The 144179-nt window shown below is 41.9% G+C and overlaps 1 protein-coding gene across 1 annotated transcript in view; it reads right to left on the bottom strand.

Moving 5' to 3' along the window:
- Positions 1 to 141701: 141701 nt before the first annotated feature.
- LOC308295528 (kelch domain-containing protein 3-like) overlaps positions 141702 to 144179 on the bottom strand; it is a gene marked incomplete at both ends in the record, with an annotated part of 40412 nt that continues 37934 nt past the window's right edge. Inside the window, one exon of the mRNA XM_080738580.1 lies at positions 141702 to 141776. Within this exon, the coding sequence (XP_080594706.1) occupies positions 141702 to 141776 (75 nt within the window). The remainder of the gene's footprint in view (positions 141777 to 144179) is intronic.

Genomic DNA, 144179 nt, shown 5'->3' with positions numbered 1-144179 from the left:
TCGCCCACATCCTCATCCTCATCTCCAACAGCAGCGGCCTCCTCCGCTCCACTGCTTGTTGTAGAATCCACATCTTTTGCCATGCCATGCAATTTAGCTGTAACGTGGGCTCTTTGTGCTGGTGAAAGAAACGGGAGGCTCTTGTGTCGGGGGTCCAGCGCAGATGCGACGATGGGAACGCTGTAGATGAACTCATCTGAGTTAACCTGCATAGAATGGATAAACAATTAAAAGATATATTAGTACAATATAATTTATTAGAAAAATAAAGCCCATGTTTTAGTTTAGTAGTTTGTTAAATAATAATACAAATAATAACGTACCTTCATGCGTTTTGTCAGAGATGCGCTGACTTTTTCTTTGAACTCCGTCACTCTGCGTCCTTCACTCGCCTGGGGGATGAGGTGTATTTGGAGGAAAATGAATGTGATCGGGTAGCTGTTTGAGACCGAGACATTACTCTCCGAAGACATGGCTTTGGTAGCAGTTTTCAGTGTCTTTAACACTGGAAGGATCTCTTCCATCAGATCCCAGTGCTCGCTGGCGAGATCAAGCGCCCTGGCCTCCGCTAGTTTAGTTACAGTGCGGTCTGACAGCACGGCTGTTACTGCCCACCTTTGCTCTATCAGTCGCTCGAACATATCATACACTGAATTCCAGCGGGTTTTGCAGGACTGGACCAAGGTTTTGTGGGGCATGTTCAGCTGTTCCTGCTTAGTTTTCAGCGCATGTGTTGCAGGAGTGCTGTGATTGAAATGCTTAACCAAACGACCAGCAGAAGCAATGACTCGATGCAAGTGCAAAGCAAACCCATCGTTAATAGCCAATTGTAATGTGTGCGCGTAACAGGGAACAGACTTCCAATTCACATATTCCGGGGAGTTGGCCTTGACAATGTTGCTTGCATTGTCGTGTACACAAGCGACCACACGATCAGTCAGTCCCCAGTCATCAACAGAACTATTCAACTTTTCAGCCAAGTTCTCAGCTGTGTGTCTGACTGCTAGACTTTGTGTCAATAACACATCACATTTAAGCTTCCATTCTTCGTCAATGAAATGGCTCGTAATTGTTATGTAACTTTCTGTGGTCAATGCGGTCCAGTTGTCTGTTGAGAGAGAAACACCGTCGGCTGTGGACAGCGTTTGTTTTAGATCAAGTGCCATCGCTTTATAGCGCTTTTCAATTCTACCAGTGATTGTTGCTCTGGATGGAATGTGGTATTCTGGTTCGAGGAAGTTCATTAAATGGGTGAAGCCTGCTCCCTCTACAATGCTGATAGGCAGCATGTCCAACTCAATCATTTTGCAGATCCTTTGTGTGATTTCCTCCGACCGACGAGAATCACATTTCCTTGCTGGGCCTTGCGCAAAGGACGTAATTAGAGGCTGTTGTTGCCTGCTGCCCGTGCTTGTTTCTTCGTATACTACAAACGGATGCTTTGATTTTAAATGAGCGCTCATGGTGCTCGTACCACCGCTGTATCTGAGTTCAGCTTCACATAAACTGCACACTACGATATCATCTCCTTTTTTTGTAAAGTGGTCCCAGACCGCACTCCGTTTAATACGCTTGGGGGGCATTTTGTACGCTCTCGTCTCGCTGACTTGTCACTCGCGCTTTACATTCCGTGCATCTTGCTCCAGTGCTGAAAGGCGGAAATGATCATTCATTCTCCCATGTTATCTTGGATAAACTACTCTCTTGCGCCTCTCAGTGTCTGTTAGTCAAACAACACTATACAAGACCAGGACAATGCGAGTATGCGATCTCATTATTATTGAAATGAAAACCGTTTAACCGTTAAGCATAACCGGTCATTTCTTAACGGTCGGCCAACCGGTTAACCGGTTAACCGCTGACATCCCTACAACAGACCCCAACTTTGCTTCTGTTAGAGCTTTAATAATAATATTGGTGTCAAAGTGTACATTTTTGGGGTCTAGGAATTCAACTAAACAGGTTTCAATGCTAAAAACCCAATACTTCACTAATTAACATGACAGCGGGGGTAAAATATGCAAATTTCATGAAAAATAACACGTTTTAACAGGGTAACTTACCCCCCCCACCCCTCCCCCTAAACTTTGATTCACCTTTCCTTTGGTAGGGAAGTACCTTGGGGCCATAGGAAACAATTTATCCAAAGAGACAATTTAGATCACCCTTCATTTTCTATCTATAGCCATTTTAAAAATGGCCGCCAACAATAAACCACTATTACAACAGACCCCGACTTGGCATCTGTAGAGCTAAAATAATAATATTGGTGTCAAAGTGTATATTTTTGGGGTCTAGGAATTCAACTAAACAGGTTTCAATGCTAAAAACCCAATAATTCACTAATTAACATGACAGCGGGGGGGAAAATATGCAAATTTCATGAAAAATAACACGTTTTAACAGGGTAACTTACCCCCCCCACCCTTCCCCCTAAACTTTGATTCACCTTTCCTTTGGTATGGAAGTACCTTAGGGCCATAGGAAACAATTTATCCAAAGAGACAATTTAGATCACCCTTCAATTTCTATCTATAGCCATTTTAAAAATGGCCGCCAACAATAAACCACTATTACAACAGACCCCGACTTGGCATCTGTAGAGCTAAAATAATAATATTGGTGTCAAAGTGTACATTTTTGGGGTCTAGGAATTCAACTAAACGGGTTTCAATGCTAAAAACCCAATAATTCACTAATTAACATGACAGCGGGGGGGAAAATATGCAAATTTCATGAAAAATAACACGTTTTAACAGGGTAACTTACCCCCCCACCCTTCCCCCTAAACTTTGATTCACCTTTCCTTTGGTATGGAAGTACCTTAGGGCCATAGGAAACAATTTATCCAAAGAGACAATTTAGATCACCCTTCAATTTCTATCTATAGCCATTTAAAAAATGGCCGCCAACAATAAACCACTATTACAACAGACCCCAACTTGGCTTCTGTAGAGCTATAATAGCTATAATAATAATAATAATAAATAACATTTTTGGGGTCTAGGAATTCAACTTAACAGGTTTCAATGCTAAAAACCCAATACTTCACTAATTAACTCATTCTGAGCCCAGGACATTAACGGATTAGGGGGTCCAGAGTGCCCCCTCCCGGCCCCATTAACGGCCGCTGTCTTATTTTGAAGGCCAGAAGTCTAGACCGGAAGTACTTCCGGTCTGACGTCATCGGATCGTGCGCCGGAACCGATGCGTGTCCACGTGGAGTTGTGTAATGGCCGACCGGGAGCTTTTATAACTGTGTAAAATAAGCGAGCATCTGCCTCCATCCTAGCTTCTAAAGTGTAGTTTTGAGATAATGGACATTAAAGATGAGATCGGCCGTCCACCTCAATGTTATGGGATGACTATTGTGTGCTCGTGGAGCCGTGATGATGACAAATCAGCGCGGATTTCGTCTCCGGAGCGTCGGCCATTGTACTAGGTATTTTTACTCGCCGTTACAGTAATATATTACTTTTCCCGCGACATCGCGTGGATGGCACTATAGATACTCTATTACTTTTCCCGCGACATCGCGGGGTTGGCTTTTAATGAGTTAACATGACAGCGGGGGGGGGGGGGGGGGGGTAAAATATGCATATTTCATCCAAAATTATATGTTTTAACAGGGTAACTTGTCCCCCCACTCCTCCCCCTAAACTTTGATTTACTTTTCCTTTGGAATGGAAGTACCCTAGGGCCATAGGAAAAAACTAATCCAAAGAGACAAGTTAGATCACCCTTCATTTTCTATTTATAGCCATTTTAAAAATGGCCGCCGACAATAAACCACTATTACACCAGAACCCATATCTTTGCTTCTGTTAGAGCTACAATAATACAGTCTGTCTTGCACTTCCAATGAAGTGTATCACTGCTTGGTGACATGTGATCAAAGTATCTTCCTTTGTGAAGGAAGAGGGAGAGTAGAGCATTAGGACACAGTCCTAATGTCGTCCCCGGAAACACCATACAGCTTCTGGAGACATTTCTAGAGAATGGGTGTGTGGGTGGAGATCATCTCAGTGGTGGGGCTAGGGCCAGAGAGCAGCTGAAGAGGTAAGGTGAGTTCAGGCAAGGACTGCCACACAGACTGTCTTCTTGCCCTTGCCAAAGGCTGTGTTGCTCCCCATTAAAGCATGGAATGCTGGCAGTGCCATTTCCTTGGATGGTCCAAGACTGTGAGCAATGGCATGTGCTGGAATATACCTGGTAAGGGAAAATTATCCAAAAGAAGGGGAATGTCATAGACAAATTTGCTTCAGTCTGGGAGAACACCAAATCCCATCAGTCATAGAGAAGCCGGTGCATGAGCCTTGGAAATGTCTTCAACCGCACTCTGAATGACAAGAGATTCCATCAAGGCAACCAGTGCTGACCTGGAGGGGGCTCCCTGGAAGATTCAAGGCCTGTGCCTAGCCTACCAGCATGAAATGCACCCAAAAATCCTCAGGCCTCTACTCATCTATGATCTGATGGCTGAATGAAGATGGCTGGGATTGCCACGCAGCCTAAGCAAAATCGGGCTGTGAAGGAACACCAACAAACTCAGGCTTTGTTTCAGCTCAGTCGGGGAGGAGTTTGTGGCACGGGCACAGGAAGATCTGCAGTACACATCCTGAGCACACAGGTACATATCCTGAACATATCCTGAGCAGCTGCTCCAATGCGCTGGGTGAGGCCTGAGGGCCGGTTTCTTTTCTGACCAGGTCCTGAATCCTTTGCTTAAGCAATCAGCAAGGGCATCAAGGGCATCCAATACTCCCAAGTCACAGCTAACGCCATTCACTGTGTCAAGGAAGGGAAAAGGCCAGAGAAAACACCAAAGAACTGCTCTGCTGGTTTGCTCTCCACAGCCCGAGACTGAGTGATGACAGTTGACCTGGAGAGGCAGCTGAAAATTCCACCACACATCACCCAGTCCAGATTGAGACCTGACATAATCTGTCCATTTGGAATTTGCCAGTCACTCCGTAAGCACAGCTACGCCACTGTGCATAACAGTTGCCAACAAAAAAGAGACATGCAGCAGAAAAGGCCTCCAGATTAACACATGGGAAGCCACGGTTTCTAACATTTCTAGCTGTTGCTGCTGCCGCCGTTCACTCAGGCTTTATTTTGAAGAGCCTCGGAAGCTTCGTGCGTGTGCACGTGAGTGTCCACTGACGATTGAGGAAGAACATCCATTTGTTTACAAACGCTCGCGAAACTAAAATCCAAACCGGGGCCGACCATCGCGGTAAAGTGTCGCCGTGAAAACAATCAGATCTCTGCTTCCCTGGCGTTCTTTGCACCTCATTCATAGATAAAGCCCTTTTTATGTTTCAGCCTAGAATGGAAATCAATGCAGCCTAGTCGCGCCATTCTCTCTCTCTGCGAGCCACGGTGTGACGTATGGACTATTATAGGGTCTTTCACAGGGAACACAAGAAGCGCGCAGCACACTGCACAGTTAACCCTTTATTGTCTCGTTGAGGAACGAGACAACTCCTTTTGGCAGAGCGACCTCTAGTGGCCTTAACTCGTTACTGAACGAGTTTGGCCCCTTGGGTGTTAAGAGGGGAGAGCAGTGGGGACAGAAGCATGCCACTTGGATACATAACGAGGTCTGATCAGCTTCAGTCGGGTCGCCTGAGGAGGCCGACCGACTCTTGCAGGACCCAAAACACCCAGTGACTCCAGGAAACAACACTGATGATGTGTCCAAGCAGTGTTGATTTCGTTGACTAAAACTATGACGAAAAATGTGTGTCGACTGCGTTTTTTTCACTGACGAAAACGAAATAAAAACTAAATAAAAACTACGCTGGAATGACTAAAACTAAGACTAAATATATTGACAATTTCGTCAACAAAATAAAAACTAGACTAAAACGTTAGGGGGGGACTAGTGGAGAAGACGCTTCGCGCTAGATCTGCTATTTTCAGCACACAACCAAGTGTAAAATCAGTCATTACGATGCCATCAAGGCCTGCCAAAATACATTTTAGTTGACTATATCAACTGTAGATTTAGTCGCCATAAAATCTATTATGATATTTAGTCGACTAAAATTAGACTAAAACTAAAACTTTTCAGGAGACTAAATTATGACTAAAACTAAATGAGATTTTATTCAAATGACTATATGACTAAAACTAAATCAAAATTTGCTGTCAAAAACAACACTGTGTCCAAGTTTGCATCAGTAAATGATGTGTTAATTGTTAATGACATGTGATAATTATTTCACCTCTATTTTGAGTGTAATGAGAAAACTATTGTTTTTTTTTGTTGTTGTCTTGAAACCAATTTAATTGGATTCCTTTACCCCAGAAATGATATCTCTATCAGAAGCAAAGATAAAGGCTGTGATGTATTGCTGTAAGTGTAAATGTTGGCTGCCATTATTTTTTAAACATGTATATTTCAGAAATGAAGGGTGATCTAATTTGTCTCTTCGGATAATTTCTTTCGTATTACCCTAAGGTAGCCTACTTCATTGCCAAAGGGGGAGAAAATGGAACGTTACCCTGTTAAAACGTATTTTTCTTTGCATATTTTACTCCTGTTGAAAGATATTGTTGTTTTCATTGAAACCTTGGATTACCAGACCCCAAAAATGTACACTTTGACACTAATATTATTATTATTATAGCTTTAACAGAAGGAAATATATTGGTTCTGCTGTATTGTTTTGAATTGTGGCAGCCATTTAAAAAATGGCTATATAAAAAAAGGAAGGGTGATCCAACTTGTCTCTTTGGATTAGTTTTTTCCTATGGCCCCATACCAAAGGAAAAGTAAATCAAAGTTTAGGGGGAGGGGTGTGGGGGGGGGGGGGGGGGGGGTAAGTTATTTTTTCATGAAATTTGCATATTTTACCCCCCGCTGTCATGTTAATTAGTGACGTATTGTTTTTTTTGCATTGAAACCTGTTTAGTTGAATTCCTAGACCCCAAAAATGTACACTTTGACACCAATATTAATATGATAGCTCTAACAGAAGCAAAGATGGGGTCTGGTGTAATAGTGGTTTATTGTTGGCGGCCATTTTTAAAATGGCTATAGATAGAAAATGAAGGGCGATCTAAATTGTCTCTTTGGATAAATTGTTTCCTATGGCCCTAAGGTACTTCCATACCAAAGGAAAGGTGAATCAAAGTTTAGGGGGAGGGGTGGGGGGGTAAGTTACCCTGTTAAAACATGTTATTTTTCATGAAATTTGCATATTTTACCCCCCGCTGTCATGTTAATTAGTGAAGTATTGGGTTTTTTGCTTTGAAACATGTTTAGTTGAATTCCGAGACCCCAAAAATGTACACTTTGACACGAATATTATTATTATAGCTCTAACGGAAGCAAAGATATGGGGTCTGGTGTAATAGTGGTTTATTGTCGGCGGCCATTTTTTAAATGGCTATAAAAAGAAAATGAAGGGTGATCTAACTTGTCTCTTTGGATAAATTCTTTCCTATGGCCCTAAGGTACTTCCATACCAAAGGGGACCTTTGCATCATGACTTGAAGTTAACAGCTTATTTTTCGGCGTTACTGACTCCACTAGAATGCTTAATCTATTCATTATCATTATCTTTTGTAAGTAGGCCTACCAGCTCTACTGTACACCTGAAAGTAACATGATGACCACATCATGTTTCAGGGCTATTAATACTCTACTGCAGTTATTATGAAATAATTACAATTTAGATTTATGCAATGACATAAAATGTCATTCATAAATTGCATTATTAATATTGGCCTATATGAAAATATGTTATGTAAAAATATAAAGAGTAGGCCTACACCCATTCCCCTGCACAATGTAGTCTGTTCATAGTCAGTATTCTTTTGGTTTAGTAGCAATTGAAAATACTAATTACTAAATCCTAATACTAATTTAAATAAACATAGTGTAAAGTAGGCTACCTACATTGTTGACAGCCCTCAAGTAGCTCTGTGGTTGAACTTTCTTTCTTTCTTTCTTTCTTTCTTTCTTTCTTTCTTTCTTTCTTTCTTTCAGATACTCAAGAGTCAAGACTCAGTGTACCTCCCAGCCTATAATCTTGGTACTGACTGTACATGGGTAAAAGAGCCACGGTGATGACCCCAGACGACAATATTGGAGAGTTTGACAGGTGTTGCATCCTCGCCCCTTACTCTTCATTATAGACCTTGCCCCTTTGGGAGCAAGAACTTGGCTTCACTACTCTTAACAGACCTAGACTAGTATACAGATGACATCTGCCTCACAGCCTTGCTATCTGACCATGTAGAGAAGGTACAGGTGATCCCGACCAGAGTTATGTCAGTGTGACAAGAAAAGCAGGGTTATCATCACCTGACACCTAACACCCTCACAGACCATCTGCCTCTAATGACAACAGGAGGCAATGCCCTCAAATAAGTAATTAACTTCAAATACCTGGGCTCATGCAACCTTAAAGTGAGGAAATCACTCATAGTCCAACCTCTCCCATCATATCAAGCTCAGCTTCTTCTCAGCGACTGTAGAGTCTGTTCGCACACAATCAACCAGGATGTGACCAACAAGCTTCTGTATGGGATGTATGGCTACCAAAGGCTGAGTGAGATGGCAGCCATGAGAATGAGGCTGGACGGTCGCTGCCATTGACACCGGGAGCTCCCAGCAGGGGAGGAAAGCATGGCTAGCCAGATACGTATATGGAGGATGGAGATGACTGGAGACACAGCTGGAGGGCTGTGCAACTAGAGAGAGTATCTCTTCATGATGAGTTCCAAAGTTTGACCCTGGCCATCACTTACTCAACTGATGAAGTCAAGTAGAAGACTGCTCAAGGTAGATACCTCAAAATGGTTTTTTTTCTGCTGCTGCTTGTCTTGTATGCTGTGTGTATACTAATGTGATTCAATTTGGTGCCACCCAGTCATTTTGGGACCCAAGGATTGGCAATGTGGCAATGGACTATGTTCAGTGACTGTTTGTGGCTTTGGAATTGAACGCGGGTGTGAATGTAGTAATGTACATTGTGTATGGTGTACACACTGTGCACATGTTGTGTATTATTTGTGTGGTTTCTGTTGTTGAAGGTTGTGAGTCGTGACCATAGAGTTATAATAAGAATAGAGAGGACACCAAATATCCCCGCCCGTCCGCTTGCATTGAGTTGCTCACCCAGCGCATGAGGCGTTTTCACCCCTCCTTCCGCATAGTAAAACCTGACGTAGTGGGGCCACTGTGACGCATTTTTCGTCATAGTTTGTGTTCATGGACGCGCTGGGGCACAAATTCATGAACGAGCTCTTCCGGTATGAACGCGCGTCAATACAAAGAAGCCTATACGCGTTCATGTGGTTAGTAGACCCAACTGCAGTACCTCAAAACGGCCACCATGTCCATTTGGTTTCAGGGCGCCCCCAGGGTTCTGGGGGCTTGGTCGTGACAGGGTACGTATGTATGTGTATGTGGCTCTTGGTCACTTCAATTAATCCTAAGTGTGAGTTTGCTATTTAAATTCAAGCTAGAGGTTTTGTGTTTTTTGTGCTTCCCATTTTGTTCACACAAATGCTCAAACAGGTTGTCTGTTTTGGTTCATGACTGGCTTGGTGGCAAATATAGGCCTATTCCTCATGCCTGTCTGTCTGGTAGGTCAGTCAAGTAGGTCAGTCACGACCATCCGGAAGACCAGGGGGTTTTGGTTGGTTTGGTGGGAGGACGGAGGAATTGAGTCTACGCTGCTGGTTCATCCAACAACCAAAAACAGACTTAAATGTGTTGATTGGCCTGTGTGTGTGTGTGTGTGTGTGTGTGTGTGTGTGTGTGTGTGTGTGTGTGTGTGTGTGTGTGTGTGTGTGTGTGTGTGTGTGTGTGTGTGTGTGTGTGTGTGTGTGTGTGTGTGCACGCGCGGGCACTGCCGTGCCAGTCTGTTGTTGCAGTGTGTCTATGCACTAATTAAACCAGCTAACAGGCTTTTAATCACTAGTAAACAGGGTGGGTTGACAGTGGATTCCAATGGACTTTTGCCCTCTATCAAAGGACTGCCAAGGATGATACAATAGAATGTTCTCAAGCTGTCAGTCTGTATGAACCAAGCCATGGTCACACAAAACAGCCATTTTTTACATATTGCTAACAAGCAGAACTGTGAACAACCAGAAGCCTGTTGTTTGTTTATAAATGTTGAATCCAGAATAACTGATTTAATATGCCTCGATTTCCACATATTACCCGTTACCTATCCACTTTGTGCCTTGTGGCACATAAGGCCATTTACGCAAATTACAAGCTGCTATCAACATCATAAAAAGAGAACCTCACATTTGCAAACCCTTCCCTCCATTTCACTAGACTGAAATACAGTTACTTACCCAATCCCCAAATTATGTCCCTGCACTTTATGTTCAACATAAACCTCACACTTGTCTAATACTCATTCATCCCATAATACATTATTATTACACATTTTGCAGGAAAACCAATCACAATTGTTTGGCAAAGCACACATTTCAGGAAGCAGAGTCAGACTAAATGTTGCCAGCAGGAATTGGAAATTGTGGGAAATCATCGCCACAATGGCAGTGAGTAAACTGAGACAGGGGTGTCGCCCCAAATTCTGGGCCCTGGGTACAAGGATTCACTCACATTTTGTGCTTTAACTATTGAAAAATAGCAGATATACATGCTCACAGGTGCCGTGCTGCGAGCTTGTAGATCTGCTGTTTTTGAAAAATCGTCAAAGTTTATGTTTCTATGTCAGTGGTGGTACGTATTTAGCCACGGACCCCCATCTCAAATGATTTAGTTCCAGGGACAAAATTTGAGTTACAAATGTTTGCTTAAAAATACACATATTCAAAGATTTGCACACATTTTCACGACTTTTTCAAAAATAGCAGATCTACAAGCTCACAGCGTGGCACCGAGTGCCGCGCTGTGAGCTTCTATATCTGTTATTTTTCAATAGCTAAAGTATAAAATAGTTAAGGCCCCTCCACCTTGGGCCCTAGTAACTCAGTCCTACTTTTCCCCCCCTGTGACGCCCCTGAACTGAGAGCAGATAATGAGTGCGTAGCAGAGACACTGGGCATCTGGAACGGGCATATGGATATCTCTGTTAATGGCCAACAGACAGACCATCATTGCTTCGCCTTCTTATGGTGGCTTAGCAACAGCTGGAACCCAATAAACAGCAATTGTTTTCTTCTGCGACAAAGTTACTTAACAGACCATGAAAAGCTGACGCAATGTGCCGATTGAATTCCAAATGGTTTAAAGCTCCACCCTTTCCTCTTTGCCATGCGCGCGAACGCGTGCGCACGCACACGCGCACACACACCAATTATGACATGCACATTATCCACCTGTCAGTAGGGATGGGTATCGAAAACCGGTTCTTGTTGAGAACCGGTTGCCCGTGGTTCGGTTCCATGGAATCGTTAGCCAATGTCCTTAACGATTCTGCTATCGATTCCTGCATATGCGCGATGACATCACGTCACACACGCGACGCGCTGCCTTGTTTAGAAGCAGCCAACATGTTGTCTGATGCTCTGGTCCTGTGACTAACTAAAGCAAACATAACAAGTAGCAGGCAGTCTACTTTATAGTGGCAGCCTACATAATACAGATGGTGCTGGTTACCTTTGCAATGTACGGATATATTCCATAATCCTGTGTCTGTCAATGTCGTCTCAAAAAAGAAGAAGAGCAAAAAAAAAAGCATCGTGTCACCAGGCTTTCCTGCCTCCAGACGGTCCATGCAGAAGGAGTTTACTTTCACTTTCATTTAACAGAAAGCAACAGCTTTGCAAAAGCTCTTGCAAGGCTGCAAGGTACAGAAAAAGCCATCCTATAGCCTAAATGTCCCTTTATTTTAGCCAGTTTCAAAGGAAAACCACCTCCCGTTTCTCTGTTGTTGAAAAAAAAAAAAGTCAGTTCACTTTGCGTGGTGTCGTTGTGTGTCTGTCCGCACGCTGGATTAATCAATGCATGTCCAGGTGAAGCCCGTTAAAAGTCGTTATAGTATCCTCCGATAGTTTCACAAAGTACATTAAGCAACAGAAATGTATTATTTAACATTTTAAGTCCCTTACAGAGGTTTTACAACCCAAACAACAGGAACAGTGTCATGAGGTAATATTTTGCCCTTAAATATTTGAAAGGAATAGACTAGAGTCAGACTACTGTGACATAAGGTAAATTTCTCACCTTGAAAACAACAAATGCAACCTTATTTATTTTAGCTTTTAAGACAATCGTTTTAAAACAATATTTATTCAATAATAATATTTTTAATAATATTTGAAATAAATTATCTCAATATGTAGCCATAATTTTAAAATAAAGTTTTTGCCATAATCATGCAGCTCTAACAGTGACACAGACATAGCAGCAATGGCACAGCAATTACAAATATAGGCTATATACAGTAGTATGTATTTTTAACTTTAGGCCTTTCAGTGAATGATCAGCTGGCATCAATATTATATCCATATTAGGGCTACACTGTAAAAAAAATAAGTTGTGCCTTCACATTCTGAGCACTGCAAAAACGGGACGTTGGATTGAGCTTTTTTGGGTGAAAAATATAAATAAAAACTAGAAAAAGAAGAAAATGACAGGAGGAGAATAAGGAGTGGAGGAGGTAGAAAAGACCATTGGCCACTATTTCTGACCAGCCCCCTGCATGGCGAGGGGGCTGAGAATCGATAAGAGAATCGATAAGGAACCGGATCGATAAGCAGAACCGGAATCGGAATCGGAATCGCTAAAATCTTAACGATACCCATCCCTACCTGTCAGTCCGAGAAGTAGTTTGAAGTCTCATCAAGTTTCTGTCAGAGTGGAATGGGAAAATGTGATATCCCTTGTGACTCATTGCTCTCAACGACAAACCTGAGGGAACTGCAAATGAAGCACATAAATACCTCAACTAGTAGGAGTCGTTTACTTTACAAGGCATCTGTCCATCATGCTGGGCCTTATTTCATTTAACCCATTTAGGCCTAAGTCCGATTTGAATAATGCCTTATAAAGACCTAAGTCTGATTTGAAAATTACCCACTGTTTTTTCTGGAAAACGTATTACTCAGCCTCTGTAGCAGTTAGAAACCAGTAAGACTCCCTAATCGGGAGATAAGCGACCATTGGTCGCTTATCTCCACAAATAGGCCAAAAGTTTGTTTTACCAATTATCAAGACATACGGGCAGTTGACAGTTTGCCATGGTTACTCATTGAAGTTGAATCTCCATATATGGAGATAACCTACGCATCACACTAAGTCTGACCTCACCAGCCCATATTTGGGCATGAGCAACTTATGTCTCCATATATGGAGATATGATGACATCACACAGTCCTCAGCCGATGATGTGGCGTGATGTCATACAATACACAAACGAGCCCTACAGTATAAAGGGGCAATTCTTGCCAGGAAAGAAGCATTTCTTCGACTCAGACCTTATCGCCAGGGTTGGCTTATAGCAGCTGTCGGTAGGACCATATATGGATTCTGTTAGTGTGGATCTCCTAACAGGGCATCATCTGGGATACAATCCCTTTTATGCCCATATATGGAGATCCCTAACAGAATCCCTTTCATGCCCATATATGGAGATCCCTAACAGAATCCCTTTTATGCCCATATATGGAGATCCCTAACAGCATCCCTTTTATGCCCATATATGGAGATCACTAACAGCTAACAGAATCCCTTTTATGCCCATATATGGAGATCCCTAACAGAATCCCTTTTATGCCCATATATGGAGATCCCTAACAGAATCCCTTTTATGCCCATATATGGAGATCCCTAACAGAATCCCTTTTATGCCCATATATGGAGATCCCTAACAGAATCCCTTTTATGCCCATACATGGAGATCCCTAACAGAATCCATTGTATGCCCATATATGGAGATCCCTAACAGAATCCCTTTTATGCCCATATATGGAGATCCCTAACAGAATCCCTTTTATGCCCATATATTATGGAGAAATCCCTGCTCTGAGTATCTGACATCAGTGTGATGTCACCTGTTTATGCCCATATATGGAGATCCCTGCTCTGCGTATCTGGTTGCTATGGTAAACAGTTGGTTGCTAGGGTAAAAAAACATGGTTGCTATGGTAAACAGTTGGTTGCTAGGGTAAACAGTTGGTTGCTAGGGTAAAACCATGGTTGCTAAGGTGGTTGCTAACGTACACTAACAAACCAGCAACAACAGACTGTTGCCACAGCAACGTACACAAAGGTTTGTGTACACATGTGGTGTGATGTCATACTGATGCGGAGATATGAGCAGGGCAAAGGTGTGACGTGTGACGTGTGACCGACGGACGGACGGACGGACGGACGGACGGACGGACGGACGGACGGCCGGCCGGTGGAGGTTTTCATAGTAAACTGCTCCCTGACGGTCGCAACAAAATTCCAAAACTATTTGATAGCTTACACCTTTGGCTTTCATAGAAAAGAATCAGAAAAACTTAAAATATTTTTTTCAAAAATGACTGTACTACATACTGTACATACTGTAATACACAAAAATTGTTTCCGGCCTGAAGGGGTAATACACTTTAATGTGTACCGGTACAGAATGGGTTTAAATATAGTGCCTTCAAAAAGTAGACAAAGACGTATTTAGAGAGAATGTTATGTGGCAGCATACTGTACAGTAATGTGGACCTCTTAAGAAGTTATTGTATTAGTACAAGAATTGCACTTATTGCTTTGCAGTATGCTTCTTAATCCTGTTCTGGGGTGTCTTGGGTGAAGTTATCATTTTCCAATCACAACTACAATAATCACACACACACACACACACACACACACACACACACACACACACACACACACACACACACACACACACACACACACACACCTTTCAGATTCTTTCAGTCATTTTGTATAGGCTATAGAGTATAGGGAGATATATAGGAGATTTGAATGCCAAAGTTGGAAATGATAACATCGGAAGAGAAGATGCAATGGGGCGGCACGGCTGTGGAACCATCAATGACAATGGAGAGAGGCTTGTTGACTTCTGCATTAACAACAGATGCAAAATAGGTGGAACCATCTTCCCCCACAGAGACATCCACAAACTAAGCTGGAGATCCCCAGATGGGTATACGGTTAACCAGATTGACCATGTCATTGTCAACAAGAAATGGCAACGATCTCTGCTGGATGTCAAAGTCCATCGGGGGGCAGACGTTGGCAGCGACCACCACCTGGTGATAGCCAAAATAAGGCTAAAACTTAGAGCAACACCTAACACCAAAGAACGACGAAAAGTGTTCGACATCAACAAGCTTCTTGCACCAAAAGTCCAAAAAGAGTTCACCATTGAGCTCAGAAATCGCTTCAGTGCACTGGAAGAAGGAGATGGAGATGTTGAGAAAACATGGGGGAACATCTCAAAAGTGTACAAAGAAACAGCAGAAAGTGTCATAGGCTTTAGAAAGAAAGGAGACAAACAATGGATAACACCTGAGACATGGATAAAGATAGATGAAAGGAAGAAAGCCAAAGACAAGCTGCTGAGTGCAAAGTCACCCAGGCTAACTGAACGTGCGAAGAAAGAGTACAAGGTGAAAGACTTAGAGGTCAAGAGGAGTGCCCGAAGGGACAAGAGAGCATTTGTGGAGAACCTGGCAAGCGAAGCAGAGATGGCTGCAGCCAAAGGGCAACTCAGTATAGTGTATAGGATCACCAAACAGCTAAGTGGCCCAAGGAACATCTACACTAAACTAGTCAAGGACAAAGAAGGTAAACTGTTAACAACTGAAAGGGAACAAGCTGAAAGATGGGCCCAACACTTTGAAGAAGTACTCAATGGACCAGAACCTGAAGAACCTGCAGATCCAGAACCTTCGGAAGACATTGCCATTAACACGACCCTCCCTCCCAAGCTGAAGTACAAACGGCAATCAGGGATATGAAGCGGGGGAAAGCCCCTGGAATTGACATGCTACATGCAGAAATGTTGCTGGCAGATATCACCACAGCCTCCAGGGTGCTGACTGACCTCTTCACCAAGATTTGGGAAAACAATGTCATACCAAAGGAATGGAGCAAGGGCCTCATATGCAAGCTTCCCAAGAAAGGTGACCTGAAAAATTGTGACAACTGGCGAGGCATAACACTTCTGTCCGTCCCTAGTAAGGTCTTTTGTAAGATCCTTCTCAAGCGATTTGATAGTGCCATAGATGTCAAGCTGAGAGAGGAACAGGCAGGATTTCGCAAAGGTCGAGGTTGTATCGATCAGATCTTTACCTTACGCAACATTATCGAACAGTGTAGTGAGTGGAATGCCCCCTTGTTTATTAACTTTGTTGACTTTAAGAAGGCTTTTGATAGTGTACATCGCAAGAGCCTATGGAAGATCCTAAGGGCATATGGAATGCCTTCCAAAATTGTCAACATCATTGGGAGATTCTACGAGCACTTTGAATGTAGTGTCATCCTTGATAACACCTTGACAGAGTCATTTCCTATTAAATCTGGAGTAAGACAAGGCTGCATCCTCTCCCCTATTCTGTTCCTGATTACCATAGACTGGGTTATGCGTCAAACAACAGCAGACCGTCCCCGTGGAATCCAATGGACCCTGTTCTCCTTTATGGAAGACCTTGACTTTGCAGACGACCTGGCAGTCATGTCATCCACTCGTACCCACCTCCAGGAAAAGTCGGACCGGCTATGCAAGTATGCAAAGCGAACTGGTCTGTATATCAACCAGAAAAAGACCCAGGTGATGTGCATCAATACCCCAACAGCACCTCCAATTACCATCGATGGAGAGGTGTTGGAATGTGTTGAAGACTTTATATACCTTGGTAGCCTTATAAGCAGTGAAAGTGGAACGCAAAAAGACATCAAGACGCGTCTCAACAAAGCAAGAGGTGCTTTCAGCCAACTTCGCAACATCTGGAAGTCCAAACAATATAGCCTCAAAACCAAGCTTAGGCTCTACAACAGCAATGTTAAGGCTGTCCTGCTATATGGCTCTGAGTGCTGGAGAGTAACAAAAGAGGATATGAGAAAGGTAGATGTCTTCCATAATAGTTGCTTACGCAGAATCTGCAACATATTTTGGCCAAATAAAATCTCAAATGAGGAACTCTATAAGAAGACCGGTAGCTGGCATATGTCTCTTGAGATAAAGAGACGCAGGTTAAGATGGCTCGGTCATGTATTGAGGATGCCCAATGAACGGTTACCCAAAGTTGCCTTGAGATGGACCCCGATTGGGAAAAGAAAGAGAGGCAGACCAAAGAACACCTGGCGAAGGACGGTGATGACGGAGCTGAAGGAGATGGGTCTCTCATGGGACGAAGCGCAGGCCAAAGCACGAGACAGGGTTCAGTGGCAGTGTTTGATTGCGGCCTTATGTCCCACCCGGGACGAAGAGGATAAGTAAGTAAGTATAGAGTATAGACCTGCTGGGGGTGGAGGGTGATATTTGTCACTGACTTCACATATCCCTATTAGGGTGCAGGAATTGACACTAAGGCTTGCCCACCTGCCAGGTAAATAGGTAAATAAAACTTTCGTGGAGGTGAAGTTTGCTTTCAGGTTGCCCGACCGGGCAAGTGCTCATTTGAGAGGGGACGGTGGGCTCTGTCAGAGAAATGTAAAATAAGAGCACACTGTTTACCTATAATGTTCTGTTTTCTGTTGCTACACTTATAATATAAAATATCAAGTGTGAACCCATAGACATGTCATATTCAATCATAGCTATGTAGATATTTAGGTATGACATTTTTTATCGCACAGCCCCAGAAAGTAAATAAATTTAATGTTAAATTAAGCAGTAATTAAAATTGTACCTATCATTTTATATTTTATAATGGACAATTTACTTTTCAGGCAATTGGGCATGACTTTTGGGGAAGTAGAACATCACCTGCACTTGCCCGACGGGCAAGTGCCTCTGAGACCTTAGTGTCAACCCCTGGGGTGGCACCTTCACCAGGGAGTGTTGGCCAGAAGGAGTAGTACGAAAGCTTTATGTCCTCCCAGTGGTGGCTCCTCACTGGCAGGTGAGCCAGTAGGATACAACAGCAGTGACTGACAACACACAGAAATGTGTGTGGGGAGGAATTAATTGGCATAAGGACTAAATTGGGGAGAAAAGGGGGTAAATGTGTTGCAATAAAAATACCATCCAGCTAAAAACATCTCTCCTTTCCCCTGCCAATACTACATGTAAAACATAATTCTGAGTGATGGCAAATCGTCCTTTGTCCGTTGTACCCTATGCTAACAGAGATAAGAAAGGAAGCAATGAAACACCTTCCATTAGCATTTAGAGAAATCAACCAGTTCTTATCATGGCTGCTGCCTGTGAAAAAGGCTATTCAAAAAACGCTTGCTATTTCTTATGACTGCTCCTTCTCCTGTGATCAGATTTCTGTTGTCTCAGACCGTCCTCCCTTCTTTGACTCATTAATCTGTCTTGTTTTCTGGACAGTGTTTAAAAAAAATCTGAATCTTATTAATTTATAAAAAAATATATATATAAATATAATAATATTTTCTGTTACACTCCCAAGCCATATCCGTTGGCACCTACAGTCAGCCGACCTTTACTCTCCTGTGGGAGCACTACTGTATGTAGACCAGTTTAAGACTCAAATTGCTCCAATTGCTGTACACATTAATGTTACTTTTTTGGAACATGATGTTGATTGACACTTATGGGGATCATGGGTCACACCCAGGCGGCAAGCATCCGTTTTTTGAAATGAGAAAAAGCTGTTTCACCTGCAGTTCTCATTAATGGCCCAGCAGATGTCACTACTGCAGAAAAACTAATGCTCCATTCAAGTGAATTACCATAGTAAACATTTTCATTAATACTCTGTTTTCACCAGTTTAAAGTTTATTTTTTTTTGTTTTTTTTTTTCATTTATCATCCCATTCATTTTAACTCTACTGCCAGATTATTTATTTATTTATTGGGTCTGGTGCCATCAAAAAGCGGCTTACCTTTGCGACGTTATAGTAGATAGACAGACAGACATTTATTTTATTTTATTTTATTTTATTTTTTTGATTGTGCAATAGTGCACTTTGGTCTGCCAGGCAGCAGAGGGCGGCGTCATGCGAGAATGAATGTGAATTTGCCTGTTATGTGTTGCTGTACATTCAGACCAGTCACTGGCCACAGAGCCTTACAGCCAGAGGAAATCAACAAGGAAGTGAATTGGTCTCCGTTGATGTTAACGCATAATGGATTTTTTACACCATCACCGCGGAAAATGTGTTTACAGTACACGGCGGCGCGACCCCTCATCAGCTTCAACAAGGTAAACGAACGAACGAACGAACGCGAACGAGCGCCGTATTGGCGCGGAGGTCTCTTGAGAATTGGGGCGAACAGGAACGTCCAAAGCAGTATAAGAGTTAAAATGAGTGATCAAATAATGCTATGCCTCTAGGGCTTCTACTGGTTCAACCGAGTGATGACCTGGCCTAGCAGCCCTTCTAGCCAATTTTTTTCTGGTTTCTGGTTTCTGGTTGCTTTTCAGGGCCGGAAGTTCCAAGATGGTGGATTGGAATTTGCTGAAAAAGTGTCTTCAAAACAGGACTGTAGAAACCAATGGGGCTCTCTCCATACTTTTACATCTATGGTCACACATGCCTCCCTCTTTTCATCAAATTCTGAATTACAGTATCTTTATCATTTTATGCTGAGCTCCAATTTTCACTCAGAACAATATACCAATAATTGTCATTTCATTGTAGCGCAAAAGATTATTCAAGACTTTTTATGCAGTTTATCCCTGACTGAGGCAGCTTACTGCCAAAACAAAGGCTTTATCTTCTAGTTAGTAATAAAACAGTATGTGGTGGTATTCTTCTTTTCATTTTTATCCAGTTTGCCAATTCATTAGTTTAATATACTGTATGCAATAAGGCGGAACACTTCAGTATCCAAGGATGCCTTAATCGGTTAATATCTATCATAGCTGCAGGACATTTTAAGTGGGCTTTATTTGTATGTTAGATCAATATTACAATATTCCAAGTGTATGATTCGTGTAGTAATATTTGCGTAGTGATTTTCTTTGATGAAACCGACTTTGCCCTGTTTCATATTTGTTGAAAACCTTTCCCATATTAACGACCATGGTCGTTGTGAGTTAGCCTCGCATGCCATCCCGAGTTACGTCATCACCAATGTGCTTCCTTTCTCGGTCTGGTGTCCCTCCCATCGAGTCTCTTTATTAGAATTTGGTTCTCAATTTCCAATCAAAAGGCTGCATTTCGAGCGAACCCGCCTCACACCGCTCCTGATTGGTCGAGCGGCTGCTACAGCTCTCGCATTTTGACAACAAACATGGCGGACCCCATGTCCGATGCGAGTTCACAAATCGCAAATAAAAGCTGCATTAAGTGAAGTTTTATCTGAAATCAACGGCATCTCATAACTTAAAAACGAACAACAGTTTGCACCTTTGTAATTTCTTTCTGGAAAAGACGTATTTGATGTTCTCCCGACGATGTTTTGATGCGCTGATGACTACTGAATGGACGTGTCAGTCAAAGTAAGTAACTACGTCATCGCGTAATGCATTGTCTATGGGGAACTCCCAGACTCTCCTTTTGGAGAGTCTGGCTGTTGCGAGGCTAGTTGTGAGTCGCCTGTACCCGAGGTTGAATCCAACTCCTGTCATAACTCCTTCTCTCAACCCCTAGGTTTTGTGTTCTTTTCTTGTTCCTTTCCTTTCCCTTTCGTAACCCTAACCGTCTCTATACTCTCCTGTCTACATAGAATAACAGTATCTCTTTAAATAATCTTTTACAAAATAAACTACTGTATATTGTCTACTTTGCCGTACGATGAATAGTGAAAATAGATGATTTATAAGCACATACGTTTTATTTATATTGCACTTTATATTTGAAACCAACCTCAAAGGGCCACAGTACTGAATAAGAAACATAAAACAATCAACAACAAAAAATCTATCTATCTCTATCTCTCTATCTCTCTCTCTCTAAATGCTTTATTAAAAAGTCTCTAGTCCTCTCCTCAAAGCATCAACAGACTGTGGATCTCTTAGCTGTTCAGGGAGTGAGTTCCACAGTAGAGGGGCAACTGAGCTGAAGGCTCGGTCGCCCAACCCATCACAGCATTGTGATGACTTTGATGATTGTGAGCTTGTAGATTGGCTTCCCTATTCTTGAACCAATGAAATTGGTTTAAATGTATTATTTGAAAAGGCAAAAACTCCACGCACACTGTCTTCAAAAAGGGGAATTTAATTTTGCATTTGAAGACGGTGTGCGTGGAGTTTTTGCCTTTTCAGTTCACCGACCATTGTTTGGTCTCTCCTCGACAGCACCTGTCGCTGTAGGTGTGCAAAAGCCTTTCGTTCCATTAAATGTATTATTTACCTATAACAGCATGCCTGAAATAGGGAGGCCAGGGTTAAAGTGGTTAAAAATACGAAACATTAAAGCCTAAACTAGAGGAATGCAGTTCTGATACAACGGTCTGATACTATCACATCCATACTTTCTCTTTATTGCATAATAGGGCAGAAAATTTACTCTGGTCTTCAGAAACTCATCCAGAATGCAGTCATGAAGCCGCATTTTCCATCATTCTGTACATTCATCCCTTTCATCCCAGGGATTCAATCTTTAAGGAGCTATCCCTCCCTATACTGTGCAGTAAAATCTGAAGTGTGAATTTAGCTCTGAAAGTGTGAAAATGTGCGTGTTAGGGACTTTACTGCAAAACACATATTGTAAAGGATATACTGTATGCTGAGGCGTAAATCTAAGCACATCCCCTTGTTATGTCACAAATCTGTAGCCCTCCCATGACATACTGTGCTACGGTCCCCAGTGACATTATGTTACTAAGACAGCGGCCAGGGTAAAGTGACTTGCCCGCTTTATGACAGCGTCACGCTAGCAGACAGGTTTATGACCCCTGTCATGTATACGGCACTGTTATAACTTATGTCACTGCTATGATGGCTTAACAGGATCGGGTGATGAATGGACTCCATATTTTGCAACGTTTTCTTAATAACCAAAGTGATATTATTCCCGTAAGCTGGGTGTGAGGAGCATCGTGTCACATTGGGAATGTACAGTACATAATGTATCCAATCAATAAGTGCCCCCACCTTTTATCGGTTCAATGCACTACTTACATTGACACAGCCCATGGAGGAGAGTGGTGTTTTCACAGACTGATTTGTACTCCATTGTACTGTATGACAGTCACTTGTAGAAAATGTCAGATCTATAAGCTCATAATGTGCCACATTATTTAATTTCAGATAAGACTTGATTTATATTAATTCAAGCAACTTTTGAAATGTTGCCCAAGTTTTCTTTAAATCATTTCAGTTTGTATTTTCAGAAATGTGCTCATACATACATACATACAGTACATTTGCAAATCAGTGTAGACCAGACCGGCCTACTCAGGAGGATGTAAGTCAGGAATGCATGCCCCACCCCTTCTTTTAATACCCATTGTACCCGTTGTCAGAGTAGCTGATGTATCCGTCTGGCCCCTTTTATGCCAGGCAGGCGTGCCTGCCCCTGTGTATAGCCTGGTTCCAGACCCTGAATCGCTAGCCACACCCCTTTAAAAATATGTTTTGGCGATTCAGGGTTCTGGTAATGCTCTCATTGAAGAGGCTTTCCTCGGTTGAAATTCCGACCGAGCAAATCAGCGTCGCTTCAACTCGATGACATCGGGGCTTGTGAGCAGCGTGGGTGGTGTTTTCTCTGAACTAATGTGCGATTCCAAGTAACCCAGCGCCGCCGCCGGTCCGTACCGCACATTCCTAAACATAAACATCTCGTCGCCCGCCGTGGTAACATGCGATGGTATCAATCTCGCTATGAAACATCAGTAGCAGACATGTTTTACTGTGTTTGATTTGTAGTTTGTAGAGCTCCTATTCTGCCTGTTTCTTTGGTTGGCAGGTAGCAAGCAACAGGCTAGCCAGCCACATAACACCAATAACAACTACGTCATCTGCTTTGTTACTGTTGTGATTGGTCAGACGGTGAACCAATCGCAGAAGACTGCCTCTTTGGCAACGCCCATCCCAGAAACTGCTGCAGGTGGAAGTAGGGTTGGGTACCGAAATTCGGTACCGGGACAGAACCGATAAGGACATGACAGTTCCTGGGTACCCAAAAATAATATTTACTTTCGGTCCTGCTTATCGGTTCCTAGACGCACCAGTAAAACAAAAGACGTGCTATCCGTGCACTTCACAGGACAAGGGCTACACTACGAAGGGCGCACACTCTGAATTGGGAAGCGGCTACACTACGAAGGGCGCACACTCTGAATTGGGAAGCGGCTCTTGTATTCCTCCAACACACATAGACACACAAGCGCACACACAATCGGGGACAACTGCGTTGCCACTCAGTCAACACAACAACAGCGATGCTAGCATTTCACCAGGTTAGCTTTCACCAGCGTCAGGTGCTACGTGCTATTTGTTTACAACGCACGTTGGGCGTGCACGCGAAGTGAAGCTCCTCAATGTTAAGTCAATGGAGAGGCCCATAAAGAAACGTCATTTAAACAAAATAGCCATTTTGAGACATTTTGCAGCAGATCTAAATGTAAACAAGGCACAAGGCAGGGCGCAGCCATCTTCCTCTTCTTGTCCCACACTGTCATGTGACTAGATGACGTAATCGTTGCCGTCAAGTGATAATCCAAAAAAACAAAAACAACCCCCTTCCAGCCCTTCAAAATAATAGCGGCGGCCTATGGAGGAAACTGCGTGGCACCGAGGCACCAAGCAACCTTCAGATTAAGAGGCACTAATTGTGTTAAACATTAAAATTAAATTAAAAAGTAAAAACCAAACCATTTCTCTCTCTCTCTCTCTCTCTTTGCCAGTGTCTTGTCCTCTTTGAGGTACAATGTCTTTCGTACAGCCAGATGTGTGTGCGTGCGCTCCCTTGTGTCTGCTGTACATTACTGTATATATTTTATGTGGAGGGTTTATGTGTGAGCTTGTGAACTTCTCTATCAGTCATGCTTCACCTCTTCTCTTTCTCATTAAATTTTGGGGTTAAATTTGCATGTCCTTACCTTCAGGATGAAGGTGGTTCTTTTCCTGAGGTGTTTCCTGTACTTACTGTGTGTGTGTGTGTGTGTGTGTGTGTGTGTGTGTGTGTGTGTGTGTGTGTGTGTGTGTGTGTGTGTGTGTGTGTGTGTGTGTGTGTGTGTGTGTGTGTAATTGTCTCAAGCTCTACAGCATTGATTTGATCATTAGCAGGGTTAATGGATACATTAACATTGGTAATTACTGTTAGCTGCTCAGCAATAGTGTGCACTTTTAGAAAGTCTGGACCTTAGGCCGTTCATCATCTGGCCTTACAGAACCTTCTGTCAGCATACTGTATCAATCACACATGCACTTCCTGTAATGTAGAGGTTCATCTATCTACTGCAGCGGTAGGTAACATTTATTATCAAAGGAGACAATTTTGGCCCTAGAATTAATACGAAATCTGTCAGGAGCTGGAAAATATGTTTGCTTATTAGTGCTTTTTCCGGAAATGTCTTTCCAGAAAAAGCACTGTTTGCTAATTTCTCAAAGCAGATCAAGTATACCAGTAAAGCCAAGCTCTTCTGGCGTCCCCGACCCAGGGTCGCGTTCCCCACCGCACGGGGGGACGGAGCGCCGGTACGTAGCACCTGACGCTGGTGAAAGCTAACCTGGTGAAATGCTAACCTCCGTCCCCTCGTGGGGTGGGGACGTGACTCGCGGGAGGACGGAGCGTGTGCAGGTACCACCTAAACCTAACCTTAACCCTAACTTGAGTAAAACTAACGCTGGTGAAATGCTAACCTGCCGACGCTGGTGAAAGCTAACCTGGGGTCAGGTACGCGACTCTGGGTCGGAGACGCAAGAAGAGATCGCTCTTGCTGGTAAAGCCAGCAGCGTTGGTGAAAGCTAACAATTATATCCAAGCATTAATAGCATAAATACTTTTTAATATTATCTGGTGTAGGCAACACTTTTTTTCCTTTACAATATGAGAATGTACTTTAACTAGAAATAGTTAGTCAGACAGTTTTTTTAGGAGAATAATAGTGCTGCGAGGCGTTGTGAGCTTGTAGATCTGCTATTTTTGGCTAAAGTTCTCAGAATATGGACACTAGGGTTCAAGTGGTTAATATAAAAAAGAGAAAAAAGTTTTTTATCACACAAAGATTTGGAGGACCCCCTGTAGTAACTCTGAGAACCTCCTGTTGAAGACCCTTGAGCTAAGGCTTGAACCGGGGCACAAACCCCTAATTGCTCCCAGAGCGCTCCTATAGGATGGGTAAATGCAGAAGACAAATTTCACGTTTGTGCAATTAATATGAATAATAATAATAATTGCGACCGTCAGGTCGCAGTTACTTTCAAAACCTCCACCGGCTGTCAGTCCCTTCTGTCACGTCACGTCACACTTTTGCCCTACTCATATCTCGGCCACCGTTGCCCCTATCCATGCTAAACTTTGCACACACACTCCTTGCCTGCCAATCCACAACCTCCACCCCTCCAGGGACCCCCGGAGCTCCAGGGACCCCGGCCAAAAAGCTCAAAAACGTCCAAATCACGCCCCCATATCGGCTGCTCACGGGGAATTCCTGGGGATTCCTGGTGCTCCAGAACGGATGCAAAAGTGGTCACACCCCCTAGTGGAGGACCCCCGCCACTGCAGTGCACATAAAATACCGTAAATCGGGCTAGGAGCGACTGGGAGAGCTGGGGCAGGTACCCACTCGAGCGCCACCTAGCGGTGGACCCCCGCCACTGCAGTCCGCTAAAAAGCCTGTACCTTGGCGACCCCCAGCGACCGGGAGAGACGGGGCCGGCACCCAGGGGGTCCCCGGGGGCCCCGCACTGCCGGGAAAGAAATATGGGAAAATAGTCAAAAGTAGCCGATCATACATGTGACCTGACAGTCGCTTATCTCCCGATTAGGGAGTCTTACTTGTTATTATTACTATTATAATAACCAAAGGGCGTGCTTTCCCAATGGCAGTACATATTTGTTCCCTGTAGCAACTATATAAAGTCCAAGTTGTGGCGGGCTGGCGAGAGAGATAAAGGGCAAACCAAACCACTCAAACCTGCAAATGCTGGGCCAGCTGATGATGTGGAACATTTTCTAAGCACAGATAATCTAAACAAAGTCATTTTTATTGCCAATACATTTAATAGCATTTCTGAATCATTTTCTGAGCGCCTGGTGGCCTCAGAGAACCTCTCCTCTTCTTGCCATTTTTCTGTCCGCAAAGTATGAGTTTCACAGAGCTATTAGCATTATTGTTCCCGGAATATCGTGTCACATGTACCGTCTGCTGTCATTTACTTCTTCAATTGCCTCCTTTTCATCTCTGGCTCACTGTCCCTTGCCAATTCTCTCCTCTCAGTCTCTTTCTCATATCTCATGCAGAGACGGCAGGGACGTGCCGGGCCCCTGATTCAGCCCGGGAAAAAGAGTTGGAGAGGCCCTCATTGCGCGCTATAGAGAGAAATCTCTCTCTATAGCGCTTCTGCTGCTACTCAAAGATGTGTGACAAAGTGACAAGCCAGTGTGCCAATTACATGAGTTATATTTCGTCGTTGTCGGGTGGAAACCTTGTATGTCCAAAACCGTTTGTTTTGTATTTATCATTTTTAAAAATTATTTAAACTAGTGAAAACAGCCGATCTACAAGCACACAACGGGCCGTTTGGGAGTTGTCCCGCTTTTCCCAATGGCCAGCACGTCCCTGAGAGACGGTCCTTTTCCTTCCCTGTCTTTCTGCTGTGTCCTTTTCGCTGCATCTGTCCCCATCAGTCACACTGTCTGCATGCATGCCTCCCCTCTATGAACACCACGAGATGTCTGCCTTCCGAGCTCCATCCGCTGCTAAGAAGAAACAGAATCATTAAAGGTTGCGGTTTAAGATAAGATTAGACCTTTATTGATCCTGCAAGGGAAATTAAAATGTAAAATGTATAGGGAAATTCAGTTGCCAAAGGCAGCACGGCAGTCAAGAAACAGATACAGGATAAGAAAAGCTACTGTAGAAACGGCAGGGTAAAGACACTCACCACATAAACCATATATACTCCACTGTCACACCATGGATACTAATTGTTTTGTATTTGTCGCATTCCTAAGACAAAAAAATATATATTATAGTAAATGTACCCCCATTGATTCTGGATGGGGACTCAAATGCATGGGCCTGGATGGGGACCCAAATGAGGCCCTGGATGGGGACCCAAATGCATTTGGGTCAGAATCAATGGGGGTACATTTAGGGTCAAGGGGCAAGTAAATTTACCCCCATTGATTCTCACACAAATGCATTTGGGTCCCCATCCAGGGCCTTGTATGGGACGAATACAAAAAAATATTATTGAACTCAAGTCTCCATGGTGTGACTAATCAATAGAAAAAAAGTCATTTTGGGGGTGAACTACTCCTTTAAGCTGAGCCAGAGAGGGGCAAAGAAGCTATTTCATTTATGTAGAATGAGAGTAGAACAATTTGAATGAGATTCTGTTGTTGCTCTGTTATTGTTTCTTGGCTGTTCTGTCTTATTGTATTGATCCTAGGGCAATGCCATTTTCAATTATTCGTTCACACACAAGAGGAAGCAACAACAGATAGAACTAGAGAGAAGTGCGCTCCTCTGAGTTTATATCTCTGCCAGGCTGGGTTACTGAGCCAGGGCTGTTTAAGTCATGCGTTGCGACCTTTAGGCTGTTTGACTTTCATTGTCACATGACTCACAAGATCTTTCATTTTAGTGGGGAGAAAGTGACATAGTAGTGTTTATAGCACCCCCTATGGGTGAAAGTGAAATCACTTCCGCTTCCCCGATTCAAATATATCCAAAACATTTTGAAAATAGTTATTTTTAAGACATTTAACAACAGGAGTAGACAGGCTAGCTGGCTATTTGGAGGTCCCTGGCATGGGAATCCCTGCCCTAATCACAAGACTTTCACCACGGTTGCTCTGAATAAATCAAAGCTTGACATACAGTACACAGGGCTGAGCAGCCACTTAATAGATCATGTTGCCAACATAATTAGATATTATATGAGCCTAGAGAGGAAAAGATGAATTAGAGAGAAGTGATGATGTGAAGCGATACAGATCTGAAGACCAATTTAGCGCAATAATATCAAAACAAAATGTTGGTGAAATGTATGAGTCTAAGCTTCATGAGCTAAGGAAATAAGTGAACTCGAGACAAAATGGGAACAAAGGGACAGTAAAATAATTAAAGACAGACCAACCAAAGGCAATTAGATTATGCAAAAGTTTAATGAGTGAAATAAGTTTTGCATTAACTATGATTATCCAAGAAGAGAAAAGGGAAAAACAGCTTAGGAGGATCAGGTCCTTCAGTGTGTGCAACATGCTGCTGTAGATGTTCAGATCAGTCTGTTGATGCCAGTGTCACCTTCTTATAACATGGTTTGTTGGGGTGGTGGACGGTCATAAAAATTGTCTTAAGATCAATCTATATCTTAAGACTATACTGATTTTATTATGATACTATATATCTCTTCTATGTCCATGCCAGACTGGATGTACTGCAATTGAATGTTGTGGTGGTTAGAGTACTGCATAATACAGTGAACTTCTTCTAAACGGCAAAGAGCTGTGTGCTCCTTCTGTGACATTTTGGCATTACATGGCATTTTATCAGTTACAGGCATGAATAATTAAGCCAATTTCCGCACCAATATGTTTTCAATTAAAAACAAAAGACAAAATGTGCAAACAATAATTCAACCATAGCTGTTCTTGCATTATTGGAAGAGGTTGTCAAACTTGTCAACTGTGCGTTTGAGAGTGCGAGGGAGTTTTCACAGACAGGAATTTTGTTTTCGCTCCTTATTATGCTTTTATTTCCCAAGAAAGATGTTGTAGCCATGCCTGCTGTTGTCAAACGCAAGACGAAAAAGGATGACGAGTGTTGCGAAGTCCGCTTTAGCTGACTCAGCGCCTTGCGAGTTAATATCCTGATAGGGACAGAATCGTCAAGTCATACCCCCCCAGTCAACATGTGCGGTTTTGCCCCCACTTCTAGTCACCAGCTTGCAGCCATGAGTGAGAATGCGTTCTGTATGTATCTTGACAGCCAGACACTGTAGAGCAGGGGTCTTCAACACTTAAATGCGTTTTCAGACATTTAACGACTTAAATCCTCAATACTTTGTAAACTTGACCTTTGGCTCGGCACTTGGTCTGCTTTCTTTCCTCACTAAACCAAACCTCTTCGCCGAAAATAGCCGATCTACAACGCATCACAGACAATTTGTGAGCTTGTAGATCTACTATTTGCAGCTAATGTTCCTCCCAGAATAGGAATTAATGGAAAAACAAAATCTAAATAAAAGATTTGGCGGCCCCCCTACAATTGTGAAAAATAGACATGAACACTTGATAGGGCATTGGGCCGGAAACACTGTCATTTCTAATTGTATAGTATGTATGTATGTATACGTATGTATGTATTGTATAGTCAAAACAGCAGGTGTCAGGCTTGTCAGTAGTATATACAGTATGGCATGAAAAACCTTATTTTCTCACTCCATTTGTGGTCTTTCTTTCTCCTCCTCTATTTTGCTTCATCTCCCTCATACAGTACCAAAGTGCAACAGGCTGTAAACGCTCTGTGTCTTGTGTCAGTAAAAGAGATTGGATCCAAATGGAGACATAATTCTTTATGATGAGACAGTTCACTGACAATCAAACTGACAGATCATCCCGTCAGGATCCGTTATGAAACAGGAGTCTTTGTTATACTGTAGAAAGTGTTCTCTGCCATGAAGAAAATTAACTCTGACACATTATCAATATGCCTGCTCTAAAGTCCTTGTACTCATGAATTGTGACCAAAATAGCAGATCTACAAGCTATTAACTCATTGCATGCCAGGCCCGATAGTCCTGAGATTATTTCAATGTCTTTCCCTGCCAGGCCCGATAGTCCCGAGAATTTCCGCCATTTTGAAAAAAAAAAAAAAAAAAAAAAAAATTTCAATTTTTTTTTCTGACCCCAAAAAATGTAGTAGGCATGATAGAAATCGCGAAATTGCACGTTTAACCCCCATAGCAACCCCATCTATCAAACATGGCAGCCATCTTTGTTTACATTTTAGGAAAACATAATGGCTTCTATCTCATGAATGCCTGAACGGATTTCCATTTGGATTTTTTTGTTTGAAAGCTGTGAGCAATGTGGACACACGTGGTGCATTATCTAGGCATGGGTGTGCATGATCCGTGCACTATGAATTACATGGAAGTCTATGGAGACCAGAGGCACCGTAGAGTACGAAGGTATGTTAAAATGGCGGGGAATGTGTTAATGTGTTACATTGCAACATGTTATGACCTTGTAGATCATCTATTTTCAGCTAATTCAGTTATTTTGTGTAGAGGGAAAAAAGGAGGGGGCCAAGTATAGACTACAATATGACAGACACTGTAGAGCAGTATAGGTGATTCAATGAAAGTGACCCAGTACAGGAAATAGACATTCTGCAGCCAAGCACTTTATGGGAGAGCTCTAAAATGTCATACAGTATTATGTGATTTTGTCAGTAACTTAAATACATTCAGAATCATCTATACATTCCAGGATACTCTGTCTGTGTGTCTGTGTGTCTGCATGGCTGTGTGTGACATCACAAACTGCATGAAGCATGAATTGGGCTTTATTATTTCACAGGGAATAATCACATTAGCTGATATTATATAAAGTTTATCTTTCATATGTAACACAGTAACACAGAAACAAAGCATCAATGTGTTGACAGCTTTGTTTTGTTTTGCTCTCTTTAACTGGTTTAGGTTAGTTTATGATGGGGTGGAACTCAATAACAGAAATATTGGTTCTGCTCAGAACAAACCGATTGAATGCAATAAATTACGATGTTTTTCTCACTAATCTTTAGTCAGACCCAGATTCTGGCTTAAAGAGTATAGTGATTATGGGTTCGATTCCCGCCGGGGGACACTGTGGGTGCTGGGGGCGTGTTCACTCCTCCGCGTCATCAGTGCCCACACCCTAGGTGGGGTTGGCAAAAGGGCCTTTCTGTGTGGAGTTTGCATGTTCTCCCCGTGTCTCCTAGGGTAGATACCCTCACAAAAACATGCAGTAATCCTGGTCTCTATAAAGCCTCCCCCTGGCCAGCCGGGGCGCCTGATGGAGGGGAATGGAACTGGTTGGAATAACGTGTTCCTTCCACGCGCTACGTCCAACCGGGGAAGCTCCCCCTGTCAGGTGATAAGAAGCGGCCTGCTCACTCCTCATGCATTGAAGGAAGCATGAGCTCAGTTCGGGGCCCTCCCCAGGTTGGCAGAGGGAGAGTAGAGCCCAGGATCACAGCTTAGGCAATTGGCACCGGGTGAAAAAATGGGTTACAAAAATTGTGGGATAAAAATTTAAAGGTAAAAGAGTATAGTGAGAAAATCATCTTTCATTAGGCTGCATTTCACTACTGTGCATATTTCCTCCCTAAAACAATAGGTAGAGCAGCTGCCTATCAGTTTGTCATTGAGGAAGTAATGAGAAAATAAAGTAATAAAACTTTTATCTGGGATTTGCAATACATTACCGGATGATAAATTTAACTGCTGTTAAATGTCACACTGTTATACAGGTACGTCGGCAATGTACTATAAGTAACATTAATCAGCTTAATTAGCTGTCACTAACTGTCGCTATCTTTCTTTGGTGTTCTTCAACAGTTGTTATTCATCCCTGCTTTTTCACACACACAATATGACCCCCTCGGATATGAAACATGACATGTTGGGGATGATGTCAGCTGTTTAAAATTAAGAACTCGTAATTAGGGGCACAATGGACATTAAAACGGCAGCCTCTCTCCCCTGTCTGTGCCTTATAGAAGGTCACATGCTTCTCAGAGAATCCCCCCATTTCAGTGGTCTCCAAATGACCCCATTTCTTAACATCATAGCATGAAAATACCAGAGCAGAGATCACACACTGCACATCTGCCATTAGCCTTTCAAACACGTGTTAATCTTTTTTTTTAAGCCTTTCTTCCCTGCTATTAAGTAACAAGTGGAGAGTTAATGGAAGGGAGTGAAACTGCCACGAGTCTGTATCACTGCTCAGTAACTGTCCATATTGTCCATATCAACATCCATATTACTGTCCATATCAACGTCCATGGCAAGGCATATGGCACATGGTATAGAATTTGTCCTAGGTTTGCTGAACAGACACGTTTCAGTTGATCAGTACTAGAGCCTGACCGATATATCGGTCAAACCGGTATCGGACATCGGTCATTATCTCTCCGACGTATCGGTCGTTTTTATAAGTAATATTAGACCACCATTTGATGACAATTTGATGCTCGTAAGGAGCCATTGGGTTTCATTTTACACACATGAGTTAAAAATCTTATAAAGGGTCCATTTTGTTACCAAATCTCGATAATTTTGCTGGGGACCACCTGGAAACCCCTCAAGGACCACTGGTGGTCCCCGGACCATTGTTAGGATGCATACTGCTTGTCTGCTGAAATAGTATGTATACGGACACACAACATGTACTAGTTTTATTTTTCATTGAAATAATATTTTTGCTTTGTTTTAGCAGCTTTGGATTTAAAAGATTACAGATTTGGAAGAAATAAAACGTCTGCCTGATTTTCATGCACCAATGAAAACCAATATGTTTCAGTAATCAAGAGCAAGAGAAAGTCAAGTCAGCAGCCTAATTACAGGCCGTGTAATGAACCACCTGCTGTGAGATGGTGATGCTGAAATGTTTATGAATAGAAGTGTTGTAGATTCATACGGCACTCACACACATGCATATGCATGCAAATGCGCGGGGGCACACGCACGCAAGCACACACACACACACACACACACACACACACACACACACACACACACACACACACACACACACACACACACACACACACACACACACACACACACACACACACACCATGCTATTCACATGCATATACTGTACGCACTCAGGCACTTACATGCCTGCAAGCACAATTTCGCACAGACATACACATAGATTACACACAAACACGCACATATGCAATGAAGCTGTTGAACACAAATTACCCCAAAAATAAACGCTGAAGTGATTAATAATTGCAGAGCAAATATTCGTCAGTCCACCCAGTGTAACCGGAATTAGATACTCCCATGGGTACATGCCCTTGTACGCACATGTGCACACAAACAGACACACAAACACACACACACACACACACACACACACACACACACACACACACACACACACACACACACACACACACACACACACACACACAGAGCTCCCACTGTGTACAAAAAACCCACTCACACAAATCCAGTTGCATACAAATGACCCAAAAATAAACCAAAAGATGATGAATACTTAAAGAGCAAACCATTGATGCGCCCAGTGTGAGCGACATCATACACACAATCGCCCACACCCTCCCTTGGCTGCCCATCTAACCTTTTATCTCCAGATGATGAATGGAGGGTGTGCAGGATTCTGCCTCCTCGATATTGTTGCCAATTTTCTCCCTCCACGCCTTTCAAACTCTAACAGATACTTTCTGAACTTTCAATTCATCATTCTGGACAGTGTCCACTTCACCAGATGAACTGAGCACAAAGGCCATAGCTATTCACGCGCACACACGCGCACACACACACACGCACACACGCGTGTATACACAAACATGCACACGTACAGTACAGGCATTCACGCAGGCACGCGTGCACAGTGCGCCACGCACACACGCACGCACACACACACACACACACACACACACACACACACACACACACACACACACACACACACACACACACACACACACACACACACACACACACACACACACACCTCCAGCTAACTCCTCACACAGATTGAACTAACCCCATCTGAGACCTCAGCCAACATTATAGCTCAGGTCTCGGTCACATATACAGTAACCTTGCCATCCAGAATTGGGGGCAAATAAAGGTATTTTTGACCCACTGAAGGTATCAACATAACCTACGGATTTCTACATAGAAAGAAATGGGTTGGCAAAATGACATTCCGCTGTGAAACAGCTGTTTAAATCTGGTTTTTTGACAGCCTGTACAGAATTTATCATGGAAGCGCTTTCTGCACAGGATGTCAAAAACCTGATTTAAACAGCTGTTTCACAGCGGAATACCATTTTACCACCTGGATTTTACTACAGACATCCATAGGCACATTTCACTACCTTCAAATGTGCTATTGTAAAATAGGTCAAAAATAACTTAATTCCTGGCACACCCAATTCTGGATGGCAACGCCATGTGAACTAGTCCCGAGCTACAGCAATGGGTAAGATCACAGCACAGGTGGGGCTAAGATTAAACATACTGCACCACAAATGAATTGTATGTATACCACAAAGAAGTGTTGGATGTTCTCAAATTCCTATTTTCACTTGGCATACAAAAAAGATAAATGCTGCTGACTGTTTGACTGTTTCTTTCTTATAACAAATGTGTATATTTGCTAAAAGATGAAAGAATCTACTTCCAGTTTCTTTTGCGGAGCATAGAAGCAACAGATAGAGTTGATTGACAATATTTGGATTTATATCGGACAAGCCTGATAAACCTGAGGTTCATACGAAAGTTCAACATCACTTAACCATATTCTATCAGTGCATTGGTATAATTGCAATTTCCTAATATTATGTATTTAAATCTGAGCTATTATTATTAATACTAGAAGCGTCTAGTCGGCGACCTGGCCAACTCGGAACAATGTAAATAGGGAATGAATGCCCCGCCCTTTAGGACCCGTTTTGACCATCTGTCTGCCTGTGTCCATTTATGCCCATATATGGAGATATCTGTATCTGTCTGTCTGTCTGTCGGCGTCCATTTTATGTCCATATATGGAGATCACTGCTGTTATAGTTCTGGGTCCATTTTATGCCCAGATATGGAGATATCTGTCTATCTGCGTCCATTGTATGCCCATATATGGAGTATCTGTCTGTGCCTCCAACTGTGTTGCTAGCCATAAATTATAACTTCCAGTAGAGGGTGCTAATATGCGGAGGTTACGTCTCTCCTGGAGTTATAACGCAGAGTAAAATAGCTCTCGCTGGTTGAGCCTCCATGTCCCTAATCGCCTCAAAACATGTTTAAATCATGAAGTTGCTCACCTCATCGTCGAAACAGCTTTATATCTACCGATGAGCCCACTCGTTGGCATGTGTTAGTCCATATGTTTCTAATAAATTAATGTTTACTAAAACTTCTCTGAGACTCGCGTTTCCTCGTCGGAATGTTTCCGCATACAGAGCGCTTCAGAACTACAGAACGTTGGAATACTTCCGCATACAAAAACGTCATGTCCTAGTATGAGCAAATCGCAACGGCGATCAACGTCACGTGATATGTAGCCTCGCGTAGCCAGGCTTTTACTCATCTCGCGTGATATGTTCGGCCATTTTACCCAAGCAGTTCAAAAACAAGGAAAGCGATGAGACTCAAAGAAGTTTTAGTAAACATTAATTTATTAGAAACATATGGACTAACACATGCCAACGAGTGGGCTCATCGGTAGATATAAAGCTGTTTCGACGATGAGGTGAGCAACTTCATGATTTAAACATGTTTTGAGGCGATTAGGGACATGGAGGCTCAACCAGCGAGAGCTATTTTACTCTGCGTTATAACTCCAGGAGAGACGTAACCTCCGCATATTAGCACCCTCTACTGGAAGTTATAATTTATGGCTACTGTGTTGCAGACACAGTGCCGGTTCCCCCTTTAATGCAAACCTCACACCTGTTGTCATAGGACCCGTTTTGAACATCTGTTTGCCTGTGTCCATTTATGCCCATATATGGAGTTGGAGATATCTGTATCTGTCTGTCTGCGTCCATTTTATGCCCATATATGGAGATCTTTGACCATCTGTTTGCCTCTGTCCATTTATGTCCATATATGGAGATATCTGTCTGTCTGCAATCCATTTTATGCCCATATATGGGGGCATTCATTTTATGCCCATATATGGAGAACGCGCGTGCCTGTGGGACGAACGTTTCTCGAGATACGCGGATTACATACATACATACACACTCACAGAGATTTTTTGTTGACTCATGTGGCGTACGTGATGTCAGAGCCTTTTATGAAGTGATGTCACAATGAGTCAGAGCTTTCGCCGATTTCCTCCGGAACAGCCTGATGTCAACAATCAACCCCGCATAAGGAGATTCCGAACGTTTCGCGCCGGTTCGGGAAAACCGCGCGTCGGGTCGGGTCGAGACCCGGCACTGCACTCCGTGCCGCGGCGGGGAACGCGCGTGCCGAATCTGAAGCCGGTGGGACGAACGGTTCTCGAGATACGCGGATTACAGACACACAGACAGACAGACAGACACGCAGAGACTTCTCGCATTTATAGATGTGTCCAATGTCATCCTTTCCAATCTTATCATCTATATGGCTTTCTCTTAAAGGGGAACACCATTAATTTTCAACATTGAACTATGTCATTAAAATACCCGTAGTTGATGTGTGGAAATAAGAAAAATCTCCCCCCTTCTGTGTTGCCTAGAACTGGAGGATTGATTGTGGGGTCATGTGATCACTGATCAGTGACATCATGAAGGTGTACTCTTTGGCTTGCAGAGTTCAAAGTTGAAAACGTGTGGTATTCCCCTTTTAGACATTATTTTTAATCTCTTACCATCCCTCCAACTTTGATTTTGTCATTTTTTTTATTAGTAAGGCCTAACATTCTCATCCAGAATTCTAGTAATTAGTACCACAGGAGAAAAGGACATAGGCTACTGTAGTGTCTGAATCCTATAATTGCCAGAGACCTAAAATTAATGAAGACCAAGCACAAGAGAACTGACATGACACTCTGAACTTTAACCGAGACAGGATGTTCTTCATGGTTCTTGCTCTTCCACCCTCTGTTTTGTTCTGATCCTGTTCTCTCACTCCATCGCTCCTTGTTTTCCTTCCGGCTTTGTAAAAAAAAAAAAGAAGAAAAAAAAATCCAGCCATACTGTACTATACACAATCATATGCTATTATTAAGCCTGATTTGTTTTACTGCTGGTTACATTGTGTCTCTTGCTGAGGATGGCTTATTTATAAACCTACAACATGTTGCAAACACAGTGTGTTTATACTGTAGGTCTGCTGTGTTTTGTGTGAGACACTGGTGTGCAATGAAGTATAAATCGGCATCAAACTGTTCTACCAGGCAGCTCTGTATCTAGAGAGATGGAAGCTAAAGAGTCTGAAGACACTTTCACATTTGTATGAGTTTAAAGAGCATTAGAATGGGTCAAACTATTCAATAGAATACACTGTTCTATTGCTTAATTATAAACTGATGATCAGAAGCATCAAGTATCTTCCATAAAATGTCGATGGTCTCAGATATTTCATAAAAGCAAAGGTTAAAGCCTCAATCTGCAATTTCTTAACCCATTTAGGCCTGAACACATTATGACGCAATATTTTATGCTTTAAATATAAAAAAATAGCAGATATACAAGCTCACAGCGCGCGCTGTGAGCTTGTAGATCTGCTATTTTTGAAAAATCGTGAAAATTAGAATTTTGTGTCTTTTGAATCCTGAATCCTGAAGACTTTTGGAAAAAAACTATGTTTCTATGTCAGCAATCTGGCCAGCCATCGTCAAAGAAAAGGTCCTTTTCACTCAACTGGGGCTCAGTTAGTCTGTTCTTGAGAGACTACTATGTCAGTGGTTCTCTCAAACCTTTTCATGTGAAGGACCCCCAAAATGATATTTATTTGGCCACGGACCCCCATTTCAAAATATCTAGTTCCAGGGACCCCCCAGAAGCAAAATTTGAGTTACAAACGTTCGCTTTGAAAATACATATATTCAAAGATTTGCACACATTTTCACAACTTTTTCAAAAATTAGCGCGGCACCAAGTGCCGCGCTGCGAGCTTGTAGATCTGCTATTTTTTAATAGTTAAAGCATCCACTAATTTTAGGCCTAAATGGGTAAACCTGGTTGGCTGTAGTTGGAGAACAGCAGGAACACAGGTTTACCTAAACCTAAACATGATTCTACACATTTTGTTAATTGTTATTAGGAAACAGCACTAGTGTTCTCAATGTACTAGCACTAGTGAACTCAATGTTCACAACAATTGAGTTTGTATCTATGTACTGTATAGATGTTCGGCCAAAAGCTGGATGCACCTTGGTGGATTTGAACCCCTAGATTCGGAAAAGAAAATGTTCAAACTAGCAACGGTGGCGTTTCTGCTAATCAGCCTTCATCAGCGTTCATCAGCGTAACCGTAACCTGATGAAGGCTGATTAGTTTGAAATGTGTCTGTTGCTTGTCCCTGTGCGGTTAAATTAATTTGTTAAAGGACATTACATAGTGCCGTCTTCTTTCTCTTCACATTCCATTCCTTGGCCGTGGCCGTTCAGAGTAGGTCTCCCAAAACATGACTTATTTTCTCTAAATCTTTATTTTTTGTAGTATTCCTGAGACAATAATTTGATGACGGGTCAATAGGAGACTCTACCAGAAACTCTGCCATTCATCAAATTATTGGCTTAGGTATGCGACAAAAAACAATAAATCTCCATGAATTCAATGCTTCATGGGTGTGTAATTGATAGAGAATAAGTGCTTTTTTGTGTTAACTACTTTGTTAAACCTAAATACTTTGTTGATTCGTCAAATACGAAAACAGACAATCTACAAGTCCCCCCCCCCCCCCACACACACACACACAGTCTTTATTGACCTTTTTCAAAATGGTCAGAGTTGGAGTTAAGGAAGCCTGTAATAACGGTGTCAGAAGGACAGATGATTCTCCTGATCAATACCCTACTCATGCACACCCACATACAATCAGACAGTTCACTGCACAATACCACAGACATACTGTACAAGTGTTGGATGCATTATAAGTATGTTTACAATGCGTTATAGACAAGGGCTTGCTAGAAAGTGATACCGTAGTATTGTTTGTCACTTGGCTATTGATATCATAGTTATTGTGTTAAATAAACTTGGATTTAGGTATCAGTGATTGGTTGCATCTGATTTGAGTGTAAATTGGATTTGCATTTCATTCAGTGTGAGTGTGTACTGACGAGGTGCATTATGGCTGAATAGAAGCCAAGGACGGCTCATAATTAACCCAAAATAGGAATAGGCCAGATAGAATGTTTGTAAACAAAAGTGTAGAGTGACATTTCTGGGTAGAATGTCTATGTATATCGAAACAATATAAAATAAAGTGTCCAGGACGTAATGTCTAATTTGTCAACCTGTGCATATCTCTGTGGTGAAAATACATATCTCTGTGGTGAAAATACATAATCGTAAACTTTGCAACGCTTTGTGAAATGGTAGATCTACTATTTTTGTCGAAGTTTTGCCCCCAGAATACAGACGCTGGGGTTCATGCTGTTCACTTTGAGAGTGCAAATATATCAGACCCTTTCAGCCTCCAGGAATATTGATTAAACGACTGTACGACATCTTTGCAATACGTGGATTTCCCCTTTGTTGCGGGAAACATCTTGCATTGCCTTGGAGGACAAACTGAGGTTGAGTGAAATGAGTGAAACCTACTGGAGTTTTACTTTTATTTACACATGCATATCAGTCGATTTCTTCAAGGTCAGAGTGAGAAATCTAATAGGATCTCTGAGGAGAACACTCCTCAGACTGAGACACTGTCAAACGTGCACTACTGTGTGACTGTGGTGCATACCCACACGCACACAAAGACCCACATCTATCCACATGCATGTACACACACACACACACACACACACACACACACACACACACACACACACACACACACACACACACACACACACACACACACACACACACACATACACAAACATGAGATTTCACTCAAAGCCCAAATACAAGGGACACAAATACACACATGCATGCACGTACGCACGCATGCACACACTACATGTTTTACTCGTGCTCCGGGCCGACTCTAAAAACAGAAATTGAAAGATAGTTTCAATGCTCTCGAGTGGTGCAGTACCTGTTAACCACCATGGAGTCTGGGGTTTCAAATCCACTGTGGTGCATGCATCCAGTTTGGCTGAGCCTCCATACAAACACAATTGGCCTAGAAATATACAGATTATCGGTGAATTTGAGAATGAACAGGCCTTGTGAGTATCTAGATAACGGTATGAAATATGAATACAGTCTATCAACAGTGAATATGAATTAATATACCTATGTACAGTCAATCAACAATTAAATTAATGAATACAATACCGTCTCTCACTAGTTATGCTTAAATATGCATCTTTCAATGCTCTGTATAATGTGTGGTCCATGTGCAAGTACACCAGAGTCACAGCAGGGGTCAGTAATCCAAAAGCACAAACAGTGCCAGAGTCAAAGCAGGAGTCAGTAATCCAAAAGAACATAACAGGCAGTGCAGGTCTTAAGCTCTCAATAAGCTCTCTTAAGCTTGATTGTGGAGCCTGATGGCTACTGGCACAAATACATATCAAGACAGGAGGGGTTCTCCAGGATAGCATTCAGCTTCCTCCTCACCCTCCCATACCACCTCCAGATTGTCCAGTTCAACGGCATAGCTGGCGCGCGCGCGCGTGTGGGTGTGGGTGTGGGTGTGGGTGTGGGTGTGTGTGTGTGTCCCAGCTGTACTGTATACTCTGTGTAACAGGAAGATGAGGCCATTATCCACTCTGTTTGGCTGGTTCTGCAGGGGGTCCAATAGTCACTCACCATCCCAGGCAAAGACTATATAGTAATACACCCTTTGGACTTGTCCATGTCACTCATGTCACTCACTTAAGTGTTAAACATATTACTTCTTGCACCATGTCGACCCTTCTAACTTTGCCTAAACTTCACCGCACTACAGTATAGTAGGGCTTATTTTGCAGTGTTCTTTTTAGGCAGGGTGTTTTGATTACTAAATGTTTTTGTTTTGACTGTACATTTTCGTCTAATAAATATTCAATACCAGTGGCTAATTTGAACTAAAATTAATTAAATCACACAAACGCACACTTAAATAATAAAAAGGTAACTTCATATGATGTTATGAAGTATGAAAGTAGCTGTGTACTTTAGTCCTTCAATTATAAAGCACTATGGTCATCATTTACAGCGACACTTCTACTGTTCTCAGAAAAGGGAAAACTCTTGTAACTCTGGTAATACAATTTTCAAAGCAGTTCAACGTCACTTGTCATTATTGCTACACAATATTATGTCCCTTGACAAATTTGCCACTTCCGGCCAGTGAAGGAATTTTGATTGTCCCCCAATCAATATTTTTTCCCCCCGATCAATAAAAAAACACACCAGTACACAAACTCAGTCAATTTCCCTCACTCAAACATATAAATGCTCAAAAAGGGCTTTTGTTTTGCTACAGTATTTGCTACAGCTCGGCCTCTCTTTCTCTTCAGAGCTTTAGCATTCTGGCCAGGGAATTCTCATCTGTATTCTGTTGTGTTATTGAACAAATGGGGTGAATGTCCTTAGCTTTTCTGTCTCCTCTAATGCACCATAAGTGCTACTGCTAGATCAAGCAGTGTGAGATGTAATATATATTCATACACAAGCAGACTGATGTGGCGGTGAATAATGCTGTAATGAGTATAAGTGGTCAGACAGAGAGACAAGAAAAGCGATACCAGTAAAGAAGAAAAAGGACAGAGGAAACGTGAAGAGCTAAACCAAAAAGAATGAGAGATGTGGAGAGAGAAAAACAAAGAGGAGTACAAAAGTAAGGAGGGTATCATAGAGAAATGAGACATTGAGGCACATTGCAGAGATGGGGGCTCTGGGGAGTCAGTAAGCACATCTCTAGATAAAGTGCTCTGTGTGTGAGCTCTCTATGGCTGCATTACCACTCATACCATTAGCTGCTATGCTGATTAATGCTAAAACCAATGACTAACTGCCCAGAGCACAGCAGCAGTGTCATGCACATCATGCATATCATGGGGCATCATGGACAGTGGTGTAAAGTAACTGCACATGTACTTAAGTACTGTACTGAAGTACAATTTTGATGTATTTGTACTTTACTTGACTATTTGTAATTTCCAATTCTTCTACTCCACTACATCTCGGATCCAAATATTGTACTTTTACTCCGCTCCATTTATTTGAAAACTTGAGTTACTAGTTACTTTGCAGATATAAATGATATTATAAAACATACATTAACCACTTTAGCCCTATGTTATACCTACTGTAGACTATTTGAAAATAGCAGATCTACATGCTCACAACAACCACTTTAGCCGTATTTTATACCTACTGTAGGCTATTTTGCCAATACTTTTGTACTTGTCTTTTACTCAAATATATTTTGAATTCTGGACTTTTACTTGTAACAGATCATTGATACTTTTACTTATGTATCAAATGTGAGTACTTTTTCCACCACTGATCTTGGATGAGATAAGACTGAACCACTCATTGCCCACTAAGGAACACCATAGTGTCTATTGGGTCAACCTGGCAAACCAAACACCAGTCGTGCTGCAACCACGGTAGAAAGATGCAATTGGAAATTGCATGTGTGGTTGCCGTGACTTGATGAATTCAGTGCAAATGAAGTCAGTCCAGATCCCTGATGTCATCAATATTAAGCCCATATTTTGGAATGCCCATTTATGGACATATTGTGTCAGTCTCATGTGGTCTATAACATCAGACATCTATGATGTCAGACATCAGACGTCAGTCATCTCCATATTTTGGAAACGTTTTTTTTTCCCCCATTCAAGTCAATGGAGAAAATTAATTCACAAATAAATGTATAATATAAATTCAACTATATATAAAGTATCTCTTAGCAAAATGCACCCCTGCGTGTCCCGGCGAAGCCGGTTGATTTTACCTGTAGTTATACTACTAAAGTTTATATTAACGTTTGTTTTATATATATTTGTATCAAGGGGGGGCGTGGTTTCACTGTACTTGCGTTTCTGACCAGAGAGAAGCACCCCCGCAGTCACACTGTGTAGTGACTGTCTGTTTCCTGGTTCTCTTTCACAATAGTTTAGGCAGGGTATATAGCTAGGGTATAGTATTTTCAATGGTTTTAGTTGGATATATTCAATTTGAGTATTTTAGCCATGGCTTGTTGTCTCGTTCCGAGCCGACACCACCGTGTTTACATGCCGTGACAGAATGCTGTGGGCTGCTGTGGACAGCCTGTTAATATACTCAAATGTTTTACTTGAGTAAAGTATCAATACTGCAATGTAGAACCATTCTGTTACGAGTAAACGTCCGGAATTCAACGTGTACTCGAGTAAAAGTAAAAATAGCCGATCTACAAGCTCACAACGCGTCGTGGAAGCAACGCGTTGTGAGCTTGTAGGTCGGCTATGTTCTGTGCATGTGAACGCTGTGTGTGCACGCACTGTCACCACACGTCCACACACACACATACACACACGGACACACACACACACACACACACGGACACACAGAAAATAGCCAACAGTCCATATGCCTCCGGTTGTCCCTGCGGATTAGACGGCATGGCGTGCGCAAACAGCCTACAGAACACGGGTGGAGAAAGTTAAAATCATGGATACGGCTTGTTAGTAAAAGACTTGCATTTTTTCTTACATTTTTACCGGTAATTTTTTTTTCTACACGTCGGGACGAGTAGAACAACTAAGCAGATATACAGACTACCTCACCTGCAGACCGCAGTACATCAGACTGCAGGGCAGACTGTCAGATCTGCTGGTGAGCAGCACTGGTGCTCCCCAAGCTACCATGCTGTCACCCTTCCAGTTCACCCTCTACACACCTCTGACTCACGCTTCAACTGGAAAATTGGAATGCGCCACCTACAGAAGTTCTCTGATGACATCTCCATTGTCAGCTGAATGTCGTCACGAATGACAACGATTCCAGAGCCCTGATGTAGAGCTCAACATACTGTAGGCAAGACCAAGGAGCAGGTGGTGGATTACCAAGAGAGCAAAGAGACCGCCAACTACCAAGTCTGTCAACTATATGTCTGTCTGTATGTCTGAATCTAGAATCAAGAGGTTCTATTTGTTTCACTGCTTGTACTGTGTGAGTGTCACTCAGTACAAGCAGTGAAATGCTAGTATGGCAAGTGCTGTACCACAAAACAAAACAAGAACGATAATACAGAATATGATATGAAAAGAAAAACAACATACGGTATGAAATAATAATTATTATAGTATTTAATATTCCTTTAGTAGCAATGTGCATGTGCGGGGGTGTATTTGGTTGGGTATATTAGCATCTGGATTTATATAATGAGCAATAAGGCATAACTGTCTGTCTATCTACTGTATCTATAAGGTGTCACATGCCATCAGGACGTTAGCAGTTTCTGTAAGATTATGTGCAACGTTCCACCACTTCTGCCCACGACTGCTGTCCAAGTGTCTTGCCTGCAGAAAACCAACAGTGTCACTCAGTTTAAATGTTTCGGCTGTCATCTACTCTGCTGTAGGCATATGCAAATAAGTAATAAACAGTCCGCCACCACAGGTGTTGTGAATGAATAGTCTGTTATTGTTATTCATAACAGTGGCTTTCCATCGAGAAATAACAGACTACAGAATGCCATAAATGGTAAATGGTGCATTTATATAGCCCATTGTTTTATATTATCCAGAGCTTTACATGGACTGTGCATTACATTCACACACATTCATACACCGATGGTGGAGGGAAACCATGCAAGGCACCAACCTGCACATCAGGAGCAATTAGGGGTTCAGCACTTCGACACCAACCCTGGGGGAGCCCGGGATCAAACTGGGAACCTAACGGTTCCCATCCGGCCGCACTACCGGCCACTCTATCCCTGAGCCACTGCCCGCCATCATTGATCAATCAGAAATCGAGCATTCAACCAAACTGTGTAATAAAGATAGGCTAATAAGACTGTGGATGCACTCTTGACCAAAACACACACATGGATATGATTGAACATTAATGAATGGCATGCTGCCTGTGATTGTGATCGCTGTTATTTCATATATTCTTATGATGAAATTTACCCTTATTGTTATGGCTACTTACTGACACTGCACTTAGTTCCAACTGCACTGTAGTCTGCCAAACAGATCAGTATGTACTGTATGGACAGAAATGTGTCTTACTGTTGTGTAAAGTAGCAATCTGTTTTTTTATTCCCAAACCTTTTTGAACAGCCAGCTTAAGCATGATTTATACTTACTGTAGCTGTGCATCGATATTACAATAGCTGATCTACAAGCTCACAACACATTCTGAGCTTGTAGATCAGCTATTTTCGGTGCACGACACCCAGTAAACCTCAGGCCTTAGGTGACCCTCCTAAAAATTATGCTCGCAGGCATGCACTCATGCAGGCACACACACACACACACACGCACGCACACGCACACACACACATGCATACTCACACACGTGCAAACACCCTGTCTCACTGAATAAAGCACAATGACAGCTGGGCAAAATTGCATCTATAAATCATTTGTCAGACTGGCCTAAATTCTATCTGCCAGCCATACTTGCAGTCAAATCTCCGCACGCGCGCGCACACACACACACACACACACACACACACACACACACACACACACACACACACACACACACACACACACACACACACACACACACACACACACACACACACACACACACACACACACACACACACACACAGCTTGACAGTCACTTCCTTGTCCACACAAATCAACCAATCACATCATGGCAGTCATTTCCTTGTCCAGATAATTCAACCTATCAAAACATGACAATCACCAAGCCAGTTCACATAATGGAGAAATATACAACCGAGCAAAAAAAATGGAATGTAGACCAGCATTAAGAAACTGCAGATCTGATATATATATGACAAGATTCCACATGTTTGTTTTTTTTCCTCCTCTCTCCTTTCCCTTGGCAAACATATTCTAATGTAAAACCGGAGGAAATCGGAGGTTGTTGTATGTCTTTCCAGTGTCATTTTTCAGCACGAAAGCGAGGTGATCAGACCTCAGTACTTTAGCTGGGGGCTCTGCTATCCATCATGGGGGCCGGGTGGTAAATGGCTTATGTAATTCTGTTTCAGATGAATGGCCATGGAAGGGAGTGTCATCACTAACGTTATTGTGATCTATACAGGAAAGGGGGGGGGGGGGGGGAGAGAGAGAGGGAGAGAGATCCTCTAGGGCTATTAGATTCAAAATGTAAGAGATTTCAGCGGGATGAGAATGGATATAGTGTTGGAAATTAACATAATAGTCTCCAAAAGCTGTTAATTTTAACTGTTCAAAAAAAAAGGAAAAAATCCTTCTTTATTCATTTAGCTGAACAAAGGAAAGGGATATTCTCTGCCTTCCACTTTCATCTGGGACAACCATATCTGTCTTTACTCCTCATCAAATCTTGTTTCATCTTGTTTTGAGGAAGACAAAAAGAGAAAGATGTAAAAAACACTATTGACCTTTCTTTTTAAGTGGCGGTGTCAGGAAAATGGCTCAATTTACTGCTTACAGATGGTGCAAGAGAGAGACTGATATAATTCCTCTCTTAATGTCCCATTGTTGCAGATAATTGTTGACACTTTTATTTCTCTACATAATCTCCTAATGAGGTCAGTAGATTGATGATTGACAGTGCTGAGCCCCACCCTTAGTCTGGTTTGTTTGCATTCTCCTGTCAACTCAACAAGTTTGATGTCATAATAGTAACACAGGAACACAGTAAAAAATTAGGGGTATAAGTTTACTCTCAGAGTCAAAATACCACTCATTCTGTCATGTTACGATCTGACACAAACTAAACTACTACACTACACCCTTTTCTCCATGGTGTACTAAAATAAAGCATATTCCTCATTTGTGTTGAGTGTATAAATTAACTCTGACTTAAGCCCTTTGCACACAGGACAGTTGCGTTTTTTCAATTGCTGCATGAATAAAACGCATTGGATTTGGTGTGCAATGCTGTGCGGAATCGGCGCTGCGGTTCCCAAAAGGAGTCATAAAAGGAGTGATGAGTTTTTTGCCGCATGCGACAAGATGCACAAATCGAACTGGGTTTGATCGAGAAAAAAAACGCACGGCCGCAGTCACTCGGATCCGGTGTGCATGAGGTCGTAGAGAATCAGTTTTCTTTTTAAAAAATGAAATTGTCAGTTTTATCCGTGCGGATAAACGCGCCTGTGTGCAAAGGGCTTTACTCTCAGAGTTAAATTAATGAACACTCAGGATTTAGTTGTGTTTGATTTCACTGAGTGAAAGAATACTGTATTACTATCCAGAGTGGTACTAGCTGCAAAATAGTATTAGTGTGTAGTTAGTTACCATTTCTTCCCGGAGTTAGTGCTAATGCATCAATACAAATGGAACCATTGCTGATTCCATTTGTACACTCTCAGAGTTAAATGAGGTCAGTCAGCTATGGGCAGTGGTGGCCCAAAGTTCAGAGGAGCAGGTTTGTTACCCGCAAGGTTCAGGAAACTTCTGGATGAGCATCCTCCCCCAAACATAGCTGAAGTTCCCTTGAGCAAGGCATTGAACTAGCTGTTCCAGTGGAGCTGCTCAATGGCCAAAGGTAGACTGTGGTTGCAGTTCCCAGGTTTTGATGTGTGTGTGTCTGTGTGACGGTGCAGGGTGTTGCTGAAAAAGAGCATACCGACAAGGTGCAACGTTACCTACCTACCTACCAATACCCCATCTCTCTCTCTCTCTCTCTCTCTCTCTCTCTCTCTCTCTCTCTCTCTCTCTCTCTCTCTCTCTCTCTCTCTCTCTCTCTCTCTCTCCATCTTCAGACAAACAACTTCAACCCACCTCTAATTAAGATAATTGGACTAATCAATACCTTTGTTTATATCTTCACTATCGACTCTGTCTGCAGGGATGCAGGGAAAGGGAGATGGGATGCAGTACACACAAAGTGACCTTTTAGTGTGTGTGCGTGTGCGTGTGCGTGTGCGTGTGTGTGTGTGTGTGAGTGCGTGCGTGCGTGCGTGCGTGCGTGCGTGCGTGCGTGCGTGTGTGTGTGTGTGAGTGAGTGAGTGAGTGAGAGAATGAATTTGTGTATACCATATGTTTTCTGTCTAGTTAATTAGGGAAAATAAATGCTTTCTTCACAAATGTGTTCTTAAAGGTGCATGTCTACTAACACCTTATACACCTCAAAATGCCAGGACTACCTGAGTCATCCACATATGGCGGCTCATTCATAAACCAAGGGGTCTAAATAAAATAGGTCAAATATAGGTATAGGTAATACACACAATGAGTTCACTATATCTATCAGACACTTTGTAAACATTTTAAGCATTCTGTTCTTTCTTTTATCCTCTCATAAACGTTGGCTGGCCGGTTGGGTTTGTCAATGCACTTACTCCTATGGGCTGGGGTAGCACTTGTCAGCAGGGAGTGTTGGGCGAGAGGAGTAGGAGGATGGAGGCTCTACTGGCAGGTGAGGAAACAACAACACACAAATGTGCGTTGGGAGGAATCAATTGGCATAACGACTAAATTGGGGAGGGGGTGGAATGGGGGGAAAGCAACAAAAACATTTTTTCTAATGTGAATTTGTTCATAAAAAAATTAAATAACTTTGCTCCTTGATTATTATTAGTTTATTGGTTCTAAATATCAGTTTAGATATATTTTCGGTTAATTGCCCATAATGCCCAGCCCTAAAGCAGCCCACGTGTCTTAAAAGTTTTATAAGTGTGCGGCTTTGGGTATGGAAATCACTCTGGATAAGGGAAGTAAACTCTTTCAAAACCACTCTTCCTCACCAGTCAGTCACACACACATCCATCATCCTCAGGTACTGTAAAACCATATGGAAATACAGATACATGTTCTTGTTGCCTCAGGTGTAATGCTTGTTACTACATTATATATCTCCTAAGGGAAAAAATCACAGCATTTCTCCAGTTGCGTTAAATAAAGTCATGCTGAAGTAAAGCTATATCTAAATAGCCAGGCAGAGATCACACTGAGGAACTTCACTACATACTGATTCAAAAAATGCCTAAGCAGGCAGACTGCTTTGGGCAAAACAGCTTGGAGCACCTCCGTTGTGGGGCTGCATGCACAACCAGGTGCATCTTAACAGACTCTAGCAGGCATCAAGCTTTCGCTGTTGCTCTACCTTTGGAAAAGGAGGAAATCTTTCTTACCTAAAAGCAGCCCTAGGTTTTGGGTTCATTAGGTCACAGGTTCAAAGGTAACCCAAGGGGTCATTGATGGGGACCATGTTGCCTTTTAGACATCTCTATTTATTTTCAAAACAATCTCTTATGAGGGTCCCCATTTGAAATCCATTCAGATGGGACTCCATAGAATACTTTTGTTGTATGAAGGTATTTGAGAACCACTGCATTATGTTACGAACTAAGCTGTGGCAGTGGGAGGAATGTGACCGGAGTAAGAAGAAGTTCATTTACATGTTTTAATAAATTAATATTATGACTGGACGGTTGTAAATGTTTAAATGGCGAGTTCAAAAAGGTCTTGGTTGATTAGAACAGTTGACTATGTCTGCATTCCGTGGAAAACAGAGTTCAGATGCATTCACTTTAATCCAACTAATTAGTTTCAAAGGCTACTTTTATTACTGCAGTTTAATCTAGTTATCCATTATTTTGATCAAAACTGGAGTATTACAGAGGTGCCACCAATTGTTGCAGATTGGCGGAGCGTTACAACATGTTTGTGTCGCTAAACCATTCTAAATTCCTGATTGGTTAACCCAACCCATCAGCTTAAGCTTCGTGATTGGCCCAGCTTATGCTTGTATACTTCATACTGTATACAGTGCAGCAGCATATATGTATTCAAGAATATTCTCTTTAAACATTCCTGTCTTCTGGCTATTTGAAAATATTACAGACGTCTCAGCTCCATAACAAGAATATAAGCAGAAAATGTGTCGTCTGGTGCAGTCTGTTAGCATCCTCGTCTCTCCCTGCGGCCTACTCTATCCATCCCTTCCTTCTTACGGTCAAACTATCGACAGCTTGCAGCACTTCCTCCATCCACAGGACGCCAACATAACATGGCCATCCAGGTACTGCATGAGATTTCACACTGTAAAAAATCCACCTACTGTACTACAGTACCTGAAACTTTTGGAATTCAGTGATTTTCATTGGACTTTGAGGATATTCAATATGAAAAATCCAAGTAAAATTAGAATAATATTGTTTCATGGTCTATGTGCAAGCTGACACATTCTTTCCACAATGTGTAACTTTAGATGACCAATATAAAACATCACTAGACTCATTTATGTTATTATTCCGATAGCATCACTTCTCTTTGTGTTTTTCCTGAGATAGACTATTCAGGATCGCAACTCCAATAACCTCCCACTGCCGCCCATCTGGCCCCTCCGTGGAAGTGTTGACAACGGTCGCAACAGTTACTGCGACCCAATCACATCTGCCCAGGATTGTCATAACAACCGTGCACCTGCCAAACAATTTGTTAACAGGCCAAGCATCCAGCCCTCTCTGTGCAGTGTGCCTGTTTGTGTGCTCTAAATGTACTCTCAAGTCTCGCTGAATTACAGGACAAAAAAAGAGAAGGGAATTACTGTACTTTTGCTGATAACGATTTACATCATTAGTCACATTATCCCTAATGTTATCCTGAAGCATCTTTTTACAATTTAAAAAAAAAAAATGTAATCACTGATCTGTTTTTTTTTTAATAGCTTATTTAAATGTTTGTTTTCCAGGTTATTTAACCACTTAAACCGTATTGTTGATTGTGTTCCCCAGGGGTTTATTCTAGGCGCCCTCCTTTTTTCCCCAGCATAAATTTTGATTGGCTCAAATTTAAATGATGAACTGAAAAGCAGTTTATTCTGTTGTATACACAGCAGAATGCACACAAATGTGTTATTATTTATTACTTTTCAGGTATCCAATACAGTAGGAAAACAATGTTATTTATTTATTGTTGTCTTCAACATCCCATCCCTCAATCGCTGTGATTGGTTTAGACACACAGAGGGAGTAATCAGACAGAGCAACGTAATTAAAAAGTCTCACTGGGAGGCAAACTGCAGCCATGGAATACATTGGAGCCAATGAGAGCCAGGTGGACAAGCTTATGAACAGACGATATTCCTGAACCATTGAGACCTTTATAACAAGACATATCACATTGTTTTCCGCTGTGTCGCTTTTCAAAGTGTACACTGTATACGTTTATTTGGGTATTATAAAGACCACAAAGTACGTTTCTGAACGTGCCATAGTAACGCGTAACTATCATTGACCGACCTGTTATCGCACACACAGACAAGCCGTCACTGCACAGAATAGGGATGCTAGGGTTCATGTGGTTAAAATATGATATGAGATGATTGTTCTTAGTTTTTGAGTAAAGAGGAAAGGAAAAAGGTGGAGCAAGTGAAAATGATAATAATAATAATTGTGACCGTCAGGTCGCAGTTACTACCAAAACCTCAACAGGCTGTCTGTCTGTCCGTCAGTCTGTCATTCTGTCCGTCACACTTTTCCCCAACTCATATCTCCGCCACCGTTGCCCCAATCCATGCCAGACTTTGCACACACACTCCTTGCCTGCCAATCCACAACCTCCACCCCTCCCGGGACCCCTGGAGCTCCAGGGACCCCCTGTCGCCGCTGCCCAAAAGTGCTAAAATGACCAATGACCACCCCAACAGGGCTGTTCACGGGGAATTCCCAGGGATTTTTTCAAACACATTTTTGGACACTGCTCCTACAGATTTTGCCCTAAAAATCACGCAAATCGGTACACAGTATGTCTACACTCATGCCATCAACATTGATCTGTCCCATATAGCGCCACCATCAGGCCGACTTTTTCAAACACATTTTTGGACACTGCCCCTACAGATTTTGCCCTAAAATTACGCAAATCGGTACACAGTATGTCTACACTCATGTCATCAACATGGATCTGTCCCATATATTTTTTCAAACACATTTTTTGGACACTGCTCCTACACATTTTGCCCTAAAATCACGCTGCGACCTGACGGTCGCTTATCTCCCGATTAGGGAGTCTTACTGGTAATGAAGAGAAAAAGACAGCTGGGAGTAAGTAGGGAGAAACGAAGCATCCATTGTACAGTACACAGGGTTGGGACACAGTCCATATTTCACACTGGGAGCAACATGGGTTGTACATGCCAGCTCAGCCCTACTTTCCACCTGTGTTGGTATTCCACTTGACTGGACCTGGATGTTAATCCGACAGGCTTTTCTCTCTGTTAGTCAGATTATTGTATCATCATCAGTGTTTCATGAAGAGAAGCCATCTGCTCAGACGGAGCTTACAGGACAGCCATGGGATGATACCAGTGACTCTGTGGGGGAACACATTGGCAGTTGCCTGTAAAAGCAAAAATGTCACAATCATGGAACACATGTGTTTGTTGCTTTAAAAATGTCCAAGTCTTTTATTTTGTGGGGACTGTGTGATGCAATGTGTGGACCAGTGAACACCAGCTCGGTAGTCCTGGATTGTTGCCATCCACTCCCTCCTGTCTATCATCAGTGTCTTAAGCTCTGTAGTGTTGCTAGCTCCGATGTTATGCCACATTGTGTATACGTAAATGGTGCACCGCTTTCCCGTCCTAGCTACGCTTTTTGTGCTGGCTCACTTTTCTCGCAAACAGTTCCGGATGCCGATCTCTGTCATTGACCCTCAGGAGTTCTCCCATGTTTCTGATGTGGTCCAGTGGCATTTTTACGTAGACACCACCACCGAACAGCCGCCTCATGGACCCCTCGGATGGTTCTGCAGAACACTAAACTAGCACAAACTGATAATAATCTACTGCTGTTTGAAAACCTTTCTGCATCAACCCAACTTGTTCTCCGCCTCTTGTTTGTGGCTGTGACATTTGAGACCCAAAATGTAATCTCTTTGGGGCAGCCTACTGATCATTCCGACAAAGTTTAATACAAATCTGGTTTTCAGTTAGGCTATGTAGCTAAAGATCACACCTTAACTTTGATTGTGACATTTACCTTTGATGCTGGACTAATTTAACTTCCTCATTCCAGAAATACAAAAAAATATTTACATGACTGCTTTTGTAAGGCTCATGAGGCTTAAACCATTGACTGTACAATTTAAATTGACATAGTCAGTCCCAATGATGTTGCCCATTGGTTTGGTTTGTGGGATCCCGTTTTGAAGCTTTGAGTTTGCCAAATTGACCATCGCCTTGGCTATAGACTTCCCTATCGTGGATCTTTTGCAAGAGGGCGGAGAGGTTTTGCACTGGTGGATCTACGACGGCAACTTGTCAATTACATCATAGCCATATCGTTATCTCCTGTATTGTCTCCGATTCTCTCTGCCATAGTATTCCTTGACTGATATTAGAAATGTTTTTCCTCAGCCAGCATGCATTATCTGATGAATTCCCCCCCGGACTTGATGCGGCAGCAACCTTGTGTGCAATAATGTAACTGGCCTTGACAGCTTCATCATGATTACCGGTATTCACTTTTCTTTAACACAGATTGTTGTCTTTTCAGAGCTGCTTCAAGGCCATCTATCTTTTTTGTTCTGCACTCTCCTGTATACTGGTCATATTGCATCTCGTAGTGTCGATTGACATTGTAGTCCTTTCCTTTGCACAATTACTTTGTGAGGAGAATATCAGACAAGAAGGCTTGCCCTTGAATTCATAGAGGAAATTGCGATCTCTCCAAGTAGAGTTGAACATCCAATTTTTCAGCGCACTGAAAACTCCAGTTTTCATAATTTACTAAATGAATATCATGCTGTATTAAAAAAATACTTAAAACTAGCATTGAGAAAATAAACTCATTAGGAAAATGTTTACTGAAGTAGGGTCATTTCCTCATAGACTTTTATACAATCTGACATATTGTTTTGAATCAGTGCATCACCCCCTGCTGGCCATTAGAGAGCACACAGGTTTAGAGAAGATTCCTTCTTGGGTTAATAGAATTTGCTTGAGAGACTGAGGGAACAGAGAGACGATGGAGATGTAAAAGAAACAATTATGACGGCACTGGAGAGAACAAGACAGAAACTGAATCAGCGCAGATGGAAGAGGGAAAAGTGGAAGCATACATACAGTAAGTATAGAAATGGAGGAAGTGCTAGATGAAGATGAGAAACAGCTTCAGAAAGGATTGTGAGATGGTCGCACAAAGGTGGAGAGACAGGATCTATAGCGGTTGCAGACAATAATAACAAATCTGTTGTTTCTGCCCATAATGATTCATGCTGCATTTAATTATTTTGTTAAAATCACACGCACGCTCGCAGGCAGGCATACACAAGGCATACACGCGCTCATGCACGCACGCACGCACGCACACACACACGCGCACGCACGCACGCACACACACACACACACACACACACACACACACACACACACACACAGTTCCTAATGATGGTATGGCAGCCAGCCATTAGACTCCACCGTAACAGACCGATATAACTTCCCATTAAAGCCAGCCCTCTTCTCACAATGGGAAACAGTTCCTTTAATTACTCAAAGATTTCCTCTAAACATGGCGGCTGGTGAAGTCCTTAATGGCTGTGACTGGAACATTACAGGGATCTATTAAGCGGGGGAATGGTTTTCCCTGCACTCGGGGTGAGTGGTGCAGACGAATTGGGAAGAAGACATTTCTCTATGCACCGCATGCCATTGTCATCACACGTCATCAATCCTGAGGGAGAATTACAATCTCTCTCTCTCTCTCTCTCTCTCTCTCTCTCTCTCTCTCTCTCTCTCTCTCTCTCTCAGTAAGCAAGTGGCGAACATTGTGAAAACAGCAGATCTACATGCTCACAGGCGTTGTGAGCATGTAGATCGGCTATTTTCACAATATTTATCTGCGGAACCGAGTCACATTAAATGTAATACCTACAATTCCAAGTGCTTGTCAGGGTGGCCCACACGGAAGAAAAATATATGAACATATATGTTTTTAATATATGCATGCATATATGTCTAACATATATGCCACATATAAAAAAAAATGGCCGCCTATATGTCATATATGTCATATATGTGTGCATATAAACATATATGTACATATATGTATATATGCACACATGTTTATATATGGTCGCAAGATATATGCACATAGCCTACCAGTCAAAGGTTTGGACACAGCTTCTATTCAATGTGCGTTTGAGAAGCTGTGTCCAAACCTTTGACTGGTATGTACACATATATATGTAGAATATATGCACATATATGCACCACATATATGTACATATATGTGTTAAATGATACACATACCATACTCTCTATATATACCTACAGGAATACAAAATAAAACACACAATCTTGAAGTCATTATTAGCATTTATTCACATACAAGCAGAACTCAACTGACACTGATACTGTATGTTCCATTTGAAAACTGAACTGACGACATATCGACTGCTGTAGCCTGGCACATTAATGGCCACACATTGTGTGTGTGTGTGTGTGTGTGTGTGTGTGTGTGTGGGCAGTAATTAACATACAGGCACATACTTACAGAGAATGCAAAATGTCCATTGGTCAGTGCAAAAAAGGACAAGTGACATGGGCTGGACTCCCAGCAAAGCCGCACAGGAACAGTCAGTAACAATTATTCCAGTTAAGTTACAGTTGTCCAAACGACCGCTGTGTCTCTCATTGTATAACATTCACAAAGGACTTTCCCGTCTCTCACATCTCCGTCCTGGGTAGATGAATCTATCGGATCCTCTGTCTATCCAAGGAAGGTGGAGGGGGTGGGAGGATATCCAGCGTCCTAGCCATTTGCATCCTGGCCAATTAATCCTCCACCCCCTACAAGGAGAACCCAACAACGGAGCCCGCCTTCCTCACCAGTCTGTTGAGTTGAAGGTGTCACTCGCTCAGTTGTTCCTCCCCAGCACGTTATTCCACATTAATAAAAAAAAACTGTTTGGTGGCAAAACGATCGCAGTCTTCTCAGGAAGAACAGCCTGCTCTTCCCCTTGCTGTGAATCACCTCAGCGTTGTCCAACCAGTCTTGATGTTTCCACCGATACTGCCTTCCATCCAGCTCCGGTGCTATACCGTAAGATTGGAGACAGAGAAGATGAAATTAGCTATAATAGCACATTAAACATGTTTTCCCCTAGCCCATATAGAACCTCTGCTGCATACTGTTATGCACCACGGGATGGAAAATCATACTCTGGGAGCATGGAACTACCTTTACTTTTTGGATAGAACCTCTACCTCGGCGTGGAGGCATTCTACAGCAGCCCAGGGATATCCGCTTAGGACCTCATCTCGAGGAGCACAACGGTATGCAGCGGAGAGTGAGGTTCTATATGGGGCTAGTTTTCCCCATGTTCGGTCCTTTGCTCAGTCAGTGGGGGATGTTACAATATTACATTAAAAAGTATTTGACTAGACTGGGAGAGACTCTCACCACTGCAACATCATGTTGAAGCTGGGCAGCATTTCTTTACTAACTACTGCACAATGTGTCAGACACATTATTTACCACATATAACCAATGCAATGGTGACATCATACTGTATATCTGAATATACTTTACAAAACGTGTAAGTGTAAGATAAACTTACTTTGAATCTTTTCCACTTTGGTGGGGTCCAGCATATGTTTGCCCTCGAGCTCTGGAACAACACCATGCCTCCCTGTGACAACTGCATCCTTCCAGTTCTTCAGTCGTGAAGAATTTGTCAAACAGCTGGTGGAACAGGCGACTGCAGTCCTTCTTAGCACTGTGGTGAATGGCTACCTGTTCCAACGAGAACACAGAGTCCACAGCCAGTGAACAAAGATTCCATGATTAACACATTTCACAAAGTTTCTGCTCTTCAAGTGGACCATGGAAACAGACCATTGTGTGATCTAATTAGGCCTGGTTTACACTGGCAGCCAAACCCAGCCTGAATCAGATCTGTGTCACATTCGGGTTGGAATCTGATTGGTTCCATGTGACCATTTAAGCCAATCGGATTCCAATCTGAATGTGACTCAGATCTGATTTAGGCTGGATTTGACTGCCAGTGTAAAGCAGGCCTAAAGGAAACTTAACTTTCTAGCTCTAACAGATCACAAAGCGTAGTATGGGATATAGTTAAGATAGTTAATCTTCTCACTGTAGTGTGAAATGTATATTGAACATGTTCGTCTACCTCCCAAATTTTTACCTGGACTATAATCGTACCATCAAAAATGTAAAATCCATTATACATTTATACATACCTGGATATAGCTCTTGCACCTCAATGGCCAACACCTAAACTTTTCACATTGGATCTGCCATCTCCATGTCCCCAACCATCTCAACAAGTCCCTGTAGAGCTTGCAGGTGTTCAATGCCTGGAATGAAGAGGAACAAATATTATGACAATCCCAACATATTCAAAGGTTGAGTACAAATAAGTGTTAAATAGCGCTATATTCTGATAACCGTCATTGCTATGCCATTGCTATGGAATATTTATTTTCTCAGTAGCAGGGATTGTCATGTTCAACGGCAACCTTCTCTCCCCATCTCTCCAGTAAACAGAAAATGTAAAGTTTCAAGTGAGACAAAGAAATGAGCTGACATAATTGACAACTGCAACACTATGCTTCATTTTTTGTGAATGGTGGGTGACCCAGCCAGGGTAGGGGATATTTATAACAACACACCCGGGGGTCTAGAGTAACTTAAAGAGATATTCCAATTTCAAAATTACTTTTTGTCATTTTAGCATCTAATCAGGCTTTTGGGAACACCCAGGACAGTTTTTGAATTTCTTCATTCAGTATTTAGATTTAGAAGCAGACACATATCAGTCGCTGATTACAGATGAGCATGGTCATCGCATAATTTCAGAAAAGTATAGTTTTAAGGGTGAATATTAGGGACAGTACAGTGAGCCATCTTAAAAACTTTAATTGAACTGTAACCTTACCTAGATAAACTTCAAAAGGTGGTCAATGGCTTGTCGGGCTGAGAGCTTTCCTGGTCTCGTTGCGGCCTTGAGGTGAGGGTGGCATGTGGTGGATAAGGCAAGATGGAGGACATCTCACTGTCCCATCCTGAAAATACAAGGGTGGGGGGGAAACAAAGACATTTTTACTAAAATCTGTTTACATTTTGGTTTCAAAACCATCCCCTCTTCCATTAGTATTATTCCTTTAATTCCAGCGTACCATTTTCCAGTTCTTCTGTTGTGGATTCAGCATTATGAAGCAGATCTACATGGTCGCCTGTCTGGGCGGGTCCACAGCTTTGTTCAAGGACTTACTGCATGTAGTGAGTAAGTAGGCCACTTCTGCAGCGATGTCATCACCAAACATCAGACTGAAATCCTGTATCTGCAGACAGGATGGAATACAGACAACATGGCATACATTTTAATGGGTTCACCCTATGACCAGGGATGTGATCTGTTTAAAGTCATTTTTCATTTCAGTTTGACTTTAAGGCAAGACAGTTAAAGAGTGACATACCATTCCTGCAATGTCAAGAAATCTTGTAAAGGTGGTGAATATTTCAGAGGACTTCACTGGGTCATGAACCATTGTTTGGCAATGGGTGAAGGTCTGTTTCATCTTCTCCTTGACCATCATCAGTGCGATGCCCTCAAGACACTGGGTTTCTGTCGTTAGCTGAAGAAACCCACTCCCATCTACTGGATTGTAATACTGCTCCTAAAAAACAAGAACGTGTTTTATTTTTTCTCCTTAAAAAACTAAACACATGCCCTTGTCTGGAGAATTGCTAAAATCAAGGTCAACAGGTCTGATATCTGTGACGATCAACTTGTTGGGGTTAGGAGAAAGGTATGTACTTGTAGGGGTTAGGAGAAAGGTATGTTGGGACTTGGGACTAGTTCTGACCAATGGGCCATGGCTTGGAGCAGTGGTTCCCAAACTATTAGCTCAAGAGAAATTATGCCCAGGACCCAAGCTAGTGAAAACAGCAGATCTACAAGCTCACAATGCGGTGCGACGCATTGTGAGCTTGTAGATCTGCTGTTTTCACTAGTTTAGGCCATTTTCACTAACTACTTTTTTATACAAATATAAGGGACCTTAAAAAATGTGTCTGCGACCCACATATGGATCCCGACCCACTGCTTGGGAACAAGTGGCCTAGTAGGCACCCACGCGATTTGCTACAATGTGATGTTGGGTTTAGTTTCTCAAAAACGTTAAGACAGTTTTTACCCCTTACACCAGAGGGCCACTTGTCTTTTTACTGGACCCCCTTGCGATGCCCACCACAGTAGCAAAAATGCACTATAGGCCTATGCACATTAAAAAATTATTTAACATGTGAAATTCTAACTATAATCAAAATCACATACCTGTCAGTGGCTGAGTGTTTCTTCTCTTCTTTTGTCCCTCTGAGGCTTTGTTTTGAAGTGTTTTCACTCTCCATGCAAGAAACCCACTCCCATCTACTGGATTGTAATACTGCTCCTAAAAAACAAGAACGTGTTTTATTTTTTCTCCTTAAAAAACTAAACACATGCCCTTGTCTGGAGAATTGCTAAAATCAAGGTCAACAGGTCTGACATCTGTGGCGATCAACTTGTTGGGGTCAGCATATAGAAAATTTGTTGAAATTTTGTTGAAATCTCACTCTTGTCAAAGTGCCCTAGGGATCGGCCAGGTATGGAAACAAGGCAGTGATTTGCGTAGTCCTCTTTAACACGCCTTGAAGGACTCTTCCTACAGTGTGCACACACACACACACACACACACACACACACACACACACACACACACACACACACACACACACACACACACACGTTATCAATTAATTAAACCAATTTGATTCCAGAAATTAAATTAAATGATCTGACAAATGATGATGGATCAAGCACATGCCTCCTTTGAGTGTCAGATGTGTGTCATTTTGTCTGGCTGGTGTCAGTGGTGTTAACATCAGCTCCACTATAAGATCTAACATCAAAAGTAAACAACACTAAATACAAACTGGTCAAACATTGGCCAAATTGTCAGCTGATATAAGAAAGAGGCAACCAATGTGAAAATAGCAGATCTACAAGCTCACTGCAGTCCAAGTACTTGGTGGGTGGAGGGTCCCCAGTTAAAATGTGAATATTTTGGGAGGTCCCCATGCAGTTCAAATGTGATTATTTTGGGGGCTAACAGTCAACAACAGCTTAAAATGTCAAGGTCTCCCCTTAACTCTAACAGTGTACAAATGGAACCAAATTAACCTGTTAGGGGTTGTTTGGTTCCATTTGTACACTCTCTGCTACCATTGAACAACTAGCAAATTGACATTAGCTAGCTAGCTGCAAACAACACATGCTGCTAACATGGAACAATTGCTAACTAATGTTAGCTTATAGCCACACATACTACAGTACACAGCAAAGCACCTATGATAACACAAAACAAAAAAACTGCCACTTCTATCAAAAGGGCATAGTATAAGCTATTCAACACAGTTGGAACATTCAGTTCCTTTAGGATGTACTGTAATAACTTTAGCATCAGTTAGCATTAGCTTTGTATTTGTCTACTGGTTAGCATGGGCCCTTCAGGAAACACCACAGACAAAAACACCACAGACAACATTCTTAACATACATTATCCAGTGGTTAAGTATTGTTTAAATTTCACCTACCAAAAGGAGATATCAATTTAGTCCATGAGAGAGCCTTCTGCCTGCACACTCACTGGCAGTGGCAGTGAGTCACTGAAAGCAATTCAAACAAACCGGTTCAATCCAGTTTCACTCTGCAGGCACATCAAAGCATAAATGGGCATAAATGGACACAGATGGTCAAAACGGGTCCTATGACAACAGTATAATGGGATTTGCATTAAAGGGCGGGGCATTCATTCCCTATTTACATAGTTCCCGAGTTGGCCAGGTCGCCGACTAGACGCTCAGCTTCTAGTATTAATAAATCCGGATGTTATTTTACATAGGAATGTTATATTAGTTTTATATTAAAAAAACACACAGCATCAATTATATATTTTTTCAGATAAAATACACTTATTCTGACTTGATTTTTGACATTGAGTCCGATGTAGTTGGTCCCGTCGCGTGAAAATGCTGGCTGTCCGTCACGTCACACTTTTCCCCAACTCATATCTCTGCCACCGTTGCCCCATGCCAAACTTTGCACACACAGTCCTTGCCTGGCAAACCACAACCTCCACCCCTCCCAGGACCCCCGGAGCTCCAGGGACCCCCTGTTCCAGCTGCCAAAAAGTGCAAAAATTACCAAATGACCACCCCAACAGGGCTGCTCATGGGGAATTCCCGGGGGGCCACCGACTCCGGCTGCTCCAGAACAGATCCAAAAGTGATTGCACCCCCTAGTGGAGCACCCCCTCCACTGCAGCACGCTAAAAAGGCCATAACTCGGCCCCCCAGCAACCGGGGTGACCTATTAGGGTTAGGGTACTATGATAAATTGTGTTATATAAAACTTATATGCACATTATTTTGCAAATAAAAGTGAGATGTAGGCATTATGTATGGCATATATGCAAAAAGTCAGACATATATGAGCTATTTATGAGGCATTATATATGACATATATGCATAAGGTCAGACATATATGAGCTATATATGAGACATTATGTATGACATATATGCAAATATATGACCATGACTATGGCATATATGTTGATATATATAAGCCATATATGACACATATATGTTCCTATTTATCCACATATATGAACATATATTACCATGAATATGGCATATATGCAACATATATGTTTCATATATGTCACATATAATATCATATATGTGCATATATTTCCTTTCCGTGTGGGGGGGGTCCCCAGTTCAAATATGTTTATTTTGGGGGTCGGGGCCTAAAAAGGTTTGAAAACCCCTGGTATAGAGCATTAAGAAATTCATCCACCAGGGGCATTGACAACTCATTCTCATGACCTCCTAACTAGCCAAGCTTTATAAACTAGGCTATATATTTTTTAAAGCGAAAACAATAATAAAAAAAAGAAAATAAGCCAATATTCGACTTCTGTGAACAACGTCGAATAGTGATTTTGATATTCGAATATTCGAATATTTGGTTAATGCCCTATATATATATATATAAAGTGCCAATTGTTTTTTAAATAACCAATCTACAACCCCACAAAGCATCACATAAAGATTTGTTATAAGCTTGTAGATCGGTTATTTTCACTATTTTTTAAATAGGGTTATCGTTCACAATCTATTTTGTGTGTTTCAGTCCCGGGGAGCACCCCTGATCTACAGTATATCTAATATCTAAAATTGTTTCAGCCTGCTACGACGTCGTATGTATGTAGGTACAATCATCACAATGTGTGTAGCCTAGAATCAATATTAATTGTATTTCTCTCCATTCATCCCTCTTCTAAGACGTTGCATGGTTTACCTGCATTTATTAAGTCTGTTATAAATAACGGCTTCATTTACTTTAATGGAACGATCGTATCTTAACGGCTTTTCAAAGATAGATTGGTGCATATAACTGCAGAGCCTTTCACTGTTCATCTAATTCTGTTAAATGAATGCAAGTAATCAGATTATGGACTGTCTGTAGGGATTGCACTAACAATCAGTTTAACAAATACTGCATTACAAATCCTGCAGAAAAAGGCTTGTTTCTCTTTGATAATCATCACAATAAGGGTTTTATAATCTCGCTAATTGTTTCTTCTCCAGAAAGAAAATTCTGCTAGGCATACATTAGCAAAGGTTTTCTACTTTAGAGATTAGCAACTGCTTTATAGTCAATGAAACAAAGCACAAAGCATAAGTACACAGTCCTGCATGAAGAATTAACTTCAGGTATATTCATTTTCTGCAAATCTGTCTGTTTTAGCTGTGCCTACAGTGTTAATTTCCGAATATAATCACAGTGGGTGATTCATGGCAACGCTCACCTGTAGGGGAAATCAAACACTTGTTTTCAACCACTTAAGTCCACTCATTTTACCATAGACGATTTTTGCTGCTGTTGCTGTACAAGCAAACCATTTGGAGTAAGCAAACTAGCAAATCCAACTTCAAATGTTTCCATTAAGATGTTTACTGGGGCTTACTAAACTCCAACATGCCTGCAATCAGTTTTTAATTTTCTGCCACTGGAATTCTACTGATTTGATCAGAAATTCATGGTCAGGCTTTTTGTGAATCACTACTTCTGCACTTGATAAATTCCACTTTGTCAATACAAAGAGTAGGATATGGAAAGAAATGTTCTATAGTAATCTTCAACATAAAATCTATGCTTAGAAATGTGTATGTCTTCAGGGCCATATTATCTTGCGACATCTCCATCAAGCCTGCCTCTTTCCCCATGTCAAATTCTGAATGCAGCATGATCGCACATATTTCATCTTCAATCAATCTTCTCTCACACCATATCTATTCCACAATCCACTGTTAGTTCCACGCACCAATGAACAGATTGTACTTTGTCTATCTGAACCACTGTGCATGTCCCTGTCTTGAGGCAGAGCGAGAGTGAGGCAGAGAGACAGAGAACGAGTGAGAAGGAAAGAAAGGCAGGACAATTGAAAGGGCAGGACAGAGCCTGTCACTCTCACATACAAATAAACACAAACACCATGCAAAGGGTCTGGGACACCTTCTGCCAGGGCTATGTCTGCCAAGACCCTACCCCTTATGGGAGCTCCCGCAGCAGTAGGCCTGGCACCTCTCCCACCTTGCACTGACTACAAATGAAGACACACTCTTTGTTCTGTTCTCCCTGTATAGTAGGGTCTCAACCTGAGGTTCTGTGACCATCCTCTGGGAAGGATGGTTTGATGATTGATTTGACCTCTATGGACCCTTTATAAAAGATTTAGACCCCATGTCCCTCGCAAAAATGCCAGCAAAATGTTTGACAGCTAGGGTAATTTTCAGTCTCATTCACTTACTATACACTACACTATAAAGGCAAAAATGACTCCCAAAAAATCTGCTTTAAGTGGGATGTGAGGGGTCAAAATAGGGGTGTTTAATTATTCTGAATCCATTGGAAGCATTTGTTTTGCATGAAAAACATTCCTTGGACCAAGAACGGCCAACAAAACTATGGTTTAGTGATGAGTCATCAATTTTCACAGTCTTTTGGGGTCCATTCCTTGGGCTTTTGGGGCCCAAGGAATGTTTTTCATGCAAAACAAATGCTTCCAATGGATTCAGAATAATTAAACACCCCTATTTTGACCCCTCACATCCCACTTAAAGCAGATTTTTTGGGAGTCATTTTTGCCTTTATAGTGTAGTGTATAGTAAGTGAATGAGACTGAAAATTACCCTAGCTGTCAAACATTTTGCTAGCATTTCTGCGAGGGACATGGGATCTAAATCTTTTATAAAGGGTCCATAGAGGTCAAATCAATCATCAAACCATCCTTCCCAGAGGATGGTCACAGATCCTCAGATTGAGACCCTACTATGTATGTGCGTGAGTGTGTTGCATCCGTGTGTGTGATACAACATTCTGTTTTCGTGCCTGTACTTATCAACAATACTGCATCATGTTGTCAATAATACTTGAAGACAAATAATAGGGAATTGAACATGCACTGTAGCTACATTCTGCCATGCAGGTAAATTAGCGGCTCACCTTTTGACAGCATTACAAAATCAGCACTCCTAGAGCTGGGAATACATTGATTTTGATAGTGAAGGAATTCCAAGGTTTACAAAATGAAAATGTGTAAATGCAAGGTAAAAGAAAGAGGGAAGGAGGAGCGGACCTTGGTAAACCAGAGGGAGTTCCTTTTTTAATGGTTTAAATCATTCATCAATTGACTGGGAACGGCATTATCAGGTGTTTGGGACACTGCAACTCTGACTACCTACCTTGTGTCCACATGAATATATATTCTATTTTACAAGGGAATAATGTCAGTACTGCCAATAAATCAATATCCCCGCTTTCAACCTTCAATTAACCCATGACATACAGTCTAACTTCAAACTTGCATTATTAGGTGCCATGTATTGACCACATCTATCAAATCTGGCAAAGGATGTCAGTTACGAATGTTCATGAATACCAGTTCAGGCATAATGATTATATATAGTCCAGGGCCGGACAGGGACATAAATTCGGCTCTGGCATCTTGGCCCAGACCGGCCCACCACAACCGGCGCGAACCGATCTACAAGCCCACAAAGCATTGAGACAGCGGCATGTTGTGGGCTTGTATGCTGTTAAAATTTGTGTTGGACTCCTGGGCCACAGTAGTCTGTGATTGGGCTACTAGGCCAGTATTCAGATGATAGACAAGCTAGTGGGCCAATCATTTGATGTCTCTCTCTTCTCTGTGGGCCGGTGCTACTGAAGGATTGGCCCTCTCCACTAAAGCCCGTATCATAGTCGGGTCCGCGGTGGAAGGCTTTATACCGCGGTGTAGTCTTTTCGAGTCTTTTTGAGTCATGAAACTACAACGTTACATCATTCCTCACGGTGGAGAGCTTTCCACCGCGAGTCCCAACACATCTCTCTGTTTTTACTATCAGACAGACAGGCTCTACACCCCGTTCACTGATTGGTCAATCTAGACTAGTCAGTCACGGTGAATAGGACTCCACCGTGGCGTACTATGATGGCCTGCACTTATTTTCTGACTTGAGGTGGAAAGCTTTCCACCTCAAATTTGCGGTGGATAGGTCTCCACCGTACACTCTGATACGGGCTTTAGTGGCCGCCCAGCCCAAAAGTTAAAGACAGGGTGAAATCAAAAACATGTTTTTCACACTTTTAGAGCATATATGTAGTGATAATATGGCCATACCTAACACTAGATGCCAAAAAGAATAGAAAATAAACTATTTTTGTGTATATTTACATCAAAGGTCCCTAAATAGGCCATTCTTAATTACTTCCTGTGAACATAAATTCAAAAAGTGATGACATAGACAGGTCCGCTTGCATATAAATGAACCTTTGATTATATTCACCTGTTTGTTTCCCATTGCTGGCTCCCATTACTCCCATTACTCCGATTTTAAATCCCATCGCCTGAAGGGCTGGTCCCCTCGGATTGGTTCAGAAACACACAGGCTTCCTTTTCAAACTGAAACTTCAAAATAAAATACCCAAAATAGTCATTTCATTGGGTCTTTAATATATCTATCCTAAAATGGTGGCCAAAAATATATATATATTTCTTTGCTCACAGGCCCAAAGGCCCACTTGTATAGTCTGCCCAAAGGGCCAATATGCCCGGTATACCAGAGGCTCAGTCCACCCCTGATATAGTCTAGCCTGGAATTAGACGAATCCACCGGTGCAAAATGTTATATAGCTTATACACTTATGTATATAACATGGAGCTCAAAGGATGGCATATCAGTCGATCAGTCAAAGATCTGTCTCTGTGGACATTATGTATCATGCAGGTACAAACTGCATGTTCCCATTCCCATATAGCTGCAGTACTATACTGAATATCTTGATTATTGAAATGGAAATAAATGAAGTGGTAGTGTGTTCTGCTGAAAGAAAGTCAACATAAACAGTTCTTGTCAAAACACACTGGTAAGTACAAACAGATGTTATTTTGTGTAGAGTAAGTGATTCAGTGCCTGACAAAAAATGTGTCAGAAGCAATATTGTTCTTGTGGTGTTTAAGGGTCTTTACACATCAACATGCGTGTCACACACACACACACACACACACACACACACACACACACACACACACACACACACACACACACACACACACACACTTCCAGAAATAAAAGAGAATTTAAACATATTTGATTTTCTTCAAACCCAGTCCTATATTGCGTGAACAGAGCAATATTCACAGAGTTATGGCCATTTGACATGTTTGATACGCTGCTGAAACGCTTGCTGTAGTGCCCCACACACATTTTCTTTATAAATAATAATACAAATTGCACAGATATTATGTGTGCAATTTCGTTTTTCTTTTGTGTGACTGTTATTGAGGCGATCATGAAAAGTTATTTCATGAACAAAAAATCCCGCACTCTGCTCTTGCTCAGCTGCTCATCTTTATTTCAATTGACAGACGTTTCGGTCCCACTGGACCTTCTTCAAGAGTGTCTTACTTTTTGTTCTCTTATTTTTTGTTCATGAAATATCTTTTCATGATTGCCTCAGTATTCACTATCCAACGCACCTGCACCTATCCAGTGGATGTGCGAATATTTCCCTTACGTGTGACTGTTATTGTCATGGCAGACCCCTGGCCACTGTTTGTGCCAAGTTTGGTGCGAATCGGTGCGCAAGATTTGGCCAGACTAACGAAAAGAGGGATTACCAATGTGCATTATCCTGCATGATGTGATTATTACTCGGCTTGTAGCTGCAACTACTGAGAAACCTGCCATCTATCTGTGGTGGGGATGGAAAAGGGTACAGGGTTATCAGGGAAGTTAAATTAAATTATGTCCATACCTCCAGGAGATGCAACAATAAATTGTGGTATTTCCAAATAATCACTCTCCATGGCCACTCTGAGCCTCAGACCTGTACTCAACCAAACTACACATGCACTATCCTGACACTGGACCTATACAAAAACCGACATAGCCCACAGCATCTCAGTCGACAACTTTCTCACTTAGCTGGCTAATAAGACAGCTGTCTCCGCTGGGTTGAAAAAATAAAGAAAAATGAAGAGATGGTAACGGTACAAGTTAAATACCCCTACCTCCATTAAACACTCACAACAAACCATTCAAAACCTGGCTATTCATCCATTTAACAAACAGTAGGGCAGGGTTCAAGTGATTAATGTAAAAACATTTGTTTCCCACCCAAAGATTTGGCGGCCCCCCTCTAACTCTGAGGAGAAAAGTACTTTACGTATCTTTGTCTTTCAAAGACACAACACACGCTGCCTTGGTTTCCAGCCGAGATGCAAGTATCAGGCCTTGTTTTGATTTGTCAATGATCAGATTAGAGTTTTTTTTTTTACAGACAACACAGGAGTGTGTACTTTATCTTGATCTGGCACATCTTAGGCGAGCGTGATGAAGGAAATGTAATCTGTTTTTAATGTTGCAGAGGAATCTTTGTGAATTGAGAATTGAATGATGTGCTCCTGAAGAACATCACATTGAGGGGTGAAGTTTGTGGCTGCTAATCATGCGTGAACCACATGATAAAAAAGAAAGTTCATTTCTCAAAACACCACCAAAGGTTGAAATGCACTATGCTATTTTGCTCATATTCAAATGATGTTCTATATGCATACATTTGGCACCATTCTATGTAAACGAACCATTCAGCTTGGGGAGGCCCAGGGGTTTTGGGACTCATAATGCTCTGTACTCAAGGCACTACAGTGTGCAATTTGTGTATTTGGGTCAGACAACTTCAATCAAATACAAGTTGTTTTTCCCCACATACATTCAATTACTCTGTGATCCAAACCCTGGGATGTGCATACAGTTCAGTACATTTCCACTGAATCACATTATGTCAGTTCAAATCTGTGTTTCCTTGATGAGAAACAAATTTGTGTACCACCGGGGAGAGCATTTTTATTGAAGTGTTTATGGCTCATTGACATCCTGTCTGTGTGTTTATGACTCTCACTGTGCCCGTCACACCACTAAACGGCCACACTCCCTCAAGGGCATCAGGACCAATCAATATGGACAGAAGCAGACTCTAATAATCTAGCAGAAGATCCTCAGAGGCACGTTGCCACATTCATATGGCTGCACAAGAGTCAAGCCCTTCATTTTATTCCCGTAATTGAAACAATGTTTAGTTGGCCAGTGAATCTGCATGTGGCAGATGATTAATCTGCATCTCACAATTATTGAAGTGCATAATGTCATAACTGTAAAAGCCCGAGCCACTGAGTGTGTTTGCAGACAAAGAATAGAATTAATCAATTGTCTGCTGCTCTTATTACAGGAAACATGGGGCATTTCACAATTGACTGTTATTTGCTCTACAACAAAAGCAACATTAGATGCTGCAGCTTGCAAGCTTTGTAATATAATCTCAGAGCTCTGCTCTCCCTTGATCATAAAACGTAATCACAGATACTTTAGGCTGCTGAGTAAAAGGTTCTGGTTGTTGTTAAGTCATTTGAACGTAAGTATCTGCAAATGATAACTTGAAATGGGATTAAGTGGCATGGCTTTTGCATTTTTAATGCAACATTTAGAATGAACGCTAACTGCTGTTGTGTTTTAGGGGGGAAAAAACAACACACCTGTGCACATTACCCTTTTTACATTTTCATTAATCTTATACAGTATGTTGATACAGTGCGTTTTGGTGCTTTTCTTCAATGACAGAGCGGTGCTGGTGGCTTGCTATGGTAATACACACTGGAATAGCATTGTGACAACTGTGATGTAGCTTTGATTCCAGTAACTGCCCCCCCCCCCCCCCTCCTCCCCACAACCCCACCAGCACTGTGAAAATGGGCCTCAGCTCAGCCATGTCATACAGCAAAAAGCACTTAGTGGGAATGCTTATGAATAAAAATGCCAATGGCAAATGCTGAGCGGGCTCTGGGACAAGATTTTGACAAGCTGGCGTTACGCCATTTTGATTATCTAAATTCACTACTAAAGAGCTATGAAATATGAGAAAAACTATCAAGCGACATCCGCTTGGCACCGTCAGCAAGCGTAACTGTTGTGTATTTGTGAAGTAATGACTTCTCTCCCTCTCGTCAGTGTGACCTTATTCAAGCCTTATCACCAAAATGTGAGTGTGCACGTGTTATGCGTGTGTGCGTGTGTGTGTGCGTGTGTGTGTGTGTGTGTGTGTGTGTGTGTGTGTGTGTGTGTGTGTGTGTGTGTGTGTGTGTGTTAGCTTGTTGTGTTTTGGAGCAATAAGGGCAATACAGAAATCTTGGCCCAGTTGGCATCAGATAAAAGAGCATAAGGGACCATTTAGTTCCCTTTGTACACTCAGATTTAAATGAACACTTAGCATTTTACTGTGTACTGGATGCTTTCACCTGAGTATGGCTGAGGCATAATGCAGCAACATGCTACGTAAATACTGTATGATGAGGGATTTACATACATTACACAGCTTTCAGTTAGCCTTCTTAAATAATGTGCTCTATTTTTAATAGATATCATTACTCATGTATACATCTCTTGCATGATTAAACTTGGGCTTTGTGTCAGTATCTAATGTTTCACTGCTTGTAATGTGGCACTCATTGTCACCTGGCTTAGAAAATAGTTTGTTTTGTTTCCCCCCGGGATGGATCTAGGCGATCTTAATAACTGTCTCATTCAGTATAATCTGAAAGGAATGACTGTAACCCAGGGGTCTTCAACGTTTTCAGACCAAGGACCCCTTAGTTGAGAGAGAGATGAGGCAGGGACCCCACAACCTCATCATAGACTCCATATCGTTTCATTGTTTGACAGCACAATCATTGTATTTTGGATTCATGTCAATTTGTGTTTTCAGATACATATTTAACCACTTGAACTGTCAATACTTAACTTGACATTTCACTCTGTACTTAGTCTGCTCTTTTTCCCCTCTACGCCAAACGTCTTTGCCGAAAATAGCCAATCTACAAGCTCAACGCGCTGCGAGGCGCTGTGAGCTTGTAGATCTGCTATTTTTGGCTAATGTTTTCAGGATATGGACGCTAGGGTTCAAGTGGTTAATATAAAAAAAGTTCTAAATAGATTTGGAGGACCCCCTGTAGTAACTCTGAGGACCTCCTAGGGGTCCCGGACCCCCTGTTGAAGACCCTTGCTGTAACCAGATTACTGAAGCTTTCACAGAGTGTGAGGCATCCTAAGGATTTAAGCACAGTATGCAAATCCAATCTTATTACAGAATAAATTAAAGCTTTATTGTATTATTATTAAGGCATATTATAATTGTTTTAAATGTCCTATTTCAGTGTTGGAGGTCCTAGCTCTGCCTAAAGCACTCATATAGTGTACTTGCAATGCCTTACATTGTTTTGTGTGTGATCCAGTTATAAGCTTGATAATGCATCCATTTTCCTTCAGGCAAAACTTTGATGACCATCAATAACCTTGTGTCTACATCATAGAGAATATAAAATACAGTATAATATTATCGTGTCAGTGTATGGTCTCATTTGTGTCTGAGAGAGAGGAGCGTTCTCCATGTTCAAACTACTTTGTGAAAAGACAGTAATCGACCAGTGGATTCCTCAGTAATAATAGTTGTTCAGTCTTTGCTTTCCCTCAAGGGCATCTCATCTCTCTATATTACTTTTTATTATCGTTATTACTTTTTAGATTCTGCATCCTATACGGTCGGTGCTGCAGGCTCCGTGTTGTTCCCTCTCCCTGCATCCGACTCATAATAGTACAGAAGGGTTTGGGTTTGTCAGACGTGTTTGTAGAAAGTCATTTCACATACAGCATATTGTTTATCATTCTTGGCCAGAGGAATTTAAAATGCAAACCGCCTTTATTAACAACATGGTCTAATGATCCACTAGGATTCACAGTAGATGAGTGTGCAAACGCACATTCCCGTGTTACTCAGCGTGGTATTAAAAACGTTGTGTTCTATGCCGCAAGCTTGTACATTATATTATGAAAATACTACACTGTTTTACGCCGAGTTTTGTCCGCGCCACTGGGGGCTGAACCCATATCGAGCGCGTCCCCGCCTCCGCACCGCTATCTGCTATTTTCACTTGTTTGGGTCTAATTTCTCTTTGGGGTTTTGAGCTAAAAAGTTTGGGAACCACTGCTCTAGGATGTCTTCATCAATGACAAGTAAGATGCCCTAATGCCGAGAAGCGACCAATAGGTCGCGCTGAAACAACAGAGCTTCTGGCACCACACAGAGACAGACACACACTCACACAGACGTAGCATTTCATGTGAGAGCCAATCAGCGATGCGCCACATGAGTGAGTGTTATACCAAATGTGTTACTTACAACTTTTTTTGGGACCTGCCTTCATGGATGGAATGGGAGGGAGGAACTGAAGTCGATAGGTAACGAAATGTTGAGGCTTTTGCCTATAAATACAACTGTGAATGCATAGCTTTATTCAATTGAGGTGCAGCGGAAAAAATATAATCTTTGAAATGTTCCTTCATTCTAGGTCAAGTATTGTCAGTATTGTACATCTCCATTGACTCAAAATAATTGTTTGTGAATCCTCAACTTCAATCCCTCCTCTGTACATAAACCTATAGTGTTTCTCAAACAATGGGCCAGGACCCATTTTTTGATAAATGAGTCAAAATAGAATATCTACAAGCTTACAACGTGACGCATCACAATGTGTTGTGAACTGTGAAGATTTGCTATTTTCACTATTAAATAGGGCATCATTTCACTTTTGGGTCTCAAGGTGAAACGTTTGGAAACCCCTGCATTAGCCAGTTCATAAAGCGCTTCATTCCAATGTTTCATAAAAGCATGTTTTCAGATACAAGAAGCACTCTGTTCATGCAGGACACGTACAGCGTCAGTCATACGCACCAGATGTAATCAGCTGACAGCCTGCTGATTTGAATCAGCATTTCTAATCAGCCACACATTTACACTTACCAATCACAGCCCATACTCACACAATGATATATATATATATATATATATATATATATATATATATATATATATATACACACATACACACACACACACACACACACACACACACACACACACACACACACACACACACACACACACACACACACACAGTCACACACACACTTGAATACTAGTAAGACGCCTCAGGGCAACAAGCGCCATGTCTTGGCCATCTGACCAGTGATGTATATTGGACCAGTTACCCATAATATGGAGACCCCTGCCCTGCTACCCATATATGGAGATCCATGTACTCTATATGGAGATATGCTGTGAGAGCCCAAACATGCTTACTCAGTTATTCGTTATGTGAAAGTCCTATGACGTCTATGACATCATACAGTACATACAATCCCTTTTATGCCCATACATGGAGATCCCTGTCTGTAGAACCAGCCAAACAGATATGGGCTGTCTTGGCCATCTGTCTAGGCCGTATATGGATTCTGTTAGTGTGGTATGTGGCCGATGTGGCCTCCATATAAGTGCATTCCCATATGAAGTCCTGTTAGATATGGGCTTAATATTGATGACATCAGGGAACTTCATATATGGGCATAAAAGGAAGGGATTGTGTTAGTGTGGTTCCCCTGACATCACAGTGATGTCAGAGCGGCAAACCCATAGACCGTAAAAAATGTACACGTCCAGACGGAGACATGGTGTGCCGTTTCACATACTAAATCGCAACAATTTGCTACAAACTCGTAACGTTATAAACTAGAAAGATGCAATTGCAAGTGTAGTTGTCATGATGCAAGTCACACTTGCAAATGAATTCCGTCTTGAAATTTCCCCATTCAAATCAATGGGGAAAATTAATTAACTAATAAATGAATGGCCAATTGGCCAATGGCCATATATGGAGATCTTTGTGTCAGTCATTTTATGCCCATAAATGGAGATCCATGATGTCATCAATATTAAGCTCATATCTTGGAATACCCATATAGGGTCACACTGTATCAGTCTCATGTGGTCTATGTGGTCTCCATATTTCTCCAAAATGTTTGCCTTTTCCCATTCAAGTCAATAGATAAAATTAATTCACAAATAAATGTATATAAACCAGTAAGACTCCCTAATCGGGAGATAAGCACGCTTATCTCCACAAATAGGCCAAAAGTTTGTTTTACCAATTATTACACTCTATGTGAACATTTACATCAACAAATCCCAAGTACTATGCAGAACGACCCATTTCAAGTTTTTAATGTACAACAATATTTAGAAAATAGGTCTACAAGCTCACAATGCTACGCATTGTCCTCGTCCCTTATATTCCCATAGGTTATATGGAGATCTCAGTGTTTGTCAGTCCTTGTTCATTTATGCCCATATATGGACATCTCTATATCTACTGTAACAGTCCTTGTCCCTTTATGCCCGGAGATCTCTTAACTGTAAGTCCTTGTCCCTTTTATGCCCATATATGGATATTCCTGATGTCATCAGTATATGAACATATATGGGCTTTCTGATATGCCCATATATGGAGATCTCTTAACTGTAAGCCCTTGTCCCTTTTATGCCCATATATGGATATCCCTGATGTCATCCGTATATGCCCATATATGGGCTTTCTAATATGCCCATATATGGAGATCTCTGTATCTCCATATATGGGTATAAAAGGATACTTCAGGTCTGACATCAGGTTTGTTTATATTGGGTTGCTAGGTTTGACATCACAAACTCCATGGGCCATCTGACCTAGAAATCTATATTTGGGCATAGATGACTCATCGTGACCTCATCATGATTTCAATCGCTATAAAAGGACTCTCAGTGACATACACTCTCCACAGATAAAGCAGTCAACCAGCCTACCAGTCAACCCATTCTTTGATTACTTTGTACAACTAGATTAACCTTTCAATGGCATCCCCACTGGAATTGACCGAAATGTACGACAGACAATGCCGGTCTTATACCAGGAAAGAAGCATTTCTTCGACTCAGACCTTATCGCCAGGGTTGGCTTATAGCAGCTGTCGGTGGATAATGCCGGTCTTATATAAGGGTCATTTGTGTACGGTGTGATTTGCCATGGTTACTCATTGAAGTTGAATCTCCATATATGGAGATAACCTACGCATCACACTAAGTCTGACCTCACCAGCCCATATTTGGGCATGAGCAACTTATGTCTCCATATATGGAGATATGATGACATCACACAGTCCTCAGCCGATGATGTGGCGTGATGTCATACAATACACAAACGAGCCCAGATATGAGCAGGGCAAAGGTGTGACGTGTGACGTGTGACCGACCGACCGACCGACCGACCGACCGACCGACCGACCGACGGCCGGTGGAGGTTTTGATACCAGTAAGACTCCCTAATCGGGAGATAAGCGACCGTTGGTCGCTTATCTCCACAAATATCACAACCTCCACCTCTCACGTCATACGGGTAGCCATAGTTACACCCGGAATGTTGAATCTCCATATATGGAGATAACCTACGCATCACACAAAGTCTGACCTCACCAGCCCATACTTGGGCATGGACGACTTATATCTCCATATACGGAGATGGCCATATATGGAGATATGATGACATCACAGAGTCCACAGCTGATGATGTGGCGTGATGTCATACAATACACAAACAAGCCCTATATAAAGGGGCAATTCTCACCAGGGAAGAGAGCATTGCCTGGAATGTTGAATCTCCATATATGGAGATAACCTACGCATCACACAAAGTCTGACCTCACCAGCCCATACTTGGGCATGGACGACTTATATCTCCATATACGGAGATGGCCATATATGGAGATACGATGACATCACAGAGTCCACAGCTGATGATGTGGCGTGATGTCATACAATAAACAAACAAGCCCTATATACTGATGCGATACGATGACATCACAGAGTCCACAGCTGATGATGTGGCGTGATGTCATACAATAAACAAACAAGCCCTATATACTGATGCGGAGATATGAGCAGGGCAAAGGTGTGACGTGTGACGTGTGACCGACCGACCGACGGACGGCCGGTGGAGGTTTTCATTGCGACCGTCAGGGAGCAGTTTACTATGAAAACCTCCACCGGCCGTCCGTCCGTCCGTCGGTCGGTCGGTCGGTCGGTCACACGTCACACGTCACACCTTTGCCCATCACGCCACATCATCAGCTGTGGACTCTGTGATGTCATCGTATCTCCATATATGGCCATCTCCGTATATGGAGATATAAGTCGTCCATGCCCAAGTATGGGCTGGTGAGGTCAGACTTTGTGTGATGCGTAGGTTATCTCCATATATGGAGATTCAACATTCCAGGCAATGCTCTCTTCCCTGGTGAGAATTGCCCCTTTATATAGGGCTTGTTTGTGTATTGTATGACATCACGCCACATCATCAGCTGTGGACTCTGTGATGACATCGTATCTCCATATATGGCCATCTCCGTATATGGAGATATAAGTCGTCCATGCCCAAGTATGGGCTGGTGAGGTCAGACTTTGTGTGATGCGTAGGTTATCTCCATATATGGAGATTCAACATTCCAGGTGTAACTATGGCTACCCGTATGACGTGAGAGGTGGAGGTTGTGATATTTGTGGAGATAAGCGACCAACGGTCGCTTATCTCCCGATTAGGGAGTCTTACTGGTAGTAAACTGCTCCCTGACGGTCGCAAAAAGCAAACTTCGTAGATGTTACTATTTCACCTACTGGTGTCAAGACATTTGTATCTCAATGTTATCTCTATGAGGTTTTGGCAAGCTTGATTTTATTATCTAGTATTAATCCTGTACATAGTGTTTTTATAACTGCAATATTATTGAATGTTTTCTTTGCTTGCTATTTACCAGTAAGACTCCCTAATCGGGAGATAAGCGACCGTTGGTCGCTTATCTCCACAAACAATATGTCAAAATCGTCTAGGAAGGATGGTGTGAGTCATGCTGGCAGTATGACATCACACCGTACACAAATGACCCTTATATAAGACCGGCATTATCTACCGACAGATTAGTAACAAGATGTCAAAATCGTTGAAGGTTGAATCTCCAGATATGGAGATAACCAACACATCCCTCCATATATGGAGATAACCGACGAATCTCACTAAGTCTGACCTCACAAGTCCCATATTTGGACACGAACAACATATAACTCCATATATAGAGACATATATGATACTACTCATTGCGACTTTTATGCCCAATTGCCCATATATGGAGATATCATCAGCCATGCCCTTTTATGCCCATATATGGAGATATCATCTGTCTGTCACTTCTATGTCCAAATATGGAGTTCTGTGTCAGCCATTCCCACATATTTCAAATTAGTGACATACTACAAGGGGACAAATACTCATATTTGTTGATTATTTTGGTTTCTATGGTTACCAGATGAAGATATTTCACTTTGCACAATTTGTTGATTTTTAGTTGCTATGGTTACTTGATAAAGGCCTTTCACTCGTTTGTTGATATTTTGCCACACATGATCTCCAAATTTGGGCATGGTGCACAGTCACAGTGACATCATAGCTAGTGACATCACCAGCAGCGAAGCTAGCAGTGTGATTGCGGAGATATGAGCAGGGCAAAGGTGTGACGTGTGACGTGTGACCGACCGACCGACCGACCGACCGACCGACCGACCGACCGACGGACGGCCGGTGGAGGTTTTCATAGTAAACTGCTCCCTGACGGTCGCAACTAAACTGCGACCTTACGGTCGCAATTAAACTGTATAACGTATCTCTTAGCAAAATGCACCCAGACGTGTCCCGATGATGCCGGTTGATTTGACATATGGCCCAAGAGCGTGCAAAACTGTGGGAGGAGTAGCACAGCAAAATAACGTTTATCTGGAAAAATTAAAGGGATGTCTGGTTGCCCTGTGAGGCCAACAACACCAGTAAGACTCCCTAATCGGGAGATAAGCGACCGTTGGTCGCTTATCTCCTGTCACACTGCTGACATCAGTATGACATCACACCGTACACAAATGACCCTTATATAAGACCGGCATTATCTACCGACAGATTAGTAACAAGATGTCAAAATCATTGAAGGTTTACCCTACTAACCAACTGTTTACCATAGCAACCATGTTTTTTACCTTAGCAACCAACTGTTTACCCTAGCAACCAACTTTTTACCACAGCAACCATGTTTTTTTTACCCTAGCAACCAACTGTTTACCCTAGCAACCAATTGTTTACCATAGCAACCATGTTTTCTTACCCTAGCAACCAACTGTTTACCCTAGCAACCAACTGTTTACCATAGCAACCATGTTTTTTACAGGGCCTGGGATTGATGACATCAGAAATCTCCATATATGGGCATGAAAGGGATTTTGTTTCTGGAAATATGTCTGTGGGGTGCCACATTTGGAATAAAACACTTACATCACACATCTGGATATCCATACAGCCCATCTAGTTTGCCTGTGTCCATTTATGCCCATATATCTGATGACATTGGGACAATGATCTCCATATATGGGCATAAAACTTATGTTAATTAGTAAAGCCTGGGGATCTCCATATATGGGCATGAGGGGTACCCTAAAAGGGCATCATCTGGGAATAGCAAATATAGTTATCCTAGAAAGTGAAAATCTTACATCAAAGGCCATAACTACCTACCTACCACCATACTGCATTCCTCATTAAACTACCTACCAGTAAGATGCCTAAGGGAGAAAAGCAAAGGGCGAGGTTGCACCATTTCTTGGTCTTCTGGCCAGTGATGTATATTGGACCATTTAACCATATATGGAGACATCTGGTACCCAAAGATATTCACAGATATGGGCTTAATATTGATGACATAAGGGATCTCCATATATGGGCGTAAAAGGGATTTGGTTCCCCTGGCATCACAGGGATCTCTATATATGGGCATAAAATGGATTTGGTTACCCTGGCAACACGGGGATCTCCATATCTCCATATATGGGCATAAAAGGGATTTGGTTCCCCTGGCATCACAGGGATCTCCATATATGGGCATAAAAGGGATTTGGTTCCCCTGACATTACAGTGATGTCAGTGGCTGGTTCTACAGAGGGGATCTCCATTTATGGGCATAAAAGGGAATGTATGTATGATGATGTCAGATATCATAGACGTCATAGGACTTTCACATAACGAATAACTGAGTAAGCATGTAAACCCGTAAAATCTATATTTGGGCTTGGCTGATTTATGACCTCATCATGATGACACGAGCAAACACAGCTGAATTGTATAAATGATCAGTGCAGAAACCAACAGAAGTATTTGACCAAGACTCTTCGATTTAAACATCAACAAAGGTGTGACGTTTGACGTGTGACCGACCGACCGACCGACCGACAGACGGCCGGTGGAGGTTTTCATAGTAAACTGCTCCCTGACGGTCGCAACTAATTCTTTTTGAAAGTCACTATGGCTCAAATGTTAAACTCTACTTAATTGTCTTACTTTGGCCCACCCTTGTAAACCCAAAGGAGGTTTCTTCATCGCGCTAACTGCTCCAGCTTAGCAAGCATCTTATTTAAGTGTAAATATAGCTGTGTTCCATTTGATTTAAATGGTTAAATCTATGATATATTCTATTTAAAAAAAAGGATAAAGTGGTACAGATAGTGTCTGACACATTATGGTGTGAGGGGATTACATCTACATAAAATATCTTCCTGTTTTCTCACCCACTCTTGTTCTCCTTTGAACTTCTCTGCCAGTCTACCTCTTTCAATCTATCATTCTACCTGTCACTTGTCATAGGTTTCTCTCTCTGTGTCTCTCTCACGCACGCACGCACGCGCACACACACACACGCACGCACGCACGCACGCACGCACGCACGCACGCACGCACGCACGCGGTTTGTGCTCCGCTCTTCTCTCCTCCAGATATCAGTCATCCTTCAGCTCGGCTGGGCAGGGCCATGACTGGGTAGAGAGGGGAGGTAATTGAATTTCTCTCCTAGAGTGACTCACATCAACACAGACAATTCAGACATAGCCAGGCGTGACGTAATAGACAGGGAGGGCATCGCGCCGGCTTAGAACTGCAATTAACTACGGAGGGACACAGACGCTTGAAGCCTGAAGAGGAAATGGGGAAAATAAATGTGATTGCACTCGCTTCAATTTTACAGTCCATGTATTCATGGTTCTGAGGCTGATACTGTATGTCATTATAGCAACCGCTACTCAAGGAGGCCTTTTTTTGTTCCTGTACAGGTCAGTGCCGTTTGAATTGAAGGGGAAAATATGCCAATGCTCACTTTCAATGGACCACAGGCACTGCACTACCACGATCATTGTTGCGTTTGTGTATTTGTTTTGTGATTGATTGGCATTTGCAGTCAACATGGACCAGTGAGGATAGTTCTCCAAGTCATTATTTACACTCAGCCTAATTTAATGGCAATTCATCAAAATAAAATTAAAACAAATCATACAGAAATCATCTTTGACTTTGTTTGCTGACAGTTGTTGCAGTCAGATGTGTTCAAATGCTGGAGATGGCTGGATGGTTAGAGCTGATATGTTCACACTGGGGATAGTGAGCTCTGGCATGACATCAGGACATTTTTAACCATTCAAACAACTGTCACAGCACCACCTTCTAAATGGGTTTTATGTAACCTTGTGTTACATGATCTGGTCCAGACCACGCCTATTCTTGAATTCTAGGCAGTGGTATCGGTTATATACTGTATCCGGTTGGCACCACTTCGCTTTTGTTCCCCCACATGAATGTCGAATCGAGTGGCACCATTCGCTCACTAAGATTTGGAATAAAACATGGATAAAGTATTCCAAGAAATACTTCAAGAGATTGATGCATTGAATTACTAATATCATGGCCAAGAGGAATCATTTTGGAGGAGCACAGGTGCTCCTGGTTTCTGCTCGTTTCCGCCCACTTGGTGACGGGAAGCTATTTCCGCTCTAGACCAGAAAACTGCAAAACATGTTGATCCCAGTCTAGGCTTTACAGTATGTAAACCGTCAGAGTTTTGTTCTATGATATCAATTACACCAGTTCTATACATTTTTATTGTATTTAATTTTTTCCATTTTCCCAAAGAATTATCAAAAATAAATGAAAAAAGTTATTGAAAAAAGAAACACAGCCTGCTCACTTATTAGGAGGGTAGTATGAGTTACCAGAAAAACTAATGGGTGTTTTTAATGAATCTATCATGGTTAAAATGGAGTTTGAACTTACAATGGGTGTGTATGGGGAGAGGCCCTGGGCCTGGAGGGCCTGATAACATTTACATCAAATATCTAAATATTGAATCAAGCAAATTAAAAACTGTTCAGGGTGTTCATAAAAGCCGGATAAGATGATAAAATGACCAAAAGTTTTTTTGAAAGTGGATTATCCCTTTAATATCATTAAGCCTTTATTTGCTACAGAGCTTATTTTTCATATAAAACCCAATACAGAAATTCCACTGGAAATCTACAGGGAGAAATGACCCGTTTTCAGGTTAAAAATCAGGTAATTTGACTAGAGTGGCGAGCGTGTTTTTGAAAAGGTCTGAGCAGCTCGGAGCAAAACATCCATTAATTATCATTGACTGGCGACATGTTTGGCACATGAGTACAATTGAACTTGACTAAACTTGACTAAATAGATCAGAGAGAGGGTTACAGGTTTGGATTGTGTGTTTGAGTGATGGAGTGATTTTGAGCGGAATGCAGTGGTATCCTGATGAGTCGTAGCGAGCGGGATTTCCAACGCTCACATGCTCTGATGTTTTCCCCATCTCTTACTCTACCTTGGCAACATGTTTTGTTTTGGTAAAGCAAAATAACAAGACGCACTTGTGAACAGCTTTTCTAAGCGCCCTATTCAAACGTGCATTAGTGTCACCATTCAGAAGCTGTGAACTATCCTTTGTGCATAGTTTGTCAAAAGCATTCTGCTAATCTCCATAGTTCTTCTCTTGAAAATCATTTGCATAATGAGATCCAGCTGGCATCCAGAACATTAGTAAAGCAGCACAGAGCAATATTCCGTTCTCAGTCTTCTCACCACCTTCACAAATGATCTTATCTTATAACTTATACTACTGTCCTTTCGTACACATTGGCCTTCATCTTGATCCATGTATACTCTTGTTTTTATATAAATCAGGGTTTCCCAATTAGTTTTCCCCAAGGGCCGAATTATGTCTAGTGTACCAACAGGGCCACAGGGCCACAACATTGCAGGGGGGGCGACGGTGGCGTTCCCGCTACTCCTAGTTCATGGGCCAGACGGGTTGTCGGTATCAAAAAGGTGGCAAAGGTTACCATGCATTTTTGAAAAGCTCTTTACTGTAGATTATATTTTGGTATGATAACCCTTTCTTAGACACAGCTAAATTGGTGTTATCAGCCGCTGGAGTTGGTGTCCCATTAACTTTACATTACAGAGAAAAAAAGCAAAAAAATAATCTGCTTTTAGTAGCATAAGAGGGGTCAAACTAGGGGTTTGTCATGATGCCGAATCCATTGCAAGAATTTGTTTTGCACAAAAAACATTCCTTGGGCTATAAATGGCCTCAGAAAACGATGCATGTATGGGTGTGCATTCATGTTAGTCAGAGGCCTTAGGGTTTTATTTCTCGTGCTAATCAGTCTAAAAGCGCCAAGTTTTGCACAGATGTAGCCCAGGGCATGCTCTAATGATTTAGCTAGAGCGCCCGAGTCGGTGACCTTCGGGGTCGCCACAGCTCCAGAAAAACAATGGTTTAGTGATGAAAAGTGATGAGTCATCACTTTTCAGAGTTTTGTGGACGTTTTGCATTCATCATTTTAAAAATTATTTTAACTAGTGAAAACAGACGATCTAAAAGCACACAACGCCTCGCGGTCTGCTGTTTTCACTACTTTTGTGCAACGGCCTTGTATGATTTGCGAAAGAACGTACAAATTTGGAGATACGAGATTTCCACCCGACAACGACGATATACTAGTGTTGTTGCTGCTCTTATACCACCATTATTACTCGTGGGCCGCCTATTGGGGAACCCTGACATAAATCATCAGTCATCCTAATTCATATGGTGTTCTTTGTTGCATTGGTGCTATTAAGCAAATTCCTCTGGCCTAGGATTAGTGAATCTAAATGTGAATCTAAATTGCAGAGACAGCGAGTACAATCAAACCTGTACAGGTAATATGTTCATCCCATAAGTGCTGCATCAAAATGATAACTTCTCCGAACCCTCTATCCTTTATCGATCAAGATGGTTTAAGGTGGATTTGAAGCAGATTAATCACTTTGCAGGATATTGATATAGGGGTGGAGTGTTATTGCACTTGAATACATGCTCTTCAAAGGCAGTTATGGATGAACTAGAGCAGAATTTAATATGGCAATCATTTTCTATTGATCCTGTATGGAAAAAAGAAATGGTGTTATTGGCAAGGACTGGTGCCAGCCAGTATTGATCACTTCTAGGGAGATGAGTTTCGCAACCCAAACATGGGTCATGGAAAAGAATGTCTATTACCTTTGACTGTTTTTCCAATTGTTTGGAAAATTGCAAATCCATGTTTTAACATACAGTATGGCAAGGCAATGGGGTAGACTGTGGTACATGTAATTACACCTGATGGAAATGATTGTGATTCACAAAAGCCACAATTACACCTGGCATTTGTAGATATGCCCTTGTTCACACCTATACTCTCTCTGGACAGGTGCGTATGTGAGGAATCGTTCACATTAAAATAGACTAGTGCCTCAAACTACGGTATTACAGTATTTATTTTTACTTTTTATAATTGCATTTGTCATCAGCCACCCCCCACCCCCCCCCCCCCCCAACATCAGCACACCCGCTTGTGTGTGCGCGTGCGTGTGTATAGTATCACAGAAATAATTGATCTACATCACCACTCACACACAGAAAAAGTTTCTAAAGCATTATATTTAGTAGTAAAAGGTAAAAGGAGATTGAGTTAGCCTGATTATCAAACTGAAGCTTAGAGGAGGGGGCGGGGCTAGGACCGAGCCCCATGGGGGTGGCCTATCCAGTGCTGTGTAAGGACCCAAGGAAGCGGGTGGTTGGACGTGGGGGATAATAATGGTTGTGCAAGCTTCAACATTTCTTATTTGTGGCGCCCCTAGGGGCAGAAGTGAAAGTGCTTTTAATCTATAGAGCCCCATCAACATGCACTTCCCCACAAATCAAAACTAAAATGAAATTGAAAACAAACAATGAAATACAAAAAAAAACTATTGAAAACTGTCCACATCCACACAAGTTTACCGTTTTCATAGCTTATCAACCTATACTTTATTGCATTATATTGGATACTTATAACAATATTTCTCTCTCTCTCCCACATGCAGTTTTGTGCTAACTGTTAAAGAAAGCATGCATCACTTGAGGGTGTGTGTAGCCTATATATTTGCGTGTATATTTGAAGAAGGGAGAGATGAAGAGAGAGAGAGGCCACAAACTTTCTTTTCTATAGTTAAATTACATGAAAGCTTGTTGTTGAAGATACACACTATTTATTGTGTGTGCGCGTGTGCGTGTGCGTGTGCGTGTGTGTGTGTGTGTGTGTGTGTGTGTGTGTGTGTGCGCGCGCGTGTGTGCGTGTGCGTGTGCGTGTGTGTATGAGAGAGAGAGAGAGAGAGAGAAATGGACAACATATTGATGCTACAGCGTGATTGCACAATGGCAGATTCTTCTGAGCAACCTGTGTTGCGATCAGAAATGCATTGCAACTTGTTGCTTGCTATTTAACTAGTCATTACTAAATCAGCCAGCATCAGCGCTTCAGCGGACTTGCAATGGGGAAATTCAGAGTTCAGACCATTGCAGTTTTTCATTCTAAAATAGTTTTGTCTTTCATTTTGCCTTAACACAGTCATTATTCACTGCAGTGTTGCATCGCAGTAATCATCCTGCCATGTCTTTACCATTCTGTAGTTTTTAAACTGTACAGGAAAGTAATCTACAATATTGGCTATTCCCCTTTAACCCTTAAGTGCTGTTCGGGTCATTTTGACCCGTTTTACATTTTCATTTGGAAAAAAAAGGTAGAAGATAAAAATGTTTCCACCTGAAACTCACTGGCCTTAAAGATTCTTCTGAGATGAACATGTAAAAAAAAATTTTTTGCACTACACCCATGCTACACCCCCCTCATATTTTTTGAACCTTAAGTGCTGTTCGGGTCATTTTGACCCGGAAGCACAGAAATACACAGTATTATGCCAAAACACAGACACACAGTCACCCCCACTTCTAACACCCCCCTTCCGAAGCCCCATTCCGAACCCTCCCCCCCTTCCTATAAGCATGAGCAATATTGCCCAGTATTAAATGAAGTATTTTTTTTTACATGGATTTCAGCTAAATCAGTAAAAACGCCTAGCTCTTTCAGTGTTTAATGTGATATAGCAAAGCAGAAATGCAAACATTTACCAAATATATCATATGAATTGTTTGGTATTGAGTCAAAGTCAATGTATCATGATGATTTGTTAAGTTAAAATGTATATTAGTGTTGGTTTTTTTAAACCAAATATCCACCGGGTCAAAATGACCCGAACAGAACGAAGGTGTAGTGAATCTGAACAGAACTTAAGGGTTAAGAGTAATCATTAGGACACTGTAGTAAAACATAAAAGACAGGGCAGTAATGGCTCAGTCAATGGGGAGTATCTTTAGCTTATTGAAGTGGGAAATAAAGGCCTGCCATCTGTGGTTAAAAATGTCCAGGAAACCCATAAGAATATATTAGATTTTCTTCCAGACAGTAGCATTCTTCTCCATGCCAGAGGAGATACGAATGCAATAACATTTGCCTGTGCTTTAGTACAGGCAGAAAGACACATCTAGTGGGACCCCAAAAATTGCTGCCAAGGGGCACGGCTCTATTTGCAGGATGTATGATGAAGTTTAGAAAATGTGACACCAAAAAGACAGAACTAGAAAATGTCCTCTTCTGAGAGCAAGTCTTCAATAGGACGCGTTGCATACCCATTGCACACCCATTGCACGCAAAATTTGGAAGCCAATCGTATAGCCTGTGTAATCTGTGACTGATCTTGATCACATGACTCCAGAGATAATGGCCGAGTTTCCCAAAGCGATTTTAGCCCATCGTAGTTCACGCATGGTCGTAGAGACCAAGACCCGACCGTCATGTTCCTGTGTTTACATAGGTTCGGGCAGAGCGACTTATTTAGCCCTCTACAACTACACCAACATTCAGATTTCACAAAGTGCTTAACAGTTTTACTGCCAGATGTTATTATTTATTTATTGGGTCTTGTGCCAGCAAAAGCAGCTTACCTTTGCGAGGTTATAGACAAAGATCATTTTTTTTTCTCATTACATAGTGCACTTTGGTCATACTAGCAGTAGAGGGCAGCCTCATGCAAGAATTAATGTGAAATGGCCGCGGTCGGCTCCCATCCGTCCAGGCCACTACATCGCTACAGAGCAATAGACCCAGAGAAAATAACAAGGAAGCATTTTGTTACTCCATTGATGCTAACGTCCAGTGGGTTTTTGAGAGCACTTTTACGGGAGATGTGTTAACGGTATACACACCCGCGCGACCTCTCATCAGTTTACAGACATCAAAACAAGGTACAAAAGAACGAGCCAAAGAACGTACAATTGGCATCGCGCCGCCGTGAAAAATGGGGCGAACGGGAACGTCCAAAGCGGTAAAAGAGTTAATACAGTCTCACTCCTGTCAGATTGGGTCCACATTTTTTTATATAACACTGTACAATTACAAATGAGTACAAATGGAGAGAGATGGCATTGTATTACCTCTGTGCCGTTAATAGCTTTTTGTCTGTTTGATTGTTTCACAAATACCATACAAGGCAGAAAGAAAAGAGACTGAGAGAGGCAAGAGAGAGATACAGAGAAGTAAAAAAATACTTTAGTGTAAAATAATAAATAATGTAAATAAGGTTATTGTGTGTAATCAAAACATGAAAAGACTGTTTTGTTTTTTGAAACTTAGCATCATATGCAGCAACAAACAACTAAAATGTCAATAATAAATTACCAATATTGCTGTGCCTTTGTGAAAAATATAGGTCTCTCATGCATTTCCAGAAACTGCATTTGATACATGAAAAAGAAAACACTGTACCAAACTTGCAAAGTGAGCCAGATTTATAAACCTTTCCAACCAAAGGTCTGTCACATAATGTGGTATAACAGTGTCCCTGTGTTATCAAGAAATGGCATATAATATTTCTCCAAAAGCAGTGAGCAGTTATGGAAATATATTGCCGTGGGGTGTTGTGGGTGTCTTAACAGTGCCAGGCCCATTTATCATAATACTGTGACACCTGGGGGAAGAAACGCTCTAGTCTAGGAGATTCCTACACACAGGCAACCTATCGTAATACACACGCCACGCACATATTCCGGCATAAATACAAGGAGACTGGCACTCAGGCATATACACACATGCTGCCACCCACACACAAAGCCAGTACAGCAGGCACAGTACACACAAGTGTGGACACATGCACACTCATACCTGTATAGTACATACACACCTGTATATGTACACAAACATGCATACACAACACCAAAGCATTCTCCATATACACACATACTTAAAATATATTCACACAAGTCCACGCACGCACACATGCACACACGCCCACACATGCACGCTGGGTAGATGCATATACTATAACAGCAAAATGATAAGTCAGACCGGGCCTGGGAAAGCCCCAAGGGCATGAAAAACACTTATCAAGATATGAGAATGGATCCATCTCCACTAACAGACTGAGAAATGGATAGATCTTACAGAATGGAACACAAGGAATGAAACAGAGAATGGACAGAATGTGGGAATGACTAGAATCTTGAGGCTGAAAGGGAGGGACGATGTGAAAGAAGGACGACTGAGGATGAAAAGATAGAGATGGAGGGAACAAGAGATAGAGAAAATGTGAGTGGGGAGATGTGGAGGATGGGATAGACATGGAAAGAGACTGGTCCCAAAGAAAGAAAGAAAGAAAGAAAGAAAGAGAGTGCTTCAAAGTGTTCAGTTTGTTGGTGACAAGAAAATAACATTGCATTTCTAACCATCAGCAGATTAAACAAAAATCAATATGGCATCTCTCATTTGAGTGTGATCGATAGTATTCTGTGTGTCCATTAAGAGACTAAATGATTATCAATTAGCCTTCTAAGACATTTGGAATACCATCGCTATCTCAAATGTGGCAACGAGACCGTGGGTATCTATACCAGTAAGACTCCCTCCACAAATATCACAACCTCCACCTCTCACGTCATACGGGTAGCCATAGTTACACCTGGAATGTTGAATCTCCATATATGGAGATAACCTACGCATCACACAAAGTCTGACCTCACCAGCCCATACTTGGGCATGGACGACTTATATCTCCATATACGGAGATGGCCATATATGGAGATACGATGACATCACAGAGTCCACAGCTGATGATGTGGCGTGATGTCATACAATACACAAACAAGCCCTATATAAAGGGGCAATTCTCACCAGGGAAGAGAGCATTGCCTGGAATGTTGAATCTCCATATACAGTATGGAGATAACCTACGCATCACACAAAGTCTGACCTCACCAGCCCATACTTGGGCATGGACGACTTATATCTCCATATACGGAGATGGCCATATATGGAGATACGATGACATCACAGAGTCCACAGCTGATGATGTGGCGTGATGTCATACAATAAACAAACAAGCCCTATATACTGATGCGATACGATGACATCACAGAGTCCACAGCTGATGATGTGGCGTGATGTCATACAATAAACAAACAAGCCCTATATACTGATGCGGAGATATGAGCAGGGCAAAGGTGTGACGTGTGACCGACCGACGGACGGCCGGTGGAGGTTTTCATAGTAAACTGCTCCCTGACGGTCGCAATAACTTGTTGTTGGCTTTCATTACGCAACTTTCAAAGAGACGATCTGGGGCAGTGGTGGAAAGTAATGAGTACACCTGCATACAGCTACTCAAGTACTGTACTTTTTAGTACAATGTTTTGGTATTTTTACTTCTACAAATTCCACTACATCTTAGAGGCAAATATTGTACTTTTTACTCCACTGCAAATATTTGACAGCGTTAGTTACTTTTACAGATTTTGATTATTATCACAAAACATATATTAACATTTTCAACCTAATATACTGTAAAATAGCAGATCTACAAGAAGAAGTATATTTTGTTACCAATACTTTTGTACTTTTACTTAAGTAAAACATGTGAATACTATTTATGCCATCACTGATTTGGGGAGTCGGCATAGTTAAGATGATTGCTTACAAGTCCTCTTCAGCACCTACATTATCAGTGAGCATGGCTGTATGATTATAGGAATGACACACTCTGGAATGGCTGTACGATTATAGGAATGACACACTCTGGATGTACAGTAGTCAAGAGTGACTAGATGAGATGGAACATACGTACTGTATGTGACTGCTCTATTTCCCATCCTACTTGCCTCATAGCACCAGTAAGAGAGAGAGTGAATGAGAGCAAGAGGTAATGTCTTTGGATTGCAAGTTGTTCATGCAGTATAGTCAGTTCTCTTCCCACTAGAAATGTCCTAACTAACGCATGCGCGCACACGCGCGCACGCGCACGCACACACACACACACACACACACACACACACACACACACACACACACACACACACACACACACACACACACACACACACACACACACACACACACACACACTACTGTATACTGTATCTTAATCTATATACAGTATTATATAGGTGAGGATAGATGAAGGTGTGAATATATATGCAGGAAAGTTTGTTGATAAACGGATAGATTCCCAAGACTGAACAACAACCTCAAGGTTAAAAGTAAAAATCCATGATTTCTGTCAATACACCATCATCACCTCACCTTGGACTGATCTCAGTACACATGCCACAGTTTCAGAGTTGTTTCTTTTATCAGGTGGAGAGAACAGGCTGGCCTCAGTAGCAGATATCATTCCCATCAAAATGATTTTTTTTCTTTCATAATGTGGGTTTTGAAGAGGGTGAGGCTGAGTCAACAAGCAGGTTGTCTGGTTATACTTGATAAGGCAGGCCCCTGCATGGCTAATGAGAGACGTTTTACACTGTTGCACTTTGCTCCAGTGACATTGGGTGCTTAAATTGTCTGTATGGAGGTTAAAACTCATTAAACTTGAGCTTTGACTTTGACTTTTGTTTCACAGCAAAGGCAGTAACTTTGTTGTTCCATAGACATAAAATCTCACACACAACTTCAATCTTTTCTGTGCCGTAACCTTTGCTTCCAGGTACGCAATGATGGAAAGGTGTTATAAACAATTACGTAGGGGTAACTTTTATAGGTACCTATGTGTGATGCTTTACACCCACTAAGCACGCCGTCTAAAAGTGGTCTAATAGTGGTATAGATTTGAAAGTTTTTTTGTTGTCTAAACCTAAACTAGACTAATAGACGTCTAATAGTCGTCTAAATGCAGACCGTCTATATTTAGACGACTATTAGACGTCTATTAGTCGTCTAGTCTAAGTTTAGACGACAAAAAAACGTTCAAATCTATACCACTATTAGACCACCTTTAGACGGCGTGCTTAGTGGGCAGTATCGTATCGGTATACTGTACAGTAGTATTTGCATTAGAAAAATCTTCAAATAATATTCTAAAGTGCTTGCCTAAACATTTTAATGCTATTTAACATTTCGAATGGAAGTAATATTTGAACCTTTCTCATTACCATAAACGTCACCCTAAGGGCAGACGAACATGCTACTAGACTGAGGTATGGAGACATATCAAATGAACAAACCCCGGAGGACCTACAGTACAGCAGATTCATACAGAACATACTATAATGGTGCTCACAGCACAATTACACGTAACAAAGACATAAATCCAACCAGAGGACTGACTGATCGCCCACAGAGAGCCTTTATTCAGGCAGTCGTGTTGAAATGAAACTTTTCTTTTTCAAGATAGATCTGGCCAAACTGCATTAACATGACTAATATGCAACAAAACATACAATTAATAGCACAGACCAACAAAACATGCAATTAATAGCACAGACCACCAGAGACAAGGTGATCTGCAGTATTACTATTATATAAAATAAAATAAAACATTATGCACCAGCATCTTGTCAGACAAAAAGCTACTTATCTTGGTGATTGTGAATCAAGTCGTATAATGTGATTGCATCACAACACACATTGTTGGTATTTGGATGAGCAGTTGGTGAGTGAAGTGTCATTTGAAGGATATATAATGGAATAGAATTGGTATTGCTTTAGAAAAAAACAACAACAACCTTACAGACAATTATTATTTCAGCTGTGCTACAGGAATGACAATTTATCTCATTTAGCTTTGCAGATGAAATACAAACATTTAAGTCATGGTCTGTAATTGCTAAATTATTATCCAATCATTACTTTTTCCCCCAAAGGAATAAACAAGCAATTGGAAAACAAATTCATGACATTTTCATGGCTGAGTTCCGCGAGTGGTGATATGATATCGACCGTGAAATGCGGTGTTGACACATTCCGTCGAACAGCCATCAATAACAATTTACCCAGTCAGCATTGTCACTGCAAGGTTCACAGGTGACTGTTGCCGCGTTGTTCAAGTACATGGTGACATGACAGGGAGCATAACAGAAAAAGCAAGGACAAACGGACAGACAGAAAAGTTACAAAACAGAGGACAGACAGAAAAACATGGAAAGAACGAATGAGAGAGAGAACGAAGAAAGACTGAGAGCAAGAAATTAAGCACAGCGTTGTGTGCCCACAATTATCGCTCCCCTTGATCTATTGCTGGCCGCTGTGCAGCTGACCTTTACTCACATTATCTGCCATCAGTTTGCCATAAAGCACAGATTTATGAGTCGGGAGAATGCCAGGGACCCAAATATCTTGTCCACTTCCTCTCCTTCCCCCTGTCTCTGTTCCTGTCTTCCTCTCCTAGCATTTCCTCACCATCGCTCACCATCTCCCCTCCTCACCATTACCCTTCCCCCGCCTCCTCTCTCTCCCTGTGAGCTGGCTGTTTAACAGTGGAAAAGGTCACAGTCATCAGCGGTGCAAGGTGGGGTGAAATGGAGGACCAGACTTTACAGGGGATTAACTCTTATACTGCTTTGGACGTTCCTGTTTGCCCCAATTCTCAAGAGACCTCCGCGCCAATACGGCGCTCGTTCGCGTTCGTTCGTTCGTTCGTTTACCTTGTTGAAGCTGATGAGGGGTCGCGCCGCCGTGTACTGTAAACACATTTTCCGCGGTGATGGTGTAAAAAATCCATTATGCGTTAACATCAACGGAGACCAATTCACTTCCTTGTTGATTTCCTCTGGCTGTAAGGCTCTGTGGCCAGTGACTGGTCTGAATGTACGGCAACACATAACAGGCAAATTCACATTCATTCTCGCATGACGCCGCCCTCTGCTGCCTGGCAGACCAAAGTGCACTATTGCACAATCAAAAAAATAATAATAATAATAAATAAATAAATGTCTGTCTATCTACTATAACGTCGCAAAGGTAAGCCGCTTTTTGATGGCACCAGACCCAATAAATAAATAAATAATCTGGCAGTAGGAGAGTTAAAATATAACTGTCTGACTGGTTGGTTTAAAAAAAAAAAGGTAATGCATTCTTTTGAGTTGACCAATATGGGCAATTGCCCAGCCGTGGTCCTGACACTTTATCCCTGCTTTGTTTTGCCCAAATAACAATAATAACATTACAAAAAGAAAAAAACATTTCAAGATGTAGTGATTATTATAATTACGTCTAAAGATGCTTCTCCTCCATTCACGTTTGGTGAATGTAGCCCTGGCCAGGAAGATTTGATGTCTTCAGGCGGTAACCATCCATCATCAGGTGTTTCGACCCTGAACCGCTACACCCTCCAAATCATTGCCCATCTCCTCCTCCTGCCAAGGCTCCTCTCTCCTGCACTACATAGCCCACAAGAGGCTCCTCTGGGGAGGTATCGGGTGGGTCGACGTCCCTCCTGAGGTCTTGAGGTGACACAGGTGCGTAGAGATCTCAAGTACTGTGGGGTTATGCCTGCCTGGAGCTCTCCATCGTCTCACCAGCCGCTACAGCTGTGCGCTGCACCTGTGACCCCTCTTGTCGTATTATTGTATCATGTGACTGCAGTATTCAATTAAGTAACATTTTATACATATTGTACATAGCTACAGCTCTGCTTCTACTCACCGAAGAGGAATTTATAGTACCACCTCAGGATAGCAGATCTACAAGAAGATCTACAAGCTCACAACTGTGACGCGTTGTGAGCTTGTAGATCTGCTGTTTTCAGCATGCAACCAAGTGTACAATCAAGCATTACAACACCATCAAGGCCCGCCAAAATACATTTTTAACAACAAAATCAACTAGATTTAGTTGACTAAAATCTTTTAGTCAACTCTAACTGGACTAAAACTAAAACTTTTCAGATGACTAAAATGTGACTAAAACGAAATACATTTTTATTCAAAAGACTAAATCCAAATTTCCTGTCAAAATCAACACTGTGTGTGTGTGTGTGTGTGTGTGTGTGTGTGTGTGTGTGTGTGTGTGTGTGTGTGTGTGTGTGTGTGCGCGCGTGTGTGTGCGTGCGCGTGTGTGTGCGTGTGTGTGTTTGCCTGGTGAAAATGTTCAGCTGAAAGTTATATATTTTTTCTTTGGTGAATTTCCCTTAAACATCATTGTTGCAGAGGACATTAGAGGACATTGATGTGCAGAATGGATAGTGTTTGTCCAGAGACATGCCTTTGGCTAGACACAAAGAGCGCAATGACTTGTAATAAAACTCCTCACTACATCATTTAGGAAAGAGCTTTTGCATTGTGCCCTGAAGATCGAATTGACCTTCCATAAAATGATTATATTTCTAAAGAGACTTTTCAGAAAATTGTAACGGGGACCAATCCAAATAAAAGCTGTTAAAATATTTCTATGAGATTTGATATTGATCTTGGATTCTACAGGCCAATCTATTGGGGGATCACATCATGGTTTTACGTTATGTTAATGTGATGCTATAGTAACCACACTGCAGTCTCCCACAGTTTTGGCAAACAGGGGCGTTAAAGCTTGATGAAACTGACCCCTGGTCCAATTCTGGAACAGTTTGAGACTGTAAGAAAATCAGCAAGGATAGAGCTGTAGAGATTTCACACTGGACTTCAAGTGGACAAAGTCAAGGTGTCTAGAATATATGAAAGTTTCAATTTTGAATTATATTACAGAAGAAAATGAACCCTTACACAATATTCTTTGGGGGGAAAATAGTTGGTTAAGGCAGACTCCTAAATCAGTGTTTTCATTATTATTATTATTATTATTATAAATGCATGTGCATACATCGTTTAGGTATATCGATAATCATCTGGCCATGGGTGTAGAGTTCTTTCCTGGGTTTCTTATAGATGGTTTTCTCTGGTGCCATTCAATGAATCAGTAGGTGGAGATCTCTGACCGCCTGCCTGTCTTTGTTTTTCTCTGCCTACTGTACAGTTTGTCTGTCACTCTACCTGTATCTGACTTACTGGCTGTCTGTATGTCTGTCAGTCTATGTATGTACAGTATGTATGTAGGTGTCTGTCAGCCTGTCTGTCTGTTTGTCTGTCACTCTACCTGTATGTCTGACTTCCTGCCTGTACTGTATGTCTGTCAGTCTATTTATGTATGTATGTCAGACTGTTAGCCTGTCTGTATGTCTGTCAGTCTATCTCAATGCATTTTAAGATAACTACTTATATGCATTTGATGTATTACCTTGTGCTGTTCTTGCTTACCATAAGTCACTCTGGATTAAGAGCTTCTGCTAAATGCCTAAACTGTAAATTGTAAATGTCTGTCAGCCTGTCTGTACTGTCAGTGTGTGCATCTATCTTCTCATCAGGATTCCAGTGGTGATAAGGGGGTTTTCGTTCCTTGCGTTCCCGAACCCCATCAACACTCTGCTCCTTCTTGTAATTGACACGTGTTCTGATGAGTCTGCGGCTCCATACGTAACCTCCATTGTGTCGCTGACGGGTGAAAACCCTGTATGTCCAAAACCGATCTACAAGCTCACAATGCGCCATGATTCGACGCATTGTGAGCTTGCAGATCGGCTATTTTCAGTTCTTCCGTGTCACGTGTGACACTCAGTGATGAAGTAGGGCATTCATTTACGGAAAAGAACATAAACATTTGAAACGGAGATACAATGGAGATACAAGGTTTCTGCCCGACAGCGACGATTAATGATGGACACACAGAGAGCGCCATTACACGCCTATTGACTCCAAAGCTCCAACATCAGGCAGGCTTCAGCGTCCCCCAATTAAAACACATTTACAGTAATTAGTGCTGATGGGGGGCACACAGTGGAAAGGAAGACAAAATGATAAGTGATCTCAAGGACATTCACAGTGACATTCTGATTTTTTTCCATCTTTTTTTTCTCTTCTTGAAAAATAATAATGGGTTTTCTGGGAATGGTCAGCGTGCTGGGAAGTTTAAATGTATGTCCTAATGGATTTTGTAATAGGATGGAAGCAGGTGGTGTGTATGTGTGTGTGTGTGTGTGTGTGTGTGTGTGTGTGTGTGTGTGTGTGTGTGTGTGTGTGTGTGTGTGTGTGTGTGTGTGTGTGTGTGTGTGTGTGTGTGTGTGTGTACACTGTATGTGCACATACAGTATGTGATGCTGTATTGTGTATTCCCATCTCCCATACCTCACAGTGCTCACAAATTATATATTTCTTTCTCCATATTCCCTGTGCACAAAGGTCAGCCACTGAGATTTCCAGGACTGTGGTACCATGGGAAATGTAGTAAAGATCTGGGAATTAAAAACATAATTACTATCATCAATCACAGGTGTTAAGTGCTCTATTCTAGAGTCTCGCTGTTTTGTGTTTGAGCATCTGTTGTAGAGGAACTGGTACTGAACATGCACGCACACACACACACACACACACACACACACACACACACACACACACACACACACACACACACACACACACACACACACACACACACACACACACACACAGGGGCAAACCTAACAGAGGATATATGCGTCTTCAGCTCAACTGTCTGCTGTTCGTGGACTCGCAGAAGCACATAATTAATCATGCGGTGTGTGGAATATGCTCGGTATGTATTTCTGTGTTAAATGTTATCTTTAGTTTCTGAAAATAATCCCAGAAGATTTGGATACCCATAGTGGTGCACGGTTTCCTTGAATGAGCCTTGAATCCATTTGACCTATCCAGCTATAGCATTAAAATGTATTAGAGATATCTATTAGTAGCCTAGCAATTGTTTGAGCAAATATTGGTGATTAAATATATCACTGCTGTTGAATGGGGGAAAAAAACTGAATTGCACATTTTTAAACCCCTTTAAACATATTGAATTTGTCCGAGCCTACAGTAGGTTGACCTAGAGAGAGCGTGTAAAACCACAATTACAACTATACCCACATTGTTGAACCACGAGGGGAAAAAAGGAAACCTAAAACAAAAAACAAAACAACAACCAGAGGTCAAATGTATGATGTGTGCAATTCATGTATTTTCCATCAGCATGACATGTTTCCAATGCGTCCAGTTACTACCTGTTCTCAGCGGCCATGCTCATGCTCACAATGCTTGACAGTTGACAGCATATTGTCATTCAAGAGGATGTTTCTGCTGGCCTTGGTGTGTCAACATGATCACAGACCCTTTCAAAGATGTCCATATTGTCTGGAGGTGTGGAAATTGAGGCACACACGTATACACATGTCTGTACATACAGTACATACAGTCAAATACACACACGCACGCGCGCACATACACACACACACACACACACACACACACACACAAAATAAGCATATTAGCAATATAAATCATGAGTGAAGTTTGAAGTAATCATCAGTAAAGATTGTCGTAATTAAAGCCCAACGACTGCTTTCTATGAGCCCTTCTTTAGAATGTCCCTTCTGTCTGTCTGTCTGTCTGTCTGTCTGTCTGTCTGTCTGTCTGTCTGTCTGTCTGTAATATCCCTCCCTCCCTCCACTGAACTCCCTCTCTCTGTCTCTCTTTTCCCCCCTCTCTTCTCATTCCCCGCATCTCATTCTGGGATTTTCCATTCACCGCTCTTTCTAGAGATTATCTCATACTTTGTGAATTAGACATATTGCCCCTATATTAACCAAAGGGAAGTGGGGTGGGGTGCGGGCTGGGGTCACAGCTGATGTATGGCTTATTAATAAAATACTGGCCTGACATTGATGAATACAGAACATGAGTCACAAAAATTAATCTCCATTTTGGGGATCGTTTCAGATTCATGAATCCATCTGCTAACCACATACTGTAAGCACCTTCCTCCTTGTATGTCTTATTCTATTTCTGTTTCTCCTATTCCCTTTCCATCCCTGTCTCATTCTCTGCCTTTCTCTGTATCCATCTTTCGCTTTCTGTTCTCTCTCTCTCTCTCTCTCTCTCTCTCTCTCTCTCTCTCTCTCTCTCTCTCTCTCTTCCCCCCCCCCCCCTCTCTTTATCTCCTCCCAGGCTTATGGATATCTGCATAATTGATGAACCTGTCTAAGGGGACAGAATCAAGGCTCTTAATGGTTTGATTAATATTGTACATTATCAAATTACATTTCTTATCAATTCAGATTCCCCTTACAGTTCGGACGATGCCATTACAGAACCCATATCATAATCGAAGAGCGAACAGAGGTGTAGTAGCTCCACCACTGAAAACCCAAACACATAAAACGATAGAAAGAAGTAAATGAAATAATTTTAACACTCATCTTTTCTTTTCTCTAATGACTATCAAAAATATGAACACTTGTTGTAAAAAAACAAAGTTGTCTGTAAATTCAATAGACAAAATAGTAGAACAAGAAATAACTAGAGGCAGTGCTCTTCCGAGCACAGGTCTCCGCCCAGTCAGGTATGTTATTGTGGCCTGTTGGTGGTGCTATAATAGTCCAATGTGAAAAGGTGCCATGTCTTCTTTTGTCTTTGCACGGTAATCTGATGCTGCATTCATGATTTGAAGCATGTTCAAAATTAGTTTTTGTTGCAAAAATAGACCTGCTGATGGTAATATAACAGGTCAATGTGAAAAGGGTGGCATTTGTTCCTTGACCTAGTGGGAATGTGCGTGCAAAGTTTCACGGAAATCGCAAGCTGTGTTCATGATTTGAGGCATTTTGTTCAAAACGGAACACTCTTGCAAACTTTGAAAGACAATTTTTGCCAATCAGGAAGGACAGGGGCGAAATCATAGTCTCAGCCATGCCTTTCGGCCTGGCGGAGACAATAAGCCCCTATACCATCCTGTAAAACTATGACTATCATGATAGGTGTGTTATGCAATAAATAGAACAGTTGGGGAACTGCCTATGAATAAAACAGAAGCATAAACATATTCATAATGATATTGGCAGGTCGATCTATCCCCAGGGGCTCACCCCAAGACTGCCTCTTCTATCAGGCAAAGGTTATTGCAATTCCAAGCCATACTGTTGGGCCTATGCAACACCCCTGCCACGTTCAAGCAGCAAAGAGAAGAGAAGGTCCTGGCCAGGGTCCCTCGGAACCGCTGTGTGGTCTACCATGACAACCTCCTCCATCACACAACAGATTTCGAGAGGGCCCTGGCCAGCCTGCGAGAAGTGTACTGTATGAGGCCATTCCCATTCGACAGGCAATATCTGGAAGTATGTTCTGGCTTCAAAAAGGCTCCACCGGAAAATGGTAACCTCCTGCAGAGAGATAAAGCATTCCTGGGTCATGTGGTGGGCGGGGAAGGGGTAGTCAATCAATGGTTGCTGCTGTAAAATACTGGCTAGTTCCCCAGAACATCGGAGAGTTGTGAATCTTCATGGGCCTGGCATCCTATCGCCAGTTTGCTAGGCCATTACATCCTAACGCACTAAAGGGACAGGCATTCTTTGGGACATCACATGCCACAAGTGGTGAGAGAGGCTCACTGAGACCTCCGTCCTGGTGTATCCTGACCCAAATAGACTAAACCGTTGACACTTGCAGGCCCTCCACATCGGAATAGGGACACCAGAGCCTTCAAGCCATGGGAAGGCTCTCCAGGACTTTGTGCTGGGGTATGAGGGCTACTGGGACAGTAACACCCCTTCGGTGTGGGCTGTACTGTTGCATCCTTGGCTAACAGTGGCTGAGAAGAGACTTCCCAGCATGCCTCAGGCACACCTATATTCATTAATCTATTATTGTGTTATGATGTCATTGTTTGCTCATGGGAAAGTACTGGAGGGAATTATATGTCAACTGTGATTAAACTTTATTGGTTTAGCTTTTGGGGTAGCTTTAATCTTAGGGGTAGCAATCTGCCACCCTTTCCGTCATTGAGTTGAGTATGTTTTTAGATATTTTATGCGAATCTCCACAATTAAAGACTGTTAAGCACTGTTCTCAGTAAGCACGCTAACTATAACACTAACCATAAATAGTGAATGGTATATAGTAAATTGTGAAATGGATAGCAGTCCAAACCAAAACTTTAACAACAATGATCACGGTCATTACCTGAGGTAGGCTAGAACTATCTTGCTTGCTTATCATTAATAATCAGAGTCAGACCATCTATACATACTGTATACATCTTTCAGCAGCATCATCAGCCACCACAGAGATCTCTCTCTGTGCCGCTCACATAATTAATAATTATAGTATTATTTATAGTTATCATGCTTTTTATGAATGGCCCTTTAATGTTGAAGAGTTGCGGTGCTTTATTGAACCCTCAGTTCATTACAGTATCTTTGCAATAGCAGCACTGACGGTTGAGTTAGTTCAATGCTCTTAAGTGATGATAATTAAACAAAACGTTGTCTAATTAAAGAGTGTTCATTTAACAATCAGAGTGTGAAAATGAACCCGTACGGGTCAGTTAAATTTACACAAAATACACCTTCAATTAGCGCCTCATTTATTGCAATACATTTGTTTTATTTGAGGTTCATCAGGTAGCCTACTACATGACTTGAGAGTTTAACATTAACCAATGTGATAAAACTGTTCTGGCTTCATTGCACAGTACTATGTGTTCGCAGTAACGATGGCAATGTTAGTGGACATTCTACCTAGGCACTCAGTATATCACATTTCAACAAGGCAATTCAAAGTGCTTTACACAAAAAATGAAGCCTTAAGCCGAAATATAATGTAAAAATAAAACAGAAAAATAATGGCAGACCAAGCATTGAAGCAGGAGAGACACCTAAATAAAATACTGGAGCACTCCACTGGTCTGCATGTTCTTTATTTTGCTGGGGTGACTGACGTTTCGACCTTCGTCTTCCTCAGAGTCAAACAGAACGAAAAGTCGAAACGTCAGTCACCCCTGTAAAAATAAAGAATGTGCAGAACAGTGGAGTGCTCCGAGTACTCTGATCTGATGCAAGTTGTCCCTGTTGAGCACCGACGAGCCCTTCTACTTTCTTCTGGCGGAAGCGTGCAGACTTCTCTATACCTGTGTGTGTGTGTGTGTGTGTGTGTGTGTGTGTGTGTGTGTGTGTGTGTGTGTGTGTGTGTGTGTGTGTGTGTGTGTGTGCGTGTGCGCGTGTGCGTGTGTGCCTGCCTGCTTGCTTGCATGTGAGCTGTGTGCGTGTTTGCCTAGTAACCACCCAGACTAGAAAAGGCACAGACTTCTCTTTACCTGTGTGTGTGTGTGTGCGTGTGCGTGTGCGTGTTTGCTTAGTAGTAAGTGAGATTAGCTGCAGACCAATCTGGAACTGGGAACCCATCGGCAAAAAAAGGAAAAACATTTTTCCCTTTGAATTTCCCTCTGGGGATGTCACCCTCCTTCAGCCCTCCTCTTCCGGTCGCGCTCCATTGTTTTCATTCCCAATAACAACAACGTCACATGTTGTAATGGGGTTTGCCGACAGATTCAGCAGCTGAGCTCTGAATCTGTCTTGAAAGATTAGCGGCAGACAGACAGACAAACAGACAGACCGACAGACTGGCAGAGATAAAGAACCTGCTGATCTACTGCCAAAGAACTGGAGATATGCTACAATGCATGCTTTTATAAATGATTTAGGCACTGCCCATGAGAACGTGACCCTCCAACTGCTACACACAGCATATCGGTAGCCATAAATCATAACTCTTGTAGATATCTTTTATTTTGAAGACATTTTCTCTCTAACTGCGAGCGGGGAAGCCCTGCCGGCAGAGCCCTTCCGTCCATTTTCTGCTCCAAACATGTACAAATGCAATATGTAAGGTGCTCACCACATTGTCGAAACTGTTCTCTACCGACCCGCCAACTCCCTGACATGTGTCAGTCCATATTTCTCAATAAAGAAGTATTTTTCTCCAGCTTGTCCCAGAATCTCAGTGCATTTCCCTGTCTCCCCACATGAGCGCTACTGCGCAACAGCGGGAAACAAGGAAACAGGGGGACAAGCTGGAGTAAAACACTTCTTTATTGAAAAAATATGGACTGACACATGCCGGGTCGGGGAGTTGCCGGGTCGGTAGAGTTTCGACAATGCGGTGAGCACCTTATATATTGCATTTGTAAATGTTTGGAGCAGAAATTTTGCATTCTGTACGAGTGAAACTGACTTTTGTGTGCGTCAACTTCTGCACAGTGCCCACATTCAACTTGACAAGATTTTGCTTTTGCATGCAATGGTCATTCACCTGATTGCATGGTCAGAGTGGATGTGACAATGGCTTTAGTTGTACGGTGCATTTCATGCGACGGTCTTGTCCTTCTGGGTGAAGACTAGAATATTCACATTACGAGTAGCCTTGAGTAAGACCTCCATTAGCCCAGGGCTTATAGCTCCATTAGCCCTGGGCTCAGAGTCGCTTCAAAAGTCAGAACATTGAGTTACTGTATGTGTGATATCCCCCTTTGCTCAGGGCTTCCTAAACCCTGCTCCTGAGCAGGGTTATCCCAGAATTTGTTGAATTATCCTCAAAAACACTAGGGTTAAGGTAACTACTGTCCAACGAGGTTAGAGCAAAGGCAATGCATTCATTGTGCAAAGATGAAAAATGCTGTTCAAGATGGCTACTATTAACAACCAGCATGAGCCTTCTAAAGGCTCTGATTATCCTTAACTAAGGGCTACATAAGCATAGCATAGGCTAATACACATGAGTGGGAAATGCAGTTAAGCTCTCACTGGGCTTTAGAGTAGACAAAGGTTAGCTTAATGAAAATGTGAAAAGCCCTTATACTGTAACTCTCTGCCTACACTTATCACAATCATATTGTTCATCAGTGGTTGTGCAGAGCTCTACAATTATCATTAAGGGCATGTGATTCATGGTTCATTGCTACCCACCTCCGAGCACATCTGGAAATATGGAAATATTCTGGATTCCCAGTTTTCGCTGTACAGTATGCGGTATAGCAATTTTCTGCTTTAAATATCAGAGAGAAAGAGAGAGAGAGAGAGAGAGAGAGGGAGAGGGAGAGAGAGAGCATTGTTATCATTAAAATGACTTATCCATCCCAGCCAGTTGCTCCTTGCTCTCAGCAAACCTTTGATCTTGGGATTTGAGCTGATGACTCACCTGTCGCTAATCTCATTCCTCACCCGTCTTCTGCCCCAGCAATCTGGCATATAATGAACCTAATTTCCACAGATTGAGATGCTAATATCTTCCGTGTCATGGAGAAGGATCATTTAGAGGATTTAAAGGTAAATTGGGGTAGATTAGGCTTATGAAAGTATATTAGTATGGGTTGGATTAAGAGCAGCGATTATTACATTGGCAAGTACTTTCTGTCTCAAATATATAGTGTGAGAGAGAGAGAGAGAGAGAGAGAGAGAGAGAGAGAGAGAGAGAGAGAGAGAGAGAGAGAGAGAGAGAGCGAGCATGTATGAAAGAGGTGTAGATGTACAAAACCAATTCATTTTCTCAAAACAGTAAATGTAAAACATGGAAGGTGATTCTGTTTCAATCATGGCCACCTATACATCCAGTTTGCTCATGCTTGACTGCACTAATGATGCAGTAGAGGAAAGACCGGTCAATAGTTCCTTCACAATGTTTTAAAGCTACGATGGAAATCAGTAGTCATGGAAACTATCTTCTCATAATGTATATATTGCTGATATGACACACTTTATTTATGGTATGTTTCACAGAAAAGAGTGAAGTTATTTTGATAGCTGCTGGTAGGTGTGGGTGCGGTCACATTAGGATATTGCAAAGATTCTACGTGATTTAAATACTAGTATGTAATCTGTCTGTATCATTTCACAGTTGAGCACTAGCAGCACTTTCGCCCATCAGTCACCATCATCTGGCCTGCCAAAATGTATCAAAAGTAGAAGATCTGCAAGCTCGAAACGCGGCGCGAATTAGTGTCATGTTGAAAAGGTTACAGCTGCTTGCATTACAATCTGGAAAAACTAAAATAGTCTTTTCTAACAAATGTTAGCTAACATTACACCACACCAGCCAAACCATAGCCTGATTTCAGACTCAGCTAACGCTTGAGTCTGACATTGTTCCCTGTCTGAATGATTTATGGGGGGAGGGACTTTTTTGACTTCCCCTAAAGTTTAGGGGAAGTAAAAAAAAGTCCCTCTCCCCGGTTTGATTGGTTTAGGACCTAAACCAATCACTAGAGATGAGCGGATCTGCCTACTTGTGGCTTCATCCGTGCGCACAACATTGCTAACCAAGCCATTAGCAAACAAAGTGTCAACAAACACCGCGTGTGTGTGTGTGTCTGTGTGCGAGCATGCAAACCAAAACGAAGTATTTCCTTGCTTACAGTCGTGAAAGTATTCCACAAGTGCACTGGGCATCCGCCGAGCGCAACCGGGAGGATTATGAAAGTCCGACGTCAAAAAACAAGGAAGTGTTGATCAAATAGAATCCATTTTTGGTTACCGCAATCGTCTATTTCTCACTTCAAATGTTTTCAAAAACATTCTTGAGAGCAATGTTTAGTTGTAATTTAAATTACATTACGTGTTTGTTTACTGTCATGTTGGATACAGCATAAAATTCACGCAGTGCAGCCAGGTGCTATGAGCCGTTGATTAGGCATCAGTCTGTTATTGAGGCCATTGGTCATTATCCAGAAATAACACGCCGCTGATTTCAGCGATTGACCAATCAGAATCAAGCATTCAACCAAGCGTAATAAAGTACTATATTGTGATAGTAATCATTGCATCGTTTGTTCAGTGACAGGGGTCTCCCTGTCTCCCTGTCTCTCCATCTCTTTACTAAACAGAAGAAAAACTATTCTGATGGGTAACAAATGTAATCAGAGTATTTTCTTTTTACAAGAGCTGATGCGATGAAGAGACCCCTGTTATTGAAGAAATACATGAAACTGTTCTTTAATCATCTAATTTGTGTTGATAGAATTAGAACAGGCACAATCAAATAATCTTTAAGATCATCACTAGTGACTTGATCTGAATATTATCCTGCCGTCATCTGAGTGGGAACTAGCGTACAGCGACAGTCAACATAGACCTCTCCACCTTATGCTGAAAAAGATGGGGTTCTGGCCAATTATGGAGAGTAAAAAGAGCATGACTCGCCTTACTCTTTTCAGTTGAAAAAGAAAGAAAAAACATTTTTGTCAAGCGACAATGTCTATCGAAAAGGCATGAATTGAATTAAGTAGGTGCAGGTTCCCGTCCTGCGTCCTCATTATGGTGAGTGTCTCTGACACATGCTTGCTACTGTAGATAGCCTCTCTCCACTTTTAACCCCACACCACTGGTAGCCATATTATTTTTGATTACCCAATTTACTTATTTTAGGCTGTGCTGAATGGCCATGACGTGCAGCTGTGCCAAAACCAGCGCACACTGTGAAAAAAAAAAAAAAAACCTTTGTGGAAATAAATAACTTTGTCGTTCTCCGACTGAAGGACAAGCTGTCCCGTGTTAAATGGCTCCTAATGGGGTAAAGGCGTTGGGTTTGGACATCCCGGTGAGTTTGGTACGAGGCCCTGTAGTAGTGGGCGGGGACAGCTGGCAAACCTAGAGAACCAGCAGGAGTAGCAAAGAAAAAAACAAAAACAAAACATCAGTGGGGGGTGGCTGAGGGATAAATAAATCAGGTTCTCACAGACCTCCCCTGCATACTGAGTGAGTACTACTCATTGCAAAAAATAAGGGGGGGGAAAGAGTTACCTTGGAGCTCTCACTCACAAGAGACTATAAGTCTCTGTTCACTTGTTACAAAAATACAAATATATGCAGATAGCATGACCTTGAATGGTGGAGAAAATGATTATTATTAATCAACACGATTAATTATGTGGTATGTGAGCTTTCACAGCAAAACTAAGTTGCAGTTGCAACCAACTAATTAGCGTGTGATGGATTTTAGTGTTGGTATTAAAACAACAGTCTAAAGTAGCTTACCAGACAAATGTGGTAATGCGGTATTCATCAGCAAAGTGTTGTTTCTACTTTCTATAGACCGATTTCTCAGAGCGGCAACCATATCTGCGCTGTCTGTCAAGCAGAACCTATGTGTGTGTGCGGCTGTGTGCCGACACCGCAGCTACACGGCAGCACTCTGGAAAAAGGTCTATAAGAGGAATTAAGGCACATACATTAGGTAGTTCCAACCAAGCAATCTGATTGGTTGAAATAGTCTCTCTACTCGTGCTCAAACAAGCATGACAGCACATCTAGCCATTCTCAAAACTGAAACTAATCAAAATATAAAAATCTGCTGTGCTGATCAGACGGAGTCTCGGCAGAGGCTAAGTGGCTGGCTAGCAGTTTGCATGGGACGTTTGCAGACGTGGTAGCAAACGTAGCAAAAAAAATCCCATACTGTATCATACCGGTAGGTTTTGTTTCTCTATGTGTTCAGTTTGGGAAAGTTGTCTAGCGCACAGCCATCTCAATGTTGGGTCTGGACTGGCTGAGTAAACAGTGACTCTGTCAGACCATGTATTTTCAGGATAACAGATCGATAACACTAGCAGAAAGATTGTTATTTTGAGAGCAAAATGCACCACAATATGAATTCATTTTTATGTTTTATTTTGATGGTAACTGTTGTATAATCGCAATATTACACTTGGCGGTGGCTTTACCGCGGTTATTGCCACCGCATCACTCTCGTGCCAATAGGTAAAGCACACCCTGTCGTGTAATATTGCTTTTGCCATTTAATGCAGGATGCATAAGTCTCTGTTTCCACTGTCAATACACCACAAAATAGTATGATAACTCTTAAAGACTACGATAACAACATTATGGAAGCAATGCTAGTCATGTAGTCTGCACCAGAGGTGTGTGTATTTACAGTACACTGCTGTCTGAGGTGTCAAGATTGTATCAGAGTTTGTTTATCTGCATCCTCTTCGTTGATTTATGCTTTTGTAACTCTAGTGTACACAATGTAACTGAATGGGAAATGCTGTCATCAGCTCCTGGTATAAATAGTTCAACCATTCAGCCCTACTGTGATGCGTGTGAGCTTGTAGATCTGCTATTTGATTTCGATTTTTGAAGTTTTTGTGAACATTACCAAAATAGGGAGGCCAGTTTGCAGGTGGGTTCGCCATTGCAGGTTTTCAGTGTTGGCAATGAATGGCCCACAGTCATGCTCAATGGACATTGCTACAGTGAGTAAGGTCTTGGCACTGTGCCGTCATTGAAGAAAAGTGTTACTTATTGCCAACACGTGTTTAATCTAGAGAAGATGCAACAGCATGTTCACTGTAACTCAATCCTCTCAATTAATGAAGGTGGCCAGCACTTTGTAGTTATAGAGTATAAGCAGGAGAATTGTACTCATAATACAGCTTCTCATAGTCTACACCTTATAAATCTGGAACATTATAAATCTAGACTATGTAATAGAGTGCCCAGAGTCTCACACCTGGAAATGACTTATTGTGTGCCAGTATTCTTTTTTTCCTTTCCTCTTCAAGGTATTTTGGCTTAAAGTGTAAATAATTAATTTCCCTATTTAAAGAATGTCATGTTTGATTTATAACACTAAAAGGAGCATGGGGGTGACTGTATAAGTTTGGCATTCACTTACGCAGGGCAGTAACACCTTCATTTTGAAACAGAGGGAAAACACAGGAAAGGAGACTGTTTGGAAATGAGTTGTAATAGAGTTGTAAATAAATCCACTACATATTCATTAACAAGAAGAAAATAATTGTGTAATTTTATATGCTGCCCTAAAGAACTGATCTGAATCTACATACTGTAATTCCCCAGTCACAACAATAATAAGCTACATATGGCATTTACTATTTTTACTGTACAGGTTGCATATTTATGTATAATTGCTTTTAGTTTGTTTTAGTTGCAGAATCAGGATAAGAAATGATTTAATCAGTTGGATAGCAGGTGCTAGTGGGAACATGAGCTCAGGGGCGTCACAAGGGTGGGAAAAGTGGAACTGAGTTAGGGCCCAAGGTGGGGCTTTCATTATTACTTTTATTATTATTATTACTTTAGCTATTTAAAAATAGCAGATCTACAAGCTCTGTGCTGCGCTGCGAGCTTGTAGATCTGCTATTTTTGAAAAGTCGTAAAAATGTGTGCAAATCTTTGAATATATGTATTTTTTTAAGCGAACATTTGTAACTCAAATTTTGCGAGGGGGTTCGTGGCCAAATACATATCATTTTGGGGGTCCTTCACATGAAAAGGTATGAGCACCACTGACCTAGAAACAGGTTTTTCAAAAAAACCTTAGAAAGATTTGAAATATTCAAAGACACATTTAGATTCTTCCAAAAATAGCAGATCTACAAGCTCTCGGTGCCGCGCTGTGAGCTTGTATATCTGCTATTTTTCATTAGTTAAAGCACAAAATAATGTCTGTGAACCCTTATACTCAGGGCCCAGAATTTGGTGCGACACCCCTGCACGAGCTTTAGTTTTGACACAACAAAAAGTTGGATGCAACTTCACAATACCCAATGTCAAACTATAAACATCAAATTAGTTGCAAGTGAAGCTACAAATATGAACTTTGATAGCGTTGCTATGTTTTTATTGGAACACTATAGGCTCGGAGAGTTCTTTTACTCTGACAGGTATGGTGGACCTGAACTTGTTTGTGCATGGTTTGGTAAATGCTACACCTACAGGGATACATTTTGTTGTTGGACTGCAACAGTGGGATCAGGCTTTTAAATGTGAATGTCCCTAAGGCACTCACCGACTGATAAAGTTTGAGCATTTGTCGGCACTTGGCCTAACAACAAACTAACCAAACACAGAACATGTGATGTAGACTCCTTATAACCGACCTGGCTGGTTGGCCTAACAACAAACTAACCAATTGCAGAAGCAATCATTCCTCCAGGCTTTGAGAGAGCGAGAGAGAGAGAGAGAGAGAGAAGGGGGAAGATAGAGGGGGGCACAGAGAGACAGGGAAACAGAGAGGGTAACAACTACTTGCAGGTATTTCCCCTGTGCCAACATTGGCACAGGGGAGGGTGATCACTGGCACACTGGCAGAAGTGAGTGTGAGAGAGAGGATTTTTATTTTAAAATCAAATCTTTTTTTTTTATGTGCTCAATTAAATGAAGTCACATAATTTACAGCAAATTACATCCTGCACATAATTCTACATTCAATAAAACATTGAACTTTGAATGGGGGAGGGAGTCGGGGACGGGGAGATGGGTGGGTTATTGATCTGAGTCTAATGATCGTTATAACAATGTCCTGCTAATCAAAATATGTCTGAATTTTTGATGGCATGTCATCAAAATATATGTTGACATGGCACACTGACTATCTAGAAAATAAAAACATGGCACTTCATTTCAAAAAGGTTGCTGACCCATGTAATGCTCTCATTTTATTGGTACTAGCCAGCCTGGATGTTGTTTTAAACTGGCACAAGCAAACCTATATGGGTATAACAAAGAACCCTGAACATAACTGACTTATGTTAAAGGAGTAGTTCACCCCCAAAATGACTTTTTTCTATTGATTACTCACGCCATGGTGACTTGAGTTCAATCATATTTTCTTGTATTTTTTGCATTCCTAAGACGAACAATTGATTATAGTAGATTTACCCCCATTGATTCCGGATGGGGACCCAAATTCATATGGGTCCCCATCCGGAATCAATGGGGGTACATTTATTGTAATCAAGTTTTTGTCTTAAAAAACAAAAACTATTATGTTACTCAAGTCTCCATGGTGTGAGTAATCAATAGAAGAAAAGTCCTTTTGGGGGTGAACTACTCCTTTAAATTACGTGTCACTGCTTACTGTATTTTTCATTTAAAATGGAAAGATCTCCAGTGTTTCATATGTGGTCCAGCCATGTACAGTACTACGTTTTGACCTAGTCTTGTTTCAGTTATAATTGTATAGATGATTTCAGAGACGTGGTATGCGCACTTCTCTGAAATCATCTATACATTTATAACCCTTACAATGGAAAGGCACAGCAAAAGGTTGGTTTCCTTTATTGTTATTAACTCATCACGTGTATTATTTATTATTATATTTGATCCTTGTATCTTAGACTGACAGTTAAATCAAAGGACCATATTAAACCATCGATCGTTGTCTTGACATGTCATTAGTGTGTGACATGTACATAATATCTCTCTGCATCTATGAAGTATGAATGCACACACACACACACACACACACACACACACACCCACACCAATGTCACCGACCATCATCCCTCAGCCGCAGACTTCACATTTCATCCTAATAGTTTTTAACTGGAGACCATCTAACAGGCATAGATGTCAGACAGCTAGATCACGTTCCTGCACCTACCTATACAGTATGTCTCCCAACGTTCAGTCAGAGTATAAACGTCTATACTGTTTATAACAACAGACTACTATTTATTGTTTAAATAAATGCATTGCCAGCAGTCACAATGAACCTCACTGTCTGTTGTGGACATTAAAGACGAAAAATAAAATCTACGATATTTGCGACAGGAACAAGCCTGTTCTGCCATGGGACACAAATGTGAATGTAGCCTACACAGTGATCCAACATCGTTTTTTTTTTACATGTATTCAATTCATATGCAACTACAACCACCCCCATGTCATACTTTTTGTTATTTTGTTTGAATCACACATCTCGTTGCATGCGTTTTTATTGTTTACTATTCTTGTCTGCACACAAGAAAAAATGAAACTCTGGACACCCAACATCTGTGAGCCCTCATAAAGGATTTGTGCCAAGCCAATCTTTATTTTTCCACACCAATTCCAGGGGATGTTCTCAGAACTTCAATCGTCTCTCGCTAAACTCTGCATGGTTCCCTCTCTCTCTCTGTCTCTCTCTCTCTCTCTCTCACTCACGCTCTCTCGCCTTTTTTCTCTCTCACTCTTCATCCTCTCTTCTTCATCCATCCGTCTGCAGTGAACACAGCTGCTCACTGATACGTTCTGCAAGCCTGTCCAGAGAGGGCAAGGACTCACAGAAGGTCAACCCTTATCTGTCTCTTCCTCTCCTCCCCTCCTTCTATCTCTCTCCCTCCCCCACAGAGACGCATGCACACTAAGGATGGGACGATATGAAAATGTCATATCACGATTATTGTGACAAAAGAAATCGCGATTTACGATATTATCGCGATAATCAAAATATCCATTATCCTGGGGCGGAACATTTGCCAAAAAATTGCAGATCTACAAGCTCACAATCGGCTATTTTTTGGCAAAGACATTTGATATTGAAAAAAAAAGACTATTAAGTATGTGTATTATAAGTACATTTTACCAATTATAGAGGGTTTAAGTGGTACTGGATATGCAGCTCGGCAAATAAAAGGTGAATTGATCCCAGTGTATGATGGAGGACGATATCACGATAAATTAAATCTCCACAATACAATTATCGTGAGTGTTTTTTATCACGATAAACGTTAATATCGCTTATCGTCCCATCCCTAATGCACGCACGCATGCACGCACGCACGCACGCACGCACACACAGAGTAAGACAATCATACAACTCAGATTACACTGGAAGAGGACTAGAGTGGCTACAAGGCAACAAGCGTGTCAAAGAAAGAGGCCCAAACGGGAAGTTCAACCAATATGTTAATCATGGCCAGACGACATCAAAGCACACGCCGTTTGGAAGGAGAGAGACGATGAGAGAGTATGGGAGGAAGAGTAGGTGCAGGTTCTCTACATGGTGGGGAGAAGCATGACAGAGAGAGGAAGAGAAGGGGTACAATATGAGTGAGACACGAACGCAAAGAAAGAAAGAGAAGTTGAGCATGAAGGCAACACAGAGAGAGTGCAGAAAATAACCTATATACTTGTAGTTCTGCTACTTTTGGTGTGGAACACTGTCATGCGACGGAGTATATATACTGTAAGTCAGGTGTAAGCAGAAAAGAAGTACCGTACACAGCAGGAGTGATTCTAGTGGAACTCCCCTTCTTCCTCCTCTCTTTCTCTCTCGCCCTCCTCTCCTCATGTCCCCTCATTCTTTCCATCCCCCCTTATCAGTGTGGGTGCAGGCGTAGGGACCGCCCGCGGAGAGGTGCCCGCGAGGCTAAAACGGTCTGCTTGCCTGTCGCTCTACTCTCTCTCTATAACTCTCTCTCTCTCTCTCTCTCTCTTCTAGGTCAAACGCCACAGGGGTGGGCGATTTCTGAGATAAACTGTCTACTTCCAAACAGAGCGTGTTCACTTGCACACATGCAGTGTATGTGTGCTCGCAAGACACGCACTGACTTACAAAAACACACGCAAAAGAAAGAAAAATCTATTGTGTGTGTGTGTGTGTGTGTGTGTGTGTGTGTGTGTGTGTGTGTGTGTGTGTGTGTGTGTGTGTGTGTGTGTGTGTGTGTGTGTGTGTGTGTGTGTGTGTGTGTGTGTGTGTGAGAGAGAGACATACATATGCATAAGAATGTGGTAGTTTAAAAAGTTGTGTGTGTGTTTGTCTATCTGATGCCTTGTTGAAGCCGACAGGACAATTCAGCACCATGGACAGCACCCAATCCCTGCACAGCACCACCTCCAGCACAGCACACCATGCTGGGCCTGTTTTAACAAACAAGTTGGAATTTAAATACACTGCTGTTCTCTCTGGAAGTTGGTCTCACCTCCCAGATGTTTTATTCACAAGTTTGCTGTCCTACTTTTTATCATCACTGTGTGTGTGTGTGTGTGTGTGTGTGTGTGTGTGTGTGTGTGTGTGTGTGTGTGTGTGTGTGTGTGTGTGTGTGTGTGTGTGTGTGTGTGTGTGTGTGTGTGTGTGTGTGTGTGTGTGTGTGTGTGTGTGTGTGTGTGTGTGTGTGTGTGTGTGTGTGTGTGTGCGTGCGTGCGTGTGTGTTCGAGTGCAAACTGACTCCTGGAGTGAGATTAATGTGGATATAGTTGGTAGATAATGGAACATTATTTATTTTTTTACAAATTTCTTTATTGTTTTTTGGCAGATGAACAAGGTAAAAGATTAATCACAAAAATGTACATATCTGCATTTTTTTTACAATAAAGTAGAACAACAGAAAACAAGAAAAAACGACCACACAAACACATTCATACAGGGTGGGGAAGAGGGTAGGAAGGGGAGAGGGGATAATGGAACATTATTGATAATAACACACACACAAGCAGTGTCTTATTAGTAACTAATAATACATAGAGATACGATAATTAAGATCACAGTAGATCTGTGCGCGTGTGTGTGTGCGCGCGTGTGTGTGCGACTGTGCGTGCGCGTTGCGTGTTTGTTTCTGTTTTCATGCCGGTAATATAATAATAATAATGTAATAGCAATTTTGGCAAGCACACTCATACATACAGGTGTAGTTAACATTAATCTTTCAGAAGGTGAGCCAAGAAACACTTAGGCAGAAGGGAGGCACTCTGGGTAACACACAAACGAGCCAATACACCAGCATTGTGACAGCTTGCTACTTGGTTGATTGTTGTCAAAAGCACTTGTGGAATCAAGAGAAAGTAGTTTGAAGGGCACACTGCCAATGGGGATGGGAACAGAGATGAAGAGAAAAGAAAGGCAGAGAGAATGCAAAAACACACACCCCCAGTGGGCTGTCAAGGTGAAAACAGATTAGGACTGTGGTGAGTCTAAGCGTATACAGTACGTACTGCTGTTTCTTTTTTTTTGTGCTGCATGAATTGCAACCTCAAACAGTTGCCACTCGACGGAAACTCTACTTGTACTTGTTGTACAAGTAAAAGTATCAATTCTGCAATGTAGAAGTACTCGCAAAACAGTATCAACACATAGTCAGATCCTTGTGGTCCACATAGGGCGGAAGCTTTCACAGGTAATATTCAGACTGTAGATCAACCAGGAAAAGTAAAGTCCATGGCCAGTCTGGTGGTCTTGCCATAACAGTTTGTGGCTGGGGTGGTGCCTTTCCTTGATGATGTGCCAGGCTTTGACTATACACACCTTTGTTGTACAGTTCCTGGAGGGAGGGAAGCTCTAGCTCACCCCCCCATTATGTGCTAAACTACACCACAGCACCACTGACTGTTTTACATTTAGTCAGAGAGAGAGAGAGAGAGAGAGAGAGAGAGAGAGAGAGAGAGAGAGAGAGAGAAAGTTGCAATTTAGTTCAAACCCATCTCTGATGATTAACACCAACATACATCTACAGTATAAATGTGACAAAAGTTTTGTCAAGGTAATTCATGAGTACCGGGAGCTCCGCCCCCACCTCTCCGCCGAGACCTCCGACCAGAATCACAGCCGCACCATTCACTTGAATGGATATACAGTGGATTTTACACATTAAATATTAATTCCGTTTTGGACCCAGAGCTTCGAAATCTCGTCCAATCCGTCAACAAAGGCCTGATATGCATTGGAAATATATGTAGACCTTTAAACTTTTAAAACAATACGACAAAGGAATATATAAGGACGCAACAGCAGAATGAGGAAATCGCCTGTCTGCTGGACCTATAGGGTGTGCCAAATGTAGTTCTAAGAGCGGCCATTTCTTGGGTAAACACAGCCTTACACAGGTGTTCTGATTGGAGTAAAGCATTAGTTCTATGCAATCAAACAATTGAAACACCTGTGTTTTTACCCAAGAAATGGCCGCTAAGGACTACAATGACGTAGCCGCTGGCACACACTATACAGAGCCGTTTTCACTTTTCACTGATTTGTTTAGAGGCTATTACTCTCCATTACACAAACAACCAACCAGAATAAACTGCTTCAAATGTAGGCTACATGTTTCTTATCATGCCGATTGCTTATAAATCTTATCTATAACATTTGATATCTCTCTGGCGTGAAATGTTCGCGATTCCTGACAAGTTTAGCTGCCGAGCCGCAGAGGGAGAGGCAAGGGTGTCGCACCAAATTCTGGGCCCTGGGTACAAGGATTCGCTGTGGGCCCACATGAATGTTCTTCATCGTGGGATTTCAAAAATAGCAAATCTACAAGCTCGCAGCGCGGCACTCAGTGCCACGCTATGAGCTTGTATATCTGCTATTTTTCAATCGATAAAGTCTAAAATAATTAAGGCCCTTCCACTGTGGGCCCTGGTAAGTCAGTCCCACTTTTCCCCCCCTTGTGACGCCCCTACCCACAGCCTGCAGTCGAAAGCAGAGTTGAAATACAACACTTCGCGTCACTACCCCTGTTCATTCAGACATTCACAGACGTACATTACATATCAGTTGCTATTTAACATAACAAATAAGGTGTTTGTAGTCATGGGTTATTGTCGTTTAGGCCAATACAGTCCATTTATATTTAAATTGGTTTGAAACGGCTTTCTGTGGTCCAGCAACCATGGACATGTTCCTTATTCCTCTGCTGCGACCTTATATATTCCTATGTCGTATTGTTTTAAAAGTTTAAAGGTCTAAATATTTTTTCCAATGCAGATCCAGGCCTTGTTGATGGATTGGAAGAGATTTCGAAGCTCTGGGTCCAAAACGGAATTAATATTTAATGTGTAAAATGTGTGTACAATCCGCCGTATTTCCCATTGAAGTGAATGAAGCCAGTAGCGGCGCGCTGTGATAATGTCGGGCGTAGCTTTTGGAGGGGGCGGAGCCGGTATAGGTCCATTGACTCATAGTCATAGAGTCAGAACCAATGCCTCCTCATGCTTGTTGTGTTTGCAGAGCTGACCAAATTGACAAAGACTGAAACTATAGACGTTTTCTTTATATATTTTACTTGTTTTTGGATAGTCTTTTAGGTATACACAATATCATTTCAAACTAGTTTTAGTTTAATAACTTCTGTATTGGTGTATACTGTGTTGATATACTGTAGGTTGGCAGTGTTGAGCAGACTTAGCTGCCATGCATAATTTGTATTGGCCGTTGGCTTGAACACAATTTAATTAGCAAACTGTAAACTGCTTTTACTCTGAAGCAAACTGACATGGTGCATATCTAATGCTTTCCTGAATGACCACTGTCTTTGCCTCTGTCAGGTACTGTACACAAATACATGCCTTGTCTCCACATTTCAATGGTTTCAAGCTGTTTCGGTCCCAATTACGGTCCTGTTTCTGGTTCCAATGCGGGCTGTGTTTGTTATTACAGTTGAGAAAACACACCTGCCAAACCCTTTTCACTTTCAGCACACTATACTCTCTAACAGGAACTGCACAGCACAGTGGCTTAATCACACACTTGCGCTTTGATTTGTTCTCCACTTTCTCTTCTCCTTCCCTGCACTCCCCGACTCTTCCTACTGTAACTCTCGCATTTTCAAAGTTTTTCCATCCGTGCCACATTATGAAAACTTTCGGTCTTTCTACCACTCACTCAGTCCTCCTATCTGGTGTCCCTTCTGTCCTCTCTGCCTCCCCTCTGCTTTGTTGTCTAAATGCTTCATTTATACCTTAAAATGATGTACTGTTCTTAGCAAATCATGTTCTTTTCGTATATGGCTTCTCTTTCAAGCTCCCTCTCTCTCTTTTACCCTTTGCCCCTCTCTCCCTCGTTGCCGTTCTATCGCTGCCCCGCACCAGTCACACTCCCCCGCTGTCCTGCAGATCCCCTCCTCCTTCCTCTCTAATCTTTCAGCTTCTGCTAGCAGAGGAAGAAATGTAGCCTGACAAGAAGCAGGGACTGAACCAATAGGGTTGTTTCCCTTTTCTTTCAACCCACTTTCCATCGGACTTACTCGCAAGAACTCTCTCCCTCCCTCCCTCTCTCTCTCTTTCTCTCTCTCTCTCTCTCTCTCTCTCTCTCTCTCTCTCTCTCTCTCTCTCTCTCTCTCTCTCTCTCTCTCTCTCTACTATAATTTTCTTACCCCTGTTTCCTACCTCCGCCTCTAATTTGTCCGCCTCTGTCCACAATGATTTGTATTTTGAATTTTCTGCAGTCCAATGAAGAACTGTTATACTGTATATGAATCCATACAATAGCAGAATAGTTATTTTGTTTGTGTTATATGCAGGGCAGGAATTTCATGGAGGCCATGAAGGCCATGGCCGCCGTTGCCCCTCAGTTTGGCCTTGTGCCCCTCAAATCAATGGCAAGATCTAAGGCCACAGTGGCCTTAATGCCCCAGCTGACTGTACCACTTTCTCCTCTGTCTCTTTCTTGTTAATATGTAGACAGTATAGACACTGGTGTCTCTTTCTTGTCATGTAGACACTGCAGTGTCCATGGTTGAGATTCTGAAATCTTAACTCCCTCAAGTCCCCATCTTTAAAAAAATCCAGTGACTTTGATTGGTGCAGGGCTGAGCATGGACCAGATTGTAAATACCATCATTTATCTATTTCACTGCAGATTAGGTTATCATCCCTAACCTTTAAATTCAACAAATTCTTTCAATGGACTAAAATCTTTTTTTGATTAATCTTTTTTCCTGCCCTGGCGTTTGGCCGTTGTACCCTCACAAAATGGACAACACCAAAGGCCAAGTGGCCTTGCCCCTAAAATGACGAAATTCCAGGCCTGGTTATATGTGTAGGTTGTGTGGATGGTAAAGCTGTATTATTGTATATAGTTATTATATTATTGTACGCGAAACTTTGTTCATACTGAACAAACGACGAGGTTCGCACACCTGCGTCGCACCGCCGTCCGTCGACATGCTTGTTTGTTTGTTCTGTCACAGTCAGCATGACACACGCCATATTTGGGTGTAGCTGCAGTGGGAACTCTATTCAGTGGTTCCCAAACCTTTTAGCCTGTGACCCAAAAGAGAAATGAGACATTTGCCCAGGACCCAAACTAGTGAAAACAGCAGATCTACAAGCTCACAATGCGTCGTGAAGATCAGCTATAGCTTGTAGATCAGCTATTTTCACTACTTCTTAAACATTGTGTTCTAATTTATAGAATTTCTTAGATTTTTCTATGATTTCTTCATGAAATTTATACTGAAAGAAAGCATTGAATTCTGTTTTTAATTCATGAAAAAAATGACCAAATCTTTTTCGGGAATGTTTTATTGAAAATGTTTTGAAATAATAATAGTTAAAAACAAATTGTAGGAAACCAAAAATTAAGGGACCCATACACATTTCTCCATGACCCACAAATTGGTCCCGACCCAGTGTTTGGGAACAGTGCTCTATTTGGTTATGTATGAGTCTTCTTGAACTCTATATATGGTTATGTCTGAGTCACAGTGACGTGGCGGTGGTGCGCACGACTCTGGCGGCACGCCCATTAGACAATTGTATAGTAATATAGGTTTGTGACAGGCCTAAGTGCGAGGGGACCACTCGACCTCGACACTCACGACGCCGTTCACAGCAGCTCGCTGTCAGCTTGGAAGTATTAATTTAAAGATCCTGGTGCGTTGCCAGGAACACTAGGGCTGTGTGTACGGCAGTGCTAAGAGAGAGAGAGGAAGGCAGACATGTCTGTGTGGGAGACACTGCTGTTGTTGTTGCAGTGCAGGTTGTCTCAACAGGTTTGCTCTGTCAGCGTTGTGCGACCCCCCTGCCCCCCCTCTGTCTTTTAAAACCAAGTGAGTATGTCCCCTCTGGATGCTTTCTCTATTAAAGTCCCCTTCTCTCCAACACAAAGCTACCGCATCTGTCTTCCACTCTCTGATCCCTTCACCTCTATTTATTTTCCTCTTTCTCTGACACACACACATACATGCACACACACACACACACACACACACACGCGCACACACACACACACACACACACACACACACACACACACACACACACACACACACACACACACACACACACACACACACACACACACACACACACACACACTCACTGTACATACACACGTGCACACATGCATAAACTCTATGCCAAGTCTTCTCCCTCCTTTTTCTTCTCTGAGACAACACAAACAACACATGATGTGTGAACTTGCCATCTGCAAAGATGTACACATTGACTCCAGAACAATGTTGTATGCACACACACACATGCACAGACGCACACAGACACACACACACACACACAGGGAAACACACACACACACACACACACACACACACTGGGTCAGTCCCTGTGTCCGTGTTGTCTCTCCATGAGAGAGACAACATTGAATACCGCAGCCCACAGTCTGGCATCACACCCTAACAAACATGAGCCACATGGTGTGTCCGGTTTATTCCAAACCCCAAGTCCTTACCTTATCTGTGTTTTGTATTTACTGTATATTATATGTTATTTTATATTTTTATATCTAATCATGTGGACCTCGATATTTCTGGATTTCTTTTGTTTTTGTATTCTCTAGGTAAAACATTATCCCGTTACTGTATACGTAGGCTGACATAGGTTATAGTTTGCCTGGGGATCTCCATATATGGGCGTAAGGGGGTACCCTAACAGGGCATCATCTGGGAATGCCCATACTGTATATGGACATATCTATATATCCATATACATATATGGACTTAATATTAATGTTTTTGGGGAAGGTAGGGTGTAAATCAGAGTAAAGCAGGCTCTTGGGGCAGTTAGGGCCTGGGATTGATGACATCAGAAATCTCCATACAGTATATGGGCATAAAAGGGATTTTGTTTCTGGGAAAAAAGGGATATATGGACTTTTACATAGGTGATTTCACCTGTGATATCACCTTTGATGTCACAGTGGCAAGGGAACCAGCCCATCTAGACTGTAAAAATGTGTACGTACGTACTGACGTACTGACTGACTGACTGACACGGAGACGAGCTGCGACATTTCTCATGGTATACTGCGACCTTCGGTCACAATTCTTGATTGAGACTTGCTAGCATGTGGACCTCCAAGTATCCAGGCAATGACAATTCAACAATAATTACTGCACATACATTCATTCACATTTCACTGGTGTATGAATTCATATTTTCACTGTGCATTTATATTTATTGATAGGCTGTATTACAAGTTCTCTCATTCAATCATTCAGAGATCTCAGATAACTAGGGCCAGCAGTTCAGCATTTAATTTTATTTCTATGTATTTTTGTTTGTATTCTTATTCATTTTGGTTTGTTTCTTGACTCCTACTGTTTAATTTGTATCACTGTTGCTGCCATGTCACCTGAATTTTATTTTTATTTTTTTAACTTTACTTTTTTTTTTTATCTTAAAAACTCATTCAGTCTGTCGAGGTGGATAATCATGACTTTTACCTTTTTCATGTCACACAGTGTGTGACATGTAAGACACTGCTTATCGTGCCAGCGCCTGTAGACCCGACCAATAGCCTTAAAACTGTAGAATATGAAGGAATAAACCTAAGTCAAATCCTAGGCATAAAACCTCTAGGCATCTCTTTCCACTCTTTCATCACTCTTTCCTTTTCGTCACTGTCGGGCAGAAACCTTGTATCTCCAAGTTTCAAATTTGTACACCTTTGTACAAAGTAAAGCCCTGCTTCATCATACAAGGCCGTCACACGTTGTGTGCTTGTAGATCGTCTGTTTTCACTATTTTAAATAATTTCTAAAGTGATAAATACAAAACAAACGGTTTTGGACGTACAGGGTTTCCACCCGACAACGACGTTATATTCCCTGCATTATTCTAACTCCCACCTCTCAACAGGCGCTCTCTCTCTCTCTCTCTCTCTCTCTCTCTCTCTCTCTCTCTCTCTCTCTCTCTCTGTCTGTCTGTCTGTCTGTCTGTCTGTCTGTCTGTCTGTCTGTCTGTCTGTCTGTCTGTCTGTCTGTCTGTCTGTCTGTCTGTCTGTCTGTCTGTCTGTCTGTCTGTCTGTCTGTCTGTCTGGTGTCAGGGTAGTTTTCAGCTTTAGCTCCACTTGCTGCTCCAGCAAAATGTTGTCTTTTGTGACTAAGCATGGCCAGAGAATATAATCCCACTGATGGCTACTGGCTGTCTGGCTGTCTGGTTGGTCCTGGGGATGAAATAACTCCATCTCACAGCCAGTGCTTTGTCAGCTCCTGCTTGGGAAAGGTGATTCTTAACCACACAAATCCTCGCGTCCCTATTCTAGGGTGAACGTTTATTTGGCGAAAATAGCAGATCTTCAAGCTCACTTACTCGTTGTGGGCTTGTAGATCTGCTATTTTTCGGAAAAGTGATTTGATGTTAGAGGGGGGTAAAGGAGCGTACCAAGTATTAAGCCCTGGGGGATCCCAGATCCCAGTCAACACACATGCACCGGCTGCGGACGGCGCACGTCAAAACAGCCGCCCCCCATTATTTTCAATGAACCTACCCCCACCGGTGGCGTCAGGCGCGCCCGCTGCTCCGATACGCCACTGTTCTATATCCCGGCGTTGCCGTGTGGTGAAAAATGTCTGCAGCCGGTGTGTGTTCCTTTAGTTTTATGTATATATTATAGGATAGGATGTGTACGTGGTTAAATTGGAATCAGAACTCAAGGATTGTGTTGACAATATTTCACATTTGGATTAGGGATGTGAAAAAAAATCGGAAATCGACGCGTCGATCGACTCATGCTCACCGCGACTCAAAAAGTACGAGTCGAAAAGTCGAAAAATATATATATTTTTTTATTTTTCAAAAGTTTTTCCCCCAAAAAAGGTTTTAATCGTTCAAAAACGTTATAAGCGTTAATGTTTTCCATATGTGAGAGGACCGTGTGTGTGTGTGTGTGTGTGTGTGTGTGTGTGTGTGTGTGTGTGTGTGTGTGTGTGTGTGTGTGTGTGTGTGTGTCTGTGTCTGTGTCTGTGTCTGTGTCGGAGACGAGTGCATGCCTGCATGTGTTGTGCATTCGCATGCATGCGGCGCTAGTCAGGTCCGCGGACTACTGGTTGAGAAACACTGCTGGACCGGGCGCGTCATAGAAGTGCGCGCTGACTTGCCTGACTCTATGGACTGGATCAGAGCCCTAGAATGGAGAGTTGCGTCACTCCCGTTCACTTCATGGGGCCATGTCTTCTACGCACACATCTATTGGCGTATAGTGACAAACGGCGAACCGGAAGTTTACAAAATGCATTAAAGTCTATGAGGTGTAAAGTGACAATGAACCACGTGACCATCGCTGTTTCTGACCCCGCGGTGACACCACTCTCTGATTATACTGCTCTGGACTGGATGCTTTTGTTTACCTCCTGCCTCTGCATGCGTGCTTGACACGAAAGCTCGCTTGTTAATGGCAGCGTCGCCGTTGTGTGCGATGATCACAAACCACACTACTCTTTAACGTTAATGCGACACACCGGGGATATATGAGAGCGAGCGGTCAGCGCTCCCGCACGTTCCATGGACTTATTGTCACTCCGCTTCTAGTCTCTAGAGAACAGACTCCATGCTAACAAGGAATAGCAATTATGTATTATCATTATTATTAGGGCTTTGATGCAAGTTCTGATGGGTGCAGCATACGTTGTGTTGTTTAAAGTAATGCGCCGTTGTGCTGCTCTCCTCTCAGCTGCTGCTTAGCGAAAAAAAAAAGTGAAAAAAGTCGATCGACGCGTCGATTTTCGGCCGCGACGCGTCGATTCGCCAATAATGCGTCGATTAACATCCCTAATTTGGATCATTGTCATCACTTCACATCTGTCTTCACACAGCTCTATATCTATTGCTCATACCAGTTACATTACATTTTTACAGTCTATGCCGGGTTGGTTCCCTTGACACAACACTGTGACATCACAGGTGATATCACAGGTGACATCACCTATGTAAAAGTCCATATATGGGTATTCCCCAGAATCCCTTTTATGCCCATATATGAAGATCCCTGATGTCATCGATATACTGGCCAGATGGCAAAGACATGGCCCATATCTGTGTGGCTGGTTCAGATAGGGATCTCCATGTATGGGCATAAAAGATATTTTATGTTGTGATGTCATGGGAACCACTCTAACAGAATCCCTTTTATGCCCATATATGGAGATCCCTGATGTCATCAATATTAAGCTCATATCTAACAGGACTTAATATGGGAATGCCCATATATGGAGGAAGACAGCTCATATCTGTGCGGCTTGAATCTCCATGTATGGGCATAAAAGGGATGTACTATATACAGTACATGGATCTCCATATATGGGTAACAAGAATTGTCATGTCGCCCTGAGGCGTCTTACTAGTTATCCTGTGTGTGTGTGTGTGTGTGTGTGTGTGTGTGTGTGTGTGTGTGTGTGTGTGTGTGTGTGTGTGTGTGTGTGTGTGTGTGTGTGTGTGTGTGTGTGTGTGTGTGTGTGTGTGTGTGTGCGCGGGCGTGCGCGCGTGACTGTGCTTGCGTGTGTAAATGCTTACATCTTCGTGCGAGAGAGACAGACAGACGGCCAGAGAGAGAGAGAGAGAGAGAGAGAATGAGAGAGAGTAATGTCACAATTACATCTTACCTACCAGGGCCTATTCTCTATCTCCATGGTGACACGGCCCAAGCAGAAAGTATTTTTCTCATCTCAAGGAGACATGAACAGGAGTGCAGCCATGGGATCTATTGTATCTCTATCATTTTCCCTTCCTCTCTCTCTCTCTCTCTCTCTCTCTCCCCCCCCTCTCTTAGTTCATCCTCTTTTAATTAAGAGTGGTGGAAGGCAGTGATGATAAGCTGCTCTCAGAACGTGTGTGGAAGCTCAGTCTCCCATTCTCCTCTGTGTACCAGTCTCTGTCTCAAAGGGAATGAAGATCAGAGTCCAGTAGATTATTGTAGGATATTTGTGTAACTGGACAGGTGCAAATAATGCTAATGATGTTCTTGTCTTGTCTTGTCTCGTCCGTCCGTCCGTCCGTCCGTCCGTCCGTCCGTCCGTCCGTCCGTCCGTCCGTCCGTCCGTCTGTCTGTCTGTCTGGCCCTCTCTCTCAATCTCTCTCTGTCGGTCTCTCTCGTATAATAACAGCCATGAGTAATCAATAAAAAAAAAACATTTTGGGGGTTAAGTTAACCATCAGATTGCTTGTCTGGTTTGGTTGAGTGTTTTTATTCTTCTGATTGTGTGTGAGAGTAGATGGAATTGTTTGGTTTGTTTTTCAGGGAAAAGGCAAATAGTTTGCATGAAACAGAAATGTGATTTTTCTTTCTCTGTTTTCTTACTTTCTTTCTTTGCTTTTTTCTTTCTTTCTTACTGTACTTCTATAAAGGGTGCTTGCCAGCAGAGTAGTGTATATAATTGTGACAGATGTTGGCAATATTCTCATTACAATTTAGATTGGTTGGTGTGTCATTCTTGGGTGAGCTCAGAACGCAGTGTGTGGGTGTAACAGCACTTCTAATTGGCTGTAGGAGAAAGGTCACATGACTGTTTTTACATAACCACCTTACAAAACAGGAAAGTCTCTTATTAACAACAACTGCTGCTTGTGCTTGCTTTCTACACAAGAAAATCCTCTGTGTTAATGTAACTCTGAGGACTCCGAGTGTACAAAATGGACCCTAATGGGCCTGTGTTTACACACTCTGAGTTAAATTAACGCTGTTGATTTCACTCAACTTAGAGCTTTGATTTCTGAAAATGAATGATTTTCACATAAACATATGCATACATACGCATATTATGTACATATTTAGCCAAGCAGGGTTAGTAATTAGTTCATATACATAGTTTAATAGTAGGCAGGGAAACTGCCTGTAATCACTTATATAATAATTGCGACCGTCAGGTCGCAGTTTAGTATCAAAACCTCCACCGGCCGACCGTCCGTCGGTCGGTCACACGTCACACGTCACACCTTTGCCCTGCTCATATCTCCGCATCAGTATGACATCACACTGCTGACATCAGTATGACATCACACCGTACACAAATGACCCTTATATAAGACCGGCATTATCTACCGACAGATTAGTAACAAGATGTCAAAATCGTCTAGGAAGGATGGTGTGAGTCATGCTGGCACCCTTCGCGGCAGGAGGAAGCTGGTGCAATCGACCCCTTGGCTTGTCGGGACCCCTGCCTACTAACGGGGTGGCAGGCTATCACCTCAGACTAGAACCCGTACGGGGTGGCCGACACCAGCCCATTGACAAGAGAGAGGCCTTGATGTCCCTTTACTCTTTGATGGGGTGGCCAGTTGACTAAGAGTTTCCGTTCGGGCCTTCTCGATATTGTACAGATTTCCACGGGAAATCTGGGGGTGGCTGTTACAAAGACCCTCACTCACCTTCACGTCATGTGGCTAGTCGTTAGGTAGCCATAGTTACACGTTGAAGGTTGAATCTCCAGATATGGAGATAACCATCCCTCCATATATGGAGATAACCGACGAATCTCACTAAGTCTGACCTCACAAGCCCCATATTTGGACACGAACAACATATAACTCCATATATAGAGACATAGCTGCTGACATCAGTATGACATCACACTGCTGACATCAGTATGACATCACACCGTACACAAATGACCCTTATATAAGACCGGCATTATCTACCGACAGATTGTGGAGATAAGCGACCAACGGTCGCTTATCTCCCGATTAGGGAGTCTTACTGGTAATAATAATAATAATAATACTTATATAGCGCTTTTCATGGTACTCAAAGTCGCTTTACAAAACAAAATAAAAACAACTTTATTAGGACGAAGATAAAAAGGATAAAATCTAAAAAGTACATTAGCAGGGGCACACAGAATAAAAGCTGAAGGGAGGGTAGAGGTAGGTAGGGAAAGCAAGTCTGAAAAGGTGGGTTTTGAGGGAGGCTTTGAACACGGCAAGGGTGGGGGCTTCTTTAATATGAGGTGGGAGTGGGTTCCAGAGGGTGGGGGCTGCAACTGAGAAGGCCCTGTCACCCCAGGAGCGTTTTTTTAATGCTAATACAAAACATTAACTATGTACACATATTATTTGTAACTTATAATACACAGTACTGTAATGAGAATGCATGTGCGTGTGCATGGAGGGTACGTTTCTGTTTGTGTGCACGTATAGGTGATTAAGAGGTGTCATGTGTACAACAAGATATTAATTTGTGTTTATGATAACTCTTGAAACGGTGCAATACATTCATTCATACTGATCTGATTCCAAGCGTGTTGCTCAGTAATAATGTTCTGCATCAATAGAGTGATGGCAGATTTATGAAAACTCTGGTATGACATTTACAAACTCTACAAACCTGTAAGACACCTCAGGGCGAAGTGCCATGTCTTGGCCATCTGGCCAAAGGGATTTGGTTCCCCTGGCATCACAGGGATCTCCATATATATAGATAAATATTATGAAATAGCTACCTCTTAATGTAAGAATGTTGTGAATCCATGGCCTCATTGTGTCATTTCTTTATCTGTATCTGCGTTATCCACATTGATATTGGAGTTCTGAGGGCACGCTTTCATATACAGTAGAATAACCTATTAAACGGAGGATGAGCATATGAATATTAAGCTGAGATGTCACAGATGTCTGTTGGACATACTGTAAGACATTAGGCTTCAGTACGTCTGACTGCAGTAATATGGACAATGCTCTGTTTGGACACCTCGTTTCATGTTTGGGTGAGCAGAGTGTTTTCCCCGCGTCTCCTGACATCATTATATCTCATTATTAATGCTGCTCACAGAGATTTGAAAGCTTGCATGCTTTTACTTAATGCCTCCCGCCGGGGTGTAACTTTCTTAACCCATTTAGGCCTAGGATTATTGAATGCTTAACCAGTGAAAAATAGCAGATATACAAGCTCACAGCGCGGCACCGAGTGCCGTGCTGTGAGCTTGTAGATCTGCTATTTTTGAAAAATCGTGAAAATTTGAATTTTGACCCCGATTCTATAAGTGTCTTTTGAATCCTTCTAAGGTTTTTTGAAAAACCTATGTTTCTATATCAGCAATCTGGCCAGCCATCGTCAAAGAAAAGGTCCTTTTAGTCGAGGACCCACATGGCCAAAAGCTCAAAGAAAAGAGGGGTACCTGTGATTTTCTGCCGTACTTTTTATTTCAGTTTTATCTATTAGGTTGGTCATTAAGGTCCACAGAATGAGAGGCCTGCTCTGCAGGAAACATCGCGAAAAAAAGTTATGGCCATTTGTATATTCACTGTCCCATTGACTCCACTAGAAATATTAAAAAAAGAAAAAAAGTCTGCTTTAATTAGCTTGTGAGGGGTCAAATTAGGGATTCTTCATGATTCTGAATCCATTGCAAGCATTTGTTTTGCATGAAAAACATTCCTTGGGCAAGATATCAACCCCCCAAAACAGTCAAAAGTGATGAGTCATCACTTTTTTTCCACTTTTCACAGTTTTGGGCTGCCGAAAAGTAACCCAAGCAATGTTTTTTATGCAAAACAAATGCTTGCAATGGATTCAGAATCATGAAGAACCCCTAATTTGACCCCTCACATGCCAATTAAAGCAGATGTTTTTTATTTTTTTAATATTTCTAGTGGAGTCAATGGGACAGTGAATATACAAATGGCCATAACTTTTTTTCGCGATGTTTCCGGCAGAGCAGGCCTCTCATTCTGTGCCACCTTAGTGACCAAACTAATAGATAAAACAGAAATAAAAAGTAAGGCAGAAAATCACAGGTCCCCTCCCATTTTGGGGACTGGGTCCCCGACTATTTTCACTTAACTGGAGCTCAGTTAGTCTGTTCTTGAGAGACTACTATGTCAGTGGTTCTAAAACCTTTGCATGTGAAGGACCCCCAAAATGATATTTATTTGGCCACGGACCCCCATCTCAAAATATTTAGTTCCAGGGACCACCCAGAAGCAAAATTTGAGTTACAAACGTTCGCTTTAAAAATACATTCAAAGATTTGCACACACATTGCACTTTTTCAAAAATAGCAGATCTACAAGCTCTGTGAGCTTGTATATCTGCTATTCTTCAATAGTTAAAGCATTCAATAATTCTAGGCCTAAATTAAAGATGATGGCAGCCGACACTCTGATTGGTTTTATTAGTATAATGCCCAAAAACGCACCCATGACTAATTCAGGGCCCAGACACTTACAGTTTAGTGTCCTGTAAATAGCACCCTTGCGCTGGACACATTCCCACGGTGCAAGTTAAGACCATGCGCACAATGTGGCATGGTCACTGTTCCGAAAAGACATAGATACATCAACAGATCAGAAAGGGAAGATGAATGGAGAGAAAGGAGGGAGATAATAAGTGTCAAGAGTTCTGATACGGAAAGGCAGAAATGAAATTGGAAAATAAAAAGGATAATTAGTCATCAAGTTGTCAATATTTGGAATGTTATCCAGAGTTCTAATCTCTGTCACTCTCATCAAAACACTGTAACAGTAGCTAGCTGCTGTGGTTAAGTTACACTTTCCTTGTAATTTTAACTAGTGAAAAAGAAAGAAATAAAAACTGCCATGGGAAAAGGAAAAGAAGGAAACTTGTCATATAAACTTTTCCAGCCCGAAAATAATGAGCTCCCACACTGAGACGTTTCTTGCATTTTTCTCTTTTCTTGTTCTGAGAAACGCATCACATCCAAGACTTTTCAGTAGCAACAAAAGTCCCTTCTTCTATCTTTCTCTCTCTGCTGTCATTCAGCCAGCTAGAGGATGTTAAATTCCTCCTACTATATCTACAGTACTGTATGTCAAACTTTTGATGGTCTGTTTCGCTTTTTTTTTCTCCTTGTGCCCAACATGCACATTTAACCTCCAACACGGTTTTATGATGTAAAACAAGTCTCCTATAACATTGGTTCTCAACCTTATCAGGCCGCGACCCCCAAAATAATCATATTTTAACTGGGGACCCCCCAACCTGACAAGCACTATGAGTTGAAGAATTACATGTATAACACGGTTCTATTGTGAAAATAGCAGATCTACATGCTCATGAGCATGTAGATCTGCTATTTTCGGCTATATGTAGATCGGCTATATGTAGATCGGCTATCGAGAATTTCTCCCTCTAGAGGTAGGCCTATTAAAAATTTTGAAATGTGCATATACCCTCTATACACTTACATTTTATGTTGGTTTGTTTACTGTTGAGTGAGAAAACAATGTTACACATTAATCATCAGGGGGACCCCCCAAAATAATTTGGGGACCCCCCTGGGGGTCCCGACCCGCAGGTTAAGAACCACTGTCCTATACCACACATCTACCCTACAACTGTATGTCAATGCTAAATGTTGTAATGCTGATGATGACACATAAAGAAAAGAATGGACTCTCACTGATGGTTACAACTAAACAGTTATTCATCATAATGCAAGTTATGCAACATGCAACGCAATAACCATAACTAATAATAAAAATGTAAGTACTTTGTTCAACTCTAAAGTATTCCGTTTAGCAGGGGTGTCCAAACTTTTTTTCAAAGGGGGCCACATTGGAAAATATTAAAACACCCAAGGGCCGACACTATCTCCTGACATGTACCGTAATTGCCGGACTATAAGCCGCACCTGAGTATAAGCGGCACCAGCTAAATTTAGAACGAAAAACAAATGTGTACATATACAGGCTGCACCTGGCCACAGGTGTCCTCCCTGCTTCCTGCTAGAGTGCCACTGGTGGCCGTTAGCTGTAAAAATCTATATACTGTATAAGCCGCACCGTTGTATAAGCCGCAGGTTTCAAAACATGGGGAAAAAAGCCACGGCTTATAGTCCGGCAATTACGGTACTTTCAGTCAGACCATAACAAAGTCACATACATACATATATGCATCAGAATTAAATGGTTTTATTTAACTATATTTATAATATCAATGGTCTTTTGTCAGGTGTGTGCTCTGAACAAAACCCAAATAACTCAGCCTTATTTCACATTGGCAAATGTACCCAGAGGTGCAAGGTAAAAAAATACAATACAATTGCCTTTCTTTGACGCCTTCAGAATGTGACAAGTTCTGACAACAAGGGAACAAGGAATCCTGACAAATTATACTCTGGGAAAATATTCTTGTTCGAGAGTGCTGGCAGGCCGTTTAAATTTAGGAATGAAGCCGCAGGCCGTACACGTATAAGATTTGTCCTCGGGACGCATTTGGCCCGCGGGCTGCACTTTGGACACCCCGGCCGTTTAGGAAAATCCCTTTGAGTAATAAGATCATGAGAATGAGCTCCTACTGTATAATTTGAATGCACTGTTCTGACTCATTGTTTGGGTCAACACCTCAGGGATGTTGTGCTATGAATAAGACCAATAGCAATCAGGTTTGTCATAAGTCGTGTTATAATTTTATGAATTATAAAACACTAGTCCTTGCCGTTCAAACTTATGTGCTCCGAATTATATGCACTTTGGGTGCTTTTATGAGTGATTGAATGTAGGAGTCTCAGAAGTAATGTTGGAGAACCCAGACATATCAGTGATGTCAGTCATCATGAAATCTGGGCACTGTTTCAGCATGCGGCGGTTACCATGGTCGGAGGTATCAGTCATGTCAGTCATCTCCATATTTGGGCACTGTTTCAGCATGCGGCTGTTACCAGGGCGGTGAATCTCTTCAAAAACCACTGGTGGTCCCCAGACCACTGGTCCAGGACTCTCCAAAATCGGGATCGGCATCAGACTCAAATGCTGGCATCGGTCGGGCTCTCGTGGAAACTGTTAGTCCAACATATATGGGATGTACTACTAGACAATTAAAACACGCCTGTCTTTCCAGCAGAAGCCGGCTAGGCGGCTACACACAGAAATGCCAACATGTCAAATAAATTTATATGAGCGAGAGAGAGAGAGAGAGAGAGAGAGAGAGAGAGAGAGAGAGAGAGAGAGAGAGATACACAAAGAGAAGGGGAGACACAGGTGGACATTACCGCATTTATTTTTGGGGCGCACCTTCTGGTGTTGATTTTCTAGTTATTAAAGGAGTAGTTCATTGTATAATTGATAGTTTTTTTGTGTGTGTGTGAATCACTCCTTTAATATGCAATGAATAATTGAAAAACAACACAGGTGATTAGAGTGACCAATTAAGTGGCTAATGTCAAATCCTGTTAGTGTGCAATAATACCTTGTTAGAGTAATTGGCATGTGTGTCGTTAACACATCATTAACAAGCTATGAGATGGTACATGTGGGCACGAATGAAGTGAAGGCACCACTCTTTGAGTCTGAATGCCATGGAAACTGAAGGTTTAATGAACAGGATGGAGGACAATCTACTTTGTGTGGCTTTTAGTCTTGATGTGCGACTTTGCCTGCCGTTCTCTGCTGCTGAAGGAAGTAATACTACTGACCCTTTTCAGCCCTTTTAATGCAGTAATTGTGCTTACAATTACCAGGTTTGGGAGTCTTTGCTGCAAGCCTGGCAGTGTTAACGATTGTGGCATTTTCAGTCAGGAGGATTCTTTTACATTGCAGTTCTCCCCCCTCTTGTTAACACTGCAGTAAAGTGAGCTGAAGTGAAATAAAGTGCTTTGCTTGCGCGATGGAGAATGTCCTTGGGAAATAATTGTGAAAGACAAAGGAACACGGAGAGGGATGGATGGACAGATTATTTGGGAAACGTCGGCAAGCACGCACATACGCGAGCGCGCACGCACACACACACACACACACACACACACACACACACACACACACACACACACACACTCTGTCACACTCACACATGGCAATGGCACACACAGGCGCAGGGGCGTCACAAGTGGGGGGAAAGTGGGACTGAGTTACTAGGGCCCAAGGTGGAGGGACCTTAACTTTAGCTATTGAAAAATAGCAGATCTACAAGCGCTGAGTGCCGCGCTGCGAGCTTGTAGATCTGCTATTTTTGAAAAGCCGTGAAAATGTGTTCAAATCTTTGAATATATGTATTTTTTAAAGCGAACATTTGTAGCTAAAAATTTGCTTCTGGGGGGTCCCTGGAACTAAATGTTTTGAGATGGGGGTCCGTGGCCAAATCCATTTTGGGGGTCCTTCACATGAAAACGTTTGAGCACCACTGACATAGAAACATATGTTTTTCAAAAAAACCTTCAAAGACTTTTTTTAAAATAGCAGAGTGCTGCGCTGCGAGCTTGTAGGCCTATATCTGCTATTTTTCAATAGCTTAAGCACAAAATAACGCAGTGAATCCTTGTACCCAGGGCCCAGAATTTGGTGCGACGCCCCTGCACACGCACGCACACTAGTATGCATTTTTCAGGGTGCAGTAGCAGCACTAAGTACAGCATGGGTCCAATACAGCGCAGTAATAAGAGGCTCTGGCAATAACTCCAGGTGGTGTATGTGGTTGTCACGGTGATGAATGGTCTCCAGGGCAACACAGGAAGTCCATCTGGGAGGAAATCTTAAAAAGGAAGTAGATAACAGAGATGGAGGAGACACAGCCAATACCTGATTTACTCCTCCATCATCCATCATCCCAAACACACACACACACACACACACACACACACACACACAGCAGTGGTTACTATTGGCTTTTATATTAACAAATTGAGCAATAAAAAAATATATACATATTGGCTTTTGTGACAAGTAAAAAGCATCAACATCCAACTACTGGCTAATGCAAATGACAAAATCACCAATTGAGCATATTATCAGCTTTTGCACGGTGAAATCCTCTGTGTTAATTTATTCATTTGTAACTCCAGTATTGTACTAATGGAACCGAATGGACCATGGCCCATTTGTACACTCTCTGTAACACTAATGATTTTACTGTGTGCGATGCAGGCTGCGAGGCAATGATGCTGTTTACTAATGGCTCTACAGGAACAGTAACACCAGAGAATGCATCCTATTTAACAAACGGCGGCAGAGACAGGACATCCATTCTCTGCAGCATGGCAAAATTGGAAAAGATAAAATGTAAGTTTAGTTAAAAAAAAATAAAGAAATAACCTATAAAGTCTTATTTTTCAAAGACTTAGTCCTGTCAGTCAAGGCTCAAATATGTAAATCTACCAAGAATAAGGGCTGATGCCCTAGGATTATTTCTCTTTCTTTCTCTCTTGTTCTCTCTGTCTACCCCACAACCCTTAATTCCGCACTCCAGGCTCTTTCTCTATCTTTTTTTCTCTCTGTTTCAGTAAGAAGGACTCAAAGTTCAACTTGAGGCCTGTTAACGACTGAGGTCGTTTGAAGTTGAAGATATGACTTATGAGGAGGCTTAATCACTTACACCCTACTGTACTGTATATACTTTGTTGTGTGTCAAATAGCGAGCTCACAATGCATCAATAAACAACATTCATTCAACAAACTCGCCATCACCACAACATACAGTACATTACAACACAGAAGATTATGAAATAACTGTGGTGTTCCCTTTTCCCAGCGACTGATTAGTAAACAGCTCAGACTCCTAACATCATGAACATCAAAGGGAATTTTCATTGTCATACTAAAAATCGCTGATCCTGTGCGCATGCGTGCGCATGTGTGTGTGAGATAGAGAGAGAGAGAGTGAGAAAGAGAGAGCGAGAGAGGGAGCGTGCACGTGTAATGCATCTTTTAATGTGAATGTCTATTTACACATACAGTACTTTATATGCATGTGTATCAAGTAAAATCAAAGGAGGCCTTTCAAGGCAGACATGTATTACTTATGACTGCAGCACAGCATTAAAAACTGTGTTTGCTTACAGATACCCAGGCAGCGTTTAGACTGACAGGGAGAGGGAGACGTCTGTTTTACTGTGGAACATCTTCTGGATTAAAAAATAGTAGTGTTTGAGGAGAGAGACAGCTTAAGCTTTTATTTTAACTGTAGAGCAGGGGTCTTCAATGTTTTCAGGCCCCTGAAAAGGACCCCTTAGTTGAGAGAGAGATGAAGCAAGGACCCCCACAACCTGTTCATATATTCCATATAGTTTCATTGTTTGACAGCAAAATCATCAGTGTATTTTGGATTCATGTCAATTTGTGTTTTCAGATATTTAACCACTTGAACTGTCTGTACTTGGTCTGCTCTTTTCCCCTCTACACCAAAGAGGCGTTGTGATCTTGTAGATCAGCTATTTTTGGCTAAAGTTCTCAGAATATGGACGCTAGGATTCAAGTGGTTAATATAAAAAAGGAGAAAAACAGGTTTTTATCACTCAAAGATTTGGAGGACCCCCCGTAGTAACTCTGGGGACCCCCTAGGGGTCCCGGACCCCCTGTTGAAGTGAAGATCCCTGCTGTAGAGGGAAGGTGCATGTGTGTGTGTGCTATTTTTTTATGTGTGTATCTGGCACCTGTGCACTAGCTGTACTGTGGAGCACTCGGAAGCAACTGATTCCCAGAACTATTAGACTAGTCCTTGCCCGTGGTTGTGTTGTGTACTGAGGTGAAAGTATCGGCTCTCAAAGGATTTAAGACATATCAGTGATGTCAGTCATCTCCAAATTTGGGCACTGTTTTAGCTTTCAGCACGCTCATGTCTCCATGACTCCATAACCAAGGAGCTACGCCCAAATATGGAATGTGTTGTCTAACCTGTGTTGTTTTCCATTCCATTTCCATTTTTAAATCTACATTTTGGCAGAAGCACTTTCACAAACAAATTGCATATGGATAGGAGAATCCCCTAGGACAGTTTACTGACAAAACATTGCAGTATTGTAGATTAAATTAAAGCTACATATTTATTCTCTATATTGCTATTTATTTTTGGAATGCCTGCTCAATGTGGCAGATAATACGGATAACACCTTGCCAAGAAACATGTGAGTATTATTAATAGCAGTCTACTGATCAGCAATTGATGCACAAATGAGATTGAAATGTCTATCAACATACAGTATGCAACATAAGTTCTATACTACACTAAAATACAGAGTCCACTTTCAACCTGCCATCACTATTATGGACGTGTCATTATAGGTAAAAAACTACAAAATAGCAGACCTACAAGCTCACAATGTATTGCATTGTGACACATTGTGAGCTTGTTGATCTGCAACACGCAACACCATCGTATGTATAGACTTTATTTCTTTCAGTGAATGAAAATGAATGAATTCTACTTTGTACTACAGTCTTCAACAGGATGGTACAGCACAGTACAACCAGCTCCTTAACAGATCTGGTGGTACTTCTACAATACTTGTTACCGTCAGTGGTGGACAGTAACTAAGTACATGTACTTGAGTACTGACTGTACCTTGAGTATCTGTACTTTATTTGAGTAGTAGTATTTTGTGGATATTTATGACTTTCACACCACTACATTTCAAAAACAAATATTGCACTTCTGACTCACTACATTTCTAGGAAAACAAAAAGTGCATTGTGAATTAACCACTGAAGCCCTATTTCAAATATAGTGAAAATAACTGATCTACATACTTTAGAGTTTTTGGGGAAAAATGTCTAAATACAGAAAAGCCTTAATATTAAAGAAAATGCATTTGGTAATTTGTACATTTGAATATTTACAGTAGCCTGCACACAAAGCGTTTACTGCTACAAAGCAAGTACTGTACTTTTACATTTGTAACTATTTTTAAAAGCAACTACTCCAGTACTAATGATTTATGGGCAGTCCCGGGAAGAAGGCACCGCTTTCTCCATGCCTCGCACCAAAAAACGAGCGCTCCTGGTCTCAATCTCACTGAATCTCAAAAACACTGTGACATCTATACTTTGAGTCAAGTACTGCAGTTGAGTATTGCATACTTTGTCCACCACTGCTTGTTACAGTATGTCATATAGCTGAAGTGAGTCAAGACTCAAGAGAACGCCTGCATGTTTATATCCTCAGCTCCTCATATCCATCATCATGTAGTCAACATTAATATCTCATTACATGGAGACTGGGTTCTATCATTTATTATTTTTGCAGCAGGCTTGCCTTGTACTGTATGTGGAAAGAAAATGGAAGGACCGAGTTTGCAACACAGTGGTAACAATACTGTAGCTGTCAAACAACTGTCAAATTAGGATTCAGGTGAATCCATGGGACTATATAATTTAATTCTATTTTCTTTTTCTTTTTATTTTTTTAATGGTCATATGCTTCCAAGAGGATTTAAACTGTCTTCTTAGACTTTTATTGCGCTTAAGCCACTTTAGTTTCATCACATGATGAAAATAACATCCAGTTTTCTGTGTTATTTTTTTTATCTCTACGCCCCAAGCTAATATTGGCTTGGAACAGCTCCCAACTTTGAACTGCCATCTATTTTAGCACAGAGATTTTACACATTGTCAGCTAGGGCCGAAATAAAGTTAATTAAACTGACATTTGTCAGTGATGTGAACACAGTTTATATTGGTGTTAAAGGTGTGAAAAAGCCAAAGCTAAATAAATTGAATGCCGGGGCGTTAGCAAGCAGCATCAAGGCAAAAGGTTTCAGCATGCGAACCGCCCTATTTGTCACAATGCATATAGCACCTCACCTGGCGAATGACCCATCACAAGATGTCTGCTGACAACTTTAAAGGCTCACTTTCTTTCTTCCTTACCCTTATACTGTAGATCCAAACTGATTATATTATAATAATCCTGTTGCTTCATGACGGCTGGCAACCAACCAACAGGCCTACAGTCTATTTTCGCTCTCTCGATAGTTTAACTTAAGCTATTCAGTGTTAATCTGACATAACTGACTATCAGCCTATATCCATGATGGATGGCAAGGCCGGAGACAGCCGACTATGCTTTGGTGAAAATGAGATGCGTCTGTCTAGCCATCTATCTGTCAATCAACCCATTTTCATTTCATCCATCTATCCACCCATAAATCACATCTTTCCAATGCCTCATGAGCTGAACTAGTTCCCCTTTCACGAACCAACAACCTGACACCATGTTCCTGAAATAATTATAGCAGACACAGGCCTTTGATATTTTTGCCCCAATTACATTCACCCATCTCTTTTTGGCGCTATTAATCCTTCTGCTTCTGTCAACAGTTAGATTGTTTACTGTTGATATTTTGTGTCTGGCTCAAACATGGGGAATTCAAATCAGGCCTTGCTATTTTTGTAAGGAAGATTGGACTATATCCATCTTGGAAGTAGATTTCTCCTGAGTGAATGCTTTGAAGTCTAGTGAGTGAATGAATAAATAAATAAATAAGAATGTTAAGTACAAAGTCAAACAGTAGAGATGAAGGTGCACAGCAGTCAAGTGTACAGGAACTTCTTTAATAGATGTTTTAGCCCTGCAATTAGATGAGTATATAGCTCAACTTTAAAATCCAATTATCATCTACAAACATCATCACAGCAGAATGACATCAAACTTCAAAGATAAACCTTTATTGATTTCTGTTAGGCTTAGGTTTTGACAGAATAGTCTCTGACTGAATGGGTTAATATGCAGTCCAGTCATTACATATCCTGAATCTACATCTATCGCCAGTACATAGAGTATGAACGTCGTGGGCCTACGTATATGTACAGACTATCACCATTATGTATACATGTACATTGTCAACAGGCTTCAGCAGTGAGTATTTGGGCAATATACAGCACAGTATGTACTGTCCAGTAGGGATGGGACAATATTATCGTTTATCATGATAAAAAACACAAAAAATTATCGTATCGTGGAGATTTAATTTATCATGATATCGTCCTCCATCATGCACTATTTGCCGAGCTGCATATCCGGTACCACTTAAACCCTCTATTGGTAAAACGTGCTTATAATATATGTACGTACTTGATACAGTCTTTCTTTCACTCTATCAAATGTCTTTGCCAAAAAATAGCACAAAATGCCACAAAATGTATCATGATGTGACGTGTTGTGTGCATGTAGGTTTGCTATTGTTTTAAAGTAACTGTTTTGGAAAGTTTCCACGCAACGGTGACTTTATTAATATAAATGATATACATAAGTTACACATACAGATATGCAAACATGACAGAAGTCATCTGTCACTTGCCATGCTGGCTATGAAGAGTGAGTAAACTAGGAAACTAGTTTACAAAAAAAGTAGAAAGAAGGGGAAATTAGCTATGCAAAAGGGTAGAGCAGTCAGGTCAACATAGAGTCCAGAGGAGTGGGATGGGAGCGCCGGAGCGGAGAGGAAAGTGGGTCAGTATGTGATGTCAGACTGTGTGTCACCAGTGGGTAGGCTGTGTCACTCTGTCTCATTCCCCTGGAGATACTCACACTGACACTGGGTCTCAGGCCGTCACTGGCCGCACGAGTGTGTGTGTGTGTGTGTGTGTGTGTGTGTGTGTGTGTGCGTGGTGTGTGTGTGTGTATGTCATATATTGTGCACAATATTGTGCATGTTCATTTCATTCCTTGTACAATATGTCATGCTTACCGGATATGTGTGCTTTTGTAGGCGTGCGTGCGTGCGTGCGTGCGTGCGTGCGCTCGAGTGTGAGTTTGAGAGTGAGAGAGAGTGAGAGTGCCACAATGACGTTCTGCTGGCCTTAACCAGTTGCACACATGACAGTTGTCCTCCCTAAGAAAACACACACACACACACACACACACACACACACACACACACACACACACACACACACACACACACACATACACATACACATACACATACACATACACACACACACACACAGTCAGTCGCCAGTAGACTGTCCACTATAGCTATCTCCACCCAGTCAAAGCCTGACAGTAAAAAACAATGGCATCTATGAAACTCTATTTCACCTATATACTTCATAATAAATTAGCCAAGTGTCCTCAAATCCAATCCTTCTCCTCATCCAGTCATGTTCCTTTTCATTTTGACCCTGTGTTTGGACTCATCCAATCACATCCCTTTTCGTTTTGGTTTTAATGGCGGACGAAAACATTTCCCCAAACGATTGCGTTGAATGTCAAAGCTTCGACAGCGCAGTCAGCCCACTTGCTGTGGGCACTCCCTCGGCTATTGGCTCAATCTGTCGCAGAGAGAGAGAGAAATTAAATTTGATTTATGTTTTATGCTGGGAGTTAACTACTATTATGGTCTATGGTTTGGTTTGGACAGCCAGATAGTCAGAGACATAAGGGCCGACCCTGTGGGTGCCTATAGGAGCCCGAGCACCCACGGGAGACAGGCGAGCACCCACAGGGAATATGACATCATAATAGGAAGTGATGAAACCAAAACAAAAAAACTAACCAGGCAAAGCAGCAATATGGTTACATTTTGACACAGTATGGGTATGATGATGATTATAATCATGTCATTTTGGATGTATGACAGTTCAGACTCTATGAGGAACAAAGCCTTTGTGAGTCAGGGCCTGAGTAGAGCTCACTCATAAATCCATTCTAGGATTACAGAGAGGGTATGTTAGGGCTGCTATAAGGATACACTGTAAAACAGAGCCTCACACACAGTACATAATGAATCATATTTCCTTGTCTAGATTACAATTCCCTTGTGTATGATTACCAAACACAGTCATTTTGCTCAAGTAATCCCCTTTATCAGGATTGCTTAAGCACTTAATATTCAGTTTTTGATACACTAGTGATCACATTAGCTAAATAAAAAAGAGCTTACAACTGCATTTCGCTGGGGAAAATAATGCCTCGTTGAATACTTAAAATAATTGGCTGCCAGGCAGCTTATTTATGGCCGACTATCCTAATGCTTCTGAAAGAGGATATACTGATCAAAGGTTATAACGGGGGGGCTTTAGTTTGAGGTCTGGAAACATGAATGTTTATTGGCAGTGCAATTGATGGCTTCGCAAATTTGACACAAAGCAGCGGTAACGGCACAGCTGGCTCTAACAGATTAAAAAGGTGGTACTAATGAACAGAAACTGCCAGCACAAGAACAAAGACTTTTATTGTATCGTTGTTTACATTTTTGATCTGTGCAACAGAGGTCAAAGCAATGGAAGTTAACTAATAGGAGGCACACACATCCTGTCGCTTGTTTCCCTCAAGTATTAATTGTGCATTTAAAGGAGTAGTTCACCCCCAAAATGACTTTTTTTCTATTGATTACTCAGGCCATGGAGAGTAGAGTTCAATAATATTTTTTGGTTTTTGTCACATTCCTAAGACAAAATTTTGATTCGAGTAAATTTACCCCCATTGATTCCGGATGGTGACCCGTTTCGAAACGGGTCACCATCCGGAATCAATGGGGGTAAATTTATTGTTATCACATTTTTGTCTTAGGAATGTGACAAAAACCAAAAAATATTATTGAACTCTACTCTCCATGGCCTGAGTAATCAATAGAAAAAAAGTCATTTTGGGGGTGAACTACTCCTTTAATGTTATTTAATTGAGAAATAATAACATAAAAACAAACAACCCAACACACACACACACACACACACACACACACACACACACACACACACACACACACACACACACACACACACACACACGCATATATATATATACCGTGTGTATATATATATATATATATATATATATATATATATATATATACTGTATATACACACACAGTATATATTACATCAATTACTGGTGAACCACCCCATGGGATATGCTGTAGTGAGGCTAATGCATTTTGAATACGGCATGTATACTCTTAAGAAATCTACTAATCTACTTCCATTTCCACAAATAAAATGTGTTATGAAGTGAAGTGTCCTGATGACAGCATTCATTCTCTCTGTGGAAATCTCCGCAGACAGATCTCATAATAACATGTTATTGACTCTGACCATGCAGGCTTAAGCCCCCCACTATCATTTTACATATCAATTCCTATCCTTTCCAATACTCACTGCAGGCATGTGTTTTTGGAAGGATTGGAAGATATTCCTAGAAACGCTGAACAGTGGTGTATAGTAACTAAGTATTTACTCATGTACTGTACTTAAGTACAATTTTTAGGTATTTTTTCTTCAGTATTGACAATTTTCAATATTTTTACTTTATACTCTACTACATCTCAGAGGCAAATATCGTACTTTTTACTCCACTACAATTATTTGACAGCTTTAGTTACTAGTTACTTTGCAGTTTTAGATTATTATCACAAAACATAACCACTTCAGCCCTACTACATATATATTTTGGCCATTTGAACATAGCCAATCTACCAGCTCACAATGCGTTGGGATGCTACACATTGTGAGGTATAATAGATCTGCTATTTTTAAAAGATTTACACTTTGAAATTGGACATTACAGTACTAATTTTACTTTTGGTGCTTCGAGTATATTTTGATGCCAATACTTTTGTACTTTTACTCAAGTCAATTTTGAATACTGGAATTTTACTTGTAACGAGAGTACTTCTACATAGCAGTATTGATACTTGATAAAAGTAAAACATGTGAGTAGTTCTTCCATCACTGACGCTGATCAATGGCAGCTCAAGGGAGATGTGATGTCTCATCATTTCAGCTACTGTACAGTCTACAGTAAGGCTGGGAAATATATCGAAAATGTATCGATATCGAGGTATCAACATGCAAGGTATACATGTCGACGAAGAGGCTTGAAATGAGGTATTGGTGTGTGTGTCAAATTAATGAATAGACACTATGCATGCACGTAGCACATGCAAAAAGTGTGGTTATTTCAATAAAACCTACCTAACCCTTCTATGTGTACTGTGCAGTGTGCATGCATGGATATGCTATTCATTATCTGGGTTAGGCAGGCAGTGGACCTTAAGCAGAAAAACATTAAACACTATAATGCAATTGCTTTTACTAATCGTGAGTAATATTGATATCGAGGTATCGAGGTATCGAGGTATCAAGGTGGGAGAGAGAGAGAGAGAGAGAGAGAGAGAGAGAGAGAGAGAGACTTGTAAGTCTGCTTAAAATGTGTCTGCTAAATGCCTCAGTTGATTTTAAATTATCTCTCTCATTCTCTCTCTCTGTGTCTGGAAAGCTAAATGACTCACCAGTGTGGTGTTGAAAAGCTCACACTTACATTTTGAATCCTAACCTTTGATTGACTGGCGATAAAACACAATTGACACAAATAATTAGCAATCAGACTTCTCTGTAGACTACAGAGAAATTATGGAAATCTGTTTCAAATTATGTACACAAGCGTGTACGGCATACTTAAAACACCCTCTCCCCAATTCAGTACAGGCTCTATGAGGACAAATAATAGGAATATGCCCTGGGAGCGAAGACAACAAGAAGAACAGATGCATATTTCCATTAAAGAGACACTTTTGTAGAGTTCAGGGAGAGATTAAAGACTATGTCAAAGGCTGTGTGATGCAATCAGTGTTCCAACTCATCAGGACCCACTGCTTTCCCTAAAATTGCCAAAGGTTTGAGGGCTTTTTGCACCTCTAAGACTGTAAGAAATTAAAGACTTGACTTGCTCTTATTGCACTGTGTTGTTGCACTTGCCGCAAGTCATGCTAGCGAGGAGCATCAGCTTAAAATGCAGAATATAAAATGAGATACTATCTGTCCTCTAAGTACAAACCAAATGAAGGGAAACGGAAAAAAGCAGCATACATTTGCATCGGCACAATGCACGGACATGAGTACTACCCTACCCTTCTCTATCTGCATAGCCTATCCTCACTGTTGGGTGGATACCTTGTACAGATGTCCAAAAACCGTTCAGGAATCATTCGATCCAATGTATGCTTTAGTGGCACGCTTTTTTTAATTGGTTAAATATTTATAAAACCAACAGACACAACTAAGTTCGATTATAGAGATACAACGTTTTTTTCCCCAACAGCGACGATATTCAAATGACAATAACTGGAGTCCAACGTCATTTTACCTAAAGTAAGATCAATAAATAAAATGTCCAAGCACCTATTTAATTAAACACCTTAATATACTCTTCCTTTCACTTTCGCTCACTCTCTCCCATTCCTCCCATTCCAGATCACCCCACATTTTCTTTGGAAAGCAGCTTTTTTTTAACTCGTCACCTGTTGAGCTGAGGTCCCTCGCTGCTTGGCTGAGCCAGTTGTCCTGGTAACCTGTCACACTCCTCTACAGCCTAAATATGTAGGAGGAGGAGGAGGGGAAAGAGATGGAAGCATGGTGACACACACACACACACACACACACACACACACACACACACACACACACACACACACAGTGTGCGTGTGTGCGTGCGTGCGTGTGTGCGTGTGTGCACACGTGTGTGGATAGAGAGATAGCGGGAGAGGAATGGAGAGCCAGCCAATCTGTAATTTGAGGTGAAAGGGAGAGCAGCAAACCGCTCCCGACAGATAGATAATTGCTGTCATTGAGTCATAACAGCTTGTCTTTTAGACCTCTGCAGCAGTAATATGATTCATCATCTCCATATGGCTGAAATGAATATGAAAAGCAGCCATCAGCGCCATGCCGAGCTCGGCATCCATGGCGACGCCCGTGTCGAGCCTCTTGAAGTGCATTTAGTTCTAATTTATTCTTTCAAGATGTTATTCCTACTTCATTATGTACATTTCTGAGGCGCCATGTGAGAATAGAAGTAATTGCGGCAAATAGCTGATCTTCAAGGTCACAAAAAGGGGAGTAGCCGACGCAAATGGTTTAACTCCACGCGACGCCAACGGCAATGCATTGAAGGGAAGTGATCAAGATGTGACTGTTTAAATGGCACATGTGTGCATGGCTACCGCAAATGAGGCTTATAATGCTGCATTGGACTCTAGGGGCTGTATTTTGATTGTCTTAAGTACCAGCTCTTATGGCTTAACTTAAAGGCCTGTTCATACTGTCTCCGACCACCGAACCTTTCGTCGGAGAGCTCCGACTTTCCGACGTGCAGTTTTCCGAACTTAATTCGGGGTAATGCTTTTCAGAAGATGCGAGTGACGTCATTATGTAGTTGAACCGGACCTTACAGGTAGGTCGGAGACAGTATGGACAGGCCTTTAAGTTAACTCATCTGCTGCCATTTAACAATACCTTCGTACTCTCATATGCCAAACTGTCTCCATAGACTTCCATGTAATTCATAGTGCACGGATCATGCACACCCATGCCTAGATAATGCACCACGTGTGTCCACATTGCTCACAGCTTTCAAACAAAAAAATCCGAATGGAAATCCGTTCAGGCATTCATGAGATAGCAGCCATTATGTTTTCCTAAAATGTAAACAAAGATGGCTGCCATGTTTGAAATATGGGGTTGCTATGGGGGTTAAACATGCAATTTCGCGATCGCTATCATGCCTACTAAATGTTCAAAAAAAAAATTGAAAAAAAAAATATTATTTTTTTTTTCAAAAATTCTCGGGTTCCTCGGGCGTGGCAGGGTGGTACATCGCGAAATTCTCGGGTTCCTCGTTTTTGGCAGCATATGGTAGACAATCAAAATAGAGCCCGTACAAGTTCAAACTTTCAACCACGTAGCTGGTCACACCGGATCACAAACTAATCATGATGTAACAGCAGTTGTTTTTCACAGCAGGTGTTGGTGGTTAAGCAAGTGCCAATCTGGGAACCCATCAGCATTTATTTTATGATTTTCTTTTTGTATTAAGTAAGTTTCAACTTGTAGAAGCCAGTGTACTGTGCAACTAGTTTCCTGCATGATAGAGAGATATTGTGTCCATTGTAGTGCATGTGCACCTGTGTACTTGTGCATTGAGGGCTGCATATGTTCTTCAGCTGAAGTGCTTGTCCACTCTCACAGTTAGGACAGATGAGTGAGCACTCTGGAGGATGAGACCCACACTTCTACCCTTTTATCAAAATGTATGGCAAGCAGTCTTGTTCTCTCTCTCTCTCTCTCTCTCTCTCTCTCTCTCTCTCTCTCTCTCTCTCTGTCTCTCTCTCAAAAAAAACACACACACACACACACACACACACACACGCACACGCACGCGCACGCACACACACACGCACAAGCACACGCACACGCACACGCACGCACACACACACACACACACACTTCAGCGATTAACTGGTTGCTCATTTTAATAGAAAAAATAAATAAATGAAACCCCCCCTCTCTCTATCCATCTGTTAGCATGTAGGCAAAACCCTCTTTTACACCGCCCTCTGCAATCTGCTGCCTCTCTCTCTTGCTGTGACACACACATGCACGCGCGCGCACACACACACACACACACACACACACACACACACACACACACACACACACACACACACACACACACACACACACACACACACACACACACACACACACACAAACACGCAATCACCAGTACACACAAATTCACACACAAACAGCCCTCCCCCACACCACATAGACATCCTCCTTGCTCCTTCCCCAATCTGCTCTTTTGCTTCTCTCGCTCTCTCTCTCTCTCTCTCTCTCTCTCTCTCTCTCTCTCTCTCTCTCTCTCTCTCTCTCAGACAGAGGATGGGAATGTAAGGGGCCTGAGAGGACAGACAGAACACAGGAGCACTGTGGC

This window comes from Nannobrachium achirus, assembly GCF_963921795.1.
Source record: "Nannobrachium achirus genome assembly, chromosome: 12".
In the NCBI taxonomy this organism is placed as follows: domain Eukaryota; kingdom Metazoa; phylum Chordata; class Actinopteri; order Myctophiformes; family Myctophidae; genus Nannobrachium; species Nannobrachium achirus.
The sequence above is the reverse complement of the archived record's forward strand: the minus strand, read 5'-3'. Positions and strand labels throughout refer to the sequence as shown.